Genomic DNA, 144,179 nt, shown 5'->3' with positions numbered 1-144,179 from the left:
AGTTTCTTAAGGCTAATTATAGTGATGCATTGGCTAAAAGTTCTACAGATAGTGATGATCTAAAATCTATGAAGAGGAAAGCCATCTTTAATGCTTGATCTATTATAATTTCATTTCAATATTCTTAGCTTCTTTCAAGCATTCTATAAAATAGTTCACATACCTTGCTTATGATTTGACATTTTGCATGCATCCTGCACTCTCTCATCCGGTTGGTGATGGATTATAGAGAGTAATCTGAAACGATGATGCTAAAACACACACAATCAGATCCAAAATGAACTTGCATTACAAATGGATTTCAAAAATCTGATATTGTTAATTTTGCATGCATGTCTACCAGGACAATCACAACTTAGACATATATAAATATATATGTTTAAGTTGTGATTGTCTTGGTAGACATGCATGCAAAATTAACAATATCAAATTTTTGCAATTCATTTTTAATGCAAGTTCATATGTTTAAGTTGTGATTGTCTTGGTAGACATGCATGCAAAATTAACAATATCAAATTTTCCCAATCGATTTGTAATACAAGTTCATTTTGGATTTGATTGTGTGTGTGTGTTTTAGCATCATCGTTTCTGATCACTCTTTGTAATCCATCATCAGCCAGATGAGAGAGTGCAGGATGCATGCATAATGTCAAATCATATGCAAGGCATGTGAAATATTTTATAGAATGCCTAAAAAAAAATTACACCCAAGTGTTGGTTGAAATTTTGACCAATGCCTGATAGTTTTCTACTAGCATTGGTCAAAATGTTGATCAATGCCAGATAGTTTTCTACCTTGCATTGGTCAAAATGTTTACTAACCCTTGGCAAAAACAACATCAAGATTTCTACAAGTTTCCACCAATGTATTGGTCAAGATTTTGACCAATGCCTAGCAGTTTTCTACCAAACATTGGTCAAATTTTGACCAATTCTTGGTAGAAATAGAAGCCAATATTCTAAAAGTTTTTTACCAACATATTGGCCAAAAATTTTACCAACTAGCAAGTTAGTCAAAATTTTGACAAGAAAAACTTCAACCAATTAATTGGTCAACATTTAGACCAACCTGGTTGAAATTTTGACCAATATTTGTCAAAAAATGAGGTCAAATGTACTAGTGTCCAAAATTATCTATCTTCAAATTTTCCTATTAACCTTCTAAATATCAACCCCTTATCATCCTCAAATTCTCATTACTCTTTACTCATTCATCTTTTTATCTGACTTTCTAGCCATGTGTTGATAGAAACTATGTCTGCTCAAAGTAAATTATAGATGCACACAACTAACAAAATGAAGAGTTTCTTGTACCTAGCCACAACTCACAAAATAGTACATAACGCCAATATCTTTCATATCAAATTCAAATTCAAATTCCAACTCCTCCTTGCACCATCTTATTACCTCCTAATCACTAATAAGAATAAGGCCATCCACAAACAAGACTAAAATTAATAGATCAAATCCACTTAAGTAGTATTCATGAATACAAGTTTCATGATTTTTTGTGAATACTAAACAAGTGTTAGTTGCTTCAACCAGTCGGAGATCTCTAGCTTGCATGTGTGAAAAAAATTAAAAATGCACATTCCATATAGTTGGTTCAAAGGACCTGTACATGTGTTTCACATATCTTATTAAGATCCCACTATCAACTATGATACATAATATATTTATTAATTTTTTTTTGAGGAATTTTATGAAAAGGTCATAAATTAGGTTTTGTAGGACTACAAGGAGATTCACCCATTTGTGATCATTTTGGTAGATTTCATTATCTTCTTTTTTAGTAAGACTTTCTAAGACTTTTAAACATGTTAGAAAATGATAAGGTCAACCTAAGAAGATGTGGTGAAAGCCTTAGGTTGTGAGAAAACAAATTGATTCTATTTCAAAGGAAACCTTTAAACAAAAGTTGGAAAACCTTGTGGTTTATTGTGCATTTCATAGAGTGATTGTTGACATTCTAGTCATGTTTGTTATTAGTGACATAAACTTAGTTAGATTGTTAAGTTCATATCAAGCATATTGTATAATTAACAATGTTAACCAAGCATTTCAGTTGCTATCAAGTTCTATAGTTGCTACCGAGTCCTTTGAATAGATTTTAGTTTGTACTGAGTAGTTACTACAAAAATGATTATCAGCAGTGTGAACGAAGCATCTCAATGTATGCCAAGTTTTCTAGTGTAAAACTAAGTTTTGTAGTGGTTACTGAGTTCATAGTTGATGTGGTGTGAGTCTAGTGTTATCCAAGCTGCTCAGTGTTATCCAAGCTACTCAGTATTAACCAAGTGACTCAGTTTATAGTGAGCTCAAAGTGATGGCATTGATCGAGCTATGTAGTGTGAATCAAGTGATTCAGTTTATATGATGAGTTTCATTGTATGTGTTGAGTCACCAGTGTAGATCAAGTTCAAGATTACATAGAAGTGATCAGTATGGACCAAGCTTCTACATCTAGAAAGTGCATGACGATGTTGAGCATTGACAATGGATGATGAGTACCAAAATGTCATCGAGTCAGTCTTCAGAACTCGAGTTTCTACACTTTGGCTGACTTTGTAATATTTATGCAAACTTGTATTGTAGATGAATTTTTGTAATTGGATTGGTATATATGCAATGTATTGTATCACATCCAAATCATCGAAGAAATTTAATATAATCATTAGAAAATAATAGAAGAGTGAATTACAAAGGTTGCAACTACATAAGGAGTAGCAAATATTTATCTATCATAGCAAGGTTATTTATACACTCAAAGAAATATCATTCAACAAACCAAGTTGTAGATTAGAGATCAATTACTACTTCATCCTAATAGGTGGATGAATCAAATCCTTTAACAAGGTAGACCTAATAGTCTTATTTAAATCTCTTTACCAAGTGCATACTTCATTATATGTTTGTAAATCCTTTTGCAAGGTGGACTTAGTAAACCCTAGTGCTCTTAAGAGGGAAGATCATTAGAAGTGACCATTGTAAGCCTTAATAGGCCATCTTTATAATGCCATACTAGAGCTTATGTGTATCATCCCCACCCCATTTTTACTTTCTATTTGGAAGGTTTCTGGGTCACCAGAATTGTATGTCAAAAGAGTTATGTATGCTTTAATGTTTTAAGTTTTTCATGCATGCAATTAGATTAGAATATACATGAATGATTAATTTCTAATTAAGGATAAAATTTTATAAGTTACTGATTCAGCCCTCCCCTCTTAGTAACTTAGCTTATCATGATATTTTTAACAATTGGTATCAAAGTATTATGGTTCTTAGAGAAAAGTTTAGTAGCTTGAGCGAAGATTAAAGACAATGAAAGTATTCAGGCTTGATAAGGCTATTGATAATGAGAAGCTAGATTTGGAATTGGCTATTGGACAACTCAAGAAACCAAAAGAGAAACTCTCTCAATCCATAAAAAGAAGAAAAGATCTTGCAATTCAGATGAATGACCCACTCTACATTGAAGAAATAATTGAAGACATCCATTCAAGAAATTCAGATGGAACTAATGAAGCAATCAAAGAACTGTTGGAAAAGAATAGTACTATTCCAGGAGAAGAAAGAAAAATAAGAAGTGAGCAGGAAATTTAGTTACTAAGATTGTGTGAAGTCATGGAAGAGAAAAATAAGATAAGAAAAGAGATAGAAGGAAAGAACAATAAAATTTAGCACCTGTACCTTCAGCAAGTAGAATTCATTGATCATCTCACCAATGCAAATGAAGAAATCATGAATCTAAGATTAGAGAATCAAAGATTATGAAATGATCTAAACATTGAAAGGAAAACCAATAAAAGAATGATTAAATCTCAAGCAAACATGATGAATGAGAAAATTCATTAGAGACAAAAAAAGAAAAGCAAGAATTGGACCTACAAAAGAAGGTGAATCATCCAAGCAAGGAGCTCAAAAGAATAAAAAACTTACTTGCTATCACTATGGTAAGATAGGTCATACATCAAACAAATGTTGGAGCAATGGGAAAGCAAAATTTAATTGAAGATGCTACAATTGTAATCAGCATGTTCATTGATCATATGAATGCAAAGAGAAGCCAAAATTTGAAGGAAAATGTCACAAATGTAAGAAACATGGGAACAAGTCATTAGAATGCAAAACTATGATATTGAATCTAGCAGAACAAATTGTAAAAGTTATATTTGGTTGGGACTATAACACTTGGTGTAGATGTTGTTACTATTGAGAATTTGGACACATTGGAATGAATTGTGAAAAACATCACTTGAGAAAAAGAGATACTACAAAAAGATGTTTCATTTGTACAGAACTTGGTCATCTTGCCAACAACTATATGAATACTACAAGAATTGAAGATGAAAAGAAGGCAAAATTTGTTAACATCAGAAAGCAGATAAGACAACAATGGGTTCCAAAATCTACTAAGAATACAACTTTGAGCAATGATGAACAAGTTAGTCAAGAATTGGGTGACTCTACCATTTCCACTTGATTTCTCAAAAGAGAACTAAAACTAGGCTACTAAATAAGACATCTAATATCAGTTCTAGCTGATAGAATGAAAGATCCATATCAGTATTTTGGATGCAAAGGGATCACCGAGAAAGAAGTGGTAGTCATCACCCAGTTAATATTCTTACTAAGTGAGGTTGGGTTACAGACTCTATCAAGAAAGGTCAGGAGTAACTAAGCGTTATGTGGTTATCGAATCATGGAAGACTCTACTAAGTATTCAATGCAAGTCAAGTGGATGATAGTCTTTCACTTAAGCTAACATTTTTACTAGGCATTTATGGAAAAATTAGATAAAAAGAGTGAAATTGAAGTCATTTCTCAACATGAATTTTCAAGAGCTATTTGGGCAGAGTGATCTTCAAGAGCATTCAAGTGATTTGAGAAAACTTTTACTAAAAGTTTTTGAATTCTCTCAAACCCTACCGAGTGAAGATAGCATCCACCAGCAACAAAGTGAAAAGAGGTTTAGATATGTTGGTTCATGGTATGGAATGGAAGGCACTGGATTTCAGGTTGACTCCTATAGTTGTAGAAACCTTGGATCTGAGTGGAGTGTAGTCTTGCATTAGAGGTCTCTAGAGAAACTAAAATAGTAGATAATTCTACTTGATGAATGTAAATTTGTTGAGAAAAAGTTATAAAACTTTATTCTCAAACTTTTTCTCATCTTTCTACAATAATTTGTCCTATCCATGCAAATCATCATTATATTTTTGGACTACCTCTACCAACTGATACAAAATTGGTTGAGAAGTATCAACCTATAGGCCTAGAGCCTCTACTCTAATATTCTTAGCATCCTCAATGATCTTAAACTCCTTGTTTCTTTCCTATCTTAGCCTTCTATGTGATACATCAATTTTCACAAAAGAAATAAGAGATAAATTGTCAAAAATTGAGGAGGATCTTAAGGCAAGTGCACAAAATTGTAGCTTGAACCAAGTTTTAGCTCTGTCCACTTCAATAAGATCATATTTCTAAAAGATATATATGTAGAATTGCTTAAAGAAGAAGTAAGAATTAGATCAACTTTGATAAATATTCAGAATATTATTCTCCCTAACATGGATGCACTGCAGAAGCACATTGTACATTCAAAAACACTCATCCATGACAATAACTTCTCCATTGAAGACCACATGATTGAATTGTTAGCAGAAGTGCAAGTTGTATTGCACACATGCAAGGTCTTGCAAGAGAATTAGGATAAGACTTTCGCATTCATCCTGAAAGTACATTTAGAATTCTCATCATATTTTGGAATTACTATTTAAATATATAGCTTAAATTTTTGACATTAATGTCAAAAGGGGGAGAAGCTATAAGAAGAAATAAGGGGGAGAAGATTGGATAAGGTGTAAGGAGAAAGGGGGAGAAAATTGAAATAAAATTGTTGATTGTAAAAAAAATTAATATTTTATGTATAGTATATTGTAAATTATGTATGGGGGAGCATTACCATGTACAAAAATATATCTCTTGCAAAACCAATTTTGAAAAATCTCAGAAATAGTATACTCTTTTGAGTTGGACACACAAGGTAATGGATAAAGATGTTGAACATTCTTGAATTTAGTTTTGACTGATAAGTGTTTTTGTCACTAATGCCAAAGGTAGAGATTGTTGACATTCAAGTCATGTTTGTTATTAGTGACATACACTTACTCAAATTGTAAGTTCATACCAAGAATATTGTACAATTAACATTGTTAACCAAGCATTCTAGTTGCCACCAAGTCCTTTGAATAGATTTTAGTTTGCACCAAGCAGTTACTACAAATTTGATGATTAGTACTATAAATTGAGCATCTCAGTGTATGTCTAGTTTGCCAGTGTAAATTGAGTTGTGCTGTGCTTACCGAGTTCGTAGTTTATGTGATGTGAGTCTAGTGTTAACCAAGCTACTTAATGTTAACCAAGTGACTCAGTTTATACTGAGCTTAAAGTAATAGCATTGACTGATCTATGCAGTGTGAATTAAGTGATTCTATTTATATGCCAAATTTCATAGTATTCATCAAGTCACTAGTGTAAATTGAGTTCAACACTACTTGGAAGTGATTAGTATGGACTGAGCTTCTACGTCTACTAAATGCATGACGATGTCAAGAATTGATAGTGGATGCTAAATATTAGAACCTCACCAAGTTAGTCTTCAGAACCCAAGTTTCTACACTTTGGCTAACTTTGTAATATTTGTGCAAACTTCTATTGTAGAAAAATGTGTAATTTTTTAATTAGATTGGTATATATGTAATGTATTGTATCACATCCAAATCATCAAAGAAATGTAATGTAATCATCAAAAAAGAGCAGAAGAGTGAATTACAAAGCCTACAATAGTATAAGGAGTAGCAAAGATTTATCTATCATAGCAAGGTGATTTTTACACTCAGACCAATCTCATTCAAGAAACCAAGTTGTAGATTAGAGATTGGCTGCTGCTTCATCCTAACAGTTGGATTAGTCAAATCCTTTAACAAGGTAGACCTAATAGTCTTATGTAAATCTCTTTACCAAGTGCATACTTCATTGTATGTTTGTAAATCCTCTTGCAAGGTGGGCCTAACAATACCTATTGCTCCTAACAAGGTAGATCATTAGAAGTGATCATTGTAAGGCTTAACATACCAAATTTATACTGTAGTACTAAAGCTTGTTGGTATCATCCCCACTCCAAGTTTACTTTCTATTTGGAAGGTTTCTGGGTCACCAAAATTGTGTGTCAAAAGAATTATGTATGCTTTAACGATTTAAATTTTTTATTCATACAATTAGATCAAAATACACATGAAGGGTTAATTGGTAGGTAAGGATAAAATTTGATAAGTTACTAATTCACCCCTCCCCTCTTAGTAACTTAGCCTATCATAATATTTCCAATAGTGATTTGGTCAAGTGATCAGATTGACCTATCTCTACATCATATTGGTATCAAGGTATGCAAGATGAATCTATGGGGTATGTCTAGGGCTTGTGTGGGAGATATCTAAAATCTGACATACTTATACCTAAGTCTCAATTGTTTCTATTATGGTTCTATTATACTTATAAATTTTGCATGCTCCTTTAAACCTACAACTTTTTTTTTCTAATAGCTTAATCATTTTAACTAGGCTTCTATGAATTTCCATAAGTTTATCTTGGAAAAGGTTTTCCCTTCTTTTTGTCAAAATTCCCTCCATGATTCATAGGCTAGCAGGATTTGAGCTTTGATACCATTTTAATAACATAGTCTGAATGTTGACCGACAACAACTTATAAATGTTCATGAATGCTATATTTTATATATTATGTATTATTTCAAAACGTAACACAAGAGAATTGAGATTCATTGAACTATTTGAACTTATTAAACATTTTTACTATCAAGAATGGACACAATCATTATTCCACATGTTAATCTAAATGGTGATCTCCTCTCAAGGGTGTCCCTTTTCAAAAAGCTTGATCTCTATGCAGAGAGGGATAATGTTCAGCTCATGAAAAAATAACTTTTTCTTTCTAGATTTCAAGTGAATGCCTTCTCTTCCTAGCATATTATATAACTCAAGCTCTCCTTTCCTAGAACATCTCAATTAGGGAAGACAACCCTCAAATGTTGACAACAAATAGGCAACTTAATTGACAAGTATAAGTGTAGCTTCTCAAATTGTGCTATGAGCGAATAAATTAATACTATAAGATTAAGGCAGATCCAAAATTTGTCTTATTCCAATTTAATTAACTATAAGCAACAGTAACAATAAACTGCAAGCTTAATGGCCTCCTACCATTCTCATAAAACATGTCAATATCCAAACTCAAACATCATAATTCCAATCGTTTTGTATGTATTTTAAGGATTTTTAAATGATATCTTTGTTGTTAAGAAGAAATTTAGGGAACTCCAATTGTTTCTTAATTTCTCCATTGTTTCTAAGTGTAATGTCCCCTTGTCCAATATTTTGCATATATAGACTCTCGTGCTTCCATTGGTATGATAATGAATGTGGAGAATGCTTCTTCAAGATTCTTAATATCCTTAATACAATACATATTATTTCCTTCACCTATAAGTATGTTCTTTGGCCTTTTGATATGGTGCTAGCATATGTCTGATTATGTTTGTTGTAATTTCTTAGATTATGATTTCCAATTTTATTATATAAGAATTTAATATATTGAGGAAAGATAAAAGGGGTCTTGCAAAGTGTATTAATATCCTTTAAGCTCAATACATAATATAAAGGTTATTATAACTTAACTACTCCTTTGATTAACCTTTATATCTATTTATGACATCAACAAAAATGATATGTGGAACTTTAGAATATACTGCTTTGAAGTCATGTGTTGTATCTATATATGTGCAATTAAAGAGTGGGCTGACATCACATCAAAATTACACTAGCCAGTGATGAATTCAATTTCATATTTGACATGTATTATTAATGAGAGTATTGGATTACATGTTGACTTGGATTATTCAATGAACATACTAATGGTATTTCTTTTGCACTGTAAAAATCCTATCACATACTATGATAGCCATGTATGATGACCGCTCCATTGTATAACTACTATGAGATTGTACTTGTATATGATAATTGTTACTTTTAGTGTATGCTGGAAGTTACTAGATAACAATGATCTCAGGTAGCGATATTCCATCTCTGATATTCTGATGTTATATATATGTAGTTTTCTCTACTTTAGGAATTGTCTTTGATGTGTATATGGTGTTATATGTTCTTCAATGGATGTTGTCTCTGATATACAATTGTATTGCTTGCACCAATAGTTTCTAGTGCAACCTTCAATTATCTATAGTTGAGAGATTCCACAAAGGGAATATATAATTTATAAAATCAATTCTTCTTATGTGCATTTGGAGAGTTGACCAACTTGTATAAATATGTTCTTTGGGATATGAAGACACACTATGGAAAGTCATCACCTTTTATAACCAATTTATTTGTTCTTCATGATTATTATAAATAAATCATGGATGATTACCAAAACATTATGAGTCATTAAGGATAACTGACAATGTAAGTCCCATAATGTTTTCTAGTATAAAAACATAGTAAAAATGTATAATCTAGTACATGAATCAGAAGTGAGGCCAATCATGTTAATTTATAGAAATACAGGAAGTGATGGTATACACACTCGTCAGCTTAATATCTAACAAAGGTGTTTATGAATGTGGTGCTCAATGCAATATGCCATGGGTGCCTCTAGTTAATTTATATACTAATCACCAATATTCTTACTTTATAGATGTGTGCATGTCTTGCTCTTTCAGTAGCCTCCATATAATCTTCCACAAGTGTTTTGGTGGAGATGATTTTTATGTGAATTGAGATGCCTATACATCAGAGTATTTTCTAGCAGAGACTTTGACTTTTATCATCAATATTGCTATTTATTAATATTTTCCCTATTCTCATTATAGATATATTTGTTTCATGTATTTTTGATTGATACTAGTCCCTACCATAATCAATGATTCTATTATTACTGGTGATGTAAAGAAATTCTTGACTAGTCTTATAAAATAACCGAGGAGAAATAATGCAAGGTTAGATAATATATGATTAGTTTATAATTTGAGTATTAATAAGTTTTGAAAATTGATAGATTTATATATTATTTTCAATCCAACTATCACCCTACCAAAAAGCATCTTGATTATTAATTTTTGATATTCTTTTAATACACTTGATATAGAATTCGCAAGTTGCAAACAAATCATCCTTCTTCCACCAACAAGTCATTCCATTCAAGAAAGACCATGTCTGACAATATCAATGCACAAAAAGATAGGGAGACAATTGCTAGAGTGTGGTCTAACTTAAAAAGAAAAGGTGATTGAAAATGTTATTTTCCTTGTAAAATTTGTAAGGGCTTAAAGACTCAAAGATATCTAATCAAAATAGCCAAGGAACATTGTAGGTAGCATGGTAACATTGAAGGGTGAAAAAAATTTGTCCATTAGTATGTATTTTAATAATTTATAAAATACATAAGACATGATTTGATGATGACATCATGGTCATGGTTGATATAAGGCCATCATTTTTTTATAGGCCAACCACCCTAGGTTTCATGTTATGGACCATGACAATTTGGAGAATGTGGATTTCGAAATGAGGGAACATGGAGGTGTCAATATAAAAGTAGAAGGTAATGATCCAATTGAAGAAGATTATGATGAAGGAGAAGATCACGATGATCAAGATGATGATGATGATGATGTTCATTTAAATTATTTTTTTGATTTGTAGTTCTTTTACTTAATTAAATACATGTAACTCACTAATATAAATGGTTTGAATTCAACTCATGACACAGTTATTTTTGTAGCAGACTCCCCTTTGGCACAGTGGCCACCTATTCTTGAACAGATGAGGAGGAGACATACATTGTCATTAGAATCAGTAGAGGAGGGGAACGACAAGGACATTGATATTCCTCTTACAAGATTCTTTAAAAAAAAAGAAAATTAAGAAGCCCAAAAGCAAATGATGTTAAAGAATTTTATGTGTTAATGAATGTTATCATGTGATTATAATGATTGAATTTTATATTTCAAAAGTGGTTGAATGAATGAATATTATTAGATGTTAATGGGGAATTTGGGTGGGGTGGGGGGTGGGGGGGGGATTGGCCAAATGAGCTTCCACCTTCACATGGTTTTCCTTGTTGAGTAGAGAATAGTAAACTATTCTCTAAACCAAGTGAAGATCAAACTAAACTAAACATAAATCAAATTTCTAAGGCTAGCTATCCATCCGAAATATCTAGCACCAAGATCTATAACACATGAGAAATGGCTTACTTTTCCAAAATGGGCTAGATGATAGTTACTCTAGAAAAAATAATAGTTAGTCACAACATTTTTTAGAATATGGTTGGTGTCTAGTTTGTGATATCTCAAGACTTTCTCTATCCTCCCCCAAGTGCTAAACATAGTGTTCTAATGATTGAAGGCCATGAGCTTGAAGAATATCAAGTATGGTTCCATTTATGATGCATAGTTTTAATCTCTTCTATTGTATCTATGGTAGTAAAGTATGTTTATTCATCAACTTCAAGATAGTCTTGGCATGAAAATCATATGTTTTGAAGTAATTTTTTTGAATAACAATGATTTTAAAGCTCTCTATTGATCCATTCTTGTAAATTGTTATTGCAGTCTCACTATAGTAGGCCATTATTCTTTTCCTCAAAAAGTAACATTTATAGATTACAAATAATAATGGTTTTTTTTGGTTTTTCTCTATACATCTATATCTCAACATTCCTAAAACATGAGATCCTTGTAACATGTAGGTTAATAAGGGTAGTGCATTGTTCTAGATAGATTCTCTTATAGATTCTCCTAAGGCTTAAATAATTAAATCTAGATATAAAAAAGTGTTCCTTTCGATGATATGAAGATATTTTTCTTGAGATATGTTTTGAAAGGCCATTTCAACTTTTATGTAGGAGCCCCCAGTATTCGGAAAAAAGACTTATTTCACTACTAACTAGTCTGGGTAAGCCATCTCTTCAATCTTTATTTATTTTTATTCCTAATTAAATTAAAGATATGCATTCAGCTTTAGATTTTTCTGAATTATCTAATTTATAACTATGATTAATATACTTCACATTAAGGAAATGGTACAAGAATTTAAGTGATAGTTTTTGTCCAAGATTGGGCAGCAAAGTGATTTCAGGTTTCAAACAAAGATCTAAATCACCATTGTTTCATTAGTACAAAATAGTAAGTTATGATCATGGACTTTTCTTGTAATTAGCAATATTTTTTTTCAAACAAACGATACATGTTCTTTCAAATCTATCAAAAATAATCATTCTCTTATCACTTGGGTTTTCCTACATAAAACTTCAATGTGACTAGCAACTCTAGTATGATGTAACTCACAAAATATAGTGCACAAAAATATAGCTCACGTAATGTGCACTCCCCATAATAAATGGTAAAGTGAAAATGCACATTATCAATAATAATTGGAAGCTTTAGGAACGAATGAGAAAGTTTTAATGTTGGTTGGATATTTCCTTGTAACTATCATTACTGATCCATAGAGTTGTAGAAATGAGGTATTATTAGTATCTAGAGGAGGTTCCACCTGGCATAGAAGAAATATTATTTCTTTAAAAAACTAAGGAGATCACCATCCTCTATTGGAACTTCCAAATCTAGAAGATCATCGAAAACCTAGAAAATTCCTAGAGCTACTAATTCAAATATGCTTCTTTTATATATAACCATTTCTAATTATATTGTTATGGATCCATTTTCTTAGGATCCTTTAATCCTTAATTTTTCATATACTATGAATAGTATAACAAATTAAATGTATAGATATCTAGACTATCACTCTATGAAAATGACTTCTAATTTAATAGTTATTTAAGCTATAGAGAGTGACTTATTAATGGTAATATCTTCACCTTGTTGGTTTTCGCTGGAATTCTGAAGTTGTTTATTGATTTTGATTCTCTAAATATCAAGTCTCATTTGAACACTACACCAACAATTCCCTTCAGTAAGCATTGTTTCTTATTTTATCAATGCAAGAATGATTGAATGGAGATTGTGATAGATGCAAGGAATATGATTATGTATTCTCATCACTATTTTTTATACTAGCATTTTGAATTTTCAAGTTGACAAACTACTACTTGGAAAGGTATTGCTTATCATGATGTGAAATTTGTAGTACTTGAGCGTAGACATGCCATGTTCTCTACAAGGTTCTTTTGTTCATAGATATTCTTGCTAATCATTACAAGGAAACTAATACTAAAAATTGAGTTTTTAAATAATAAAAGCTTTTGTAATAACTTAGAAAAAGGAAGCCCTAACCACTTCTTATCAAGATAGAAGTTAGAAATAAGTACAAAGAAATGTATTTAACTCTAGCACATTCGATTGTGATATCAATAATAGTGATAAATTTAGATCGATGGCAAAAAACATCAACAAGAGTCTCACAAAATTAATCCATGGATGATTCTTATTACTAGAAAAACTATGACATTTGATACTAGTGCAAATATAATTCCATTGAGAAGTGGCTCAAAACTTCAAAATACAAAGTCACTCTAGGTAACGAAAAGTGATTAGGTCCTAGGACAAAAAAAATAGTGGCCTTCATTGCCAATAATGAGCATACAAATAATCTCTAGAGAATAAGCTATGAAATAGGGAAAATGGTAGAGAAAAGGTTGAAATACATAAATTCGAATCATCATTCTCTTTAGACCCTAGAAAATAAAATATGTAATATTAACTGCAAAGTATCTAATAGAAAAAAAACAAAAGGGGAAAAGCATTTTCTCAAACCCAAAATAGTGTAGCACCCATTCTGAATTAGAAGGATGAATGTTTAATTAAATGTAGTAAAAGATTTAAGGAACTCTTGAGACTTCATAAGAAAGAGGGAGAGATATTTCACATAAATGAACCCAGGTAACTGAAATAGATCACAATGCCTAAAAATGGGTAGGATTTCACAGCCCACCTAAAATACTATGGAATCTGCCAACAGCCACAAGAGATCAAACAATTACATGTCTTATTAATCAGAACAAGTAGAATACTTATTGGAAGCAAAACTTTCCAACTAGTTGTGATTAGTTGTGATTATATATATATATATATATATATATATATATATATATATATATATATATATATATGGATAGTTGATTCCTCCACAAAATATTAATTATTAGCTAATTTTGCTCATTCATTGCAAAGATCAGAGCCACAAATCAAGAGAGCTTGAGTGATTCCAACAATGCTTTTGGTTTGAATGTGTTTTTTCTCATGAGATTAATGAAGTTAGAGAATTTTGTTTCCTTATAAAGTGAGGGGTCATGTTCATGCAATAGAAATGATTACAGGTAGAAGCAGGTGCAAAAGTAGAGTTTCCATTTTGGTTGGCTTAGGGTCAATGCCTTAGACACGTAGTTGCTATCAACATCCCAACCTTCTTCAACCAAAGGTGTTGTGTCCTTTCAATAATTGTGATTCAAAAATTATATTCATAAAATTCATACTACTATTTTGTTAATTCATTATTGTTAACTTCAAATACTAGATTCAAACTAGGTAATTGATTTTCTTGTTGTTTTCCACTTTATCATCAATTTTTCTATAATTGATGTTCTAGATTAATGATTTTAGGTTCTAAAAAATTATTTCCTTGCAATACACTTGGAGATATAGGGTGTTTCTAAAATGAACATTACTAAGACCTTTTGGTAATCTGTGAAACCTATCATGTCAGACCAAAATCAAATTTATCAAAATCCAATTTTCTTGTTTTCCTTCAGGCACTGAAATCTGTTTTACTTATTTCAAGGTTTGCATCTTAATTTCCTTTTTAAGAATATAAAAGAGTATAAGTTGTGAATATTTATACCTCACAAATTTTGGGATTTTCCTTATGATTTTCTAAAGTACTCTAAATTCTTAAGATTAAGTCTATAATATTTAAGATGCTAGCAAATTCTCTTTTGTTATCTCCAACCCATGTCATTAGCTAAGACATAATGCTCATGAGCAAACTGTGAATACTAAAACATGATGGAAACCTCTTTATAACAAATAATTTATGATATGATTGATCACTGGACCAATAATAAAATTTGTAGTTGTCAATTATGCACAAAGAATGTATTTACACCATGAATGACAAAATTTGATTAGCTTAGGGGCTTCTTGTGATGCAAATCAAAGATGTACGCTTTGGTTACTTGAAGCATATGCCTTAGAAATCATATAAAATTGTGTACCACATGGACAAAACTTGAGTATTTACTTTTGTAGCAAGCTGGTTGTAGTAAAGATCTGTGTTAAATATATTGTTTCTAGGATAAGATAGTGAAGATGAAATATAGTTTCTACTCTTCAATATTATTTGCTACAATAGGGACTCTCACTATATCAATAAAAAATAATTAATAGATACCCTTCTAAGCTAGCATGATAAGATTAACTAAATCAGGGAAAAGATATTGTGTCCTGTACATAGGTGTCCAAGTGTCCCAATAGCCAGTTTTTGGTTGGGGGAAATTAGTGTCATCAACGAGCTCTGGAGAAGGGCCAATGTTCTTCAACCTTCTCTAGACTCATATAATACCTTGCTTGATATAATTTTTGAATACAACAATATTCCATGAATGGAAACATTGAAGAAATATACATGATAGAGAGTCTATGGGTAATATCATTAAGAAATTAACTTGCAATCACCTATGCCACTCTAGATTCTAGACTCAATGTATCTAAGCTAAGAACTCATGAGCACAATTATAAATATTTTAATCAATAATATATTATTTATAAAAAAAAGAACTAGATGTTGTAATTTTGACACAAAGGAGCATAGAATTTTGACAAGGATGCTATATGTGTGAGATGAGTTTCTACCAGTATTCATTGCAATTTCAATACATAGATACATAGCATTTTGACAGGGTTTTCATCACAATTTTGACAACCACTAGTCACATAGTTGGAAAATGTACTATGCAATGCTTGTGCATTGAGGTGGATATCCCAACAATAGTTCCATCGATATATCTACCATAGTAACATTGTAATTTTGAGACACATTTAGGGTGTCATAAAATTAGAAAAAAAAGATCGATGACAATGTTTTTTGTTTTGTCCATATAGTGGTGTTGAAATTGTGATGAATCCTCGTCAAAATTTAGGTCTAAATTTACTAGTGACCTATTTTACTTTGTTAACATTGTAAACTGCAAAATAAGATCAGTAGTTGCTAACCATTTGGCTAAGTATGTGTCATTAGTAAACAAACTTGACCATAATGTCAACACTTCCAATATCACATGATTTTCCTATAGCATCCTGTCTTAGGTAGATATGGACTTTAAATCATCATTTACTAAGAACACGTATAAAATATAATACTTCAAATGTAATTCCATGTCTCTTTCATGATTGAGTTAGATTAGTATCCTTTCAAATTTTTTCACTTAATCAAATTTGATGATGTCCTATTAACTTATCAACTTGGTAGACATGCACATTCATATATTTTAATTTCATGAAATAAAATAAACTTAACTAAACTAACTTATCATAATAATTTAACCATAAATCATGAAGCCACAACACTTGACACACAGATTTTGGTCTCATAGAAATCATTGTTTAGAGAAAAAATTGCAGTGGGGATGACACCCACAAATCCATCACTTCTACAATTAGAGGTTTCCTTGTTAGGGCTAGAGGGATTTTATAGCAAGCGACAATGTGTGTACACATTTAAGAGATTTACAATAAGACTACCAAGTCTAATTTCTTAATAGATTTATATGCTACAATGGTGATAAAATAGTATTGAACTTTGATCTAAATAATTAAAACTTACTTTTTCTATCCAAATCTTTATTTTTCTGAATGACCTATTAGCCCAAGTGAGTGATGTGTCGAATCCTTCACTTTTCTCTACATGATATTCATCTCTATAGTATATTTACCTTCTCATTTCAACAACATATCCCTTCTCAACCTAACTTCAACAAGAAGCTTTAATAACAACTAAAGGATCCTTTTAGGTTCTTAAATAGAAATAATTTGGCTTTTTTAATCTATTACATAATTAGGGTAAATAGAAACTTCTAGAATATTCCAACTCATTAGATAAATAATCTAGATTCATCCTTTCCATAGTATTGACCTTCTTGTATTTTAGAAATCCATGTTCTACAATGGGGTCTTGCACAATCAAATTGGTCTTCCCAATAGAAATTCCAAATATGCTTCCCAAATTTTTTAAACCTCCTTTCTCCCTCAGTGGAATCAAAATAAGAGAATTATTTTTTATTCCAAATATCTATATCCTTCTCATATATCCTGATAAAAAAAAAATTCATGACTGGTAGATATTTTTTTTATTTGGTCTCTTAGCCTAACTTAGTAAGGCTCATCTAGATTGGGTAAATCCATGGTTAGTGTCCACATAATTTCACAATGTATATATTATGTACTTAAGTTTCAACTTTTCCTTGATCTAGTCAATAATATTGTATGGTAACAACATCAACTAACCATCTTCTTCTATTCTCACCAACTGACATTTTTTGTACTAATGAAAATAATGAATGTGTATAGGAGTAATAATCTTCTTTATACCACTTATGATCTTACCAAGGCTTAAATGATTCTTCATTTTCATGTCTCTTGATTGGTTAGTAGATTTATTCCTTAGTCTACAATCTTCCAAAAAGTGACCAACCTTTTTATATTGGAAACAAACTATCTAAAACCATACTTTCTCAATATATTTTTTAGTTCTCAATGTGCAATTTATTTCTAGATCCCAAAAGTTACTACATATTTAACATGTAGCATCGAGTTGTTTCTTTCTTCTATAAGAGTTTGTTGTTGAAACAAGTGGACAAGAAACTTTCATCTTAGATCAACATTCATTACCTTTGTGTCCATAATTATTACATGGGTAATTGTATCCATTAAGACTGGCATTACTATATTTCCTATTAGGTCTAGATCTATAATCATATGCAATATGACCATAGCTATAAAAATTGTAACAATGACCTTTAAATGAATAAGACTTATTCACCAATTTTCTCCTACACACAATTTAATTATGTGCAATCTTTTAATAGTTATAACATGTAGGTTTATTAGGAATCTTAAGTGGACATTTCATAACTCCCTTATGATTTGGTTGTATCTTATTCGATTCAACTTTAGATTACTCATTGATAAAAAAATGTTCCTTATCTTGTGTAAGGCTAGTTATATCACTGTGTCTCCTTTGGTTATTCAATTTTTCACCAAGTTATCATAAGATTTCACTATATTGATTTAGCTCTTAATTTCTATGTCTTACTATACAATTCCTTCTTGAATTTCTCTTTTTCCTATTTTAGCCTTTGATCATCACTAACAATTAATTGGTTCTTGATAGTCTTTAAATTAAGTTGCTCATGCATGATGGAATTCTCTTGGGATACACTAAAAATTTAATTCATCATTTTCTATTAATGCATCATCAACATTTTTCTTTGCATCTTTAGTAGTATTCCTTGCTTCCCCATCTTCTCTTTTTCACTTAGGATATTCACATATCCCGATAGCCTATCTTTCAAGCTCACTTTTTAGATTTACAACTTTATCTTTTTGCTTCTAATTATTTTCCATCAACTCTTTAATTTCTTCCTCAAATTATTCGGGCATGACTCCTTTAGATTATTTTTTAATGTAGTCTTTTCTTTCACTCAACATATTAGTGAGTTCTCTTCTTATGGTTATGGAATTTCTTAACTTTTTCTATAGCTCTTAAATCAACTAGATTTCAATTTTAATTTTCTTCTCATACATGTAAATCACCATGAATTTGGGATATCTACATCAACATGTTAAGCTTATAAATATCTCTAATTACAATTTCTAGGTTTCTTAGGAACTTTGAGGGTGGGGTGGAGGGTAGAATCAGTACAAGTAGGTAATATAAAATATTCAAATACCACTCTATTGAACTGAAATACTAACTTCCAAATCAAAATGTATATAATCAATGTAGTTAGATAAATGTAAAAAAATTATAACAACCAAAAACCCATCACACATAGCACAATTTTTTTGGTATACACCAATTTTTTTGGTATCATGTATACCCTTGCTAGAGGGTGAGAACCACAATGGGAATAGTACCCAAAAGATCACTATTGTAGTAAATGATTTATCATGTTGAGTGACTAAATAACCCTTTCTAGGGGTTCAACCTATTAAAAGTGATTTGTATGTACTATTAGGAGTACAAAAAAATCTATAAGAATCTACCTTGTGAGAAGGTTTTAAAACTCTTCTTAGAGTATACCTAGTTATGGGATTTATAATAAGAACCTTTTAGAGTTAACTCTATTCAAGGATTTGCATGTTTAACTATTAGAGAACAATAAGATCTAGGACTTGTATATGACACTACTTATCTATACAATCTAATTCTTTCTATGCATATCTACAGCTCTTCTCTACTCTTCTTTTCTCTGTATCTTGATCACAACCTTCACACTTTACAAGTGCACACTTTTACTAACTGTAAACCTTCTTTAGGATAGTTCTATCAGAGATACTACTTTTCCTCTTAATCCTACCTATTCATTCAAACCTTAAGCTTAGTTCTCAAATATATTAAGAAATTTGCATATCTCTATGTCCTAATACATTTTATCATGACTACATCAGCCTTTAGGAAGATCTTCCTTTTTAGTTTTTAAAGGCATTAAAACATCTTTTAGATCCTCTAATGCACCATTTTAAAACTTTTTTATACTATTGTAATGATCCAAAAAATTCCAACTTGTCATCTCATAACTTCGAATCCTTATCATCACATTATCAAATAAGATCACACATACTATATTGTTCAATGATATGAAATCTTCTATGTCTCCAAGAACTTAATTTTAACTATCTTGATAATTATGATAGTTGAATATCTTTCCATCTCTCAACCAATTAGGTTTTTTTCATGACTATACTAAAGGATAATCATGTCTCATCTTCATCTTGACTTTGATGATCATAGTGCTTAACTATTCTAACAGTTCAGAGATAGTTGCCATCAATGACAACCAAATTTGTGACACTTCATGACTCTATCATAATGCCAATGGTCTATAATATTACAAATTCAATCAACTCACTCCCATAAAAGGGTTCTCTCCTATTATCCTAGTTTATTCATTTTAAGAAAAGTAAAAATATTGGATGCAATGTAGTTATCTATATATATACTCATTTCTTAGAGTTTGATAGCTACATATTATACATGCCGGATATAGTATAAATTAATTAATTTAAAAACCGTTTCATATTTATTATAATTTTTTTTTAAAGTTTTTCAAAGATAAAAATATATATTAGCTGGGTGTAAAATATAAAATCAATTCTTCTAAAGTTATAGATAAAAGAATAAATTATGGTTAGTTTTATTAAAAGTAAAATAAAATAAATAAACTAATAGGTAATACTATTCAAATTATTCTATTGAATATTTTGGTGAAATTATTTTAGAAATACAATTAAACCATATATATTCATATTTATGATTTTGGGTGTGATTGTGTGTAAGTTTGACATCATCAACATTTCGGATCATACTCAATGATCCATCATCAAGATGAGAGAGCTAAGAGAAAAAAATGATAGTTTGTAGACTTAGGCAGAATAAAAAGAAATGGCATGTATGCTTCCCTCCCATTAAGGGTATCGATAAATTGTAACAGATTTCCACAATCCATGCTATTCATATTTATGCTTCTAGGTGCAATTGTGTGTAAGTTTGACAACATCAACATTTTGAATCATACTCAATGCCATTTCATTTTATTTTGCCTAAGTCTACAATCTATCATTTTGTTCTCTTAGCTCTCTCAACCTGATGATGGATCATTGAGTATGGTCTGAAATGTTGATGCTGTCAAACTTACACACAATTGCACCCAGAAGCATAAATATGAATAGCATGGATTGTGGAAATTTGTTACAATTTAAACCATATCTAATTTAAAATAATATAATTTTTTTTAAAGAATGCCTAAATATATTTATTACTATACTATAATATATATTTGATAATATTTATTAACTAGTTTGGAATATAATAAATTCGATAAACGTATTTAGACATCTAATTAAATATTTGTACTTTCATATGAAATAATAATTAATTATATATTAATTAATTCAATTTTATAAATTAAACATTTGATTGCATAGAAGACTCGAGACAGTATTTCATATACAACAAAACAAGGATATTTATTCCCTTCCTGTGACAACTATGTCACTAGCCATGTCTTCAGTGACATTGAAATTTAAAAGAAAATAAAATATCGACTTGGAATTTTAGGCAATGAAATGAAAGCAATTTAGTTTTACATGATAGTACATACTTTTCCAAATCGAAGACTTTGTAACCCTATGTTTTTCTTATTTAGGTTTCTTAGTCTATATCATTGATTTTCTCAAAGTTGACATTACGGTTTACCCAAATTCTTCTCTAGTAATGACCACTAAAACTATCAAAATGAAAATTGTGTTGCATTCAAGTATAATGTTATTATTAATATTACTAGCAAGTGCACACTTTTGTGCTTTGCAACGATTAGTCAATAGGTGCTTGATAATATAATTAGTTTTTGAGATATAATATTATATGAATTAGATTATTAATAATTTTTAATTAAATAAAATAATATTTACTAAAATATTTTAAATAGATTAATAAATATTAGTTATTTCAATTCAATTTATTAAATATGGAAAAAAATCATTTTAAAAAATGCATCAAAAAATCTATTATGAAAAATTAATAAGAAAAAGAAAAAATAATAATATGAAAAAAAAAAACACATCTTTAACAAATATTATTTTGACTAAATAAATTATACAAACTAAAAATATATATTAAAAAAAATTTAACCTAATATTAAAAAGTAAATTAAATAATTTAAAAATGAAAACCTAATAAATTTAAAAAATTAAAAGTTAAATAAATATAGATCACAAGATAAGCTAATGTGGAGATCACAAGTAATTATTTTGCAAATAAATAAGAAAAAAAAAAGTTAGAAGTGAAGATTTAAAATATAATCTTCTATGAACAAATTACGTTATTAATAATTTTCAATTTAAATAACATAATATTTACTAAAATCTTTTAAATAGATTAATAACTATTATTTATTTAAATTCAATTTATTAAATATGAAAAAATCATAGTGTCTTAACAAATATTCTATTGACTAAATACATTATAGAAACTAAAAAGTAATTTCTAAAGAACTAAAGTAATATAATTAGTAAATTAAAATAATTTAAAAACTAAAATCTAAACCAATTTTAAAAATCAAAAGTTATATAAATAGAGATCACAACATGAGCTAAGTGGAGATCACAAGTAATTAATTTTTTAAATAAATAGAAAAAGTAAAAAAACAATAGTTTAAAGTGGACATAACAACTAATAAATATAAAAAAAAGAGGTAAAAGTGGAGTCACAAAAAAATTGTCCAATAAAAAATTAGTGGGAAGTATATACAATTTTTCAGTCAAACTGACAAGTTTTCTCACCAATTGACAACTTTTCCAACCAACCATCAACTTTTCTATCAAAATTTTAATTTTCAGGAACGAAGTTTCCACAAATAGTCTATCAACTAAATTATTATTATTTTGTGCTCTGTTTCTTGAAATTGGTGGCTCGAAAAATGATGAGAATTGAAAATTCATTCTCATGTTTTGAGAAAATTAATTTTTTAATCTTTACATAATTCTAAATATTAATTTAAACCTAGTTTTCTTTTTATATATTGTAATATATTTTAGATAAATTATCTATGTTTTTATAGTACAAAATGGTTGAAATAATAAGTTTTTATAAATTTATTAGTCCCTTTTGTATAAGGCAAAGAATAAAGTTTTCCAATCTTTATTTTGTATTAGTCCTTGTCTTGGTGATTGTAAAAATCATTCTATATTTATTATATGCTATGCTTTGTACAATTTTGCCAATTAAACTGAATTTCTAATTTCTAATTTCCTATTTTCTAATCAATCAAATAAATTTTTCCTCATGATCATTACAAATTTTGGGACAAAAAATTGACATAAATTTTTGGAGTCCTAGCAAAACTTAGCATCTTATAGAGTACAAAGTAGCATCTTAGGGAAAATGGAAGTTGCCTTTCATCTATCATGGAAGTGTCAAAAACATATAGATGCACTCATATGGCATTATGCATGAGCACTCAGCTCATTTTCTTGTATGTATATCAAAAAATGTCTTCTATTGCTTTTCAATTTGTCTTAAACCAAATGTGTCCTTTCTGTGGATGAACATTATCTTCAACTACAACATTCCATTCTCCATCACAATATTAATTTGAACTTTGGATAGTTATTGCATTTGCAATGGAACTTTACTTATTGGTTGTCTCACTTGGTTTTTAATTGTTTGATTTCTTTCTTCATCCATTATCATATAGGTTAGATGAAGTTACCAATGAATTTTTCAGTTCAAAATTTTGCATTTAATATGTGGTTTTAGGAAGCAAGTATATTACATTTGATTTGTCTAGTTTTCTTGCCTAGCATAATTCCATAATGATTAATAAGTTGGGATCTACAACATTCATGAACCCTAATTTGTAATCTTACTTAAAGAGTAAAACTCAAATGTAGTTTCTATAAAGAGTATCTTTAAAGCTTTATTTGTATGGAAAGACAAACACTCTATAAAATTATTTTTTGATCTTTTATTCTCGATTTTAGCTGTGGACTGCTTAATTAGTTTTTCTATTTTTATTCTATTTACAAAAACCATATAAAATTGCTTGGTTAAAGAGTAAAACTCAAATGTAGTTTCTATAAAGAGTATCTTTAAAGCTTTATTTGTATGGAAAGACAAACACTCTATAAAATTATATTTTGATCTTTGATTCTCGATTTTAGCTGTGGACTGCTTAATTAGTTTTTCTATTTTTATTTTTTCATTTGGAAATAAGAAGAAACCTATAGAACTATCATGTATGCTTGGTTAATGTGATATTCACTTGATTCATATCTAAATTGCATCAAAGAGATGCAAAACCTTAGAAAATTATGATGTCTCCTATAGTTTTTAGTTGAATGTGCATTGTACTTAGATATGGCTTTTGTAAATAGAATAAAAATTGAAAAATCCTTGAATATTTTGTTTGTGAAAGATGTGGAAAAGGTACAATAATAGAACAATTTTTTATCTCATTCGAAGAGCATTTATACTAGGTTGAGTATGCAATGGAAGCCATTGGAAATACAGGGACAAATCTTTGGATTGATAGAGAAAATGTACAACTTTGATGATTATGTGGCCTCCACCATCATTAGAATTATGGTCATTTCCAACATCATCATCAACAGGACAAGGGTTTGTTGAAATATTAATTTTTGTCTATTGTCCCTTGAGTCTCCAATACACCTACCCATCAAAAGACACTACAGTTGCAATAGTTGAAGACATTAAATCTGGTAGGTTAGTTTGAATTAGAAAATGAGAGGGAAATTTTTGTGTGGACAACAAGAGACAAAAATGGGTGAATTTTCCTTCATCCTATAAGTCCAATCCAAACATTCTAAGAGTCAGATGAGTTCAATAGAGTAGCAGAAGAAAAGTTCATCAGAGTGCAGCAACACCATGAGTGATTGACCTTCTGAGTTTTGTGAAAGTGAAGTTTTGTCCTATATGAGTAGTGACTACTCTAGGCTTATTGTATTCAACCATACATTGTTGAAATCTGGATTTAAGTATTTAGATATTTTGTTCTTCTAGGGTTTATAGTTTACTCTTTAGATTTGTATCAGTTTGATTTAGTTAATAGTAAGCAAGCAAGGATATTTTCCATCTTCAATTTATTGTGTTGTAGATATTTTCTCCATTCATACATTCTGCTCTGCATGTTAGTAAGTTTTGGCAAAATTGAGGAGAAACCATTAATTATGTTACATGTTTTCTAGAATTTTGTCTTTTCATCCTAACATTACTTCGCTATTGTTTGAGCCAAGTAACAACTTAGTCTCCTCTATCAAGCTCATTGTCTATTGAGATACCTTAAGTGACCAAGTCTACTCGGTCCACATTAATACTAAACAACTTAGCCCCTATAGGTGCAGTGCAACGTGATCCATATAGGTGTCCAAAAACATGGCACTATCCTCCAGCTCAGATCCTTAACTTACCAAGCAGTTTTACTACTTCAACAACTTGTGATCTGTTGAAACTTTTACAGGGTTTACACCCAACATTAATCTTTTCTTTTCCTTACCGAGAGCCTATTCCTATAGACACACTAATTCAAACCCTTTGGAATATTAAGTGGGGATACAAACAATTAAGGGGTATTTTACCATTTTCCATCTCTTTCCTACTTGTTGGACATGATAAGAACTATGAATTATATTTTTGCATGAGTGATCCAATAACAATGGCATATGTAAGGCTACAACAATTAGAGATGACAAAGCCACTACACAGTCTATGCTCAAGGATGAATATAAGGACATCAACAGAAGAGACATTTATGCACGCACTTAAATTGATAACTATAAGCATAAAGACCTGTGTCATCTCTCAAAAGAAGGTGGAATTGGCTAAGAAATGTTTAACTCCTTTTTGGGTCAAATACCAATTTTTTCCTCTGATTCATTAGAGAAATTAGTCCAAAATGTCAACCTTAATCAGCTTGTACCTAATCCCTTCTGATGCTAGTCAAATAGGATTTGTTCACTTTTAGTTGGAGAGCTCCAGGTAGTCATATTGCATTTAGACTTGGTAAGAAATTTTTTCATCCTTAAGTGTATTTAAGAGAATTGTTTCTTATGTACCATTGCATTTCTATGTTGAGAGAGTTATCCTTTTCTAAGAAACCAATCATATTATTAAATTATTATACACCATTTATTTATTTATTTATTTTGGATCAATGTTTATTTTATGTATTTCCTCTTTTCTAACATAATAATATATTTTTAATAACATATACTTTTATAATTATATAGAGTTGTCATGTTTCCCAATTCTATAATTAGAAGTGTTCTCATGTATTTCTTACTTTGCTTGATCTATTGTTCCTCAAAATTGTGTCAATGTTACAATAGGTCCTACAAACTCAACTCTATAATAGATGGCTTTTGGCCTCTAGTAGTGCCTCATAGTTGATGTAGTTTAGAATGAGGTGCCCATTAAGGGAAACCAATTAAAGGATGGGGTGCCCAAATTGATTCATTTTGTGGGTCATTCTTTAGCATTCACATCTTTTTCTCCTCCATGCTCCATGACAATTGTTCTAGAACCTTAACTAAAATTCACTATAGTTAATGGCATTTATTGTTCACACTTTGGATCTCTAATAAATCTATATGGCATAATTTAGAAAATGCTAAAAATCATTGTTCCTTTCTTACTATTTGCTGACATTTTGTGTCATAACTATTTGAGAATGCTTCAAGATTCTATACTTAGATTGGAAATTAAATTTTAGCATTGGTTCAATTATTTTTATTCTATAATTTATTTGCTAACCCCTTTCTAATTACCAAGATCATATTACTATATTTTATCATTTCAATTGAAAAATGTTTCCTTCTATTTGAACTTTATGGGTATTACTGCTACAGATGGGTATATTTTGGAATTTACAATGGAAAAACTCTTATTTTTTATAGAAATTTTGAAACCAATAAGCCAATTTAGTTTATAAGTACAAGAAAAATTTTCACCTTTGGCTAGTTTTTTTCCACCATTAAAAGGAGGTAAATCATTTTTTCTTTTATTGCGACGAACTCCAACAACAGAAGAAGCAATAATCAAACATTGAGAAGTCAAAGTTTGATTCAAAAATAAAGTTACTGACTCTTCGCACATTCATTAATTATTTTCCAATATAATTTTCTCTTATACTACATATTCAAAATTATGCTAAAATTGAAAGTTGAACTTTCATATACAATTTTCTTTAGTAATGCATATTTAAAACTTTGTATGACTGATTATTAATGACTAACTACTTAGTCGTTTATTTTTTAGTTTTTTTTTAGGTGACTAATTTTCAGTCATCCATTTAGTCATTTATTTGGTAGAGTATTTAGTCAATTTTATTTGGTTAATCTTGTGATTCTATCTGATGAATAAATTAGTCACATATTTAGTCACCTATGGTTGTAAATTATAAATAAATGGTAGAATGTGATTAGTTTTAGTCACATGACTAAAAGTTTTAGTGGTGTGACTAAAGATTTTAGTCACATAGTCACATATTTGCCAAAATGTACTAGTGTAATATGCACCAAATAGCTAGCAATCCCACATATTGTTAACAAAGACAACATAGCATGTTATTAAATTCTTGCATAGAGAATCATCATCAATGGCTATTGGTGCAAAAATAGATCATTTCATCTCAACAAGAGACCTGGCCATATTCTCAAAACCAAGCAAATCAAGTATGGTAAAGAAATATAATCAATTCAATAACTCTATCATTAAATAGGGAATTTATTTTTACAAATTTTAGGTAGAGTTATTCATAGGGAGATAATTTATTTTATTATAAATATTACATATCATATTAGCCTTCATTGCATTTGAATTTTTTTAAAGAGATCTAAATTTTAGATATGAAATTCTATCTTAAAAGTTTGATTATTCTTAGTGGAACATAGTAAACAAAATAAGATTAACACAGTTAATTTTTATTTTAGACCAAATAGTTATTTTAAAGTTATTTTAAAATTAACTATACACTCATAAAAATTGAAAAAAATAAAGTTTAAAAAATCTAGTCATAATCAAGTTATATTGATTCAAACTTATTTATAGTAGACTATAAATATAAAATAATTGTAAGTATATAACTAATATTATTGAAAATTATTATTTTATAAGATTATAATTTTAAAATGTTATAAAGTTATTAGTGAAAAATCTCTATCTTAAGTATGATCAAATATTGTTATTCTTATTTGAAAGTATTTTATCTTTTTGTCATAAGTAACCTATTTAAAAATATTCTATATATATATTTACTACAATACATATATGAAATTATAAAAAGAAAGAATTTTTTACTATGTGTCTATATATTTTCTACAATACATCTACGAAATTATAAAAAGAAAGAATTTTACAATATGTATATATTTATTATAATATATTTACAAAATTAGTAAAAGGAAAGAAAATTGACTAAATATTACAAAAATACACAAAAATTCTACTTTTATTTTATAATGTCATCCAACAATTTAAAAACTATATATATTTAAGTATGAAAATAGAAAGTTTACAATAATAACAATAAACAATCGAATGTTTCACTCAATCCAAACATCAGTACACATAAATGTAACAAGTAGAGGACAATAATGCATCTATATTGACTAGACCTAAACAAATAAATTAAACTTCATAATGTCTCTTTTCTTTTATAAATAATAATGTATAATCTTATTAAATTCAAAATAAATGAAATTATATTTAAAAGAAAAATTAATGCTATTATCATATCTTTTCTTCATATATAACTTGTTTTAAAAAATACTATGTATATATTTATTACAATACATCTACAAAATTATTAAAAAAATAATGAATTTTATACAATACATTTATGAAACTAAAAAATATAGTGTGTACTTTTTAATTACAATGCATTTACAAAATTTTAAAAAAATTAAAAATTTATGAACAAATAATTGAGTAATGATTACAAAAATTCTATTTTTTATTTTTATAATATCATCAACAATTTAAAAACCTTATATATTTAACAATAAAAATAGAAAGTTTACAAAAATAATAAACAATAGATTGTTTCGATCAATCCAAACATTAGTACATCATATAAATCTTTACAATTGTTTTTAATAATATTGACAAAGCACATAAATGTAAACAAGTAGAAGATACTAATGTAGTCTGATTTGAATTATATTGAACTTCATAATGTCAACTTATGGAGCCATGGGAAACGTAACTTCAAGAGCAAGTCCACACCACTAAAGTATGTATACCTCCAAGTCATTTTTAATACAATAAATAAAACCACTATTGCAAAACCTACTCGATATGATAGTCCAACTCCAATCCAATACCAGAAATTTTCCTCATTCTTGTTTTCTTCATTATTAGATGTAGAAATTAAAGAAGCTAGAGCTAATTCTAGCGAAGAGCACCATTTTGGAAGTGGACAGCCATATAAATTTGGATTCCCTAAAAATGATGATTTCACAAATGTTACCATTTGTTTTCCTTGTGGTATACTTCCTGAAAGGTTGTTGTTGGATAAGTTGAGAGCTTTGAGAGAGCTCAAAGAACCAAGATTTGTAGGAATGTGTCAAGAAAAATTATTCGTAGAAAATTCTAATGTCTCCAATTGACTCATTTGTACAATGCTATTTGGAATAGTACCATTTAGATTCTTCATGGAAAGGTTGAGCAGCTTCAATCCCTTCAACTTTCCCAAATCAGAAGGAACATTCCCGCTTAATTGATTGCATGAAAGATCTATGGATGTCATTGTAGGAAAAATATATACATAATTGTCATCTCTGCCTTTGGAATCCATATACAATCCATTCTTATACATGTATTTATTAATTTGAAAGAAGTATATATCATATCCGAAGTTGTACGGAACCATGCTAAATTCTTGGGTTGGCTTTGCTATCATTGTTGGTAAATTGAAAACACTATGGGGTATATGCCCTAAAAGGTGATTTGAAGAAAGATCCAAGATTTGTAGGCTCTTTAATTGCCCAATTTTTGTAGGAATTCCACCTTCAAAATTATTCCTCCTCATTGCTAGCACTCTCAAATTTGAGAAAGTACCTATTGACTTTGGAATTTCACCTCTAAATAAGTTCTCCACGAGATCAAAAACATTCAATTTTGTGCAGTTTAATATAGATGGAGGGAGTGACCCTATCACCTTTTTATTCTTTACCACTAGCAATCACACCTTAGTGTGCAATAGGTACGTCATAATTATTTTTAATACAAAAACTTTAATAGTTTTTAATTCAATCTTCAATCTGTTACAATTTCAGAAATCTTATTTGGTCTACGATGTACATTTTTATTTGCAAATCCAAATTGATAATCATTGAATAAGATGGAATTGTAAGTGTTAGAACTATTATTTTCATAAAGTTTCATAATAATTGCAATAGATGGAAATTTTAATTTTGACTCTAGTTTGTAGAATTCCTCTACTAGTACTTAGTTTATCTCTTTATATTTATGCATATACTATTTATCAAGCTAAGAAAATCAGTAAACAAACAATAACAATATCATAAGCTTTTGTCTACATTTTTTAGATAAAGTGAAGTTTTCCTAGGTTCATGAATCTCCAAACAAAATTTTGAAAAAATTAAATATTTAAAATTCAAAACAATTGTAAATTGTACAATAAAAAATATTAAAGAAAGATCCTCTCTAAAATTTGAATACACATGACATAACTCTTTTCCTTATAATTCAATATTAGGAATAATAATCTTATTAATCAATATATTTAATTATATTTCATATTTACTTTTTATTAATAAATATACAAATAAAAATAACTATATCTATACAAATTTATCATAAAGATAAAAATTGTAACAAAACAATATTTGAAATAATGTTGATATAAATGACCAAAACCAATGAAACAAAAATGTTGAAATCCTAACTACCCATATTTGTTAGGTGATTGTTGCCTCTCTTTCAACCTTGAGAATATTAGGCAAAAATAAAGAGTTTCTTATTTAAGTATGAAAAACCATGTGGAATATGACAAGTAGCCATTTTTGATAGGGTGTTCTTTTATTAAAAAAATAGTAATTACAATAACATCATAGTAATTATAATAACATCAAGTACTATTATGTCATATACTTCACATTATCATGAAATAAAGACAATGAAAGAAAGCTCTTTCTTAAGGTTGTATGCCTTTTTAGATTCGTACAAATGTGGTTGTGCTCCATTATGAGTATATCATATTATTAGAATTGATTATTTGCCCTTTTGCAATATCAATATTACTATTATATTATATTATTTGAGATCAATGAGATTAAATTTCATTTCATTTATCTATTAAATTATGGAGTTGACCACCTAACCAGATTCTTTAAACCCAAATTTGAGATGTTATAATTTTTGGTGTATGTACTGTGGCTTAGATCTTTTTGTTCGAATTATTCTGGATATGATCATGCTAATCTACCAATAAAATTACTAATCCAAAGCAGTGGTAAGAAACATCATCTAGCAATATGATATAACATAATGATAAAGGAATGCATCAATTAACATACTAATCATTATTGAAACATGATATCAAATGCATCCAAAGTAAAGAATACATCACAATGAAACAACTTCGAATACACCAAAGTACCAAGTGAATATGCATGATGAAAGGAGAAGATGGTGTTGCAATGATGGATGTTCATCCCGAGAACCTGTTTTAATTTGTAGAATTGACCAAATCTTATTGAAGGTGTTTTTGAATAATTGGATGATCTTATGACACAAAACATGAAACAATTGAAAGAACGATAGGTAAGAAGAAGGTACACAAGAAACACACACAAATAATGTTACGACATGAAACAATTCAAAGAATGATGGGTAAGAGGAAGGTACACATGAAACACACACAAATAGTGTTACAAAATTGAGAACATGAATGAAGTTGGGTGCATTCTCATTAATTGTTTCCTTTAGTCACTGATGTTTCTCACCGATTTTAAACCATCAACGATAAAAAAAAAACCTAAAAACTCAAATATCTCTTAGCTCAAAGAAACCCAATGTGTGTATGCATTCTAAACTAACTCAACTATGAATAAGAGCAATTTAGGTATTAGAAAACCTAAATAAAACTTTCGTAGGTGTTGATTTACTAAATTAATTTGGAGAGACAAATTGATTTACGTTTATTCTGAATATATTGTTATTTCTTCTAGGGGATTGTAAAAGTGTAAAGAGAATAAAGGAAGAAAAATTAAAAAATAAAAGAAGGGAAATTCAAAAGAAAGAGAATGAGAGAGTATAAATAGAGAAAGTACAGTTTACATTTAAGACTTCTTTCATGTACTAAGTACACTATTATTATAACTCTGGTACAAAACCTCTATCTATACGTCTCAACATTTCTCTAAACATTTCTCCATTTTTGTTTGTTTGTTTAATAAACACAGTAGATTTGTTATCACAAAACTGGCACATGATATTCAAATAAAATAGCAATATCATGACAATCAAATTTATATAAAGACTAAGATAAGAAATCAACTGAAAGGAGCTTTCTCAAAACAACAATGTTAAACAAAATTTCATAGAGCTATGGAGGATTGATTATCACCAAAAGTAGATTATCATTGATTTTAATATATAAGGCAAATGAGAGGATCCTACAAGAATTACTTTAACATGCTGAAATCCTAACTACCCATATTTGTTAGGAGATTGTTTTCTCTCTTTCAACCTTGAGAATATTAGGCAAAAATAAAGAGTTTCTTATTTAAGTATGACAAACCAAGTGGAATCTGATAAGTAGCCATTTTTGAGAGGGTGTTCTTTTATTAAAAAAATAGTAATTATAATAACATCTTATATTATCTTGTTCTTGGACTACATAAGTAGCATATGAGTTTTTTTTTCCTCTATCTATTCACTCATACAATTCACGCCCAGCTAACCCTAATTCTATTTTAATTTGTGGAAATCTTAGGAAAGAAGAATGAAAGATTATTAAGAGAAAGGTTTTTTCAGAGGGCCTCATTTCAGGGTCATCTCATATACTGCACATTATCATGAAATAAAGCAATGAAAGAAAAATAAATTTTAAGGTCGTATGCCTTTTTAGATTTGTACAAGTGTGGTTGTGCTCCATTATGACTATGTCATATTATTGGAATTTATTATCTACCCTTTTGCAATATGGATATTGATAATATTTTATTTTATTTGAGATCAATAAGATTAAATTTCGTTTCATTTTTCTATGAAAACTATGGAGCTAACCACTTGACCAGATTCTTCAAACCCATATTTAAGATGCTATAATTATTGGTATATGTAGCATGGCTTAGATATTTTTGTTCATATTATTCTGGATACGATTTTTCTTGGACAATTTTATTTCTAGAATATGAATGAGAAATAATTAATAAGAAATGGAATATACATTAATTTCGTATGGGACGATTTAAACATCACACATTAAGCTTCATTCCAAGACTAAGTGTTAAATAGTCAAAGTTGACTTATTTTTTCCAACCTTAATTTTCTCTTTAGTATGTGATGTTTAAGAATACATTCTACATTTCCTCTCCCTACTTTTTCATTATTGTATGTATTGTGTCCTTGAAAATTTTGCTCTTTTCTTCATCTTCCACTTCCATGCACTTTTCACCATTGTTGCTTAGAGAGCATCTTGGAATGCTGTCTGTCTGGTAGTGGAGGAACATGATTTCGTGTAACATTTAATTTTTCCAAAATTATTTTTTCCTCTGATCCTTCCTTCCATTGTTTCTCATGGGGTAGTAGTAGAGCACGAGTGATAGTAGTGGCTTTTCAATTGAGAGGTCTTTTTTTCTTTACTTCTTCTGTCATTGTTTCTTGGAGCAGAGCCTGGAGGAATGACTGGCGATGGAGGCCTTTTGCTAAGTGATTGATTAATGTAAGTCATTATGTGCCAGTCGTTGAGGTCGGGGGTTCGAGTCTCAAACCTATGCAAGGGCGAAGGAGAGGAAGACGGGGTAAATTGTCGCATCGTTGTTTTGTTCGACCTCGATTACCATCTTTGTTAAAACTCCAGAAATGAGAGTATGTGATTGAGCTTGGCCATGGAGTGGGTCGACTCAACAGCCAACAAAACACTCGAGAATTTAGTGCAAACAACACACGTGGATAGAGTAAACAAGCATGGAATCTGATCAAATTAGTCATAAGAGGAGCGGAAGTGAGTAAATGCATCTAGTCAGGAACTGGTAGTTGGTGTATGCCATGTCAACGGTGCCATAAAGTGTAGTTAATACCGTTAATGATGCTACGTTTCCTCCATGAAAAGTAAAAAATACGTGTACGTATGTGATCAATTACATGGTCGTCCAAGGGCTCTTAAGAATTATGGACATTTGATTGAACCATTTACTGGGCCTCTTTCATATAGAAAACGCCTACGGCGTAACTAGTGTCTGTAGCTCACTTAGCATACCAATCTCAGATGGCATCATTCCTTCCAAATTATTATACCCAAATTCAAGACTCTTTCATATAGAAAACGCCTACGGCGTAACTAGTGTCTGTAGCTCACTTAGCATACCAATCTCAGATGGCATCATTCCTTCCAAATTATTATACCCAAATTCAAGACTAGAAGGTTAGAGCAAGCTGCTAAACTTGGAGGGATGATTCCATTCAAATGATTGTTTGCTAGATTTAATATCATCAATGAAGAGTAATCCTGACATATTGGAGGAATGTTACCTGTGAGTGAATTGTTGTTGAGCAGCAACACGTTTATCTGAGGTGGCCAAGTTGATGGTATCTCTCCGCGTAATGCATTGTTAGATACATCCAAGAAAAGTATCTCCTTCCAGGCAGAAGTATATTGCAAAATGAGACCTTCTAGATGATTTGTTGAAAGATTAATGCTTTGAAGACCCAAATCCCATAGCCAAGAGGGAATTTCTCCAACAAGGTTATTGTTAGGTAGGTCCAACTCAGAAAGCGAGAATTGAGTCGAAATCCACAACGGGATTGGACCATCCATCTTACATGATGTCATAACTAAGTAAACCAACTGAAATGGGGGAATCCAGGTGGGGCTGAAATTAAATATGCAATTGGTTAGGCCGAGAGCCCACAATTGGGTAAGGTTGTGAAAGAAGGCTTCTGAAATGATCTGACCAGAGTTACAAGTGAGGAAGAGAGTTTCTAGTGAAGATGGTAGCACCGAGGAAGCAATACTCTGGTTGAATGGATTCCTTTCAACAAAGAGGACAGTAAGGGAGGAGAGCTTTGCAAACGAGGAGGGAACAGTTCCATTTATTTGGTTGTAAGATAGATCTAAGTAGACTAGTGATGAGCGATCGCTCAATGAGTCTGGGATACAACCAGTCACTGATTTGAAGAAAGATCTAAGTGGTTTAGAGAAGAGAGATTAGAAAGAGAAGTGGGAATGCTTCCGTTTAGATTATTACAAGAAAGACGCAACTGTGTGAGAGGAGACATGTTTCCCGAGCAGTGAGGAAGAGTACCTGTTAATCCATTGTCAGAGATGTCTAAGGATGCCAGATTTTTTTTTTTAAATTAAAAAAATTGTAAGAGAAGGACTTCAATTGTAATTTATTAAATTTTATTAATTAAAAGTTGACTTAAGAATTATTTAGTAGACTAATAGTTGTTAAAGGATAAAGTTTGCAGTTATATCAATTGTGAAACTTTATTGGTATTAAAAGGGTCCTATTAATAGAATAATTAGGCATAGCATTTGATCAATTGTGAATAGTAAAAATTGTTTTGGTAAGAGTGAACACTAAATGGAGCAATAGGGAATGTGTATAAAATGTCAACTCAAAATCACCATTCTCTAACCCTTGTGTGAATGAAAAATCTCTTACAACTTGTTTGGTTAGTGGAATTGTAGAAATCAAGATTTTTGCAAATCAAGAATTTGCAAATCATCAAAACCATATTTGTGATTTTTGTAGAATGGTTTGCTTCATTTGAAAGATGTCTAGGAAGATACATTTTTATAAATTTGGTTTGTCAAAGTGGAATTGGAATTGAAATGGTGAATGTAGGGAATGACCAAACTTCGAATCAGTTTGATTTCCATCACAGGAAGTCTCCAAAAAAAAGTCCAATGTCATTCTGAGCAACTTCACTAAAGTAAAACCAAGTTTTTATTTTCAATTCCTATTTTGGAGAGGCAAGACTGGAAATCTGATTTTGAGGTAAAATTAGAAGTTTGAAATTCTAATTCCATTTTGTCATTTTTAAAACAAATGTAAAAAAGTTCGTATCCAAATTTTGCAAATGTCAATTCCATTCATCTTCCACCAACCAAACATACCCTTGGTATATTCAATGAAAGACAAGAAGCCTCCAATTCTTTCTTTTAATCCTACAATTGTACCTAGTGCTAAAAAAAATAGTCACCCTTGTTGTCGGAGCTTAAGGTCCATTCTCCATTTGAATTTGCTATCTTTAAGATATATGTTTCATGTTGTTAATGTTTTATAGCTTAAGTCAAATAAAACATAAATGTAAACCATATATATATATATATATATATATATATATATATATATATTTGTTGTTGAAAAGATTTTAAACTAATATTTTAAAGTTCATAGGTATCAAAATATATTTCTGATGTTAAGAAGATGTTTTATATAGTTATTTTAGTCATTTATGGTCGATAATCTTTGTTGTGTATTATAAGATATTAAATTATAATTTATTTCAAAAAATGAATGTTTAGGCAAGCTGAAGTTTTAATTATAATTTATAAATATATCTTGATTACATTTTTCTCCCTCCCTATTTATTTCCTTCACTCTTTGTCTCTATCTCTCTAGATCCCACTATTTTTTTTCTCTCCCTTTTTTTTTTTAACTACTTTCTATACCTCTAAAAGTATATATTTTTAATCTATACTTTCACCTCAGAAAATTTATTCTTCCATCTCTATCTTCTATTTTATTGTTGCTCAATCTTCTATTTTTTCACACAACCATCAATGTTTACCTAATGACCTATCAAATGATCTCATATAATTCAAATTGTATTAAAAATAAAGCCTACTTTTATTTCAAATGGACCTGCTAGACCTATTTAGCATACCCATTATACTTCAAAAGCAGTTCCTACTCAATACATTCAGTATAATAAAAGAGAAAAGTTTGACAGCCCATTAATGATGGACAGTTGAAAATGTTGTCTATTATAAAATAGATAGAAAAGTTTGATAGACAAATGATACAAAACATTAACTACCTAAATCTTAGCAAGGGTACACTTAGTTTTTCAAGATTTATGTTTTAGTGTAGATTTTAATTTACATTTTAGGCAAAAAAATAGTTGCACAAGTTTTTAATATATGTCTACCTTCACGCGGTCTATGTAGATTCTGGACCATAGAAACTGAGTGGAATATATTAACTTATTGTATTTGCCATAAGCAATATACTATTGCAATCAGTAATATGTAACCAGTGATTAATCCTTTCAATGAGAACTAACCAAATGTAAGTATTATTTTTTTAAATTTTTTTTTTTTTTTTGTAATGTTTATTTGGGAAATTTTTAATTTCTATTTTTTAAAAAGTTAATTTACTTGAACATGGTTGGCTCATATAGTTGGAGTCTTATAGGAGCGGATTTTAAGCAAGCACTAACCGATATTTTAGTGTGCTTCCTTAATAAATAAAAATAACATTGTATGAATTTTTTTTGAGTTGTATATATTTTAGCATATAATAGTATTAACTTTGATAATTCTTAATGCTATAACCTATTTATATATAAACAAACAAGTGAAAAGGTAAAAAAAACTATGTAATGAGCTTTGCTCAAATTTGATCACCTATTGCCTTATTTGTTACTTTTAAATAGTTCTACAACTACTATGCAAGCAATAACTAAGAGAATATGAAACATCTACAGCCAATAAATCTTTACAAGATCTGAATATAAAACTAATATTTGTAACAATCTACTAATTTTTCCTCATCCAATACAATGCCAATTTTCAAACCCAAGACTCTAGTAATATATGTATGAATGAGTGCTTAAAAACTAACAAGATCTCCACCTATAGCAGTAGCATATAACATACATGAATAAATAAGGGAAACATGGTTATGTTGTAGCCTCCTTAAAGTATTTGATTCTTCAAAATGAGGTTGCCGAATAGCTGCAAATGATGTGCCCTAAATGAAACCCTAATGACAAGTAATAGCATGTTCCTGCAACAGGTGCCTATAGAAAACTCCCAGCTTATCTTTCCTTCTTCACACCTGGCCCTTGGCCACAAATTCAACACAATGAAGTGACTAAAATATCACCTCCAACCTACAATAATTCAAGTTATGTTTGACACCCTCAAAATTGCTATCATTGGGAGTTTTCATTCCCAAAGACAAATTGATTATCTGCAAGCTCTTGGCTCCACAAATACATAGGAAAATGTCAATACAAATCCAGATGCCTTCCCATGAGGCTCTCTCCTTTATTTAGATTATTCCTACCCCCACTTCTAGAAGAATAATATGTGTTATCTTATTGCACTATTCTAGAAGCTTCCTCATTTCCAACAATAGATGAGTTGTGCTTCTCAACGATTCCCTAATATTAAATTAATTAAATCAAAAGTCATCTCTTTTAATTTATTTAATGACTTTATAAGAAATCAATTTAATTATTTCCACTTGGCCTTCGAAGGATGAAATGCTAAGAAATCTATTGAGAGGCTAAAGAGATGGGGACATTACAGTCTGCCCCTCTAGATTTTGCTTGTCTCCAAGCAATCTCAACTCTGGATGTTGCAGAATCTCTTCACTCTCCCATGTAGCATCTTCAATAGGTAGGGTCTTCCATTTAATCAAATATTCTCTAATGGCACGGCTTCTCAATCTCTTCTCTCTAAAATCTAGTATAGCCTCTGGTATCAAAATCAACTTACCCACATCACCTAAGGGTAGTAGAACTATAGAAGGAGCCACATGATGTCCCAATGCCTTCTTAAGGTGTGATACATGAAAAATATTGTGCACTTTGCTGTCTGCCAGCAACTCTAGCTCATAAGCCACTTCACCCACATGGCTAATGACCCAGAAGGGTCCATAGTATCGTGGCTTAAGCTTCTCTGCACCACTCCTCTTGAGAGTAGACTATCTATAGGGCTGCAACATCAAATAAACCATGTCTCCAACCTCAAAAGAGTGTTCCACTCTCTTCTGATCTACATATTGTTTTTGTTGGTTTTGTGCCTTTTGGATGTTTTCACGAAGAGCCCTCGTGATATCCTATTTTTCTTGTAACATGTCTCTAGTACTAGGCACTCTACTATCACTTATCAAAAAATCAAGAAAGCTAATAGCCTCATAACCATAGAAGGCCAAGAATGGTGTCATCTGAATAGAAATATGGTAACTGGTGTTGTAGCAGTACTCACAAAGGTATATCCACTTAACCCATCCTTTTTGCTACCCAGCAATATAATTTCTGAGGTATCCTTCCACCCATTTGTTGACTATCTCTGTCTGTCCATCTATTTGAGGGTGGTAACTAGTACTCATAGAAAGCTCAGTCCCACACAATCTAAAAAGCTCCTTCCAAAAATTGCTCATAAATTGACTGTCTCAGTCACTAACAATGTTTTGTGGTAATCCATGCAATCTAAACACCTCACAAAAAAATAGTTCAGCAACCTGTATGGCTGAAAATGAAATAGTGATTGGGAAAAAATGTGCAAACTTGGTCAAGTGATCAACCACCACATTAATGAAATCCTTTCCTTGCACTTTTGGCAACCCTATGATGAAGTCCATAGATATAGATTCCCACTTCTTGTTTGGAATTGGAAGTGGTTGTAATAAACCAGTAGGATATGTATGATTTTGTTTGTTCTACTGACAAACAACACATTCTCTAACATATCATAGAACATTAGATTTTAGACCCTTCCAGGTGAACCTCTACCAAATTTGTCGATAGGTTTTGCAATACCCAAGATAGCCTGCCAATGGTGAATCATGAAAGGACCTCAATGCTATGTTCTTCACTTTTGATCCTGGAGTCAAGAAAATCCTCCCCTTGTAAATGATAAGATCATTCACCAATGTGTACCTATTATCATGTAGTGTCCCATCAATAATACTTGAAGCCCAAGAATCCTTAGTATATTCAACCACAATCAAATGACTCCAATCCTTTGAAACTGTAATGGGCACCCCTGGATGTCCATAAAAAACTAAACCAAATTGCTAAAAGGAATTATGTCAAACAGTTTGCATTCAACTTCTTAAAACCCCTTATAACTCTGGAAATCAAATGTTTATTTGTTTGTTGTGTTTCGTGCATGGAATTGGTATCATACAACATAAACAAGAAAGAAACTACAATAATATGCAAAGTGGAAATGAACTGCTGCTAATAAAATGTTATTTTCAGAATTCATAAAACCAAATACATGGCAGATTTATCAACTCACTAATTACTTCAGCAATATTGTCATAATACTCCAGCCCATGCTTACGAACTTGCTGCTACAATACTTTGTCCTCCAATCAGTCCACTACTTTCATAATACCATTCCCTCCAAGCGGTATAAGTGTCGAACAAGTAGTGAAGAAGATACGAGCAAAATATCAAATCTGCCTGTAGCCAGAAATGCAACTAAACTGTCTGATAATGAAGCCAATAAGAAAGAATTCCAAAGGCCAAACCCCAAGGGAATGACGTCTAGAATGTTACAAGAGAGGATAGACGTCCTCAAATGCCAAGAACAAAGCTGCAACTCACACACCAATTTCTTCTCATATTCAACTTGTCTAATGAAGCCACAAATGCTTCCTTTTATTCTATTCCCACGGGTCCCCTCAACTCATATGGGCAATGTGGGATAAAAGATGTGTAATATAAAACATATATTAAAATACCCCTTATGTCTCCCTTGGGTACACATCACCATAAAATAAATATTAAAGTAACACTTTAATATTTTACAATTAAATTAGACGTTACTTTAATAAAACTTCAGGCATTAAAATGTATTAGCAATCGGACTCCGAATAATGCGAGTGATAGCTCATCGGAAAGCTCTCACCGAGGAGTATCGAATCCAATCACCAAAATTGACCTGCACTGTGTCCTGCCGACTTACTAAAAATAGTAATTATGCCTGAAACTGAGTAAATCAACTTCGTTTTGGCCCAAACTGGAAATGACTAGGCCAAAACACTCCAAGATCCCATTAAACCCTTCGTTAGCCCTCGGGACCATGTAGAACAAGGCTAACGCGCACACACTTGGTCAACTGCTAAAATGGGGACATTACAGTCCGCCCCCCTTGAAATTGCTTGTCCTCAAGCAATCTCAGTCCAGCCTGCTGAATAACCTGCTCACTCTCCCATGTAGAATCTTCCTCCGGCAGGTCTTTCCATTTGACCAAATACTCCTTCACTATCCTGTTTCTAAGCTTCCTCTCTCTGGTATCCACAATAGCCTCAGGTACTAACACAAGCTTCCCCTCCTCATCCAAAGGGGGTAAATCTGCAAAAGGCACTACACTCTGACCAATGGCTTTCTTAAGCCTAGACACATGAAACACATTGTGCACTTGATTGCCCTCTGGAAGCTCAAGCTCATAGGCGACTTTGCCCACTTTGTGAATCACCCTGTAGGGACCATAAAATCTAGGTTTCAACTTTTCAGCTCCGCTCTTCTTGAGCGATGACTGTCTATATGGTTGTAGCCTCAAGTAAACCATATCCCTTACCTCGAAGCTACGCTCTATTCGGTGCTGAGCAGCATACAATTTCTGTTGATTCTGGGCCTGTTGTATATTCTCTTTGAGCACTTTCAGGATGTCCTGACTATCCTGCAATAAGTTTTTGGCTTTGGGCACTCTATTGTCCCCCAAAACTAAATCCATGAAGCTAGGTGCTTCATAACCATAGAGTGCCATGAAAGGAGTCATCTTGATGGACATATGATAAGTGGTGTTATAACAATACTCTCCCATATGCAACCATCTGATCCAAGCCTTTTGTTGTGTAGTTACATAGTTTCTCAAATATCCTTCCACCCATTTATTCACAATCTCTATTTGCCCATCTGTTTGCGGATGATAACTAGTGCTAGGTGTAAGATCTGTACCACACAACCTAAACAACTCTTGCCAAAAAATACTCATAAACTTACTATCTCGGTCGCTGACAATGAATTTGGGCAGCCCATGTAACCTGAATATCTCTTTAAAGAAAAGATCTGCCACCTGTGCTGCTGTGTAAGTGGACGGAATAGCAAAGAAGTGAGCAAACTTCGTCAAGCGGTCCACCACCACATAGATGCAATCCCTTCCCTACACTCGTGGTAAACCAGTGATGAAGTCCATCGAAATACTTTCCCATTTCCTATCAGGAATGGGCAAGGGCTGTAATAAACCTGCAGGAAATGTGTGTTCTCCCTTATTCTGTTGACAAACCATACACTCCCTGACATACCTCTGAACATCATCCTTGAGCCCTTTCCATGAAAACCACTCTCGGATCTGCCTGTAGGTCTTGAAGACCCCCGGATGTCCTGCTGTGGGTGCATCATGAAATGCCTTCAATATCGCCTCTCTCAAATGTGATGACGGAATCAAATAAACCCTATCCTGAACTCTGATCAATCCATCTATCACCTCATAGCGATCATCCTGTATGGTACCTGAAATCAATCCAGAAGCCCAAGCATCTCCGACATACTCTGCTATAATCCGATCTCTCCAATCTCCTGAAATCTCTGCCAGAGCACATAAGTGAGGTCTCCGAGATAAGGCATCAGCCACCACATTTTTCTTACCTTTGACAAACTCTATGTCAAAGTCATAAGCCTGCAATTTAGTCACCCATTTTTGTTGCCGGTCATTAAGATCACGCTGGCTCATGAAGTATTTAATACTGTTGTGATCAGTCTTGATCACAAAACGTCCACCTACCAAATATGATTGAAATTTGGCCAATGCATGCATTATGGCCAACATCTCCCGGTCATAGACAGAATAACTTTTCTCAACTCCTTGGAGCTTCCTACTCTCGAATGCAATGGGATGCTTTTCCTGCATCAATACTGCTCCAATCCCATCACCTGATGCATCACAATGAAGCTCAAAAGGCTTTGTGAAATCCGGTAGAGCTAGAACTGGACATGAAGACATTACCTGCTTGAAATGCTCAAAACACCTCTGTGCTGCCCCTGTCCACACGAAGGCTCCTTTCCTGGTAAGATCTGTCAAGGGTGTAGCAATCTGTGAGAATCCCTTAACAAACCTTCTATAAAAACCACATAAACCAAAGAATCCCTTAAGCTGTGTAAGGTTTGTGGGAGTAGGCCACTCTACAATAGCTCTAATCTTTTTGGGATCAACCCGAACGCCATCTGCACTAATGATATGCCCCAGGTAAAGGAGCTCAGTCATTCCAAACTCACATTTAGATTCCTTGGCATACAATGACTCTCTCTCCAGAATAGATAACACCTCCTCCAGATGATGTAAGTGCTCCTCCCAGGTCTTACAGAAGACCAAGATGTCATCAAAGAAGATCAAGACAAATCTCCTCAGCTGCTTCCTGCATACCTGGTTCATACAACTTTGAAATGTAGCAGGGGCATTGGTTAGACCAAATGGCATAACCATGAACTCAAAGTGGCCATAGTGACATCGGAAGGCTGTTTTCTCAATGTCCTTTGCTCTCATCCTGATCTGATGGTATCCGGATCGCAAATCAATTTTGGTGAAGAAGCATGCCCCATGCAACTCATCAATCAGCTCATCAATCCTAGGAATGGGATACCTATTTTTAATTTTTTTCTTATTCAGTGCCCTGTAATCGATGCACATGCGCATTGTCCCATCCTTCTTCTTTACCAATACTACTGCTGAAGCAAAAGGGCTCTTACTGGGCCTGATATGCCCCATCTCCAACAAATCCTTAATCGCCTTCTCTATCTCATCCTTGTGTTTCTTAGGATGACGATAGGGAGTAATCATAACTGGTTTGGCTCCCTCCTCGAGCTCAATAACATGTTCCATGCCTCTGTCAGGGGGAACCCCATGAGGAATATCGCTAAATACTTTAGCGTGTCTATCAAGTATCTTCTGGACATCTAGTGGATGACTCTTTTCTTGTGGCTCTGGTGAAGTTGGCATAATGTGGCACTCTGCCGCCCACTCTATGTCATCATGACGAAAAAGTCTCTGCATTCTCCTCAAGGACACTATTCTACAACCTCCATCTGAAAGCCCTCTAAGTACCACAGTTCTCCCCTCATGCTGGAATCTCATCTCCAATTTCGCTAGATTGAGTGTGAACTCAACTAGTGAAGCCATCCATGTCATGCCGAGGATGACATCATAATCTCCCATGTCCACAACATAGAACTCATCTTCCAACTCGTAGCCATCTCCAAACCTGATGCGAAGATTAGATATCTTCCGAGTGCATAATAACTTATCACCGTTAGCCACCATGACTCTAAACCCATCATGCTCCTCTGTCTGTAACCCTCTCCTGGCTACCAACTGTGCATCTATGAAGTTATGTGTAGCCCCAGTGTCAATAAGAGATATCACTTTCTGCCCCTGGATAGTACCCCTGACCTTAAATGTGATTGCCTTTTGGGCCCCTGTCAAGCGTGCCAACGATCTATCATCCTTAGGAATTTTTCTCTCCTCTATAGTGTTACCCTCATCTGAATCGGAGTGCTAATCCTCCCCTTCTGACTCTGACTCTTCTGCTGAAAAATACTTCATTTGATTTGCCTTAGCCTTGAGAGAACATTTATGAGATAAGTCCCAAGGCTCTCTACAATGGAAGCACAGCTTCTTCTTTCGAAGTTCATTCAAGGTTTCATTGTCTAGTCCTTTTGATCCTTCTTTGGGTTTGCTATACTCTTTCTGAAATGATTTTTTGTCTTTGTCCTTGCGGTAGGAAGAATCTGTTGAATGGTTTTTTCCTTTGTATACCGAAGGGGCTAAATCTCGTGCCTTTTTAGTTGCTTCAGCTAACGTGAGTGGATCATGTCCCTTCACCCAACCTCGTAATGGATCAGCAAGACCATCACAAAATAACACCACCAATCTCCTAGGAGAGATATCAGTAACAAGTACAGACAAGCGCTGAAACTCGGCAATGTAAGCATCCACAGAACCTGACTGTTTTAACTGTGCTAGCTCCTTGAAATGTAACTCGGGATCCTTAGTGTCAAATCTCCCAATCAATGTTTCAGTGAATTCCTCATAGGATGTAATCTGATTATGCCCCAAAGTCACCATGCCATGATGCCACCATTCATGTGCAACGCCATCCAAGTGCATAGCCGCATACTTGATAGCCTCCTCCTCAGGCATAGGATTAAGCTGCAAGTATGTATCTACCTTCTGCACCCAAGCTCGTGCAGTCATCTTCCCTAAAGCATCATAATAAGGTAAAGAAAGTTTTCCAACTTTCTTCCTCAGATCAAAGTTTTGATTCCTCCCTCCTGCTTTAGGCATGTGTCTCATCCTTAAGTCCATATAATCTCTAAGAGAAATATCCGCCTGAAACTCTGGTCCACTAGCCTCCCAGTCCCTCCTGAACTGATCCTGTAACTCGGTAATCTGCGGTTCGTTTACTGGATGAACCGGATCTCTGGGTGGAAAAGTGGGTAGAAGAGGTCTCGAGCTCACAGTCCGTGCTGGGCATGCAACGTGTCTAAAGTTATCAGCCTCATTCCCATTGTTGCCGTGTCCATTATTACCATTAATGTTATTCTCAGGACCATTGTTGTTGCCTTTGCCTTCATGGTTATTGTTTCCCCCGTTGTTATTGTTTCCCTCGTTGTTATTGTTTCTGTTGTTGGCATCACCTGGATTAATATTGACACCCATCTGTCTAGCCATGAGCTGCAACATCATGTCCATTCGCCTATTCTGCTCCCGCTGCATACGTTGCCCTTGCTCTAATGTATCCAGTAACTGTTGGAATAGTACCTCCCCTTGATCTGGACCAACATTTCTGCCTCCGCCTAATCCTGTATTCCTGTCATCTCAATCACCCATATTATTGTCCTGATCACAGAATATCTCCTCTGTATCTGTATGGTTGAATTCAATGTCCCCCTGCACGGATGTACTAGACTGTTTGCTTTGCAAGTCTGAAATCCTATTTTGTCTTGCTCTGGTATCGCGAAAATTATAAGACCCCTGTCGCATGCTCAAACATAAATGCTTAGCCTGTGTTTTTTTTACTTACTTTTTCCCTCTATCTGGCTGTTCCAAATTCCCTATAAGACCTCCACAGGATGGCAGGACTTATAGCTCTGATACCACTGTAATGGTTACCCTAGAAATAGCTCTGATACCACTGTAATGGGCACCCCTGGATGTCCATAAAAAACTAAACCAAATTGCTAAAAGGAATTATGTCAAACAGTTTGCATTCAACTTCTTAAAACCCCTTATAACTCTGGAAATCAAACGTTTATTTGTTTGTTGTGTTTCGTGCATGGAATTGGTATCATACAACATAAACAAGAAAGAAACTACAATAATATGCAAAGTGGAAATGAACTGCTGCTAATAAAATGTTATTTTCAGAATTCATAAAACCAAATACATGGCAGATTTATCAACTCACTAATTACTTCAGCAATATTGTCATAATACTCTAGCCCATGCTTACGAACTTGCTGCTACAATACTTTGTCCTCCAATCAGTCCACTACTTTCATAATACCATTCCCTCCAAGCGGTATAAGCGTCGGACAAGTAGTGAAGAAGATACGAGCAAAATATCAAATCTGCCTGTAGCCAGAAATGCAACTAAACTGTCTGATAATGAAGCCAATAAGAAAGAATTCCAAAGGCCAAACCCCAAGGGAATGACGTCTAGAATGTTACAAGAGAGGATAGACGTCCTCAAATGCCAAGAACAAAGCTGCAACTCACACACCAATTTCTTCTCATATTCAACCTGTCTAATGAAGCCACAAATGCTTCCTTTTATTCTATTCCCACGGGTCCCCTCAACTCATATGGGCAATGTGGGATAAAATATGTGTAATATAAAACATATATTAAAATACCCCTTATGTCTCCCTTGGGTACACATCACCATAAAATAAATATTAAAGTAACACTTTAATATTTTACAATTAAATTAGACGTTACTTTAATAAAACTTCAGGCATTAAAATGTATTAGCAATCGGACTCCGAATAATGCGAGTGATAGCTCATCGGAAAGCTCTCACCGAGGAGTATCGAATCCAATCACCAAAATTGACCTGCACTGTGTCCTGTCGACTTACTAAAAATAGTAAGTATGCCTGAAACTAAGTAAATCAACTTCATTTTGGCCCAAACTGGAAATGACTAGGCCAAAACACTCCAAGATCCCATTAAACCCTTCGTTAGCCCTCGGGACCATGTAGAACAAGGCTAATGTGCACACACTTGGTCAACTGCTAAAATGGGGACATTACAGAAACCTCAGCCATAGAGCTCAAATGTGGTTGGCAAGACAAGGCATCAACAACTATATTCTGTGAACCTTTTACAAAAGAAATGTCAAAATCATAAGATTGCAACTTGCTTACCCACTTTTGCTGACAGTGATTAAGATCTTGTTGCCCAAGGAAATGTCTCAAGCTATTATGGTCTATTTTAACAATGAACTTATTGCCCACTAAGTATTGCCTGAACTTAGCCAATGCATGCATAATGACCAACATTTCCTTATCATGTATACTGTAACTCCTCTCAAGGCCCCTCAACTTCCTACTTTCATATGCAATTGGATGTTTTTCTTGCATAAGGATAGCTCCCATCCTCTCACCTGAAGCATCACACTGCAACTCAAAGGGTTTAGTAAAATTGGGCAATGCAAGCACTGGGCAAGTAGTCATAAGTTGTTTGAACATCTCAAAGCATTCTTGTGCCTCATGAGTCCAAACAAAAGCCCCTTTCCTAGTGAAATCTATAAGTCGTGCTACATGGCGAGAATACCCATTGACAAATCTATGATAGAATCCACATAAACCAAAAAATCCTCTAAGTTATGTCAGATTCGTCAGAGTAGGCCACTCAATAATTTCCTTGACCTTATTTGGATCCATTTGAACTCCTTTTGCACTAATGATGTGACCCAAATACAATAATTATGTCATGCCCAAGTCACATTTAGATTCCTTTACAAATAGAGATTCGTTACCAAGAATACCCAAAACTATGTCAAGATGTGCAAGATGCTCTTCCCATGTCTGACTATAAACCAAGATATCATCAAAGAAGACTAACACAAATTGCCTCAGCTGTGAATAAAATACGCTATTCATAGTAGACTGAAATATAGCAGGGGCATTGGTTAGCCCAAATGGCATAACCACAAATGCAAAATGTCCACAATGGCAACGAAAAGTTGTTTTCTCAATATCTTCTTCTCTAACACAAATTTGGTGGTAACCTAATCTCAGATCAATTTTGGAGAAGTACTTGGCACCATGGAATTCATCAATTAATTCATCAATCCTTGGAATGGGGTAGCGGTTCTTGATTGTTCTCTTGTTAAGCATCTTATAATCAATACACATCCTTAGAGTACCATCCTTATTTTTAACCACTACTACTGATGAAGCAAAAGGTGACTTACTCGATCTAATTTGCCCCATAGCTAGCAACTCCTTGATAGTTTTCTCTATCTCATCTTTAAGCTGCTTAGGGTGCCTATAAGGAGTGACTATAATAGGCTTAGCACCCTCCTCCAATTCGATGATGTGTTCTATACCTCTATTTGGAGGTCTACCAAGTGGAGTCTCACTAAAGACCTTGTCATGATTGATCCTCAACTCTTGTATATCAAGATGATAAATAATTTTTTTCTGCTCTTTTCATGTTGGCTTCAAAACACAACCTGCTGCCCATTCAATCATGTCATGACACAAGAGATGTTCCATTTTCCTGAGGGAAATAGTCTTGCAACTAGTGTCTCTAAGTGCTTTTAGTACATGAGTTTTTCCATCCATCTCAAATCTCCTTTCCATCTCATGGAGCTTGAGGGTGAATATTCCTATGTCATGTAACCATGTCATTCCCAAAACCATATATGTGTCTCCCATGTTCACCACATAAAATTTTGCCTTGAACTCATAGTTATTCAAGCACATGGGCAATTTTGAAATCATTTTGTCACACCTAAGCATGAAACCATTAGAAACCTTAACTTGAATTCCCTCAAACTTCTCAATCTGTATACCACACTTCTCAACAAGCCTAGTATCAATGAAATTGTGTGTCACACCTGTATCAAGAAGAGTAATAATCTTTTGTCTAGCAAGAACCCCTCGCATCCTAAAAGACCCTTCTCACTGAATACTTGTGAGATGAGCCTCTTTAAGCTTCACTTCTTCTTCTAATTCATCATCATTAATTTCAAATTGCTGGTCTAAATCAGAATCTTCAATTAGTGCCCACATTGCACGATTTGACTTCCCCGTAGGTTTCATAGGGCAGTCATGGTTAATATCATATGGTCCCTTACAATAGAAGCATAGTTTCTTCTTCCTTAAATCATTAAGAGTCTCATTGTCAAGTGGAAAAGTAGACTTATCTTTGGCTTTGTCCTCCTTCTTAGGAAACTTCTTGTTGTCATGACTGGAAAATGTTCCCTTTGATGTAAACTTTCTAGTAGGGGCAGCAAACTCCATGCTTCATGCCTTCTTCATTGCTTCCTGTAGTGAGGGAGGATCAAAATATTTCAACCAACCCTTCAATGGCTCCATCAATCCTTCCATGAATAAGACCACCAATCTTCTTTCACTGATGTTAGGAACCATGACCGATAACTATTGGAAGTCATTCACATAAGCATCAAGACAACCATATTATTTTAGTTGTGCTAGTTCACGGAAAGTCACCTAGGATCTTTGACATCAAACCTTTCAATCAGCCTATTAGTAAACTCCTCATATGTAGTGATAAGATAATCTCCAAGAGTGACTAACCCATGATACCACCACTCGTGAGCAGCTCCTTCAAGATGTAGTGTGGAAAATCTTATGGCATCTTCTATAGGCATTGGTCTCAAAGAAAGATAATTATCAAGCTTTTGAACCCAAGACCTAGCTGTGCATTTTCTACTTCCATCATATCAAGGCATAAAAATCTTACCAAGTGTTTGTTGATAGTCATTTCTTGGAGCATAGTGATCATTCCTTCCTCCTCTCCTATTCCTTTGATTCATGAATTGAACAAACATCCATATTTCTCTTATATTAAGAGGAAGATTGGTATACTCCAAGTAAGCCTATCTAGCTTCATCTCCAAAAGAAATAGCCAAAGTAGCATGTGGTTGTTCTTCTCTTGGTATAAAGGTGGGAAAAAGAGGCCTAGAGGCTGATCCTCTATTTTCTTTAGCATGATGTATAGACCTTCCCTCATTATTTTCACTATGTTCAGCTATGTTTTGATTTTGAGTGGCTGTGTTTTGATTTTGAGTGACTTGCTGATCCATTTTTGCTAATAAGCATGACAACATATCAAGCATGGTATCAAATTTTTTTTCAGCTCTTGCATCCCTATTTTCTTCTTCTACCATATTTTGAACTATTTTGCTGGTATCTCTTTCTCTTAAAGCTTTTGAGGATGTATCCCCTTCAACCTATGGATTCTGATATTGTTGTTTCTATTGTTCCCTATTATAACATCTGATTTCTCTCTCACTCATCTGCTATTTGAATATTCATAGGATGGTAGGATGAAAGGCTCTGATACCACTATAATGAGCTTTGCTCAAATTTGATCACCTATTTCATTATTTGTTACTTTGAAACAGTTCTACAATTACTATGCAACCAACAACTAAGAGAATATGAAACATCTACATCCAATGAATCTTTACAATATTTGAATATAAAACTAATATTTGTAACAATCTACTAATTTTTCCTTATCCAATACAATGCCAAATTTCCAACCCAAGAATCTAGTAATGTATGTATGAATGAATGCTTAAAAATTGACAAGACCTCCACCTACAGTAGTAGCATATAACATACATGAATAAATAAGGGAAACCTGGTTACGTTGTAGCCTCCTTAAAGTATTTGATTCTTCAAAATGAGGTTTCCAAACAGCTCCAACTGATGTGCCCTAAATGAACCCTAATGACAAGTAATAGCATGTTCCTGCAACAGGTGCCTATAGAAAACTCCCAGCTTATTTTTCTTCTTCACACCTGGCTCTTGGAAAAAAATTCAGCACAATGAAGTGACTAAAATATCACCTCCACCCTGTAGTAATTCAAGTGATGTTTGACACCCTCAAAATTGCTATCATTGGGAGTTTTCATTCCCAAAGACAAATTGATTATCTGCAAGCTCTTGGCTGCACAAATACATAGGCAAATGTCAATACAAATCTAGATGCCTTCCCATGAGGCTCTCTCCTTTATTTATATTATTCCTACCCCTACTTTTAGAAGAATCATGTGTTATCTTATCACACTATTCTAGAAGCTTCCTCCTTTCCAACAATAGATGAGTTGTGCTTCTCAACGATTCCCTAATATTAAATTAATGAAATCTAAAGTCATCTCTTTTAATTTATTTAATGAATTTATAAAAAATCAATTTAAAGAAATCAATTTAATTATTTCCACTTAGCCTTCGAAGGATGAAAGGCTAAGAAATCTATTGAGAGGCTAAAGAGATGGGGACATTACAAACTAGTCATTAATAAAAAATGTATTTGTGAGTCACTATAGTATAGTTAATATGTAGCAACTATTTTATATCAGCAAAGATAGATCACAACAACATTTCAAATTTGATAATAATTAATGTTATTAACTATTGTACACATAAACAATATAAAAGTAAAAGGGATTAGTTATTATTTAAATTTATCAAGTCACTATAGCAGGCTTAAATGATTATATTTTTAAAAGAGTAATATTGTATATAAAAAATTATTTCCACACAAATTAATTATATATATTTTTATATTAAAATATATTAATTTCAAACAATAAAATATTTAAAATAGAATGATAATTTCTTAATTTTTCTAAATTATAAATTAAAATGAATAATATTTCCTTTACAAATATTTTGTCATTCACATATATATATATATATATATATATATATATGTTTTTTTATATACTTATATATTAAAGTTCTATCGGAAAATGTTAAAATTAAATCAAATATTAACATATTAATAAATTTATTTTATATATTATATTTTTTAATTCTATTAATTAAACTATAGTTTAGGGCAAATACAAGCCACTATATGGCACTTGTTTCAACAATGAAATGTTCGCTAGGCACGTGTTATCTCAACAGAAAATAGAAATGGAAATCTGATATCCACTTTACATGGCGGCAGTGAAATAAATGCAATTTGAATTTATTGGGCAGTGCGTACTTTTCTTCATGGTTGTCCGCATGAATTTGTAAGCTATGCTTTCCGATCTTATCTAGGTTTTGTACTATATATTAACCCAATAGTTAACATCAATATAATTCATTTTCTTCAACTTGACCTTATAGCTTAATCTAATTCCTCTCTTATCTAAATTCAAAACATCTTTCATGCGAGCATGTTAGTTTTTCTACGGTATCTCTCTTAGACAGAACCGCTACTTTGGAAAAAGATGACAACAGATTGTATTTCATCCTTTTCTCCACTTTTTCTAAGTCTGCCACTGTTTCTTACATCCTACTCACTGTTTGCAGATAGCCTTGCTATTACTCCCATAATTGCTGATGGAAGCATGACAGTTTCTAGTCTCTAGACTTCTTCGTACCCTCTGTTACCAACGATGCACTCGTCAAACCGATCCTTCTAAGCAGCAATGCCTCGTATAATAATATGACTCTACAGTCTAGATGTGGATTCTTTTGCTATGGTAGCCCTTGTGAAATAAGCTACCTATTTGAGACTTTCTTCGTTGTCTACGCCATTGATGGTAGTCTATTTGATATGCAAATGGTGTGGAGTTCAAATAGATACCAGATGGTGCAAGGAAATGCAACTCTAATGCTCACCTCCTCAGGAGAGCTTGTACTAAGGAACCCAGATGGCAGTCTTGTCTAGTCTATAAATACTTCTACCGAAGCTTTTCAAAGGATGGTAATGCAAGCTTTTGGGAATCTTGTTCTATATAACACCTTTGGTATGGCGATGCAAGATTCTCGGAATCTTGTTCTCTATAACATCTTTGGTGGAATCAACTGGCAATCTTTTGATTATCCACCTGATATTGGGCTGTGAGGGATGAAGTTTAGTGAGGGGCAAAAATTTATTGCAAATATCTCTCCAAAGAATACAAGCCTAGGTCAGTTCTATGCTACCATGCTTTACAGTGGCTTCACTATGTTTATAGCCTCTGCACCGGCTGAAATGTATTATAAATTTCTTGAATAACCTCTAGGTGTAGAGTTATCTTATGCCCAGTTGAATGATCAGTTGAACAATTATTATTCTCAAGGACAACTATCACCTGCATATAAAGTAACAACACCAAATGACATACTTTACAATAAAATGGATTCAAATGGGAGTTTTAAAATGTGCTTGGTTCAAAAAATAGTAGGAAGATCTTGCACTGTCTTTGCACCATATTTCATGAAAATGGTGGTAGGGTGTGTTTCTCCAGGAGCATGCGGAGACTATGGTGTCTACGCAAATGATCAGTGCATTTGTCCAAGAGATGGAAATGCTTTTAAACCGATTGATGTAACAAAACCTAATTATGGATTTTCTCGACGCGTTCCTCTAGTTTGCTCACCGAATAGTAGACTCCAAGGTCATCACTTTTTGGAGCTTGAGCACATTGCCTATTTTACTTATCGATTTGAAAAGTCTTCAACGCCAGGGTTGTTGTTAAAGGACGAATGTAAAACACTTTGCCTCGAAAATTGCTACTGCAAAGCTATTTTTTTCAGGTATGGAACTAATTTTTCGATTGGTTATTGCTATCCAGGGGAGGAGTTTTACAATTGCACTGCATATGTTACAATCCAATCAAGATCCAAGGGCATTGAGTCCTTAGTGGTTGTCATCAGTTGCACTTCTGTGGGTGGAGCAATAACTCTATTAATCTTATTGTGGGCATGGGTAAATAAGTCTTGAAAGTGTCGACAACAAAAAGAAAAGGATAAAGACGACGATGGGGAGGATTAGGTGTAAAAACCATGTACTAGTTAAAATTTTTCACATCATCAATTGCAGAAAAAGCAGAAGAGAACCAATCAAAACATAGTGTAATAGTCAAACTATTTAACCATTAACAATTAGTTTATTCACATAACAAAAACATTAAGATGTTGATCAACAATTCCACTTTTATGCATATTCAGAAAAGTTCGATGTTACATCAATAATGGTGATGACTAATCACTCATCAAATCTCATTATTTATCAAGTAACATTAACCAGATTGTTGATCCAACATACAACAATTACAGTGATTACACATAATTTACATTTTCTCATATACAATGTACATAGTCCATCTCTTGGATGATAGTTACAATAGAATGAAGTTAACCTTTCCTATAGTGTTCTTCAGTGTAACCTGTCTCCAAAGCCATAGGACGTCGTCTATCTACAATTTGAGACATGAGTGTGGCCCAGGTGCTTTAACCTCACCAACCATGGAGTGAATACTCCCCAAGGATTCTTCCTGACATGCAGAATTCCCCGACCCTGCCACGAGAAGCCTAGCTTCCTGAAACAAGATGGATCAGATGGATTCAGTGCGGCCGTGAAACACATTACATTGCAACCATGTGCCTAGTAGCCTAATCATGGAATCTAGGAAGGAATAAAAAAATAAACTACACATCTGCGCATATGTAGTAAAACCAAATAAACATAGCCACATACACAAATATGCATTATTTGGAAAATCAATTGGCTTGGCCAAGCACTTTATAAGCCAAATTTAACAGTAGAAGAAACAAGAACAACATGTATCCATTCTATAGAACTGGCAAATAGAAGAAACTAAATGTGAAGTATTCATTCTATCTTTCCCAGTATTGCTACATTACACCCAGCCATAAAGAAAAATACACACCTATATGCTTACCACAACAAGACATACAACTAATCTGATTTACATCTGCTTATGTTCATTCCCTCTTTAAGGCACAACCAAAGTCAGCAATGCTGGAAAGAATATTTTTTTCATCTAAGTCACATAAAATATATATCCAATCTTTTCCTATGTTTCAATCAACCACAACCTTTGTTGAAATACATACTAAATAGCTTCAATAGCCATTAACAGATCAATTTGTAGATTTTGAATGAAAGAAAAGTATTCACAAATCATTTAATCTTAAGATACACTAGAAGCTTTAACAGCAAAACATTCTAAAAGCTAAAAATTATTGAAATAGAATAACAACCTCCTAAGATCCGATTCTAATAGCTAGTTACTTAGCAATTTCCAAATCTTAACATTTCTCTACAATCCCATTCCTTCTTTAAACCAAAGTTACATAATGGAAGGAAAATCTTTTGTCTTGCACATTTTATGTGGAGATTAGAGAAGCCACTGAAAGGTACTAATAATTTTTTGAGTTTGCATGCTATCCTACAAGATACAATCTACTAGGATATAATTCAATACTCAAATCATTGTAAAGTTCTTTTCTTTTTTTTTAACGTAAAGAAACGCATTCATGCTTGTCCAAAAGTTCTTTTCTTTTTTTTAACATAAAGAAATGCATACGTGCTTGTCCAAAAAAAAAATCAGTGACAGGATAATAGGTAGGCAAAGAATTAGTTATCGCACAAATCTGGAGTGTATAAGCTCCTAACAGCCTACTATGTTGTGTTCCATAAACTTTAGTGACACTAAGGTTTACAACCACTCATGACAAGAACATGCCACCAGTTCTCAAATGCAAGAAACCAATAATAAATAGTTATGAAGAATTATTAATAATAGCAATTATTCTCTTCCTAAACACAAATGCTGCACAGGTTTGATTATCTATGCCATTATATCAAAAATAATTTAGTTATATCAAAATGACTGCCATTCTTGACAAATCGCAAGGATTTCTTTGATTATTTATGCAAACATTTTGAGAACCTCTAAGTATTTATCTAAGTACAGTTATAGTTACGATCACTTTTCTTTTTTTAATAATATAGTCAAATCCTAATTGTGTGTTTTTTAGTTTCTTAGATAAGAAAAACAAGATCAACCAACTTAGCAGTCATGATAGATAGGTATTGTGATGAGTTTTCCTTTTTGAGGTTTATGACAAACCATGTATTCGGCATTACAGTCATGAGAATATGTAAAGAATACTCAAATTGTCAATAATCATGATATGATTATTACCTCAAGATTACCCCAAATACAAAAGTTTAAACCACATCAAAACTATAATTATCATACTTTTAACTGATTAAGGAATAAAACTTCTGCTAATACTTGATTTCTTACCTATTGGTAGCAATGAAGATGTGACAAAGATTGATTGTTGGTTACGCTAAGGAATAGCTATCGTCATTGGTTCTTTTGTTTCCCCAAAGCCCTCTTTATAGAGCCTCTTTGTCGTAACTGACGTAATGTTGGTTGTTTTTCCTTCCATGGTTTGGATACATATGTTTTGATTTTTTTGGTGGTTTCAGAATTGAAAACATTGTTTTGAAAATATATTTTTATTATTTGGAAGTTTTAAAGGAAAATCAATGTTTCAATAAACACATACATAGATATATAAAAGAACATTATATTTCTAAAATCCTTTTCAAATCCAATCTAAACTTTTATATATGTATGTATTAAAATCAAACAACAAAACTCTTCCATTAGCAATTTTATTTATATTCACATTCTGTCTGACATCTTTAAATATATCATCTATAAATTAAATGAAACACCTAATTCATTTCGATCTTTCAAAGCTAGATCTAGAAATGTAACATAACAAAAAAATGAAATTCTACATGATGTGTGTCTATGACAGCACAATATCTGATGCATCCCCTTCTGAGAGGCTAACACTCTCAACCTCAACCATACTCTCATCATGATGATCCCTACATCCACTCAAACACTCACAACCAAAAATGAGTCACTATCCATAAAAATCAATATATAATCATTAAGAAGTAAAAACATTAGCATAATCACATTATTAAATCACAACATTTAAAACACTTGAATGACATTATCATCATAATATAATATCTCATGTACTTCCATATTAAAATAAGTCATTTCATTTTGGCAATCTAAGATGTTAACTTCTATTTATCTTAAATTAAGATTAATATATTCTAACCACGTCAACCTTTGCCACATAAGCAAGAAAAGAAAATGATTCTAGGGTAAGACATGACATCCTTCCCCACTAGGAAAAGGCATCATCTCGATGGCTTTCATAGAAAAATCTAGTATACCCATACCAAAACTATTATCCAATCTAAGATAAAACAACTATACAAAAAGATAATCCTCCACATCCTCTCAAGTGGCACTATCCATGCCAAATTGGTCTTATTGGACCTTATACTGGAGAACATCCCTGTCTCATACCCTAAGGGTACACTTCTCAATGATTCAGGAGGGCTAAACTACCATCACCCCTAGATCCTATACCTACAACACACGCCAGTCAAGAACATTAGATATATTAAGTTGATAGGGTTTAAGAAACGACACATTGAATGCAAGCTAAAGCAGGTAGTAGAGAAAGCTGATAAGCAATTGGGTTGATAAATTCTAAGACCTCAAGAAGGCTAACAAATCTTGGAGCAACCTTTGAACTCTTGTTAAATGAAATTGAACACTTTTGCAGCCTAACCCTCAGAAACACTTTATCCCTAGTTTGGAAGTGGCAGAAAGTGTGTTTCTTATCCACATAACTCTTCTATTAATCTGCTACCTCCTTTAACTGACTATGGATTAAGATCACCTGCTCTTCCATCTCTCTTAGCATCTTAGGACCCACAATAACCCTATCATCAACCCTATCCCAACTGATAGGAATCTAACATTTCCATCCGTAGAGAGCCTCAAATGGAGTCATACCCAAGGATGAATGGTAGGAGTTATTATAAGAAAACTCTACTAATGGGAGATACTCCTCTCATTTGTACTATGGATTCATGCAATACATGCATAACAAATCTTCTAACACTTGATTCACCCTCTCTGTCTATCCATCAATCTTAGGGTGGTATGTTGTACTAAAATTCAGTTGTGTAACCAAAGCAGAGTTCAAGGTTGTGCAAAATCTTGAAGTCATTCTAGTGTCCCTATTAGAAATAATGGTCTCTGGAATACCGTGCAATCAAAAAATCTCCTGAACAAACTTTCTTGCTAATACTAGAGATTTTTCCTTTAGAATGCTAGGAATCAAATGCACAACTTTGGTTAACTTGTCAACTACAACCAAGATAACATCATGCTTGTCTCAAGTCATGGATAAACCCTATACAAAATTCATGATGATAATGTACCATTTATACTACAGAATCTCATGGGGGTATAGAAGACCTACCGGATAGGCATGCTTAGCCTTGACACACTGACATTCCAAACACTAGGCTACATATTCTATCACACCCCTCTTGATTCTTGGCCAGAAGTATAAAGGCCTCAAATTAGCCATTATTTTATTTACCCCTGGATGCCTTGAAAATGGTGTGCAATGCATCTCCTCAAGTACAACTTTCCACAACCTTTCATTATTGGGAACATAAATCCTATTTTGGTATTTAAGTAGACCATCCTCATCAAAAGAATAATCATCAAACATGAGTTAGAAGCATCAGTATCTAATACTAACTTCACCCATTCATAATGGGCATCTCCAGGAAGGTACTGAAGGATATACTCTGTCATATGACTTCGAGATGAAGAGATAGCAGTAATATGTCTCCTACAACTAAGTGCATCTACTACTCTATTTTCTTTTCCTTTAATATACTCCATGCAGAAATCATATTCGCTAATAAATTTGAGCCACCATCTGTGTCAGGCATTCAAATTAGGTTGAGTGAAAATGTACCTCAACCCCATATGATGAGTCTTGAGCTCAAATGGCTTTCCCAATAAGTAATGCCACCACATCTGCAAGGCATATACTATTGCAACTAACTCTAAATAATGGGAAGCATAATTTACTTCATGTGATTTGAGTTTCCTAGACTCATAGGCAACAACCTTACCATCCTACATTAATACACCCCCAAGCCCATCTCCGAAAGCATCTGTGGTGATAACAAAATGTCCATTTGGGTCTAGTATAATCAATATAGGAGTTGTAGTAAGCTTTCTCTAAAGTACCTGGAAAGCTTCCTCACACACTTTTGTCCACTCAAATCTTTTACCCTTGCATTGAAGGGATGTAATTAGAGTTGTTATATGGGAAAATCCCTCGATGAATTTTTGATAATACCTAGAAAGACCCATGAAGCTCCTAACTTCACTTACATTCTAAGAGTTGGCCATTAAAGGATGGATTTGATCTTTGCATTGTCCACTGCTATAAATTTTACTAACAAAATGTGTCCCAAATAGTGGATCTCTGTCTGATAAAATGAGCACTTAGAGAGTTTTCCATATAGTTTCCTATCTCTTAGATGCTGCAATGCTATGCAAAAATGTTCTTCATGCTCTTCTAAATTCTTGGAGTATATTAGTATATCACCTATGAATATATCCACAAATTTATCAAGACAGTCTCTGAAAACATTGTTCATTAGGTTCATGAAAATAGCAAGTGCATTTATCAGTCTAAAAGGTAAGAATACAAACTCATTATGCCCATATCTTGTTATGAATGTTGTCTTGCATATGTCTTCCTCCCGAGTCTAGAGTTGATGGTATCCAGATCTCAAATCAATTTTGAGAATATTATTGCTCCCTTCATTTGATCAAAAAGTTTATCAATTCTTGGAAGAGGATATTGATTCTTTATGGTCACCTTGTTCAACATGCAGTAATCAATGCACAACCTTAAGGTACCATCCTTCTTCTTAATGAAGATTACACGAGCTCCCCATGACGATACACTATGACGAATGAAACCTTTATCCAAGAGTTCATGTAGCTGACTATTCAACTCATACATTTCTATAGAAGTCATATATGGTAGGGAACATTTGATTGAAGTTCTACTCCTGGTATATTTAATCACCTTATCCTGGAAATCTACCAAAGCCTTATTCTCACCTAACTAGTTGATGCCTAGGATGACATCTTATGAGCCCAAAGGTGCCACATACAAGTTGACCTCTATTGGAAAGCGATGGAGTTCCAACTCATTGCAAAATAAGAATTGCTCTACCCTACATTCAACCATGTTACCATACTCTATAGTCCAAGGTTTAGCCATAAAACCAGCCCTAATAGGTATCTTGGCTACTATCTTAGGATCTACAAAATATTCAATAGCACCAGTATGTATAAGGATAGAAACAAGGTAACCAAAAAGTGTACCAGTCATCTGTATAGGAGTGGCCTGATAATTTGCCTATTTATGATCAACTATAGCATGAATGTGGTAGTGTAGAAGAAAGTCCCTCTTATCAACTCATTGTGGGCACTTAGAAACAAAATTGTTACTACCACATACATAACAACTTGCTCTAGGTGCTCTTCTATCCTGATTCCTATTCTGATCCCTTCGGTTGTTTCCATTCCTTCCACTTCCATTTCTAGAATTTTGGGTTTTTTTGTTGTTTCATTTTTCCTTGTTCCTGTCAAAATTCTTTTGTCCTTTATCCTTCACATTTATGATTTTTTGCTTCTTTCCATTTCCCTTTTTCCTATTGTCCTGATAACCCTTATTATCTTGATAAGACCTATTATCTTGGAACTTCCTTTTATATTTTTGGTTGAATGTTTTATATGAAGAAGAATCCTCCAACCTCTATTCCTTCTTAAAGGCCTTACATAGTGCGAAGTCCATGGTTTCAGGCTCCTACATCTTGATGTCACTATAGATCTCTCGTCGCAAGCCCATTAGAAACTTCTGAATTCTAAATAGCTCATCATGTTAATACTGAAGAACATACTTCACCAAATGAAAAAATCGCTCGTGATACTATGTAACATTCATGTTCCCTTGAACTAGTTTTTAGAAATCTGTTGTTTTCTTGTCATAGTACAACTGAGGTAACCATCATTTTCAAAAAATCTGCAAGAATTCTTCCCAGGTTACCTCCCCATGCTGAATTTTCTTTTCAGCCATGACATTTTCCCATCAAGTAGTTGCCTCACCCATTAGCTGATAAGTGGCCCAAACTGCTCTAGATTTCCTTGTATAATTTTGAACTAGGAAGTACTTCTCCATGTTGGTAATCCATGCCTTTGCATCTTCCCCAAAAGCTTTACCATGAAATGTAGGTGGAGTCGCCTTCTTGAGATCTTTTCTCAAGTCAGCTGTTATCTGAATCATATCAAAATTAAGGAGAGCACTCTAACAGTCAGCTTCAACCTTCTACTCCATCTTGGACCTCCTAAGAGCCTCAACTAACTATTCATCCTCATTTTTCTTCCTTAATTCCTCTTCCTATTTAAGTAGGGCTTCACTAATCTTCATCATGCTTCCTTCCCTCTTCTTCAGTGTGTCTACCTCGATCCTCATGCTCTAGGTTATCCATCCTCTATCCTTGTTGCTATAACAAAGCCCCCTATTGGGTTAGCAGTGCCATTATCTGATCTAACCTCTCATTAGGTTCCTTAGCCCATGCACCACTACTAGACCCACTTTTCCATTTAGATCTTATGGCCATGTTGATAATTCAAACACTTGTCAAACATAGGCGCAATTAGCATAGTAGCCCAAGGGCCTAGGTTTAAACCATTCTCTGATACCATATGTAAGAACTATGTCCTAGTTAAAATTTTCCATATCATCAATTGCGGAAAAAGTAGAAGAGAACCAATCAAAACATAGTGGAATAGTCAAATTGTTTAGCCATTAACAATTAGTTTATTCACATAAAAAAAACATTAAGATGTTGATCATCAATTCCACTTTTATGCATATTCAGAAAAGTTCAATGTTACATCAATAATGGCGATGATTAATCACTCATCAAATAACATTAGTTATCAAGTAACATTAACTAGATTGCTGATCCAACATACAACAATTATAGTGATAACACATAATTTACATTTTCTCATATACAATGTACATAGTTCATCTCTTGGATGATAGTTACAATAGAATGAAGTTAACTTTTCCTGTTGTGTTCTTCAATGTAACCTATCTCCAAAGCCATAGGATGTCATCCATCTACTATCCGAGATGGGAATGTGGCCCAGACACTTTAACCTTGCCAACCATAGAGTGAATACTCACTTGGGATTCTTTCTAACATGAAGAATTCTCCAACTTGACCATGAGAAGCCTAGCTTCCCGAAACAAGATGGATCAGATGGATCTAGTGTAGCCATCAAACACACTACATTGCAACCATGTACCTAGTAGCCTAATCATGGAATGTAGCAAGGAATAAAAAATAAACTACACATCTACACATATGTACTAAAATCAAATAAGCATAGCCAAATACACACATATGCATTATTTGGAAAGTCAAATGGCTTCACCAGGCACTTTATAAGCTAGATTTAACAGTAGAAGAAACAAGAATAACATGTATCAATTCTACAGAACTGGTAGATAGAAGAAACTAAATGTGAATTATCCATTCTATCTTTCCTAATATTGCTACATTACACCCATCCATAATGAAAATTACACACTTATATGCTAACCACAACAAGATGTAAAATTAATCTGATTTACATCTACTTATGTTTATTCCCTCTTTAAGACCCAAACAAAACTCAGCAATGCTGTAAAGAATACTTTTTTCATCTAAGTCACATAAAGCATATGTCCAATCTTTTCCTATGTTTCAGTCAACCATAGTCTTTGCTGAAATACATACTAAATAGCCTCAATAGCCATTAACAGCTCAATTTGTAGATTTTGAAAGAAACAAAAGTATTCACAAATCATTTAATCTTAACATACACTGGAAGCTTTAACAACAAAACATTCTGTAAGCTAGAAATTATTGAAATAGAATAACAACCTCCTAAGATTCAATTCTAACAGTCGGTTACTGAGCAGTTTCCAAATCTTAACATTTCTCTACAATCTCATTCCTTCTTTAAACCAGAGTTACATGATGGAAGAAAAAGCTTTTGTCTTGAAGATTTTATGTAGAGATTACAGAAGCCATTGAAAGGTACTAATAATTTTCTGAGTTTGCATGCTATCCTACAGGGTATAATCTACTAGGATATAAATTAATACTTAAATCACTGTAAAGATTCATTCTTTTTTTAACACAAAGAAATACATACATGCTCATCCAAAACAAATTCATAGACAGGGTAATAGGGAGTCCAAGAATTAGGTATGGCATAAATCTAGAGTGTATAAACTCCTAATAGCCTGCTATGTTGTTTTCCATTAGCTTTAGTGACAGTAAGGTTTACAACCACTCATGACAAGAACATCCTGCCAGTTCTCAAATGCAAGAAACCAGTAATAAATAGTTATGAAGAATTAATAATAATAAAAATTCTTCTCTTCTTGAAAATAAATGCTACACAAGTTTGATTATCTATGCCATTATATCAAAAATAATCCAGTTATATCGAAATCACTGTCGTTCTTGACAAATCGCAAGGGCTCTTTTGATTATCTATGCAAATATTTTGAGAACCTCTAGGTATCTATCTAAGTACAGTCATAGTTATCGTCACTTTTCTTGTTTTTATAATATGGTCAAATCCCAATTGTGTTTTTTTAGCTTCTTAGATAAGAAAAACGAGACCAAGCAAGTCAGCAATCATGATAAATAGGTATTGTGTCGAGTTTTCCTTTTTGAGGTTTATGACAAACTGTGTATTTGGCCTTACAGTCATGAGAATATGTAAAGAATACTCAAATTGACAATAATCATGATATGGTTATTACCTCAAATTTCCCACAAATACAAAAGTTTAAACCACATCAAATCTATAATTATCGTACTTTTAACTGATTAAGGAATAAAACTTCTGCAAATACATGATTTCTTACCCATTGGTAGCAATGAAGATGTGATGAAGCTTGATTTCTAGTTACACTGAGCTATCCGTCACTTTTCTAGACATCACCGTTGGTTCTTCTGTTTCCCCGAAACCCTCTTTGTAAAGCCTCTTTCTTGTAACTGACCTAATTTTGTTTGTTTTGCCTTCCACAATTTGGATAGATATGTCTCAGTTTTTTTTTGCAGTATCGGAATTGAAAAAAATGTTTTTTTTATTTGGAAGTTTTAAAAGAAAATCAATGTTTTAATAAACACACATAGATATATAAAAGAATTAATAAACACACATAGATATATAAAAGAACATTATATATCAAAATGAATTATACGTTCTTGACAATCTTAATGCAAAGATAATGTCAGTCTTGTCGCATTTCCACTTCTGTCCCGAACCCCCTTTCTCCATGTCCTGCTCTTTCAAGGCGCTGCACTGCAATCTTCGAGCCGTCTGACAGATCACCCACATAAACTGAACCAAATCCTCCGCTGCCCAACGTAATGCTAAAGTCATTTGTAGCATCCTGCAATTCTTGAAATGAGAACCGCAAGGGTAGGCCTGCCGACCAATCAACATGATCATCATCGTCGTCGTATTCTTTCTGTTGTACTCTATTTTGAGACTTGTTTATACGTGCCCACAATAAAATAAACAAAGCTATTGCCCCACCCACAGGGCGATGTCTATGCAGTCGAAAATATGCATCCGATGCGATAGTTATTTGAATTTATTAATTAATTTAAAACTCACACGGTCATAGTTTTCTGATTTTTAAATTAATTAATAAATTCAAAAAATTGTGACATTTGTTCGGTAATGTAAGCCGGGGTTGGTGTCAAGATATCGACCCTATTTTACTTATGCTTTTGAGAATTCTTCAAAGCCAGGGTTGATGTCAAGAGATGAATGTAAAAAACACTCTGCTTCGAAAACTGCTCTTGCAAAGCATTTTAATTGCATATATTTCACGGATCTAAAGTTAAGTGAATATCCAATTTTAATTTTTATATTAGGCAGAATTCACTGTTGAAGGGATCTACATGTTAATGTTTGATTTTCACATTAAAATTGTTAAATAGTAAAAGTTAATTTATTTTTTCTATACTTAATATTCTTCTTAGTGTGTAATGTTTATCAATGGTACATAAGTCATATAAAGAATGAAAAATCCTGATATTATTTTCATATCTATATTTCTGAACCCTCCATCAAAAAAATTTAAAAAATAATTGATCTATGTTTCATTAGTTGTTAAGAAGAATCTATTTCTAATGAGAGTGAATTGTACATGGGTACATTTGGTAATGGAGTTTAAATTGGATGTCAATGAAATTAAAAAATATTTGATAAATAAAAGTCATATGAAATCAATTTTGACATTGTTCTAGAATATTTAACTATTGAGTTTTTGATCTCTTAAATAGAGTGATTAAGTTCAATTGTGATATAAAATTTAATCAATAAAAGAAGGACAATTATTTAAATAATTGTTACATGATTCATCTATTATATTCTTATTAATTGTGTGACCAAGAGATTTGATCTAAGTTAAAGCACTTGAAACAAATCATAATGAGTTTCCCTAAGAAAATTTCATAGTTTTTTAAATCATAGATGTTACGAACTAGAAAATTTCACTTTGGTGTGTGATGGACACAATAAAGAAATGTAGAAGGGGAGCATTGAATTTGAAAATCAAAATGAAACGAAGATAAAATGCTAAATATTTAAGAGATAATTATTATTTTTTGTGAAGAGCAAGCATTAAATTCAAAATTCAAAATGAAATTAAGATGAAATGCTAAATATTTAAGACATAATTTTCATGTGTTGTGGAGAGAAACAACTTGTTTAAGTGAATAGAGGGGGACAATGCTTGGAGGTTAAAATTAAGCTCTATGTATGGAGAATTACATGGTTGGTAACTTTTAGAATACATTGATCTTTAAATGTCCAATGTTTAGTGAAAAAATGTCAGTGAAATAACGGTGGCATATTAAATATCTTGAAAGTTTTATTTTGTAGGGATCTTTAAAGAATTAGTAAAGGTTAATTTATAAAACATTCCTTGCATGCTTGCAATTACTTTATATTGTTTCAATAATTTCAATTTGATAATATTGCTAAGCATGTTGCTTATTGTTTCTATCGAGCAAAATATGTGATTTTTTGAAATTATGTGTATATCTTTCGAACTGTAGGCAATGTCACTACAAAGACATGAAAACTCGCAAACTCTTCAAATAGCTGTGAATGTCAAACCTTGTTAGTCAATGTTGACTATATCTTTCTAAAGTGTAAGACCTTGTAATTTTTATGTTGTTAAGGCTCATGTCATTATTAGCGACATTTAATATTTCTTACTAGGATTATTTGTAGTTATGGGGATGTTTTGGATTGTGGGATGATTTCATGCCTATTAGTATGTACTGTCATTTCTTAACATGATTGAATTAAAATATTACATAAGTATCAAGTTAAGAAAGATTCATGTTGAGTATAACAATGTCTGTCTAGGTATTTCCAATGTAATTTAAACGCCAAAAGAAATATAAATTAGGATATAGAGAAGTAAATAAAGAATAAGATACGATCAAGTGAAAATGAAAGCCAAACACAAATATAATTCAGTGCATATTGATTGATGCATTTAACATGTAATTAGATTGGGCCATTTAAAAACCAAATTATATGAAGTTGTATGAGGGTATGTGCAGGATCATGGTCAACCAAACTATTATCTTAAGTGGCAATAAAAAATTAGTAAATCAGGGTTATGTCAACTTCATGTACAATTTTCTACTTAATATAAAATTTATATCAAAAATAGAAAAGAATCTCTAGTAAATTGAATTTAGTTTCTAAACTACTAGCCCTTATCTAAAAAAAGAAAAAATTTATTGGTCAAAATTTTGAATTTTAATGCAATAGTACAAAACTTTCAAGACAAAAATAAGAAGTAGACGTATGCCTGACCACCTTAATCAAAATCAAATGATAAGATTTATTAATAATATTATAGATAGAGGAAGTAGACTCATGTCTAGATGTGACACATATTTTGGAGTATTTTTATTTTGAATAAATAATTGATTATTAATATTCTACTTTTGCATTTTTGGAATAAAAAATTCTTGTGTATTACCACCTTAACTAATTCAAAACACTACAAAATTTAAATTTTCTTTCTTTTTTCCTTATGGTATAAGAAGAATAAAATGTGATGCATCTTTTTAATTTCAAAAGTGTTGTACCATTTTAAAGTTGTAATTGTTTTTCAAGCAGTGTGTCAATCGGTACTTTATACATAACTCCATTAGAAAATAAGTAATAATTACTTACCAAAATTGTAATTTGAAAAGCCTTACCTTTATGGGAATGTAAGAAAAATTGTAAGAAACCCTTTTCATTTCATCAAATTTTGGTGAAAAATAGTGGTCAGCTACATGTTTGAAGTAAAAAAATACACAAGAATGGACCAAAAACACATTTTCAGGACATTTTTAAAGTTGACCATATACGGTTGGTATCAAAAGATATAGTAGGCATTATAAATGTATTCATTGCTTTTATCTAGTATCAAGATGGATGGGAAAAAAGATGGAATAGATTTTAAAATGCTTTGAGGCATTTTAGAACTATATATATTTTAGATTGCCACATTTTGGCACACCATAATCCTGCACATATCCATGATATAAGAATAATAACAAAACCATAGTACTATGAGTGTGTGTATTGATATTGTGGATGTTTAAAATTACTTATATGGTCTATTTTGCTTGGTGTAATTTCATTTTGGAATATGATGAGATAGAAAAAAATTTAATAGTTAAAGAAGCATTATTAAATATGAGAAAAGCCAGAAACAAATATACTTAAAGGGGAATTTATAATTAGACAAATCTATACCTTATGTAACTAGTACAACTCATTTATAACATTTTTTTGTCATCTCTGACATTGAGGGTTCAACATGATTTCCTTATACTACGAATCATCATGCTATATACCTAATCCAAATGTTGACATTTAGGCTAAAGATGAAATTATAGGAGGTGGGAATCCCTCAATAGGTAGCTAAGAACATTAACTTCACTCTACAATATTTTTCTCCAAGACATGGTGTTTTCTAAATATGAATCAGACTACCAATAGAATCTTTAGATTCCCAAATTCAATCTAAAGTAGTAAATTTTAGATGGTGGGACTCCCTTGATAGGTAACAAATATAGTTTCAAATTAACTACATAATATTTTCATCAAAGATACACATTTCTCTAAATATGAAGCATCTTAATTGCCACGAAATCTTAGGATTCCAAAATTTAGGCTAAAATAAAAAGTTTTGATGTTTGTTGAATTTAAAAATTGGCAAGAGGGCATTGACCTGAGGTACAAACAAAGCACACTAGAAACTATTAAACACAAAATTAATAGGACTACTGTAGGACATCCATGGAGACATTAACTAAGGTCTACCTCTATCAAAAACAAAGGTCCAAATGTGGAAAATGTAACAACCATCTAGTTTTCATTGCTAAGGATCAACATGAGATATGCCCTCATAGTAGCTACAATCTCAACCCAAAAATAAGAATAAAGGACCCAGGTGAGCCCTTTAAAACTAAAAACAACCATCCGGTCAAAAGAGAAAAAGAAACTTGGATGGAGAGATAAACTAATCCTTAGAAGGCCTAGAAACAAATCATAGGCAATGGGTAGCTTGTTCTTATTACACCCTTATAGCTATAGATCCATAACCAACAAAAACACTAATTCATGTCAACCATCTCAAAAATATTTAGTCCCCCCACAAACTACATTCCTGCCTCAATAACAAATGGGTCTTCCTCAATAGCAATAGGGGGAGGGAAGATCCTGAATCTAAAGTTGGGGGAGAGAAACTCCCAAACATCCGTACTATCTCTAGTAGCCACCCAGGTTCCATCCCCTTTAATAAAACTAACCTCTACCACCAAAAACAATAAAATCGACTCGACCTCTATAGGAGTCAATCTCATAGTCAAGATTGTAGAGGACTCATCCAGTAAACTCCACATACACTTTGGAGGAACACTCCAAATCAACAAACAAAGCTTAGAAGAAGCATCACTTTTGTTATATCTTCCTTCACCCTTAAGAACAACGAAACTCACCTCAATAAGGATAATGAGGAGGAAAAGAAAACCTTCTTCTAAAACCACTCCACATTTATGGCATTGAACAAAAGAGGAGTGCCATTCAGCCAACTATCCGCAACATCCACACAATATATCTCCACCTCAATTGATGATCTATCTCCACCTCAATAAGAGTTGTGCACATACTGTACAACAACATGAACCATTCCTCAAACCAAAGAACCAAATGAAGGTGCCTTTGAAATTGAAAATGAGAGTTCATCTCAATAGAAACAATAACCACCTGGTAACTAATAGGAAAATCAAAAAATATAGCCCACTTAAGAAAATGGTCAATACACATCATGAAAGAAGCACCAAAGCTTGATAAGGAGGAAGAGTGAAGAGATACATGACTTCCAACCACTAAACCACAAAATAGCCCCAAAAATTGGTAAACCTAGAAGTAGAACTCCCCTAGGTGAAGAAAGGAGGGACAAATACTAAACTTCCCAAAAGATGAAATATCTTCAGGGATAGATCCCCATTGTTGTACGAGAACACCAAAAACTCCCAAGCCAACCACTCCAAAGGAAAAATGAGAATTCCCAAACCTACCAACAAATAAAACAACATCAAACACCCAAATTTGGGTAACCTAGCAACACGATACTCCAAAATGCAACATGGAGAGGCCTGAATCAAAAGTTTCAAGCTCACAAATAGAGCAACCCTCACTAAGGGAAACACTCCATAGTCTAGAGGTGAACCTACCAATGACCAAACTAGGTCCCTCTCTAGTATTTTGTAGAGAGGGACCTAGTAGAGTTGCAATTTTGGTCAGCTTAGGATCTATGCCTCAAACATGTAGTTGCTATCAACATCCCAACCTTCTTCAACCAAAGGTGTTGTGTCCTTTCAATAATTGTGATTCAAAAATTATATTCATAAAATTCATACTATTATTTTGCAAATTCATTATTTTTAACTTGAATTTCTAGATTCAAACTACGTAGTTGATTTTCTTGTTATTTTCCACTTTATCATCAATTTTTTTTTTAATTGATCTTCTACATTAATGATTTTAGGCTCTATAAAATTATTTCCTTGCAATACACTTGGAGATATAGGGTGTGCCTAAAATAAACATTATCAAGACCTTTTGGTAATCTTTGAAACTTATTAAGTCAGACCAAAATCCAATTTTGTTATTTTCCTTTAGGCACTGAAAATCTGTTTTACTTATTTCAGTGTTTGCATCGTAATTTTCTTTTTTAGAATATAAAAGAGTATAAGTTTTGAATATTTATATCTCACAAATTTCAAGATTTTCCTTATGATTTTCTAAAGGACTCTAAATTCTTAAGATTAGGTCTATAATATTTAAGATGCTAGCAAATTCTCTTTTGTTATCTCCAACCCTTGTCATTGGCTAAGAGATAATGCTCATGTGCAAACTATGAATACTGAAACATGATGGCAACCTCTTTATAACAAATAATTTATGATATGATTGATCACTAGACCAATAATAAATAATAGTTGCAGTTTTCAATTATGCACAAAGAATGTATTTACACCATGAATGACAAAATTTGATTAGCTTAGGGGCTTCTTGTGATGCAAATCAAAGATGTATGCTTTTGTTACTTGAAGCATATGCCTTATAAATCATATAAAATTGTGTGCCACATGGACAAAACTTGAGTATTTACTTTTGTAGCAAGCTGGTTGCAATAAACATGTGTGTTAGCTATATTGTTTCTAGGATAAGAATAGTGAAGATGAAATATAGTTTCTACTCTTCAATACTATTTGCTACAATAGGGACTCTCATTATATCATTAAAAAATAATTAATAGATACCCTTCTAGGCCAGCATGATAACATTAACTAAATCAAGGAAAATATATTGTGTCATGTAAATGGGCATCCAAGTGTCACAACAACTAGTTTTTTGTTAGGGGAAAGCATTGTCATCAATGAGCTCTAGAGTAGGGCCAATGTTCTTCAAGCTTCTCTAGACTCATAAAATACCTTGCTTGATATAATTTTTGACAGCAACAATATTACATGAATGGAAACACTAAAGAAATATACATGATAGAGACTGTATTGGTAATATCATTATGAAATTAACTTGCTATCATCCATGCAAGTCTAGATTCTAAACTCAATGTATCTAAGCTAAGAACTCATAAGAAAAATTATACATATTTTATTCAATAATATACTATTTAAAAAAACAAATAGAATCAAACATCACAATTTCGACAAAAAGGAGCATAGAATTTTGACTAGGATGTTATACGTGCGACGTGAGTTTCAACTAGTATTCATTGCAATTTAAACACATAGACACATAGCATTTCGACGAGGTTTTCTTTGCAAATTTGAGAACCATTGGTCACATAGGTGGAAAGTGTAGTATGCAATGCTTGTCAGTTGAGGTGGATATCTTGACAATAGTTCTGTTGATATATCTACCATAGTAACATTGCAATTTCAACACACATTTAGGGTGTCATAAAATCAACAAAAAAAGATCAATGATAGTGTTCATTCTATTATCTCAAGTTCAAGTACACCCAAACATAAGACCTCACATATGGGAGGATCACAAGCAAACATTGTGTTGTAGGCTCTTGCCTCTTAAAAAATGACTTTCAATTTAAGTGGGCTACTTGAATTTGATAGTTAATTGGAGATTGAACATTGACAATATTAATGTTACATTAAAAAAGTTCCAAAAATTTATGGAGACAAACATGATCATTATAGATGTTACTATAACATTAAAAAAATAGAAAGTGTGCAAATTTATGAAAATTGAAACATAAAAATTAACATTAGTAATATTATAGTTTAAAAGGATAACAAATTTCTTGTGAGACTTGTGCATGAACTAAATCATAGAGAAATAGTTGTTTCAAAAATAAGAAAATCAATTTTTATGCGTTGCATTTCTAGTAATGGAGGCTAAGAAAGTGTGATATTGCTAGTCTTTAATAGTATGGGTTTGTGCTAGGCGAATTGTTTGTTAAAAGTGCAAAACTCATTTTCAATGTTTCAAATGGTTAATAGAATAAAAAAATGACCAATAAAAAACAAAAAAATAGAACAAATAAGATATGGGCTTTTAACATAAGGACGAACATGCATAAAATAGCCATGTTTGGTCAGATTGTGATTAATAAGTATATTACGTTTCCACACACCATTTTAGGCCTTATTCAAATGTGGGAAATAGGTAAATTGTGGAACTCACAAGAGGGTCCTTGCTATCCCTAACTCTTTAATTTGTTTTATATCTTATGTTCTACTATAATGAGTACACATTAAATTACATCCACTTATAATCAAAAGCTCTTACTATGTGCCCTATTTTTTTAATTGAGCTTTAGATTTTGTAAATGTGTTATCATTTTTGTTTTCTTATACCAATTCTAACTTAATGCTATGGGTGTGCTCAATTGAAGGTATTTGTACAAATGTCTCTTCTTATAGATTGCTATATAATTCTATCTTACTTGTCCATCTCTAGGTGGTCATTTTTATTTTTATTTTAAGTATTTTTTTTACTCATCACCACTTTTACCACTAGGAGATATTTAGATAATACACTTTATAGATGAAAAAGAACTAAATCATTCTCTGAAATTGCAATTGTCAAATCCATTGTGTTGAGGCTGATGAGAGAACATACAAACAAATATGTAACTCCTAAATTATAAAGCATTAAAATGAAATGCTTACATTTTCAATCACAAGTCATATTAATTAACTTATCAATCGCCACACTTATAATGAGCCACTTTTCTACTATTAAAGGTTAGCCTATAAATTATTTCCTTGAGAAATGTTTCATAATCTAAATAAATTGATTTATCATGGATAGGTTCTATTTTTTTAGTTATATATCTATTATTTAAATTTATATATAACGTATATTCTTATTATATAATAAGAATACAGAATATTGATATTAATATTTTACAAAATATAAACTATTATAACTATTTTTAAAAAATATTATTATATTATCTATGATTATTTTTCTAACTTATCATCCACATTCCTATTTCTACTCAAAATTTGTAGAGTTATGTTGGTTCTTCGAGAATGTAGCCCATACGTGTAATTCAAATGGTATAATTACACCCTTCTCAAAATAGATTACATTTTTGGTTCTTCAAAGGATGATTTTCTTTGAAAATTTATTATTTGAAAGACTTATCAAAATAAAATCTCACTGTTGAATTTTATTCTTGAATTGGGTGATCAATTCTAAATCTTATATAAAGTATTGAAAGGATTTCAATAGAATAATTATTAATGATGATCAAATTTTGATAAATAGACATCTCATTTTTTTTGCATTACATTGTTATTTATTTTTAAATAGGGTGATCAATTTGGAATTGTTATTAAATTTCTATAGTAGAGTAGTTAGGTTTAACTTGTTGTGTTAAATGAATAATAAGAAGACATTATTCATCCTTCTAAACTTGACATAGAAATTTTGAAAAATATACATTGGTTAAAAAAATAATTAGCTAAAAATTGTAAAACAAGTCAAAATTATCGATCAATTTTTATTTATTGTGTACATGTAATAGGTGAATAGAAGAGATATAAAGATAAAGGTAGATATACAAAGTGAGTGTAGAGGGATGGGAGAATAATGTGAGGACATATGGATGAATGGAGAGAGGGATGTGTGTTTAGATACATAAAGACAAAAATAGAAGGGGAGAGATAGATAATGAGAAAATAGAGATATAGAGAGTGGTGCAAGAATCAAAAGAGATAAAGAGAGTTGAGACAAAAGAGATGAACATATCAAAAGATAAGAATGAACATGGGTAAATAGAATTATATGTATAGGGAAATGTATTAATGAACAGATGGAAAGATAAGAACCTATATAAGGAAAGGATGAGTAAAGAAGACACCAATAGGTATCTATAGAGAGACATCATATATAGATAACTAGATATATACAAATATATATATGAAGATTGGTAGAGATAAAGAGTGGGAGAAAAAAATTGGGGAGATAAAGGGAGGGAGGGAGAAATAGATAGATATGGAGTTTTATGTAATGAGAAAGATAAAGATATATGGTCATTGAAATGGGGGAGATATATTGGGGGTAGATAAAGATGGAGATATATACATATATAACAATATATGGTGGGAGAAAAATAGAGATATCTAGAGATTTAACAGTTAGAGATACACATGGAGACATAGAGATTGAGAGATAGCAAGAGATATATATGATGAGAGAGATTAGTAATGATATAAGGAGATCTAGACATGATGAGAGCAAGAGATTAACAAAGGGACAAATACTTAGTTGAATATACATACATCTATGATGTACCCATCACACACTAAGGTGTGATTGCTAGTTTATGTTTTATCAATATACAAAAAGAAGGCTAGTGCACTTATCATTGAAAATATAAAATATGTGAATAATTACCTTTCTACCATTAAAATTTTAGAAGGTGGCTTAAAAATGGTCACCATAAATAAATAGATCTCAATAGACAAATAAAATAATTATTCGCTTACATATACAAGTTATGGAGTTTGGTCATGGATGACTAAAGGAAATAAATAAAATTTCTCAACAAATAAAATGATGAAAAAACAATTGCTTTCCTTGATCAACAACAACTATAAAATTAAAGTTCTAGCCTTAGTTTTTCAATGATGACACTTATCTAAAGATAAAATAGGTGTTTTACATAGAGAACTAAAGTTTAATTAATGATTATGAGTCATTTTATTCTCTATTGTCAAACATCTGCAAAGATCAATATTATGTTACCTCTATTAACAATGGCTTAGTGAACCACACCTTTATTTCCAACCAAAGAAATATCCCACAATAATTTTAGTCCTACGTTCCTGAAAAAAGAATACTAAAAGTATGAACTATTACAAATGAAGGGGTGGAAGTATGAGTAGTCCCTAGGTTAGACTAGCTTCTGCGTTTCTCCCTGGGTTGCACCTACAAGTCCAACAATGTTGTTGTTGACTTTTACAAGGTGGTGGGAGTTTGATGTTTAATCAACAAATATGTTGTAGTAATTTAAAAAAAAGTGAATGCAAAGGGAGGTGTTTGAGTAACTCTATGTGTTCTTAAGGCAAACCCAGGGTACTTTACATCTATGATTATAAGTATACATGATTGAGGCATTGTTACAACACACTTACATTCTCGTTGAATTTTTTATAATTGGTATAGAATTCATTGGTTTTTCTCTTATAATAGAAATGAATCTAAATGATCCCACCCCATCAAATAATATTTTACATCCACCAAGTTGGTATAGTTTCTACACATCCACTTTCTTCACTAATAAACATCAAATATTTAACTAAATTTCATGCAATGATATGTAATAGAAAAGAGTGATATATACTTTCTTAATCTTTTTATTAACATTCAAAATGTTGTCTTATCATAGTTTTTAGCTTATGGTGGAAATTAGACAATTTAAATATGTGTTTCTTTCTTATTATTCTGTATCAACACTTTAAATTATATACACAATTAATTCAAAAAGAAAAATCTATTCAACATATATTTTAGAAATTTTACATTTTTAATTAAAATATTTCTAAATTAGCCTACATTATACTTATGAATATGTGTATAAACTCTACCAATAATTCAAGGAAAAAATATCAACTTGTGTTTATTGATGTATTTATGAAAATTGCTTTTGTATTTATTATACGCAATGGTATATATTAAGTTAATTTAAGAGAAATAATAATTAATATTAATAGATCATTGATTTTTAACAATTGGGTACATAAAATTTCCCAACAAATTCATATATGTCATCAATAGTTAAATGGAGAAAACAAGCTGATCTCAGGAAATGAGATGGTTATGGTTTTCATTGCTTTCATGGAGAAAGCTACTAAAAATCCTAGGCTTGATACTAGGTACTGTAATTGGGAGTGAGATAAGGATATCAATTGTGTTTAGTGTGTTTACATTGAAGAGGTCATGAAAAATATAGTGTTTCACCCAAATTTTACTTATATAAGAAAATGAAATTTGGTCAAACAAATCTAAGTCATTCAAGGCATAAATAAAAAATTTGATCGCTACAGAAACATACTTAGGACTAGTAATTTATGCCTTTTATTTTAGTATTTTTCTTTGTGTTGACCATATATTAAAATTTTTTAAAAATTGGGCTTCCAAAGTATATTTAGAATGTTTTTGACTTTCTCATAAAATTTATGTATTTATAAAGAGCTTAAAGTAGATGTTTTAGAATTTTTAAGGGAAAGCCACTATATATATAAAATATATTTTTTATGGTGGTTTTAAAATTGAAATAAAAAAATCTTGTCCTCAAGTCTATTATTTAATTTGCTCCTATTGAATTTTCCAAACTTATTTGGCATACCTATTGCACACCAAAGTGTGATTGCTAGTTTTGAGTAGATTTCTAATTGATTTCAAGCTATTACATACTACACAAATGCGTACTTAAATAGATCAAATTTATTTTTAATTTATCTTCAAAATATCTTCATCATAACCATTGCACACTAAGGTGTAATTTCTAGTTGGTAAATGTATCATTCTACCATTGATTACATTAGAGATAGATTCTTGTCAATGAAAAATGAAACATAAATCAATGAATTTGACTAAAATGAACATTGAGAAGATTGTCATAACTTTTCATTCACCACAATAGATTCTTGTCAACCACTAATGAAACATAAATCAGTAAATTTGACTAAAACAAACATTGAAAATAATATTAAGACTTTTCATCACCATGTGACTTATGTACCGTTCACCATGAGCCAACCTTAAACATCAGCCTAAGAATCTAGTAGTATGTAATGTTTAAACTCTATGTTCACCATGGCTTCACTTGGGGCATGATAATTAATTATACCTAATAAAGAAATACAAAATGGATCTACACTTGTCTTTAGTTGAGTGAAATAAATTCAATTTTATTTGATTGGGTACCACCTACCTTTCCTTACGATTGTTGAAGACTTTGTAGAGCAAGACTTTTCACATTTTACTTTATTTCTTAGTCAATATTAACTGAGCACAATTTGACTATTAGAAATAGTAATTTCTACTTAGAATTAATCGTCCATCATTACATATTTATAGATTATAAAGGTTAGGTTTAGGTTTAGGTTGTGTTCGCTAAAGTATTTTCTAGAAGTTAGAGTCAGGTGTAGTATTTTTCAAAAATTTGTAGAGATTTTGTCTTGTGAGCTAATGCTAGATTTCTCTAGAATATTGTACACTTGCCTACAAAAAGGAACTATGTATTCATTTGAAATCATGGTGAATGGAATACAATATATTTTTATTATGTCATAGCACATTGTGTTTAGTTTTTTTTGTTATTTTTCCTGTGCCTCTTCCCATCCATCAGATTGGTATCAAAGCAAGGTTAAGAAGAGGAGTTTGAAGTATTGGGCATAAGAAGGACTGTAGTAGATAAAGGGGATAGAAATTTATACTGAGATCTATAAGTTTGTTATTTCCCTATTTAAGGTTTGTTATATCTATGAATTTTGTTTATGTGTTTTCTATCAAGGATGGCTTCAGGGAGTTTTGGGGCTTCAATTCCAATATTTTTTGGAAAGAATTATGATGATTGGGCCTTTAGAATGAAGCTTATATTTGATTCCTATGATTTATTAGATATAATCTTAAATGGTTATGTTGAACCTATAGATGAGTCTACTTTAAATGCTAATCAAAAGAAAAAGCTCAATGAAAATAGGCAGAAGAGTAAAAGAGCCTTGCAAATTATTAGACAAGCTTTTGATGACTCAGTTCTTGGAAAAATTAAGCTATTTTTTATAGCCAAGCATGGTTGGGACATTCTTGAGACTACATAACAAGGTACAAGTAAGGTAAAGATTGTTAAATTGCAAGCACTTAGAATAAAATTTGAAAATTTACAAATGACATGAAACAAAGATTATTTTGAAAGCTTGGATAGATCAATTAAATCAAAAGTGAAGTTGGGAAACAATGAGATAATGAAAGTAAGTGGTAAAGGTACAATAAATGTCATAACAAAGCATGGTAAGGAATCTATTTCTGATGTATACTTTGTAGTAAAAAAGGTTATAGAGTTATTTTTGAGAAAAATATATTCACTATATTTGATATGCCTCCTAGTAACTTGGTGATTGCAAGGGTAGAAATGACAAATAAAAGAATATTTCCACTTCAGATGAAGAGCAATATGGTTGATGAAATTGCATCAATTTTCAAGGTAACAAGTCAAGATCAGGCATGGATATGGCACTTGAGGTATGGACATCTAAATTTTAAAGGATTATCATTATTGTAAAGAAAGGAAATGGCAAGAGGCTTACTCCCAATCGAAGCATCATTAAGTCCATGTGAAAGTAGTATTTTGGCCAAATATCATAGAGAGAGTTTTCCAAAAGGGATGTCATATAGAGAAATGGTACCTTTAGAGATTGTGCATTTAGATATATGTGGCCCAATGAAAACACCATCATTAGTGGGGAGCACTTATTTCTTAACATTTATTTGTGACTTTCGTAGAAAGACATGGGTTTACTTTCTTAGATACAAATTTGAATCTTTTGGCAAATTTAAAGAATGAGGGACTGTTGTTGAGAAACAAAGTGGTTTACCTATCAAGGTATTGGGATCTGATAGAGGAGGAGAGTATAAATCAAATGAGTATTTTAGATTATTATAGGGATCATGGAATCAAAAAGCAATTTACTACTAGTTACACACCATAGAAAAATGGCATTGCAGATAGAAAGAATAGGACAATAATGGAGATGGCAAGGAGCATGATGAAAAGTAAGAATCTTCCTAATGAGTATTCAGTTGAGGTAGTTTCTTGTGCTATTTATATTTTGAAAAGGAGTCCAAAAAAGATTGTGAGGGACATGGTTCCACAACAAGCATGGAGTGGTAAAATTCATAGTGTTTTTCATCTCAAATTATTTGGTTGTATTGCATATGCACATGTTCCTAAAGAAACTAGAAGTAAGTTAGATGATAAGAGCAAGAAATGAATTTTTGTTGGCTATGATGAGCAATCTAAGGCATATAAGTTGTTTAATCCTATCACCAGAAAAGTCCTTGTGAGTAGGGATGTTGTATTTAAAGAGGATGAACCTTGGGATGGAAATATAGATAAAATAGTTACCAAGTGCTACAACAATACCATATGTGAGAAGGTAAAAAGGATCATGAAGATCAAGAGGATCAACTAAGTGACTAAGAAGTAACTCCACCATGAAGTTCACAAGGAGATCATTTAGAAAATGAAGTTGAATATCGAGAATCTTCAAATTCACAACTAAGTAATGATTCAAACCCTATACTTACACAATTGAGATCAAGGATTACAAGCAAGAAAACTAGAAGTTTGAGTGAGATTTATGATCAAGGAAGTAAAATAGATTTGCAATCAAATTTTTCTTTATTTTCTAAAGATCATATATATTTTGAAGATGCAATTCAAGAAGAACATTGGAATAATGTAATGAATGATGAAATATAATCAATTGAGAGAAATGATACATGGGAAATAGTTGATTTGACTAAGAAAAAAGATTGCATTGGTGTAAAATGGGTTTAAAAAACTAAGTTTAAAGCTAATGGAGATGTAGAAAAATATAAGGCAAGGTTAGTTGCTAAGGGATTTTCACATGAATATGGGGTTGACTATAATTGGACATTTGCACCTGTAGCAAGACTTGATATTGTCAAAATAGTATTAGCTATTGCAGCTCAAAATAGATGGATAGTTCACCAAATGAATGTCAAATTAGTATTTTTGAATGTATATTTGGAAGAAGAAGTCTATGTGCATAAACCACTAGGATATGAAATAAGAGGATTGAAGCAAGCTCCAAGAGCCTAGTACAATAGAATAGATTCATACATGATGGAGAATGGATTCAAGAGAAGCACCAGTGAACCTACATTATATACCAAGATCAATGAACAAGGTCAGATTTTGATTGTTTGTTTATATGTTGATGATTTCATCTTCACAAAAAATTTATCTATTGACATGTTTGAATCGACAATGAAAAAGGAATTTGAAATGACAGATCTAGGATTGATGAAATATTTTCTTGGCATTGAAGTTACTCAAAATGATAAAGGAATTTTCATTTTCCAAAGTAAATATGCAAAAGATATTTTGAAAAGATTTAGATTGATAAATTGCAGTCTAGTTTTTACACATGTGGTAGTAGGCACTAGACTAAATAGAGAAGATGCTAAGAAAGGTTTTAACTAAACTATATGTAGAAGATTGGTTGGTAGTTTGATGTATCTCACTACTACTAAACTAGATATTATGTATGGAGTTAGTTTAATCTCTAAATTCATGGAATCACCTAAGAACTCACACTGGCAGGCAGGAAAAAGAATTTTGAAATATATTGCAAGAACTATGAATCATGGCATTTTGTATTCTACTTCAGATGATTTTCAATTATTTGGATATACATATAGTAATTTTGTAGGGAATACTGAGGATAGAAGGAGCACATCTAGATATGCATTTCATCTTGGAATAGGTGTTGTAGCCTAGACATCAAAGAAGCAACCTATAGTAATTCCCTCATTAGCTGAAGCAGAGTATGTAGCAGGAAAAACAACAATATGTCAAGCAGTATGGATGTGAATGATTTTGAAAGACTTAACACAAGCTCAAGATGGACCTACTACAATCTATTGTGATAACAAGTTGGCTATTGCACTTTCAAAGAACCATGTGTTTCACAAGAGGGAAAAGCACATTGACACAAGATATCACTTCATTAGAGAGCTGGTTAATAATAGATAAATTAATCTACAACATTGTAGATCAGAGGAGCAACTTGCAGATATCTTCACCAAGGCTTTAGCATAGGAACAATTTGAGATTTTGATGAAAGCAATGGGAATTATAAATATTCATGATGTGGATAGTAAAAATTAGGGGGAAAGTGTTAGAAATAGTAATTTCTACTTAGAATTAATCATCCGTCATTAGATGTTTCTAGCTTATTAGGTTTGGGTTTAGGTTGTGTCGGCTAAAGTATTTTCTAGAAGTTTGAGTTGGCTATAGTATTTTCCATAAATTTGTAGATATTTTGTCTTGTCAGCTAATGTTAGATTTCTCTAGAATATTGTACACTTGCGTATAAAAAGGCACAATGTATTCATTTGAAATCATGGTGAATGGAATACAATATATTTTTATTGTGTCACAGCACATTGTGTTTGGTATTTTTTGTTATTTGTCCTGTGCCTCTGCCCATCCATCATTGACTTCAATATCATTTGGTGTCCTGAACTTGGCATTATGATTTAACCCTATACATTGCCATTAAAGCTCTCTAAATTAAAAACATCTATTGCTTGAGCATTTTATTTTTCTGTGCTCTCACACTTTTGGGCATTCCTGCTGTATAGAAAAATGATAAGAACGGACAGTTTTTTGTCTTTTCGTCTTTTAAATTTTATCCTTCTGCCACTCTTTCTTATATCGTGCTCGCTGTTTGCAGAGAGCCTTGCTCTTTCCTCCACAACTGCCTATGGAGGTAGAACTTGGAAGAACAATATCCAGTCCCTTGATTTCCTGACACCTTCAGTTTATGAAGATGCACTTATCCGATCGATCCTTCTTAGCAGCAATGTCTCACACAATGATACGAATCTGCAGTATGGTTGTGGATTCTTCTACTATGGCAGTCCTTGTGACACGGACTACCACTTTCCAATGTTCTTAGTTGTCCAAGACAGTTATGGTAGGGTGTCCGATATGCAAATGGTTGTGAGTTCAAAAAGAGACCACATGGTGCAAGAAAATGCAGCCCTAACACTCACCTCCAAAGGGTAACTTCTGTTAAGGACCTCATGAGATGGCGCGCTCATGTGGTCTACAAACACATCCACCTAAGCTTTTCAAAGGATGGAGATGCAAGAAACTAGGAACCTTGTTCTATATAACACCTCTGGTGGGATCATTTGGCAGTTTTTTTTATTATCACACGGGTACCTGCTGCGAGGTTAGAAGTTTATGTTAGGCCTAGAAATCTGATGTAATGGAAAATAATGTAAACATTATAGAAACTTTACTGTTTCCATTCATCTGATTCATTATATAGGGCTTGTTCTCGTGAAGGATGGCAGTGGAAACGCACGGGAAAATTGATCATCTTAATTTGGTAAGACTGAAAGGCTCATGTGTAGAAAAATCGAATCGAATGCTTGTGTATGAGCATTTATCAAATGGATCTCTCGAGAAATGGATATTTTCCAACAAGAGCCATCAATATTTTCTTGACTGGAAGACTAGATCAAAAAATAGTTCTTGGTGTTGCAAAAGGATTAACATACTTGCATGAAGAATGTCAAGAACGTATAATTCATTTTGATATCAAGCCTCAAAACATTCTTCTAGACCAAAATTTCAATGCGAAGGTGTCAGATTTTGGCTTGGCAAAGCCGGTTAACAGAGAGCAAAGTGAAGTGGTAACAATGATGAGAGGGAGATCAGGTTATATGGCAACTGAGTTGTTGAACATGCATTTCACGGAGAAGGCAGATATATTTAGCTTTGGAGTCGTTTTGACAGAAACTGTCAGTGGTAAAAGAAGCAGAGAGCTTTCAGATGAAGGCTTATTTTCGCTGTTACAAGTTAAGACAGGAAGGGAGGTTAATAGGTTTGGCGTTGCCGGGACTTGAAGATGAGGAAACGGGCATAAAAAGAGGCAGTAAAATTGTTAAAAGTGGGGATGTGATGTGTACAAGACAATTTTACGAGCAGACCAGTGATGTCGATTGTGGTGAAGGCTTTGCAGGGATTAATAGACACTTTTGATGATATTCCATCCGCGTTATCAGGCTCGACAGTTTCTTTTTACCAGTCACCCGAGCCTTCCATATTGGCTGGACCTAGATAATTTGATTTGTTTCTAGAGGTTTTCCTAAGCGAACCCTGCCTCACCACCCCACCCATGATCTCTGTTTTTGTTATAAAATGTTTGAATAGGTCTTCTATGTAATCCATTAACTACTATAAAAAGTGAAATAAGTCTATTTGAAAATATAAACATGATCAAAGGGCCCTTGTTCTACTGGTGAAGTTGAAAGGCTCACAAAGAGTCCACCAGGGATCAAGTCTTGCTAAGTGCAAGGCCCCTCGATGCCTAAAAAGGGATGAGGCTGGGATTGTGCTCTGTATGAATTTGGCGGAATGGATACATGAGGCCGGGATTGTGCCCCGTGCAAATTTGATAGAATGGATACCCCTCAGTCATTGGTTATTAACAAAAGAAACTAGGTGAAAAAAACAGACCTCCATTAAAAAGCAAAGAGGCTAGATGAAAAAGCTGACCTTAACATGACCAGAAACTAGAGGCTACCTGTAATAAGATAAATTATTATGAGCTACACTAATAACAAGATTCGCTCCTATTATCCAAGTTCTGACTTTATTTGCTCATCTTTAGACGAGCAACTGTGTAATCATTTTGCTAATAGTTTGTGCTGAGGGTTGAGCCAGTAAAAATAAATAGAGTATCTAATATTTTTCTTCTGTTTTCGAATAACAAATGTTATGAACTACCGACTCTCATTTTTAGGAGCTTGATATACCATGTACTGAGTCATTTCTTGAATACTGTGGTCTAATAAATGTTGGTTTAAAGTCTGCTTCAGAAAAAGTTACATTTTAGCGAAGAGTATCAGTTATTGTTTATATATTTGACAATTCTAAAATTTATTAAAAGATTATGTATAAGATAAATTGTGCAAGTTTATTAATAACATATTTGTTATTGTGAAATATTTATAATCTATTTTAAGTTTTATCAATATACAGAAAGAAGACTGGTGTCCTCATCATTGAAAATATGTGAATAGCTATCTTTCTACCTAAAAAATTCTAGAAGGCGGCTTAAAAATGATCATCTGGAATAAATAGATCTCAGTAGACAAATAAAACAATTATTCTCTTACATATACAAGCTATGGAGTTTGGTCGTACATGACTAGAAGAAATAATTAAAATTTCTAAAAAAATGAGAAAAAATTACTCATATCGATGTAACTATTCAAAGTCAAATAAACTATTTCTTTCCTCAATAAATAACGACTGGACAATGAAAGCTTTAGCTTTATTTTTTCAACAATGACACTTATCTAAAGATAGCATAGGGCTTGTACATAGAGAACTGAAGTTTAATTTATGACCACTGTTTGGTGGTCTGTTGGTTCTTTGTTTCTTGTTCTGTAAGTTTTCAGTCCCATACACCTTTGTTGGTCTCCCATTAGACATTAGTTAATTTATCTTATCTTATCTATAATAGAAAGCCATTTTTTTTTTTATTGTTAAACATCTGCAAGGATCGATACTGTGTTACCTCCGTTTACAATGGCTTAGCAAACCACACCTTTATTGCCTCACTGGTCGTCTTTATCAGAAAAATAATGATCAACACTATGAGTAGATAGGGTCAAATTAAATTTTGTAAACGTGTTTGTGATTATATACTTATTTCATAAAATTTGCATATTCAATCCGCTTTGATCCCAAGCCATAGGATGTAGACAATAATTTAGGTCTATACACATGGCCAGTTATGTCCATTACAAAAAAAATTCCAATATAATCTCGGAGGCATAATATGGAATAATGGGATGTGCTATCTTAAGAGATATACACCTATTGGTTGGGCTATACATCGACAATGTGAAAGATAACCGTGAGCAGCTTCCGACATCTGATCGACCAATACAAGAACAAATTATTTCATTGGATTTAATTTTATCCTAGACACAATCATTTAATGCAGGAAGACTTCTTTCAAAAAAAACCATATACAGAAAGGCGATAAGCTGAAATGGGTTACTTCAATGTGCTTCAGATTGCATAGAGTAAGCAGGTCGCTGAAAATATATTAAAATTATTTAGGATGTCATGATTTCAATGCATAATGCCTAAGACCACAATGAAAATCTTTAGCCATGTATAACATAAAATAAACTTTGAGTGGGAAAATAAGCATGCATACTAGCTCATTTGGTTGTTGCAAATATTTTACAATATTAAAATAACATTGAAACTGATAACCATAATGATTAGTATAATAATACCAATATTCATATTAATAAATCAAACATAAATTTTAATGATTGTTTTTGTTTCTAGATTCAACTTTATATAATTTTTTATATCAATGTTTAATATTATGTACTATGATCTATCTTCAAGCTAAATGAGAAAATCAGCAAAATCGAAAAAATTCTTTTTGTGTTCTATTTCATTGTGATGATGTATGACAAAGTGTGATATGAAATATTACCATAAAAAATAATACACAATCGAATCCTCCCTATGTTATTTAATCTTTGATGATAGATCACAAAGTAAGATCTAAACTATTGGTTCAAGAATTATACACAACAAAATCTAGAGACAATTAAGTTTTCATATCCTAATCAAATATTAATTATTCATGAAACATTTAAAAATCCCAAATTATATAATTAACTTATCATATATGTCTTTGATTTTGTTGAGGTGGGAGTTTTTTGATACCTAATTTTGTGTTCGTAATTTTCATGTCATACTATATTCTTTTTTCCTATTTTGAATTAAAAAAATAGTTAAGTATTTGTGTATATAGGGCATACAATTTAATTCATATGATTGTATTTCATAGAAAAATTCTTTTCAAATAGAAAATATAAAATTTTCAAAAAATCAACTTTTTAAAATTTCATAAAATAAGAGATTCGTATTCAATATAACTAAGAAATATTATTTATTTGTTTATTTTTTATAAATAAGAAGATGAAAACAAGAATCATTATTATTATTTATTAATCTTGAGTCAACTCAAACCTAGGACCTCCCAGATAACAAGCTCACAGTTTACCATTATGTTCTAGGTTCTTTAACTAAGATAGATTATGAATAAAAACTAGAATTGTTTATTTTATTAATTTTTGATCGGTAAACAGCCAAGGCCTTCAATCGTTTTATTAAAATTAAAATTAAAGATACAAAGCATTGCTCCGTTCAAACGGGCACTGGTAGGAAAGAATGGAGAAGAAAACCTCTAGTCTTGCCTAGGACTTATGTCCTATATTATTACATTTTCATAGGGGCATAACCCCGATCTCATAAAATTACAGAAAGATACACATGGGCATTCGCATGGAAAATAAGTCTAAATCAAGATAACTTCCATCTTATCAATGATGAGGCCAAAGTTAGATACTTGATTACATCAATATACCTGTCTAAAGAATATTTCTTCAAAAAAAACATGGATCATTAGTAGAGTTAGGAAATCCAAATCAAAGAAAACTATTAATAAGTTTCATTATATTAATTTATCTTATAGGAAGGCAATATTAAATTACATAAAATCATAAAAAACCAATAACATATTAGTTAATCATATATCCTATTACTATGACTAAAATGGAAATAAAAGTTTCCTTTTAAAGTTATGTATGAGCGCCCAAGAAAACTTAGAAAGGTAGTCACTAATCCCTAATTAGTTGAGGCTCGGGCATCAATACCAAGCATACTAAACTTTCAAATTAGCAGTATTTGTTCCTTACATGCAGATCTACATGAAAGCAATAGTGGCAATGTCATTCTCTGAGATTAATCAAAATCTGGTCTCTAAGTAAGATTATGAACCATACTTCATGAGATCTTCCGACTGAGATAACATGGAAACATATGATATGTGACTAAGGAAATTCCTACTATGAAATCCCCTATTTTGAGTTAATTTAATATTTTAGATTAAGGAGCTCTATATGAAACCCTTAATCATACTTATCAGAGATATGATGATAAGAACTACAGACCATTGTGGAGACTAGAAACTTACAATAATAAATACTACAAACAAAAATTGTACATCCAGCCGACTCTATAGATTAAACTGCTCCCTAATTTAAAAGCCCTCAGATCAAGCCTAAAAATTCTTCAAGCCCTATTAAGTGACTTTATAAATACATCCCATCTATTTGGAAAGTAACCGATGAAAATACATGAAATCTTCTACAAATTATAAATAAACTAGCCATCCTTGAATCAAAAAGAAAAAATTGTGAATTCCTAGATTCTAGGAATAAATTAAAAGAGCAAACAAGGTATTCTGAATCTAGTCCTGAGACATGCTAATAGAGAATCATCCCAAATTCAAGCTATACCATCTATTCCACCAAATAGAAAATTACTTTAATCATCCATCTATTGATAACAAAAGTGATACTCATGATTTCTACATCCCATAATGATAAAAAGGCTCCATTGACAGAAAAACTTGAATTTTAGGCAAAAAACTTTATTCATATACTACATTTCCTAAAGATCGGCCTTAATCTAACTAATTATACAAAACATATAGGGCTTGAAGTAGCTGGTCCCTTCAATGCACCAAACAAATTTAGAAATATATTTATATAAATAGTCAAATGGTTTGGAACTACAATACCGAGATTTACTATATGGCGATAGAATCTACCTCTAATACTCTGCATCTTATATTAACATGATAAAAGGAAATAAAACTGCTAAACCCATCTATCCTAGCCTAGAGACAATAGAGATCATTTAGTCATGTCTATCTCTAGATAAAATCATATAAAATCTGAATTGGCTAGGAATCCACCCAACCATGCTCACTGTTTCATGAGCTAGAGCTGTCATATACGGACAAATGTTTGGTTTAAATGACATTCTACTAACATATCCCAGATCATCCCTAGAGAACCTAATAGAGCATACATCAAACCAAAACAGGCCCAAACCCTAGACCCAAACACTATAGGAGAACCAAAAGAAAAGAAAAGGAACCCCACAAAGAGAAAGACATAGCCAGCACACCAAAAAGGCTAGAGAACAAACCAAAACCAAAATAGACTAGGGAGCAGAAACCAAGACCACCCGGCTACCAAAAAAGGATAGGAGCCGAAGGAACAATATGGGAAAAAGACAAAAAAAGGCTAGATCAAACCAAAGGTAGATATAACAAAAGGCACAACCAAAAGGAGAAAAACATAATGCTACAAAATGATTGTAACACTCTCCCACATAAGGCTACAAAATGATTGTAACACTCTCCCACCACTTTGGGTTAAATAAATATCATGCCCCTATGATTTAAAAGCTTAAAGAAACTCTATCAATAGTAGGAGCTTCTCCAAAAGAAGACCTACACTATTTCCTAATCTTAAACTCCTATTGGGTTATCATTTGCTTGAGTTAAGACCAAAATACACTCATATGAATCTTCTACACTGATTTCATAACCACTAGAATTCTATAGGTTAATACATCATTTTCATCTGGAGTCAACCCATGAGATAAGTATCAGGAAAAAATTAAGACTATAAGCATAAAAGTAGAGAAATCACATTAATTAAAACCATCAAACTTAATAGGGATAGCATCAAAAAGAATACAATTGAAAAACCAATTTTATTTCAAAACATTTGAGAGATCTCCATAACCCTCACCTTATTCTATATTATAAACTACTACTTTGTATATTATATATATTATGAAATTTCTATCAATATCATATATGTTCTGATACAAATGAAGACCCATAATTGTTTATTTTATTGTATATATACGAATCTAATTTATAAATTACCTCTATAAAGAATCTACTAATAATAATCCAAGTACACCAAAATTGTTAAGCAGACCTTCCATTCTCTTTCCATTGATAGAACCCTCCTTCCTCTTACTATCAATGTCCATGGATTGGGCATTTAATATAATACTAGAATATTTAATTAGAACTAGAATTCATTTTTATTTTTTTGTATTAACCTCCTTCAACAACCCAGACAGTTATAAAATTATAATATGAAATCTTAAATAAATGTCTTGTTAAATGGGATGAGTGGAAATGATATATGTTTTTACTATAACATATCTTCTAAATTACTCTTAAGAATTGTCTTATATCTTATAAAGAATCATATTGAGTAATAGGTTTCTCATCAGTTATTTTAAAAGTGAATATATTCAAACTAACAAGAAAAATTAATTTAAGAGACTTTGATATTCTAAATCCTTTCAATTTGTTATGAAATCTAATTTATAACATTACACAAATATCTAGTTATATTGTGTTATAGGGAAACACAATTTTTTTTTTTAGTATTGGAAGGTTGCACTCCAAAATATGTTTTAATACTTAATAGATAAAAATAATAGGTAACCTAAGAAATGTGTTTACTAATATGTTCTAAAACACCTTAAAAATCCTTACATCCATTAGTATGTATCCTAAGGGGTCTTAAGACAAATTCTAACTACATACCATACATTTATGCATTGTAAGCAATCCCAAGGGCACGTAAAGGGTTCTAGGAATTTGTCCAAATACCACTTAGGACCATTTAGGGCTCCTAATAATGCATCTTAAAGGTTCTAAAAGGATCTAAGGGGCTATAACAAGTCTTAAGGGGTCATTACACATATAAATGTGTCCTAGGACCTATTAACAACCCTTGCAACCCTCAAGATGTTGTAGGGGGACCTTAAAAACATTATTGTATCCTAAGACCTCTTATGCCCCACTAACACCCTTTAGGATCTAGATATTAATACATCACATGGGTTCTAAAGGTCCCTAACGTGTTACAAGGGGTCTTAAAAAGTTGTTAAATATATCATTGTATCCTCCTACCACTTAACAACTTCTATAACCCCTAAGATATATGTTAAAGGGTTATAGGACATATTAATGTGTCCTAAGACCTATTTTGACCCCTTAGGACACTTAAGGGTCCTAGAGAATACATCTTAAAGGTCCTAATACTTTGTAAGGTACCACAAGATGTCCTAAAGGGTTCCTCAAAAATATTAATATGTTCTAAGACCCCTAAAAAATCCTTATAGATCATTAGATGTATGGTGAGTGGTCTTAGGACACCTTATGATAACTTATGATACATTTGTACATGGTAAGGGGTCCTAAGGGTTCACAATGTGTCTTAGGATAAATTAATGTGTCCTAAGATCCATTACAACCCCCTTGGACACTTTAGGATGCCTAAGAATGCATCTTATGGGGCCTAAAGTGTTGTAATGGGTCATATGTGGTCATAAAGAGTTTCCAAAAACATTAATATGTCCTAAGAAATCCTATGAACCCTTATGACCCATAAGCTATATGGTAATGGGTTATTAGACACATAAATGAGTCATAAGAGCACTTATGACTACCTTTGAGACTTTAGGATCTATAAGAATACATCTTAAGGGTTGTAAGGTGTAATAGGGGGTCATAGGACACATGGCTAAGACCCCATATAACCCCTTATCATAGATTTGTGCATGGTAAGGGGTTTGAAGGTGTAATAAGGGGTCCAAGGTGTCATCATGTGTTAGATTGAGTTGTTAGACACATTGATGAGTTATAAGACTCATCGTGACCCCTTACCATACATTTGGACATGGTAAGGAATCCTAAGGTCTCTTAAAGGGTCCTTGGACACATTAATGTGTAATAAGAGACCTTATGACTCCTTACAACTATTTATCATACCCAATAATATATCTTTTTGGTTGTAAGGGGTATTAAGGGGTAGTAGGGGGTCCTAAGACATATGAATGTATTATTAGACACATTATATCTGATCAAGACACATTTCTTATAGTTTTTTGCTAACATTCAATTTGCATTGTCTATTTCTTCACCTTTGTATATATATTTGTTCTAAAATTCCCACTCAAATTGTATCCATCAAGATCCCTTTTAAATTTTTATGAGCATCGTCCACTCTTGTGATCCTGGATCTCTAAGGGAACACTGTAGAGAAAAGGATAACAAATATTTCAAAATCTAACATCACATATGATCGTAGGATGTTCGATCAACACTTACAAAGTTTCCACATTGTATTTGGCTTGATACCTACCAATTGCATCTTATTGAAAGCCTCTAAAACCCATTTCCATTAAATTTTCTTAGGAATATGCAAGTATCATCACTCTAGGATCTCATCTTGATCATCACGATACCATGGATGGATCAATCAACCAATTTCCATATTTAATGTCACCAGTGTCCTATTTTCCCGATGTCAAACTATCGAATCATCTTAACAATCTAGTTAAAGTAATTCTAGGAGAAGAAGCACATCAAATTTCAAATATATTTCATTAAAAAAAAGGATGGTTGTGTGTTGAATGAAAATCAATCAATTATATATTATTTTTGTATTGAGTTCGAAAATATGTTTTGAAATATAATTACTCTAATATATAGAAAAGAGAATTGTGAAATATATTTGAATAACATTTACATGTAATATCCTTTGTGAACTTTATTTAATAACAAATTTGAAGGTCATAGAATATTAGAAACTATTCACTTCAAATATTTTAGTCCACTTTATGCACATAATCTTGAAAAATAGATAAAGAGCGCCCCATGACACAATGCAACTCCTCATAATATATGAAACAATATTCCATACAAATCTATTAAATATCTTAAATATAATATATATTATCTCATTCAAAATGATATTTATTTAAGATAACATATATATCAATAATAATAAATATTAAGAATTTCTTTAATTATTGAGATAAATGTTAAAGGGGTCTTTTAGGCTATAAACTTAAAAATTTGATTCATTTTAATGAGAACCTATAATTTTACAAGATGTAAATAAAAAATTGTAAATTTTCTTATATTTCAGTATTTCATAATGGAGAAAAAATAAAATGATCATACAATCATAAATTTTTGATGGCCATCAAATTAGAATTGTGGCTTCTAATACAATCTGCAAGAAATATGTCACATCGTAATGTATACAAGACCAATGACATTTCAAGAAGGTGCCAAAGTATTTGACATGTCAACAACACATTCATGATCCTAGGCCAAAATCATTCATAATGAGAACATTATTGTCAAAATCTGTAAGGTATGCAACTCAAAACTAATAGAAAAAAAGAGATCTCCTCATGTCATAAGATAACAATGAAACCATGACTAGCATTTTGGCATGTTGATAGATTGTGATAGAAAGAGATCATTCATCTTGTTCTAAAATGGCTAGAAAAGTTTCCTAAAAAATACTAAGGTTTGCATTGTAAGGAGTGTTAGATATTGAAATTTAAATCAACATATTAAGAAATACTTGAAAATTCATATAGGTTATCACTTTTATCGAAAATTTTCCATAGTTTTTCATTTAGAGGTGTACACTATATCATTTGTATCCTTAAGATTATTTCCAATGTTGGAATGGTTTGGCATAATAAAATACATGAAGAATACTTGAGTATCCATCCTCCTTTCATTTATTAGAGTATCCTATGGTGTTCTCTCAAGTGTTTGACCAAGTTCATATGCTAGTGTATCTATTTTGTTTTTCAAGTGGGTGTGTTTCTTATCGTGCATGCTTATTTTTCCTAATTATACATCTAAAATAAAATATGAATTATACTATTTACATCCCACTCCTATGTTGGGAGTAATGAGAATGTACGGTGATTGTTCACCGTACGGTGAAATGTGACCATTGTATGTTGAGGCACCGTACAGTGTAATCAGAGACCACCTTACATCGAAGCACCGCACAATTACATCAACTACTTTGACTAATCATACTCAATGAGTATGAGTATGAGTACATGAGTATGAGCATGGAGATATTTGTGAGTATGGTGAGTATGATGTGTAGGGATAGAGAGACTAGAGGCATCTGCTTCACTAGAGGCTGAAACATTCGTGTGACTGAGGCATCCATGTGACTAAGGCATCCACATGATTGAAGGTCAAAGGGAGTGTCTAGAGGCTAAAGGGAGTGTTTAAAGGCCAAACCAAGTACCTGAAACCTAAAGGAGTGGCCGTTAGATGGATGATTGACCCTTGGATTGATGAGTTCCAAGGTTGCTAGTAACCATTTTGTTCTTGATAGTTAATACACTAGATTCCATCATGAATTACATAATGTATAAATTTCTATGGGATTCATAAGGGAAAAGAAAGCTATGAAAGTCAGGTTGATTGTAAAGGCAATCTGAGCCTATGAGCCTATCCAGAAACCATAGTTTGTTGTATGTAAATTGTTTACTCTAATACAAAGTTTCTCGAGGATTTTGGGTGGTGGGTTTTTCCCAAAAGGGTTTACCACATTAAATATGGTCTTCTATGTTTATCTTGTATGAATATTATTTTTAAATTTTCTTTTTTTCCTATGCATCTTAATGTTCTAAAATAGATTTATAATCTTTCTAATTTCCCCTGTAGATTGGCATTTGGAAGGTGTTTTCCATAATTAGCTTTCCTAACATCCATAGGGATATTTTTCTTTGTTTTTTTTTTCTTTTCACAAATCCCATATAGAAACTACTTATATATAGATGAAAATTCCCATTCTTGATGATTCCTATTTTTTTGCTTCTAAGAATTTTTTTTTTTTAATTATTAAATTTTTTTTCTATCTCATCATATTCCAAAATGAAATTACACCATGCAAAATAGACCATATAAGTAATTTTATACATTCACTATATCAATACACACACTCATAATACTATGGTTTTGTTATTATTCTTATATCATGGGTATGTTCAGGATTATGGTGTGCCAAAATGTGGTGATCTGAAAAATATATAGTTCTGAAATGCCTCAAAGAATTTTAAAATCCATTCCATCCTTTTTCCCATCCATCTTGATACTAAAGAAAAACAATGAATACATTTATAATGCCTACTATATTTTTTGATACCAACCCTATGTGGTCAACTTTAAAAACGTCTCAAAAATGTGTTTTTGGTCCGCTCTTGTGTATTTTTTTACTTCAAACATGTAGCTTACCACTATTTTTTACCAAAATTTGATGAAATGAAAAGGGTTTCTTACAAATTTTCTTACATTCCCATAAATTTAAGGCTTGTCAAATTACAATTTTGGTAAGTAATTATTACTTATTTTCTAATGGAGTTATGTATAAGGTACTGATTGACACACTGCTTGAAAAACAATTACAACTTTAAAATGGTACAACATTTTTGAAATAGAAAAGATGCATCACATTCTATTCTTCTTATACCATAAGGAAAAAAGAAAGAAAATTTAAATTTTGTAGTGTTTTGAATTAGTTCAGGTGGTAATACACAAGAATTTTTTATTCTAAAAATACTAAAGTAGAATATTAATAATCAATTATTTATTTAGAATAAAAATACCCCTAAATATGTGTCACATCTAGACATGAATGTACTTCCTCTATCTATAATATTATTAATAAATCATATCATTTGATTTTGATTAAGGTGGTCAACCATACGTCTACTTCTTATTTTTGTCCTGAAAGTTTTGTACTATTGCATTAAAATTCAAAATTTTGACCAATAAATTTTTCTTTTTTTTAGATAAGGCCTATTAGTTTAGAAACTAAATTAAATTTACTAGAGATTCTTTTCTCTTTTTGATATAAAGTTTATATCAAGTAAAAAATTGCACATGAAGTTGACATAACCTTGATTTACTGATTTTTTATTGCCACTTATGAGCATAGTTTGGTTGACCATGATCCTGTACATACCCTCATACAAATTTATATAATTTGGCTTTTAAATGGCCCAATCTAATTACATGTTAAATGTGTCAATCAATATGCACTAAATTATATTTGTGGTTGGCTTTAATTTTCACTTGATCATTTCTTATTCTTTATTTACTTCTCTACATCCTAATTTATAAAAAAAAATTGCATTTAAATTACATTGGAAATACCTAGATAGACATTGTTATACCCAACATGAATCTTTCTTAACTTGATACTTATACAATATTTTAATTCAATTATGTTAAGAAATGACAGTACATACTAATAGGTATGAAATCATCCCACAATCCAAAACATCCCCATAGCTACAAATAATCCTGATAAGAAATATTAAATGCTGCTAGTAATGATATGAGCCTTAACAACACAAAAATTACAAGGTCTTGCACTTTAGAAAGATATAGTCAACATTGACTAACAAGGTTTGACATTCACAACTATTTGAAGAGTTTGCAAGTTTTCATGTCTTTGTAGTCACCTTGACTACACTTTTGAAAGATATACACACATACAAAATATCAGATATGTTACTTGATAGAAACAATAAGCAACATGCTTAGCAATATTATCAAATTGAAATTATTCAAACAATATAAATTAATTGCAAGCATGTGAGGAATGTTTTATCAATTAACCTTTTTAAATTCTTTAAACATTGCTACAAAATACAACTTTCAATATATTTAATATGCCACCTTTATTTCACACATTTTTTCACTAAACATTGGACATTTAAAGATCAATGTCTTCTAAAAGTTACCAACCATGTAATTCTCCATACATAGAGTTTAATCTTTCCCTCCAAGTATTGTCTGCCTCTATTCACTTAAAAAAGTTGTTTCTCTCCACAACACATAGAAATTATGTCTTAAATATTTAGCATTTCATTTAATTTCATTTTGAATTTTGAATTTAATGCTTGCTCTTTATAAAAATTAATGGTTATCTCTTAAATATTTAGCATTTCATCTTCATTTCATTTTGATTTTCAAATTCAATGCTCCTCTTCTACATTTCTTTATTGTGTGCATCACACACCAAGGTGAAATTGCTAGTTCAGAACATCTATGATTTAAAAAACTATGAAATTTTCTTAGGGAAACTCACTATGATTTGTTTCAAGTGCTTTAATTTAGATCAAATCTCTTGGTCACACAGTTAATAAGAATATAATAGATGAATCGTGTAACAATTATTTAAATAATTGTCCTACTTTTATTGATTAAATTTTTATATCACAATTGAACTTAATCACTCTATTTAAGAGATCAAAAAACTCAATAGTTAAATATTCTAGAACAATGTCAAAACTAATTTTATATGACTTTTATTTATCAAATATTTTTGAATTTCATTGACATCCAATTTAAACTCTATTACCAAGTGTACTCATGTACAATTAACTCTCATTAGAAATAGATTCTTCTTAACCACTAATGAAACATAGATCAATTATTTTTTAAATCTTTTTTGATGGAGGGTTCAGAAATATAGACATGAAAATAATATCAGGATTTTTCATTCTTTATATGACTTATGTACCATTGATGAACATTACACACTAAGAAGAATATTAAATATAGAAAAAGTAAGTTAACTTTGACTATTTAACACTTTTAATCTGAAAATCAAACATTAACATGGAGATCCCTTCAACAATTAATTCTACCTAATATAAAAATTAAAATTGGATATTCACTTGACTTCAGATGCGTGAGATATATGCAACTAAAATGCTTTGCAAGAGCAGTTTTCGAAGCAAAGTGTTTTACATTCATCTCTTGACACCAACCCTGGCTTTGAAGAATTCTCGAAAGCATAAGTAGAATAGGGTTGCTGTCTTGACACCAACCCCGGCTTACATTAAAATCTAGCCTAGGTCAAAGTGCAGTAAGCGGTCACGGATTATTGCCATCATTTGTGCTTCTGTGGGTGGAGCAATAGTTTTGTTTATTTTATTGTGGGCACGTATAAACAAGTCTCAAAATAGAGTACAACAGAACGAATACGACGACGATGATGATCATGTTGATTGGTCGGCAGGCCTACCCTTGCGGTTCTCATTTCAAGAATTGCAGGATGCTGCAAATGACTTTAGCATTACGTTGGGCAGCGGAGGATTTGGTTCAGTTTATGTGGGTGATCTGTCAGACGGCTCGGAGATAGCAGTGCAGCGCCTTGAAAGAGCAGGACATGGAGAAAGGGGGTTCGGGACAGAAGTGGAAATGCTAGAAAAAATCGATCATCTTAATTTGGTTAGACTGAAGGGCATCTGTGAAGAAAAATCCCATCGAATGCTTGTCTATGAACTTTTCTCAACTGGAAGACTAGATCCAAGATAATTCTTGATATTGAGACAGGATTGACATATTTGCATGAAGATTGTCAAGAACGTATAATTCATTTTGATATCAAGCCACATAACATTCTCCTGGACCGAAATTTCAATGGGAAAGTGTCAGATTTCGATTTGGCAAAGTTGATTAACAGAGATCAAAGTGAAGTGATAAACATGATGAGAGGGACACCAGGACATATGGCGCCCGAGTTGTTGAACATGCATTTCACAGAAACGGCAGATGTATTTAGCTTTGGAGTCATGGTAATAGAATTTCTCAGTGGAAAATGAAGCCGACAGCTTTCAGAGGACAGCTTATTTTCATTTTTACGAGTTAAGGCAGAGGAAGGGAGGTTAATAGATTTGGTGTTGCCAGGACTTGTAGATGAGGAGACGGGGATAAAAGGAGCAGGAAAATTGTTAAACGTTGGCATGTGGTGTGTCCAAGACAATTTTACGAGAAGACATGCGATGTCCACAGGAAGGATTAATTGACACATTTTATGATGTTCCTTCCGTGTTATCATGCTCGACAGTTGCTTCTTGCAATCAATCTATCGTCTCACCGAAGCCATCTATTTTATCTGGACCTAGATAATTTTTATGTTTGCTGATTTTCTTCTCGAGTCTTTTCTAACAAAAAACCCCGTGATCTCTGTGTTTGTTCAAAAATGTTTGAATAGGTCTTCATAGAACATGTGTGATCCGCTAACTGCTATAAAAAGTAAAATCTAGGCCTGTTTGAAAATGTTAACCTAGGTAGAGGCCTCCTGTAATAAGATAAATTGTTATCAGCCCACACTAATAACAAGGCTCACTCATAATATTCTAGTTCTGACTTCGGACATTCTGATTTTATTTGCCCTTCTATAAGACGAGCAATTAATGTTTCCATGTGATCATTTTTATTATAGTTTGTGTGGAGAGTTGAGCCAGTCAAAATAGATGAAGTATCTAATATTTTTCTTCTATTCTCAGATTTAAAAATGTTTTGAACTACTGACTGTCATTTTTAGGAGGTTGATGTACCGCGGGTATGTATACAGATAATCATTTCTTGTAGACTGGTATAATAAATGTTAGTTTAATCTATTTACTTCAAGTAAATTTACATTTTAGGGGTGAGTATTATATGTTGTTTATAAATTTGGCAATTAAAAATTTATTAGAAAATTATGGATGAGACAAATTGTGCAAGCTTATTAATACTAATAGTACATGATTATTAGAGTATTTTCTTATTGTGAAATATTTACAATCTAATTTATGTTATATACGATACAAAAGAAGAAACAAGAATACTGCATTCGTAATTGAAAATATGTCAATAGCTATCTTTCCACTTCTAGAATTCTAGAAGGTGCCTTAAAGAAAATCATGGGAAATAAATAAATCTTAGAAGAAAAAGAAATAAAATTATTCTCTTCCATATACAATCTATGGAGTTAAGTTAAAGATAACCAATGAAAATAAATAAAAATTCTCAATAGAAAAATGATGAAAAATTACTCATATCCATGTTTGTATTTGAAGTAAAATTAAGAATTTCTTTCCTTAATCAACAACAAAGCCAATATTAAAGCCAATACCCCTGAGTGTAAGGTGGGGGGTGAAGTTGGTGTTCAAGGGATTGTCACCTCCCCTATTAGAAACCTAAAAATTGATACTCAAAATCTTGTGACTGCGAAGATTGGGGAGACTTAGCTCAAGGAACCTATGGGAGGAGATAATCAGAAGGGGGATAGTTCCCCTCTTCAAAAAACCTTTGATGGTTTCCCACAAAGAAGGATGATTTATCTAGATTGGAGGAAACCATCACTACCTTAATCAAGAAGAATGAGGATTTGGAGGAAAATATTGATAGGGTGAAAAATTTCTCTGTTCATTTCAAGCACTCAGTTGCCACTACCCTTCATCTTTTTCAAGATAGGAAGGTGGAGATCAATGGTACTAAAGACAGGGAGACTACTCATTCTCTCTATAGGTTTCTTGTACATTACTAGTTATGGCTCTTGTTAAAGATCCTAGCTAAAGATAAGAAGGAGAGTTAGCTCTTGGTACCTTCCAATTTTTTTGGCCTATTTTATTATTATAGTTTACTCTATGGCCCATGGGGATTTTTATATTAAAAAATTCTTGACTTGGTTTATGTCTAGATGAATTAATTGGGCTAGGCTTGTTTGTGTTAATGGTATTATGATAACTATAAACTAAAGTATCTTTAGATATATAAATACTTTAGTTTGGGGGTTTTCGAAATTATGGAAGGAAATAGGTTAATATATATGAAATAACTATAAGGTGATGTTTAGTGATGTTTAGCTAAGCTCTTTTACACCTTTGGGTCAGCCCCCATTTTGGTTTCTTTTAATATATGAAACAAAAAATATAGATAGAAATAAAAATCTAGCTTTATTATTTCAATGATTGCACTTATTCGAAAGATAAAATTGGCCTTTTGCTTGCAGAACTGAAGTTTAAATTGCTACAATGAGCCTTTTTTCTCTTTATTGTTAAATATCTATGAAGACCACTACTGTGTCACATACCTTTATGAATAATTTGGGATGTGCTATCATAAGAGATATATACCTATTGGTTGTGTTATACATAGGGAAGTTTGGAGGATAATTATAAGTAGCTTTCGACATGTTTTTTATATTAAAAGAAGTTTAAAATGGATAAATTGCCCAATCGAACAAATAAATGCTAGTGTCACTAACAACTTTAAAATAGCTCACTTATGACCCATCTTCAATATTAAAAACACTGACTGGCCAAAGGGGCACTTCAAAATTTGCAACCCCCTTCTAATAAAGATGAAAAACAAAGAAAATAGGCCCAATTGAGGGAAAACTTCAAAATCCAGGGAGATGCCACAATTTCCAATGTTAAAAGTAATGAATCATCTATCCTTCCACTTCATAATTTCTATAATCACATCCAATTAAAATGAAGTGACACCAACAAAGAACCAACAAAAATTAAACAACTTTCAACTTGGGAGCACCAGGAAAAATAGGCAAAAAGAAAACCCAATATATGTATATATGTACACATACACATACAATGTAAGTAAACATAATCAAATTTTAATGTAATACATATATGTACAACATTATGTATATGCACTATTTAATCTTGTCTAAGTTGAAGAATTGAAAAGTATAGATCATTTTAAGACATGTACATCTATATCAATATCAATAATGTATAGCTCATCCATTTGAACAAAATAAGTACATGCACATGCACAATAAAAAGCTCTAGTTTAGTCTATTTGAAACTAAGTGTATAGATACAAGTTATTTACAAAATTTAAACAACTAAGTTAATTATAGGCTTGAACAAGTTTTCTAGGTTTGATGTCTAGATGGAACTTAACTCCAGGTTAATAATAGTTGAGCAACTAAGTCGTTCCTCTAGATTTTACTATATATATCTTTTAAATAAGTTTGAACTAAGTTATTCTAGTTTAGTTCTACTTGATGGTTAACTATGTTAGTTCTATATCTTATAAGTTAGATATGTTGGATACTAGGATTACTAAGTTAACTTCTTCTCAAGTACAATTAACTAGTACATAATCAATGTTAACTAAATTTAATTTATGACAATAATTGACAAATTCTGAATTTGACTTTACTTATCTACATTTAATCAATGTCTATGATTAACTAGATATTAAATTGTAAGACTATAATTATCTACATTATATCTACACCTATGGTTAATTAAATTAAATTTAACTATATAATTTTCTAATGTATTTAATCTATCTAACAGATAATAACTAAAAAAACTAAGTTAACTAATAAATCTAACTAACTAACTAACAAAACACTTAAAAACCAATATATCTAACTAATACTAACATATACTTAGTTAAAAAAATTCAAAATAAATAAATTAATAATAATAATAATAACAATTCACCTACCTCTTACAAATGAAACACCCTAACCTAGTCCTTGAAATCCAGAAGCCGCTATAGTGAAAATAACTTCCTAAGGGTCACTGTGTCAAAAATATATTTTCTATGTACAGTTTTAGCTCAAAGGATTTTGGTCATAACCTTTTGACCACCTACATGCCACATTGACACCATGTGGCACCTAGTGGGTAAGGTTGAAACTATTTTTTCCTTTACATGTTTGGTCATAACTCATTCGGTCATAACCCTATTGGATATGATAAAGGGAAACCAAAGTTTGTGCTTTTACCCTAAAGTTACACAAGCCTTTTGTTTAGGATTCAAGTTGATCCTTGAAATCAATTTATAGATTACTATTAAAATGAGTTATAATAATTCTAGGCCCTTAAAGACTTTGAACATAGATTTGTTTTAGTAAATCTTTCTACATATTATTTTTTCTTTCATATCAATGGAAATTTCTCTTTCACACCATGTATAAATATAGGGGCTTTCCTTGGTAATTTTTTTTTTCTCATTTACATCAGCAACTCCATTGTCATTTACATTAGCAAGTGCATTCATGCTCTATTTGTGTTCTAAGGGTTTATATACTTCAACTCTCTTTTATCGGCAAAGTTTTAATATTACTTATAGGGTTTTAAATATTGTACTATCATAAACAAGAAAGTATATTCATAATTTATATTTGTTCAAATATTAACATGGTTGTACATTGACCAATCAACAAGTTCATTTTAGACTTAAGTTTTTTCTAAAGTTTACTATTGCTCTTCATTCGCAAATCTTAGAACATCTTTTCTAATGTTTTTATATGAAAAATAGATATTTATTCGACATTGATGTTGTATGCAAGACATCGAGTCACTATAAGCTTTAGTTTAGTCAAAAACAAATATGTCCCACATCAACAAATTGTAGCTTACACTCTACAACCTCCAAATGATCTAAGATTCCAAACAAAGCCAGATTTGGTATTCTCTGTGAATAATACCTAGCAAATATCACAGTTAGATTGAGATAAGCATAACTCTTGAAACTATTCAACTTTGAATAATTTTAGTTAAGAAAACCATAACTCTTCAAATTATATTTTTTATGATGCCCACAAATAGTCCCCTAATTTAATGCAAAAGGTAGGACTCGTCTCAATAAGAACTCTTGTTTTTTCTATCCACTTCACTTTATTTATTTCCCATCTTCTAGAATTTTGTGAGGTGCATATATAACTATTTTAAATTTATCAATAATGGTGAGATAACACTCTTTTTTCTTCTTTGCCATCCCAATAGACATCAACTATAAGCTAGATTGTAGATATTTTACAACAAATCTGACATTATGGAGATGAATATATTTATTTCAAGGTATATAATGAATAATATATATTTATGATATTTAAAATTTCTAAATCATATTTATTTCAACATTGAAATATTGAACATAATGATGATAAATGTTATATAAAGTTTATTTAATTTATTATTTATAATTTTTAAAATTGTAATGTAGGAGATTTTAATTCAATATCATTTAGATGTTTACAATATAAAATTTTCCAAATTAAATGAAATATTATTTTGACAATTTAATATTATACTTGACAAGGAAACTCCAATTAATAATCCTACCAAATTTGATGTCCTAATTTTTTCGATAAAAGTAAAATTCTTTAGCACAACTAAATTTTAATGATGACTAACTTTGATAATGCTCATTACTAGAGCCTATGAAAATATTGTTTACTATTGCACTCATATGGTGATCCCAAACTATTAACTGTTCATCAAACAAAGTCAAATTTTGCAAAGCTCATATAAAAAATAGAACTAGGATAATAGGAGAGTACCCTTTTATGACCGTGGGTTGAAAGTGTTTGTTATATGCTAGACTATAACCACATAAGATGTTTTCTAAATAAACCTATTTAAGTTTCTATTGAGGTTAGTGGATTACATATTTACTATGAAGACCTATTGAAACATTTTAGAATAAATTAGAGATCATGTAGGGTTGTTTCTAAGAGAAACCCACGAGAGGAAAATAAGGAAATACACAAATTATCTACCTTCAGAAAAAAAAGACACCTGAAATAAGAGTGGAGTCTACTAATAGGAAGAAACTACTGAAGTTGGTAATGCACATGAAACATCATTAAGTGTGTCTATTAATCCTGCAATGCCTTTACAACAATGTACATCACTAGTTGTCTAGTAAAATCCTCCTGTACACACCATGTCCCCACTTTTAACAATTTTATTGCCTCTTCTATCCCCATATTTTAATCTTCAAGCCTTGGAAACACCAAATCTATTAACCTACCTTCCTCCACCTTAACTTTTAATATTGAGAATAAGTCATTTGAAATCTCCCTGTTTCATTTTCCACTAACAATTTCTATCACCAATACTCCAAAGCTAAATACATCTACCTTCTCTATGAAATGCATATTTAGTAACTCAGGTGCCATATAACCAAGTGTCCCTCTCATCATGGTTATCACTTCACTCTACTCTCTGTTAACTAGCTTTTCCAAGCCAAAACCTAACAATTTGACATTGAAATTTTGATCCAGGAGAATGTTTTGAGGCTTGATTTCAAAATGAATTATCTTGTCTCAAAAATCTTCATGTAAGTATGTTAATCCTCTTGCAATATTCACAATTATTTTGTTTCTAGTCATGTAGTCTAACAAATGTTGATGCATATTGTTGGAAAATATCCACTTATCCAAAGACCCATTTGGAAGATGCTCATATACAAGCATTTGATGAGCCTTTTCCTCACAGAATCCCTTCAGTCTGACCAAATTAATATGATCAACTTTTCCTAAAGTCTCGATTTCTACTCAAAATTGCCTTTTCCCTCGTCTTGCTCTATCAAGAAGCTTTACTGCTATCTTTGAGCCATCAGCCAAAACACCTTTGTATATTAACTTGAATCCTCCACTTTTGAACTTCATACTAAACCTATTTGTACTATCCTTTAACTCCTCGAATGTGTAATATAGAGGTAACCCTTTTGGCCAATCCACCTGATGTCACGTCTTGCCCTAGAATCATTTTCTTTTCTCGTGTATGTTTCAAAGGTTGACATGGTCAAAATGGATTAGTCTTAATTTAAGATAAATGAAAGTTAACATCTTAGATTACAAAAATGAAATGACTTATTTTAATATGGAAATACATGAGATATTATGTTATGATGATGATGTGATTGAAGTGTTTTAAATGTCAAGGTTTAATAATGTGATTATTCTAATGTTTTTACTTCTTAATGATGATATATTGAGTTTTATGGATACTGACTTATTTTTCATTGCAAGTGTTAGAGTAGATGCAGGTATCATCATGATGAGAGTGTGGTTGAGGTAGAAATGGCTAGCCTCTCAGAAGGGGATGCATCAGATGTCATGCTACAACACTCACACATCACGTAGAATTCCATGTTGTTATTCTGTTACATTTCTAGAGCTAACTTTGAAAGATCAAAATAAATTAGGTGATGCAGGAGCATTTTGCATGGGAAAATTATTTATTTATTTATTTATTTTAAAAATTATGGAGGAGAGAGAAAGTGACGAAAATTAGAGGAGAAATAATAAAAAAATAAAAAAGGAGAAAAAAGAAAAAAAGGAGGAATTTTTATTTTCAAGGTGCATAGGTGGCATAATAGAAAAATAAAATAAAAATGGTTGTCATTCCATTTATCGAGGTGTGTGGGTAGAATTCTAGAAAGTAATGGATATTATAGAAAGTTGTGGATATTGTAGAAGGTTATGGAAGTTGTAGAAGGTTGTGGATATTATGTAGGTGGAATTCAAGAAGGTTCTGGATAAGTCATGTATTGGGTGGTAAGTGCCTATTTAAGCAAGCCATATGAGCATTTCTAATCAAGCTCGAGAAGTAGAAGCTTGAGAAGAAGGTGGAAGCTCGAGAAGAAGAAGCTACGGAAGGTAAAGCTTTGGAAGGAAAAGCTTCAAGGCAAGAAAGTTGGAAGATGTGAAAGAGAAGGAGGAAGTGAAGAGTGAGTTTTCCTGAGTCTACGGATAGAGTGTCGAATGTGAGGCAGTTTACAATAGGATTGTGATGGACTTGTGAGTGTGTAGATAGAGTGTCGAATCTGAGGTAGTTTACACTTGGATCTTGGATAAATTTGGAGAAGAGCTAGTGACTACAATTTAGAAACAAGGAGGTTGCTTTGTGGCTTCTGAGTACAAGTTGAGATCTCAGAGGTTTCTACTAGAGTGTGGATCTAGACTAGCTTAGGTTTAGATTGGATCTCATGCAGGAGCATCTAGAGGTATAAGGGAAATCCTATGTCATCCAAAAAAAATGTACTTAGACTTAGTTTCTATTTCATTTGTTTTCATTTTTGGATACCCATTTGGGTCAAATAAAGGTTCCAACTCTCACAATTCCATTATTAGTGTTCTAGGTTATAGTTTTTAATCAGCTTGAGATACATGTAAATGTCGAGAAAATTGGAGTATGTAATTAAGCCATCATTTTGGAGAACTAGAAGGTGTATGTTGGTCGAAAGATTCTTATTGTAATTTAGAGCATTCTAGAAAAATAATCAAGTCAAAAGGCCCCACGGTTTGAAAGTTATCGCAGTTTTTTGATTTCTAGAGACATCCTAAGAATGCTTCAAGGTCAGGTCAGGGGCATTAAATGACCTTGAATAGGGCCAAAAAATGGGGGACGAGCAAAGATTTCCATAGGGCTATAGAGTGCTTCAAGAGCTTTTTGAAAATGTAAATGGTTCGTCAATCGAAGCTACGGTTCAAAAGTTATGCCTCCCAGAAGTTTGGTTACCATTTCTGGATTCTTCTAATTTTGTGCTGACTTCTAATGCGGCTTCTAGAGCCTTTTATTTGGTTGATGTATGCCTACTAGCACTTTCTAGAATGTATTCTTAATCCTTAACACTCCAGGGTCTATTTAAGAACATTTATGGCATTGTAAAGGCAGTTCGGAGTGGAGTTTGAGAGAAGGTACTAGGAGAAGACTTTATCTCCAGATTTATGCTATTGTAAGCCCATAGGGCATGTTTTGGAGTCTGTTTCTTTGCTCTAAGTGTACTAGCATATTTTTATAATTAATAAAATTTTCCCTTTCTTGTGGTGTCCATTCTGTGCTTGGGTTGTGTCCCCATCAAGTGGTATCAGAGCTAGCTTTTCTGAGTGTGTAGACAGAGCGTCGACTATGAGGCAGTTTGCACCAAGACTATGTGGTTGTGGGTTTGAATTAAGAAGATGCCTCCATGCAGAGAGCGTGGTGGAAGGGCCAGAGCTATTAATCCTAAGGAGGTTAGAGCCCTCCAAAGGCAGGTACAAGCATTACAGGAGGAGCTTCGTAGAGGAACAAATGTTACTATAGGTGACGAAAGTGAGGATGACAATGAAGAAGAAGAAATTGGACCAAAAGGGGAATTTGATGAGGAAGTTATGAATCAGGCAGAGGAAAGGATTTTTAGGGCCATTACTAAGTTTGGGAAAAGACCTACAATTGATGTAGTTGTATTTTCAGAAAATTTGAAACTAGATGAGTTGATTGATTGGATCAATGAACTGGAAGAGTACTTTGAGTATGAGGATATTAAGGATCCAAATAGGGTTAAGTTTGCAAAGGTTAAACTGAAAGGCCATGCCAAAATCTGGTGGCAAGAGGTTCAATTGGAAAGAAATAGAAGAGAAAAGGATAAGATCACAAGGTGGGATCGCATGGTGGACAAATTGAAGAAGCAGTTCATTCCTGTTGACTACGAGCTTGATTTGTTTAAGAAGATGCATGGGTTAAAGCAAGAAAGAAAATTGGTCCAAGAATATATAGAGGAGTTTTATCGACTTCTTATTAGAGTAGGGCATGCAAAAGAAAATAAGGAGAAGGTTTCTTGTTATATCAGTGGGTTGCGACCTAGCATCCAGGAGGAATTAAGTCTAGTAAGAATGACCAGCATTGAAGAGGCATACCAGTTTGCCCTACGAGTTGAAGAGAAGCTAAATAAGAGGTTTGAAGGGAGACAAAGAGGGTGTGGTCAAGGAGGAAGGGGTAGTGGTAGGTCATCTGGAGGCCAAAATGAAACCCAAAAGAAAAATGAAGATGTGGGTACTAGCAGGAACAAGAGGAACGAGGGTTTCAATCGCTCCCGAGATCAAGACTTTGGAAATCAGAGAGGAAGAGGTAGAGGATGTGGACAAGCAAGAGGAGGCTTCCATGGTACCTATTTCCATTGCAATGAAGAAGGTCATTGTGCCTTTGAATGCCCTCAACGACAAGGAAGGACAGATAGGAGAGCTGAGGGTCAAGCTAGGGTTGCTCATTGGGATGAGGATGCACAATCATCACATTTAGAGGATGAAAAAAGAGGAGAGACTTTAGTAAATGAAAGGGTCCTACTAAGTGGCGAGATTGAACAAGGACAAAGGAGGAGTTTATTCCATACGAGGTGCAAGTGTGAGGATAAATGTTGTGCTGTGATCATTGATGGTTGTAGCACTGATAACTTGGTATCAAAAGAGATGGTCTCTAAGGTGAAGCTCAAGAGGGAGAAACGCCCCTAGCCCTATCGGATTGCTTGGGTGAAAGATGATCATAAGGTCCTAGTAAGTGAAAAATGTTTAGTGAAATTCAAAATTGGGAGTTACCAAGATGAAGTTCTCTATGATGTTATTCCAATGGATGTTTGCCATCTATTGTTGGGAAGACCATGGCAATTTGATAGGCATGCAGTACATGATGGTCGTGCAAACACATACTCTCTAACAAAGGATGGAGTTTGCCACAAATTGAAGCCCATGAAAAAGGAAGGTGAAAAGGTATATAGTAGTGCTAGGATTTGTCTTGTTGATGGAAGGAAGTTTTTAGATGGCATGAAACATCAGCATATGTGCTATGCTTTGATTCCTAGGAAATATAAAGAAGGTATTACTGAAATACCACTTGAAGTTTCAGATTTGCTAGGTGAGTTTGGAGATATTATCTCTGATAATGTTCCAGAAGGATTGCCACCAGTAAGAAAAAACAGTCATCAGATATATTTAATCCTAGGACCTAGTTTTCCTAAAAAGACTACTCATACGATGACTCCTACTGAAACTGAGGAGCTAAACAAATAGGTGTAGGAGCTATTGAGGAAGGGCTTGATTCGGGAGAGCCTAAGTCCATGTGTAGTACCTGCAGTACGGGCACCAAAGAAGGATGGAGAGTGGAGGATGTGTACAAACTCTCAAGCTATAAATAGGATAACCATCAAGTATCAGTTTCCTTTTCCAAGAATGGATGGTCTTATGGACTGCTTGAGTGGAGCTCAGTACTTCACAAAGATAGATCTCAAGAGTGGTTATCACAAGATACAGATTCAAGAGGGAGATGAGTGGAAAATAGCCTTCAAGACCAAGAAGGGTCTTTATGAGTGGTTAGTCATGCCCTTTGGATTGACAAACGCCCCAAGCACCTTTATGCGGGTTATGAATGAGGTACTTAAGAAGTTCTTGGGAAAATTTGTTATTGTATATTTGGATGATATTTTAATTTTTAGAAAGAATTTGGAAGAACATTTATTGCATATTTGTAGTGTCCTTGAAAGGTTAAGGGAAGAGAAACTGTTAATTAATCTGAAGAAGTGTATCTTTGCAAAAAGGGAGTTAGTCTACTTGGGGTTTGTTATATCACCTTAAGGTCTCAAAATGGATCTAGAGAAGGTAAAATCCATCTTGGAACATGGCCTACTCCAAGGTCAGCTACTGAGGTAAGATCGTTCCATGGTCTGGTTAGTTTTTACAGAAAGTTCATTAAGAATTTCAATGGCATATGTGCACCCCTGACTGACACAATAAGAGGGGATAGAAAAGAGTTCAAATGGACTATGACAGCTGCGAGATGTTTTGAATTGCTGAAGAAGAAGGTGATAGAACAACCTGTGTTGGCACTTCAAGATTTTAGAAAGGTGTTCCAGGTGGATTGTGATGCTAGTGGCAGTGCTATTGGGGCTATATTAAGCCAAGAAGGTAAGCCTATTGCATATTTTAGTAAAAAATTGAATGTTGTGAAAAAGAAGTATTCTGTTTATGATCAAGAGTTCTATACAATAGTTCAAGCCTTAAAGAAATGGAGGCATTATTTATTGCCAAAGGAATTTGTTTTTTATATTGATCATCGGGCATTATAGTACCTAAATAGCCAAGGTAAATTGAATCAGAGCCATATGAAGTGGGTAGAGTTCTTGCAGAGCTATACATTTGTGTTGAAGCATAGAAGTGGAAAATCTAACAGGGTTGTAGATTCACTAAGTAGGAGACATTTTTTTGCTTATAGTAATGCAAGTTGAAGTAGTTCGGTTTGATGAACTCAAGAATCTGTACCCTGAGGATCCTGATTTTGCTGAAGCTTGGAAAGCTTGAAAAGAGCCTGTTGTTGTAGATCGAACTAAGTTGTTAGACTATCTAATTCAAGATGGTATGTTATTCAAGGGTAGTCAATTATGCATTCTAAGGAGTTCCATGAGGGAAAATTTGATTAACGAGAAACATAGTGGAGGGATGGCAGGACATTTTGGTCGAGATAAGACCATTGCCATTCTTAGAGAACATTTTTTTTGGCCTCAGATTTCACAAGATGTGAAGAAGTTTGTACAGAGTTGTCAGATTTGTCAAGTTGCCAAGGGATTTAGTCACAATACTGGACTATATCAGCCATTGTCTATTCCATCAAAGCCATGGGAGGACATAAGTATTTATTTTGTTCTTTGATTGCTGAGGACACAAATGGGTAATGACTCAGTATTTGTGGTGGTTCATAGGTTCTCCAAAATGGTACATTTCATTCCATGCCAAAAAACTCATGATGTTGTCCATATTGAAGACTTGTTTTTCAGAGAGGTGGTAAGACTACATGATCTCCCAAGGAGTATAGTTTCTAACAGAGATACTAAATTTGTGGGGTATTTCTAGAGAACATTGTGGAAAAAGTTGAGAACAGACTTGAAATTCAGTTCCACACATCACCTATAGACTGACGGCCAAACAGAAGTCTGGGCAATTTACTGAGATGTCTAGTTGGGGATAAGCCCAAGGGATGGGATTTGATTCTACCACAAGCGGAGTTTTCTTACAATAACTCTGTAAATAAGAGTACTCCTAGATCACCATTCCAAATTGTATATGGAAGTAGCCTAAGGATTGCACTAGAATTGAGGAAGATAGAGCAAGGGGAGAGGAAAAGTGCTGAAGCTGAAGAGTTTGCTAAACATATCAAGCATCTACATGGGGAGGTTCAATTACACGTTACCAAGATGAATCAAGAGTATAAAGCTTGGGCTGCTATATTTAAAGATGTTAAATAGAATGTGAATATAAATAAAATTGTTAATGGAAGAGTTTTGTTTTTCGATTTTGATATATACATATATAAAAGTTTTAATTGGATTTGAAAAGGATTTTAGAAATATAAAGTTCTTTTATATATCTATGTGTGTGTTTACTAAAACATTGATTTTCTTTTAGAACTTCCAAATTAGAAAAACATATTTTCAAAACAATTTTTCAATTTTGAAACTACAAAAAAAACCAAGACATATCCATCCAAACCGTGGAAGGAAAGACAAACAACATTAGGTTAGTTACAAGAAAGAGGCTTTACAAAGAGAGTTTTGGAGAAATAGAAGAACCAACAACGATAGCTAGAGAAGTCAAGGATTGCTCAGTGTAACCAGAAATCAAGCTTCATCACATCTTCATGGCTACCAATGGGTAAGAAATCAAGTATTTGCAGAAGTTTTATTCCTTAATCAATTAAAAGTAAGATAATTATAGTTTTGATGTGGTTTAAACTTTTGTATTTGGGGGAATTTTGAGGTAATAACCATATCATAAATATTGTCGATTTGAGTATTCTTTACATATTCTCACGACTGTAATGCCAAATACATGGTTTGTCATAAACCTCAAAAAGGAAAACTCGACACAATACCTATCTATCATGAATACTGACTTGGTTGATCTTGTTTTTCTTGTCTAAGAAACTAAAAAAAACACAATTAGATTTGGAAATATTATAAAAACAAGAAAAGTGATGGTAACTATGATTGTACTTGGATAAATACCTAGAGGTTCTCAAAATATTTGCATAGATAATCAAAAGAGCCCTTGCAATTTGTCAAGAATGGCAATCATTTCGATATAACTGGATTATTTTTGATATAATGGCATAGATAATCAAACTTGTGTAGCATTTATGTTCAAGAAGAGAAGAATTGCTATTATTATTAATTCTCCATAACTATTTATTATTGGGCTCTTGCATTTGAGAACTAGCGAGATGTTCTTCTCATGAGTGGTTGTAAACCTTAGTGTCACTAAAGTTAATGGAACACAACATGGCAGGCTGCTAGGAGCTTATACGCTCTAGAATTGTGCTATACCTAATTCTTAGATTTCCTGTTACCCTATTCATGAATTTTTTTTGGATGAGCATGTACGCATTTCTTTGTATTAAGAAAAAAAAATTCTTTACAATGATTTGAGTATTGAATTATGTCCTAGTAGATTGTATCCTACAGGATAGCATGAAAACCCATAAAAATTTTAGTACCTTTCAATGGCTTCTATAATCTCTATATAAAATCTATGAGACAAAAGATTTTCCTTCCATCATGTAACTCTGGTTTAAAGAAGGAATGAGATTGTAGAGAAATGTTACGATTTGGAAATTGCTAAATAACTAGCTATTAGAACCGAATCTTAGGAGGTTGTGATTCTATTTCAATAATTTCTAGCTTTTAGAATGTTTTGTTGTTAAAGCCTCTAGTGTATATTAAGATTAAATGATTTTTTGAGTCTATTTAGTATGTATTTCAGCAAAGACTATGGTTGAATAAAACATAGGAAAAGATTGGATATATGCTTTATGTGACTTAGATGAAAAAAGTATTATTTCTAGCATTGCTGAGTTTGGTTGTGCCTTAAAGAAGGAATAAACATAAGTAGATGTAAATTAGATCAGTTGTAGATTTGGTTGTGGTTAGCATATAGTTGTATATTTTCCTTTACGGCCAGGTCTAATGTAGCAATATTGGGAAAGACAAAATTGATAATTCACATTTAGTTTCTTCTATCTACCAATTCTATAGAATGGATACATGTTGTTTTTGTTTCTTCTACCATTAAATCTAGCTTATAAAGTGCTTGGCAAAGCCATTTGATTTTCCAGATAATTTATATGTGTGTATGTGGCTATGCTTATTTGATTTTACTACATATGTGTAGATGTGTAGTTTATTGTTTTAGTCCTTGTTACATTCCATGAATAGGCTACTAGGTGCATGGTTGCAATGTAGTGTGTTTCACGACTGCACTGGATCCATCTAATCCATCTTGTTCTAGGAAGCTAGGCTTCTCATGGTAGGGTTAGGGAATTCTTCATGTCAGGAAGAATCCAGAGGGAGTATTCACTCTATGGTTGGTGAGGTTAAAGCACATACGCCACACTCCTGTATCGAATAGTAGATGGATGACATCCTACGGCTTTGGAAACAAGTTACAATGAAGAACACAACAAGAAAAGTTAACTTTATTCTATTGTAACTATCATCCAAGAGATGAACTATGTACATTGTATATGAGAAAATGTAAATTATGTCTAATCACTGTAATTGCTATATGTTGGATCAGCAACCTGGTTAATGTTACTTGATAAATAATGTTATTTGATGAGTGATTTGTCATCACCATTATTGATGTAACATTAATTTTTTTTGAATATGCATAAAAGTGGAATTGATGATCAAAATCTTAATATTTTTGTTATGTGAATAAACTAATTGTTAGTGGTTAAACAGTTTGATTAGTCCACTATGTTTTGATTGGTTCTCTTTCGCTTTTTCTAGAATTGATGATTTGGAAAATTTTAACTAGGACATGGTTCTTACATATGGTATCAAAGAATGGTTTAAACCTAGGCCCTTGGGCTACTATGCTAATTACTCCTATGTTTGACATGTATTTTAATTATCACCATGGTCATAAGATCTAAATGCAAAAGTGGGTCTAGCAATGGTGCATAGGCTGAGGAACCTAATGAGAGGTTAGATCAAATAATGGCACTACTAACTCAATAGGGGGCATTGTTATAGCAACAATGCCAGATGATGGATAACCTAGAGCATGAGGATCAAGGTAGATACTTTGAAAAAGAGGTAAGGAAGCCTAATGAAGATTAGCAAAGCCCTACTTAAATAGGAAGAGGAATTAAGGAAGAAACATGAGGATGAACAACTAGTTTATTCTCTTAGGAGGTTTGAGATGGAGCAGAAGGTGAAAGAGGACTGTTGGAGTGCTCTCCTTATTTCTTATAGAATTCAAATAGTAGCTGACTTGAGAAAAGATGTCAAGAAGGTGACTCTACCCATGTTTCATGGTAGAGCTTCTAGAGAAGATGTAGAGGCATGGATTACCGACATGGAGAAGAACTTCCTAGTTTGAAACTATACAGGGAAATCTAGAACAATTTGGGCCACTTATCATCTAATGTGTGAGGCAACTACTTGATGGGAAAATATCATGGCTGAAAAGAAACTCCAGCATGGGGAGGTAACCTGGGAAGAATTCTTGTAGCTTTTTCAAAAATGATGGTAACCTCAGTTGTACTATGAAAAGAAAATAATAGATTTCTACAAACTAATTCAAGGCAACATGAATATTACATAGTATCATGAGCAATTTTGTCATTTGGTGAAGTATGTTCTTCAATATCAACATGATGAGCTATTTAACACTCAAAATTTTCTAATGGGCTTGTGATTAGAGATCTATAGTGAGGTCAAGATGTAGGAGCCTGAAAACATGGACTTCACACTACGTAAGGCCCTTAAGTAGGAATAGAGGTTGGACGATGCTTCTTCATATAAATAATTCAACAAAAACTATAAAAGGAAGTTCCAGGATAATAGGTCTTATCAAGATAACAAGGATTATAAGGACAACATGCAAAAGGGAAATGGAAAGAAGCGACAAATCAGAAACATGAAGGATTAAGGACAAAATAATTTTGATAGGAACAAGGAAAAATGGAATATCAAGAAAACCCAAAATCCTAGAAATGGAAGTGGAAGGACTGGAAACAACCGAAGGGATCAGAATAGGAATGAGGATAGAAGAGCACCTAGAGCAGGTTGTTATGTATGTGGTGGTAACAATTTTTTTGCTAAGTGCCCACAATGAGCTAGTAAGAGGGACTTTTTTTCACACTACTACATTCATGCTACAATTGATCATAGATAGGAAAATTATCAGGCCACTCCTATACAGATGACTGCTACACTTTTTGGTTATCCTGTTTCTATCCTTATAGATACTGGTGCTACTGAATATTTTGTAGATCCCAAGATAGTAGCCAAGATACCTATTAGGGCTAGTTTTATGGCTAAACCTTGGACTATAGAGTATGGTAACAAGTCTAAACATAGGGTATAGCAATGCCTATTTTGCAGTGAGTTAGAACTCCCTAGCTTTTGAATACAGGTCAACTTGTATGTGGCACCTTTGGGCTCATATGGTGTCATCCTAGGCATCAACTTGTTAAGTGAGCATAAGGCATTGGTAGACTATTAGGATAAGGTAATTAAATGTACTAGGGGTAGAACTTCAATCAAAGGTTCCCTACCATATATGACATCTACAAAAATGTATGAGTTGAATAGTCAGCTACATGAACTCTTGGATAAAGGTTTCATTCACCCTAGTGTGTCATCATAGGGAGCTCTTGTAATCTTCATTAAGAAGGATGGTACCTTAAGATTGTGCATTGATTATTGCATGCTGAGCAAGGTGACCATAAAGAATCAGTTTCCTCTTCCAAGAATTGATGAACTTTTCGAACAAATGAAGGGAGCAACTGAATTCTTAAAAATTGATTTGAGATTTGGATACCACCAACTCTGAATTCAGGAGGAAGACATGTCTATGACAACATTCAAAACAAGATATTGATGTTATGAGTTTGCAGTATTACCTTTTTTACTGGCAAACATACTTGCCACTTTCATGAACCTAATGAACAATATTTTTAGATATTGTCTTGATAAATTCGTGGAGATATTCATAGATGATTTACTAATATACTCCAAGAATTTACAAGAGCACAAAGAACATTTGTGCATAGTATTGCAGTGTCTGAGAGACAGGAAACTATATGGAAAACTCTTTAAGTGCTCCTTTTATTAGACAGAGATCCACTATTTGGGACACATTTTGTTAGAAAAAGTTATAGCAGTGGACAACGCAAAGATCAAAGCCATCCTTGAATGGCCAACACTATAGAATGTAAGTGAAGTTAGGAGCTTAATGGGTCTTGCTGGGTATTATTAGAAATTCATTGAGGTATTTTCCCATATAGAAACTCTGATTACATCCCTTCGGGACAAGGTTAAAAGGTTTGAGTGGACAGAAGTGTGTGAGGAAGCTTTCCATCTACTTAAGAAAAATCTTACTATAGCTCCAATATTGATTATACTAGACACAAAAGGACATTATGTTATCACCATAGATGCTTTTATAGATGGACTTGGGGGTGTATTGATGCAGGATGGTAAGGTTGTTGCCTATGAGTCTAGGAAACTCAAATCACATGAAGTAAATTATGCTCCCCATGATTTAGAGTTGGCTATGATACTACATGCCTTGCAGATATGGTGGAATTACTTATTGGGAAAGCCATTTGAGCTCGAGACTGATCATATCGGGTTGAGGTACATTTTCACTCAACCTAATTTAAATGCCCGATAGAGATAGTGGATTGAATTTCTTAATGAATATGATTTTGGCATGGAGTATATTAAAGGAAAAGAAAATAGAGTACTAGATGCACTTAGTTGTAGGAGACATATTGCTGCTATCTCTTCATCTCAAACTTGTATGAGAGAGTATATCCTTCAATACCTTCCTAGAGATGCCCATTATGAATGGGTGAAGTCAATATTGGATATAGATGCTTCAGACTCATGGTTTGATGATTATTCTTTTCGTGAGGATGGTTTTCTTAAATACCAAAATAGGATTTATGTTCATGAACATGAAGGGTTGCAAAAGTTGTACTTGAGGAGATGCATTGCACTCTATTTTCGAGGCATCCAGGGTTAAACAAAATGATGGCTGATTTGAGGCCTTTATACTTCTAGCCAGGACTCAAGAGGGATGTGACAAAATATATAGCCCATTGTTTGGAATGTCAGCATGTCAAGCCTAAGCATGCCCATCCGATAAGTCTTCTATACCCCCATGAGATTCTATAGCATAAATGGTAGGTTATTAGCATAGATTTTGTATAGGGTTTACCCATGAATCGACATAGGCATGATGGTATCTTCATCATAGTTGACAAGTTAAACAAAGTTGCACATTTCATTCATGGCATTCTAAAGGATGAATCTCCAGTATTCGCAAGAAAGTTTGTTTAGGAGATTTTTTGACTATGTAGTATTCCAAAGACCATTATTTCTGATAGGGACACTAGAATGACTTCAAGGTTTTGCACAACCTTGAACTTCACTTTGGGTACATGCTTAAATTTTTGTACAACATACTACCCTAAGGTTGATGGACAAACAAAGAGGGTGAATCAGGTGTTAGAAGATTTGTCATGCATGTATTCAATGGATCAGCAATACAAATGAGAGGAGTATCTCCCATTAGTAGAGTTTTCTTATAATAACTCCTACCATTCATCCTTGGGTATGGCTCCATTTGAGGCTCTTTATGGATGGAAATGTCAAACTCCTATCAGCTAGGATAGGGTTGATGATAGGGTTATTATGGGTTGTGAGATGCTAAGAGAGATGGAAGAGCAAGTGATCTTATTCTGTAGTCAGTTGAAGGAGGAAGCAAATCAATAGAAGAGTTATGTGGATAAGAAACATGCTTTCTGCTAGTTCCAAACTAGGGATACATTATTTCTGAGGGTTAGGACACAAAAGAGTTCAATATCATTCGGAAAGAGTTCAAAGGTTTCTATGATATTTGTTAGCTCACTCAAGGTCTTAGAATTTATCAACCCAGTTGCTTATCAGCTTTCTCTACCACCTACTTTAGCCCGCATTCATGATGTCTTCCATGTGTCTTTTCTTAAACCCTTTCAATTTGATATATCTCATGTTCTTGACTGGTGTGCATTATAGGTATAGGATCTAGGGGTGATGGAATTTTAGCTCACCTAAATCATTGAGCAGTGTACCCTTAGGGTACACTATAGGGATGTTCTCTAACATAAGGTCCAATAAGACCAATTTGCATGAATACTGGCACTTGGGAGGATGCAATGGATTTATAAAAATATTTTCCCCATCTTTTTGTATAGCTATTTTATTTCAGATTGGATAATAGTTTTGGTATGTGTATACCAAATTTTATTGTGAAAGCCATTGAGACGATGCCTTTTCCTAGTGGGGAAGGATGTCATGTCTTGCCCTAGAATCATTTTCTTTTCTAGCTTATGTGGCAAAGGTTGACTTTGCTAAAATAGATTAATCTTAATTTAAAATAAAGGAAAGTTAACATCTTAGATTACCAAAATGAAATGACTTATTTTAATATACAAATACGTGAGATATTATGTTATGATGATGATGTCATTGAAGTGTTTTAAATGTTGTGATTTAAAAATGTGATTATGCTAATGTTTTTACTTCTTAATGATGATATATTGATTTTTATGGATAGTGACTGATTTTTGGTTGCAAGTGTTTGAGTGCATGTAGGGATCATCATGATGAGAGTGTAGTTGAGGTAGAGAGGGCTAGCCTCTCAGAAGGGGATGCATCATATACTATGCTACCACACACACACATCACGTAGAATTTAATTTTGTTGTTTCGTTACATTTCTAGAGCTAGCTTTGAAAGATCGAAATGAATTAGGTGTTTCATTCTATTTATAGATGATATACTTAAAGATGTTACATAGAACGTGAATATAAATAAAATTTCTAATGGAAGATTTTTGTTGTTTGATTTTAATATATACATATATAAAAGTTTTAATTGGATTTGAAAAGGATTTTAGAAATATAATATTCTTTTATATATCTATGTATGTGTTTATTAAAACATTGATTTTCATTTAAAACTTCCAAATAACAAAACCATATTTTCAAAAAAATGTTTTCAATTCTAAAACCACAAAAAAAATCAAGGCATGTGTACCCAAATCATGGAAGGAAAAAAAAACAACATTACGTCAGTTATGAGAAAGAGGCTTTATATAGAGGGCTTTAGGGAAATAGAAGAACCAATGGAAGCAGCTCAAGAAGTCAAGGATTGCTCAGCATAACCAGCAATCAAGCTTTGTCACATCTTCATTGCTACCAATGGGTAAGAAATCAGGTACTTGCATAAGTTTTATTCCTTAATTAGTTAAAAGTATGATAATTATAATTTTGATGTGGTTTAAACTTTTGTATTTGGGGGGACCTTGAGTTAATAACCATATCGTGATTAATGTCAATTTGAGTATTTTTTACATATTCTCATGACTATAATGCCAAATACATGATTTTTCATAAATCTCAAAAAGGAAAACCCATCACAATACCTATCTATCATGACTATTGAGTTGGCTGATCTTGTTTTTATTGTCTAAGAAACTTAAAAAAACACAATTGGGATTTGACCATATTATAAAAATAAGAAATGTGATGGTAACAATGATTGTACTTAGATAAATACCTAGTGTTTCTCAAAATATTTACATAGATAATCAAAAGAGCCCTTGTGATTTGTCAAGAATGGCAGTCATTTCGATATAACTAAATTATTTTTTATATAATGGAATAGATAATCAAACTTGTGCAACATTTGTGTTTAGGAAGAGAAGAATTGCTATTATTATTAATTCTTCATAACTATTTATTACTAGTTTCTTGCATTTGAGAACTGGTGGCATGTTCTTATCATGAGTGGTTGTAAACTTTAGTGTCACTAAAGCTTATGGAACACAACATAGCAAGTTGTTAGGAGCTTATACACTTTAGGTTTGTATGATAACTAATTCTTTGACTACCTATTATCCTGTTTGTGAATTTTTTTTTGGACAAGCATGTATGCTTTTCTTTGTGTTAAAAATAAGAAAAGAACCTTACTGCGATTTGAGTATTGAATTATATCATAGTAGAGTGTATCCTTTAGGATAGCATGCAAACTCAGAAAATTATTAGTACCTTTCAATGGCTTCTGTAATCTCCACATAAAATATATAAGACAAAAGATTTTAATTCCATAATGTAACTCTGGTTTAAAGAAGGAATGAGATTGTAGAGACATGTTAAGATTTGGAAATTGGTAAGTAACCAGTTGTTAGAATTGAATCTTACAAGGTTGTTATTCTATTTCAATAATTTTTAGCTTTCAGAATGTTTTGCTATTAAAGCTTCTAGTGTATGTCAAGATTAAATGATTTGTGAATAAGTACTTCTCTTTCATTCTAAATCTACAAATTGAGCTTTTAATGGCTATTGAGGCTATTTAGTATGTATTTCAGCAAAGATTGTGGTTGACTAAAACATAGGAAAATATTGGATATATGTTTTATGTGACTTAGATGAAAAAAGTATTATTTCCAGCATTGTTGAGTTTGGTTATGCCTTAAAGAGGGAATGAACATAAGCAGATGTAAATCAGATTAGTTGTACGTCTTGTTGTGGTTAGCATATAGGTGTGTATTTTCTTTTATGGCTAGGTTTAATGTAGCGATATTGGGAAAGATAGAATGGATACTTCACATTTAGTTTCTTCTATCTACCAGTTCTATAGAATGGATACATGTTGTTCTTGTTTCTTCTACCATTAAATTTGGCTTATAAAGTGCTTGGCCAAGCCATTTGATTTCCAGATAATGCATATGTGTGTATGTAGCTATGCTTATTTGATTTTACTACATATATGTAGATGTGTAGTTTTTTTTTATTCCTTGCTACATTTTTTGATTAGGCTACTAGGCACATAGTTGGAATGTAGTGTGTTTTAACGCTGCACCAGATCCATCTGATCCATCTTGTTGCAAAAAACTAGGATTCTCGCGATAGGGTTAGGGAATTCTTCATGTTAAGAAGAATCCCTGGGGTGTATTCACTCTATGGATAGTGAGGTTAAAGCAATAGGTCAGACTCCCATCTCAAATAGCAGATGGATGACGTCCTATAGCTTTGGAGATAGGTTACACTGAAGAACACAATAGAAAAGGTTAACTTCATTCTATTATAACTATCATCCAACAGATGATGTAGGAAAATGGGTGAATAACTAGGGCCAAAGGCTCAACCAGCTATCCAAACCACCCTGCAAGAGTTAACACAATGGAAACAAACACAAAGAACAAAAACCAAAGGGGGAAAAAAAGTGAAATACTTTCATTGATTCATCAAAATCTCTTCATACATGCCCAATTGTAAGGCCTTCTAGGTTATAGCCAATTAAAAATACATTCACATTCAAAGATCTAACTACAAATTTGCACTTTCAGTTATGCTCTCTAATCTTCTTCCCAAAAACTTACCTAACTCTAAGCTTAAACACTCTATATATACTTGCCATAATGGCTTATAGATTATTTTAGAACATTAAATAAGAGGAAGGCTGACCCAACAATGGTCTGGACACATCCCAAGAAAATATCTTAACATAAATGTCGCAAACAAAATAAATCTTGCAAGTCAGCTCGCAGAAATCACATCCAAATGCTAACACTTGGCATACACTGGGTAACTCGGGTAATGAAGAGTCACTTGGCATACACTGGATAACTCGATTAATAAAGAGTCACTTGGCATACACTGGGTAGCTTGGAAAATGAAGAATGACTTGGCATACACTGGGTAACTTGGCGAATGGAGAGTCACTTGGCATACACTAGGTAACCTGGTTAATAAAGAGTCATTTGGCATGAAATGGGTAACTTGGTTAATGAAGAGTCACTTGGTGTACACTAGGTAACTCAGTTAATGAGGAGTCACTTGGCATACACTGGGTAACTTGGCGAATGAAGAATCACTTGGCATACACCAGGTAACTTGGTGAATGAAGAGTCACTTGGAATACACTAGGTAACTCGGTTAATGAAGAGTCACTTGGTGTACACTAGGTAACTTAGTAATGAAGAGTCACTTGGCAAACACTGGGTAACTTGGAGAATGAAGAGTCACTTGGTGTACACTGGGTAACTTGGCGAATGAAGAGTCACTTGCCATACACTGGGTAACTTGGTGAATGAAGAGTCACTTGGTGTACACTGGGTAACTTGGTGAATGAAGAGTCACTTGGCATACACTAGAGCTATAGTAATGTAGAATGAACAAAATGAGCAGGATAAAAAGATAACCCACGATGCTCCTACATCAGACAACTGGCATTGAAAGGAATGATTCTCCTAAATCATTGAGATGTCATAATCTAATTGGGATCCAACTTAGATTGCAAAATCCATGAAGCATCTTCAATAGGCCTATTCTTCTATTTTACCAAATATTCATAGTAATCTTTTCCTCTTGTGCTCCTGCCAACTCTCTAATCCAATATCAGTTCAACTTCTTCAATCTACTTCTTGGGATAATCTTCTAATACAAAAACTTCATCATCTAACTCATGATACTTATACAAATCAGCAATATTGAATATAGGAGATATATCCATTTCATCAGGTAACTCAACTTCATAAGCATTACCACTGTCAAACTTTTTCAAGATCTTACAAGGTCCAAATTTCTTCATCTTCAGTGTACTGTATGTTCCAACTGGAAATTTTCCTTTCTTTACATGAACCATCACCTCACCACCAACTTGAAAATCATGGTGTCTTCTAGACTGATCAGCATTCTCCTTATACTTTTGATTAGTTTGTTCCAACCTCAACTTCACTTCCTTATGCAAAGACTCCATAAAATAAGCAAATCCTTCTCTTGTAGGGCTTTTTTTTTATTCACCAACAACATCTCTCAAATTTGATATACCTCTAGGATGCATTCTAGTAACAATCTCAAAAGGTGTCTTCCCTATACTCCTATTCACAAAATTATTATACACAAATTTATCTTGTCCCAATACCATCTCCCAATTACTTGGTTTATTCCCAACTAAACATCTCAAAAAATTTCCCAAGCTTCTATTCACAACCTCTATCTGTCCATCTATCTGTGGATGGAATGTAGAACTAAACTTTAGCTCAGTACCCATCTTCTGTAAAAAAGTCTTCCAAAAATGACCAAAAAACTTACTATCTCTGTCTGAAATAACACTTCATTGTAATCCATGCAATCTCACAATCTCTTTAAAGAAAAGTTCAGCAACATGCTTAGCATCTGATGTCTTCTTACATGGTATGAAATGAGCCATCTTAGAAAATCTGTCCACTACAACAAATATAGAATCATACCCCTCCATTGTCTTAGGCAATCCAAGAACAAAATCCATTATAATGTTAGTCCAAGGTTTCTCAGGAACAGTAATAGGTGTATACAAACCAGTATTTTGACTCACTCCCTTTGCAACTTGACAAACTCCACAACTCTTTAAAAAATTTTGAACATCCTTATACATTTGTGGCCAATAATATTTCTTTTTTAGCAAACTAAGTGTCTTATCAATTCTAAAATGTCTAAGTAATCCACCACTATGCTTTTCCTTAATCAAATTCAACCTTATAGGACTTCTAGAACTACACAACTAAATACCTTTGAACAACATAGCTTCTTGAATGAAATATTCATCGTACTTACTTATGTGGTCTATCAGATTTGGTGCTCTACACTCTCTCCATGGCTTAGAAAAATCAGGATTAGCATTATATAATTCTTTTATTTCATCAAAACCAAGAACTTCAACCTTCATTTCAGTCAACAAAGAACATCTTCTACTCAATGCATTAACAACTTTGTTAGTAACCCCACTCTTATGCTTCATCACAAATGTAAAACTCTGCAAGTACTCAACCCACTTCATACGTCTCTGATTCAATTTATGCAGACTTCCCAAGTATTGTAAAGCTTTATGATCAATATACAACGCAAACTCCTTAGGAATCAAATATTGTCTTCACTTCTTCAATGCTTGAAAAATGGTATAAAATTCTTGATCATACACATAATACTTCCTTTTAGCATCATTCAACTTTTTAGTAAAGAAAGCAATAGACTTACCTTCTTGACTTAATATAGCTCCTATTGCATTACCACTTGCATCACATTCAACTTGAAATACTTTGTTGAAATGAGGTAAAGCTAATACAGGTAATTCAACAACCTTTTGTTTCAAAGTCTCAAAACTCTTATCAGCTCCATGTGTCCACTTGAATTCATTTTTATCTCCCCTAATTGTTTCAGTCATAGCATTACAAACAACACTGAAATTCTTTATAAACTTTCTATAAAAACTAGCCAAACCATTAAATGATCTTACCTCACCCAAATTCTCAGGTGTAGGCCATTCCAAAATTGCTTTAACCTTCTCAACATCCATCTTCAAGCAATCAACTAAAATCGCAAATCCCAAATACACAATCTCCTCTTGCATAAAAGAACACTTTTTCAGATTAATCAGCAACTTTTCCTCTTTCAACCTCTGTAATACTTGTCTAATATGCTCAATATGTTCTTCCTTAGTCTTACTAAATATTAGAATATCATCCAAATAAACATTCACAAACTTACCCAAGAATCTTTTCAGAACTTCATTCATCAACCTCATGAAAATACTAGGTGCATTAGTCAAACCAAAAGGCATAAGCAACCATTCATACAAACCATCTTTTGTCTTGAAAGTAGTCTTCCATTCATCACCTCCTCTAATTTTGATCTAATGATACCCACTCTTCAAATCAATCTTGGTAAAATACTTTGTTCCACTCAAACAATCCATTATGTCATCCATCCTCGGCATAGGAAACCTATATTTCACTATAATTTTGTTAATAGCTTTGGAATCAATACACATTCTCTATTCTCCATTCTTTTTAGGTGCTAATACAACAGGTAGAACACATGGACTCAAACTTTCTCTGATCAAACCTTTCTGCAACAACTCATGCACTTGTCTATTAAGTTCCTCATTCTCTATAGGTGTCAATCTATATGGTGCTTTGTTTGGAAAACTAGCTCCAGGAATCAAATCCATACAATGACTTATACTTCTTACTGGAGGTAAACCATTAGGAATATCATCAGCAATAATTTCTGTATACTCATTCAGCAATTTGGTAATTTCTACTAGCACTCGGCTATCACTATCTACTGTCACTCGATCTTTACTAGATTTTGTTGCTTGATCATTACTTCCTACTCTTAGTCCTCTAGGAACTATGGGAAAACAAACTTGATTATTTTTCATTTCCTTTTCAAATTGTTTCCCATTAACCATGCAAATTTTTACAGTAGTACAATTAACCTCATCTGGACTTTCAGTCAAAGGAAACAATGTTTGTTTCTTCCCATTTACCCAAAGAGTGTGTTGATTCAATCTTCCATCATGTACAACATATCTATCATATTTCCAAGGTCTACCTAACAAAATATGACAACTATACATGGGCATAATATCACACAAAACTTCATCAAAGTAATGTCCAATTTTTAACTTCACAAGGCATTGCTCACTTACCAATATCTTATGCTCATCTTTGATCCATGAAACATGACAAGGTTTGGGATGTTTCAACCTCTACAACTGCAACTTTGTAACTAGCTCTTCTGATGCCAGATTTGTAGAACTTCAACTGTCAATGATCACTTTGTAGCATTTTCTAGCCATATTACATCTTTCCTTGAAAAGACTTCTCCTTAAAATAGGTTCCTCATAACTTCCCTTATTACATAAGGTTATTCTCACCAACAGATTTTCTCTAGCCTGAATTCCACTTGATGAACTGTCAATGTCTTCTTGAATCATAACATTTTTATTATTTTTTCCACTTTCAGAGGATCTACATTCAAAAGATCTATGCCCTTCTATGCCACATCTAAAACAATTACCATGAAATCCACCTCTAGAATAAGAATTACCTCTTCCTCAGTAAGAATTAGTGCCTCCTGGATAAGAATTACCACTTGTCCATTCGGTCTTGCCTTTTTCATCATTCTTCCATTCCGATTTGCCTTTATCCTGCATAGAACTATCAAATCTACCACTTTCTCCATAAGACCTAAGTTACCTCTCTGGAATCTTCCACCTCTACCTCTTTGTCTTTGTTCATGCTTCGTTGTCAAGATCTCCTCAGCCTTCAAGGCATATTGGTATGCTTCTTCCACACTCTCCAACTTCACAAAACTTATTTCATCTTTTATTCCAGATCTCAATCCATTTATGTACCTTGCAATTTTCTCAACATCATCATCCACATGTACAGATTTGATGTCCAGTCTATAGAATTCCTTAGTATACTCTTTCACAGTCATGTCTATTTGCTTCAAATTTTGCATCTTTCTACGTCTTATGCCATAACAAACTTTCTTCAATTTGAGTAATAAAACATGAACATTCACCAAGTTCAAGATAAATCGAGTTACCTTCTATTTGAGTGCCTGATCCAATCAGTTTTCTTTGCCATCCAGTAGTCTTTCTTTTCCATGCATGAATTCCACTTTGAATCCATTATTGAGTAGCTATGCCACACTCAACAGATTGTGTTTTAGTCCTTCTACCCAATATGCATTATCACATACAAGTTCTTTGGTTAGTGAGATTCTTCCTTTTCCTTTTATGCAACAAGGTTCATTATTACCAAACCACACATTGCTACCATCATCGTATTCAAAATGTTCAATCATAGTTTTATCAAGAATCATGTGATGAGGACAACCACTATTTATAATCAATGTATCATTTTTGCTCACATGAGAAATGAGTGCCATTTCCTCATCATTATTAGATTCATCCTTTATAGCAATTTAGACAATTTCATCTTCTTCTTCATCATCAAAATCATTAGAATCTTTATCCATGAAACAAATTTTCTTACCTTTGTCCTTGAATGATTTGAAGTCTTTCTTTCCATTGCACTTGTGACATTTTTTCTCATCCTTGTTCTACTTATTTGGGCACCTAGCAGAAATATGTCCAATTTCTTCACAAGAAAAATAGATCTGATTCCTGGAGCTAGTTTTCCAAACAAAGCGCAATATAGATTGACACCTGTAGAGAATGAGGAACTTAATAGACAAGTGCATGAGTTGTTGTAGAAAGGTTTGATCAGAGAAAGCTTCATTCCATGTGTTGTACCTATTGTATTAGGACTTAAAAAGAATGGAGAATGGAGAATGCGTATTGATTCCAGAGCTATTAACAAAATCATAGTGAAATATAGGTTTCCTATGCTGAGGTTGGATGACATAATGGATTGTTTGAGTGGAGAAAAATATTTTACCAAGATTTATTTCCAATCTTGCAATAGGAGAAAAAGTTTCTCCATAGTCTATACCTTCTTTTTGAGAGTATCCTTTGCATACTAATCTACCTTTGGTTCTTGACACTTTACCATCCTCATTTAGCTTATTTCTAAATATCCACTTAGTTCCAATCACATTTTTGTCTTTAGGCCTGGGTACAAGAGTCCATGTTTTGTTTTTCTCTATCTTCTCTATCTCTTCATTCATAGCCTCAATCCAACTTTCATTTTCTAATGCATCTTTGACACTTCTAACTTCAAATTCAACAAGTAAACAAGTATCGTTCAACGGACTTCTTGTCATAGTTCTTTTAGATTTATCTCCAATGATCTAATCAGGTGCATGATGCCTCCTAACATACTTGGCTAGCACAAGCTCCTTGCCTTTTGAATGACTTGCATTGTTATCTTTTTGTAATTCAACTTATGGTTCTCTTTGCTCAAGCTCAGTAGCTATTGATTTGGTAGCTTCTATTTACAACTTGGGTTCTTGCAACTTGGTAGGCATTAGCTCAATTTGAGCTTCCTGCAACTTGGGTTCTTGCAACTTGGTAGGCATTAGCTGGGTTTGAGCTTCCTACAACTCGGTTATAGAAGATTATGGAGTAGAATATTTCTGATTGATAGGTGTACCTGGCACTATATCAGGTTCAATGAAAACAAATCTCCTGTAGTCTTTTGGTTCACTTTTGCTTTCTTCTTTAGTTCTTTATGCAAACTCATCAACTTTCACATGTGCACTTTCTGTGACTTTGTGAGTAGACAAATTCAAACATCTATATGCTTTAATTTTGCAAGAATATCCCAAAAATATTCCTTCATCACCCTTCACATTAAATTTACCTTTTCTAGATTCTTTCAAAATGTAGCATTTGCTTCCAAATACTTTTAGGTAACTTACATTGGGTTTGTAGCCATACCATAACTCATAGGGGGTTTTGAATGAGTCCTTCTTCAGCTATACTTGGTTCAAGGTATGAACTGCAGTGCTGATAGCTTCCTTCTAGTATTTGATAGCAATGCTCTTTTCAATCAGTAAGGTTCTTACATAGTCTATGATAGATCTATTCCTTCTTTCAGCTATTCCATTTTGTTCAGGAGTACTAGGTGTTGAAACCTGCCTTTTGATTCCCCTTTCGATGCAAAAGTTATTGAACTCATGTGAAATGAATTCACCACCTCTGTTTGATCTCAAGCATTTTAGTCTTTTACCTATTTCCTTCTCTACTCTGGCCAAATACCATTTGAACTTCTCAAATGCTTCTGATTTCTCTTTTAGGTACATGACAGTCATCATTCTTGAGTAATCATCAAAATAAAGAATGAAAAACTTTTCACCAGTATAAATTTCAATTCCAATAGGTCCACACAAATAAATATGCACAATTCTAAAACTTCTTTAGACTGATAGTTCTTACTTTTAAAGCTAGTCTTTCCCATCTTGTCAATCTGACAATTCTTGCATAGACCAACCTCAGGTTTCCTTATGTTAGGAATGTCTCTTACTTTCCTGAATTTACTTATTTTCACCAAGTTATCAAAGTTCACATGACACAACATCTTATGCCATAACCAACTTTCTTCAATTTGAGTAATAAAACATGAACATTCACCAAGCTCAACATAAAAACAAGTTACCTTTTGTTTGAGTGCCTGATCCAATCAGTTTTCCTTTGCCATCCAGTAGTATTACTTTTCCATGCATGAATTCCACTTTGAATCCATTATTGAGTAGCTATGCCATACTTAACAAATTTTGTTTTAGTCCTTCTACTCGATATGTATTATCACATACAAGTTCTTCTTTTAGTGAGATTCTTTCTTTTCCTTTTATGCAACAAGGTTCATTATTACAAAACCCCAAACTGCCAACACCATAGTCTTCTAAATGTTAAAACTTAATTTAATCACCAGTCAAATGATGAAAACAACCACTATCTATTATCCATGTATCATTTTTTCTCATATGAGAAATGAGTGTCATTTCCTCATCATTATCAGATTCATCCTTTACAACAATGTAAACAATTTCATCTTCTTCTTCATCATCAAAATCATTAGAATCCTTATCCATGGAATAAGTTTTCTTACCTTTGTCCTTGAATGATTTGAAGTCTTTCTTTCCATTGCACTTGTGACCTTTCTTCTCATCCTTGTTCTACTTATTTGGGCACCTAGTAGCAATATGTCCAATTTCTTCACAAAAAAAAAAAGATTAGAAGAGCCTTACCTTTGTATTTCCCTTTGCCTCTTGAATATTTCCTTGATAGTAGAGCTTCAACCACCTCAAGATCACTATCAAAACTCTATTCTGATTATTCTTCACTATCTGACTGAGGATCCTTTATCTTCTTGCCTTTCTCTTTGAGTGAAATCTTGGCTTCAAATGTTGATTCAATGTTCTTGGTAGTTGGAAAATAATGATCATAGTTATCTAGCTCGAATGTAGTCAATCTTCCAACTGATGTAGGCAAAGGGGTGAATAACTAGGGCCAAAGGCTCACCCAGCTATTCAAACCACCCTACAAGAGTTAACATAACGAAAAAAAACACAAAGAACAACAACCAAAGGAGGAAGAAGAGTGAAATACCTTTATTGATTCATCAAAATATCATCATATATGCCCAGCTATAAGGCCTTCTAGGTTACGACCAATTGCAAATACATTCACATTCAAAGATCCAACTGCAAATTCGCACTTTCAATTCTGCTCTCTAATCTTCTTCCCAAAAAATTACCTAACTCTAAGCCTAAACACTCTATATATAATTGCCAAAATGGCTTATAGATTATTCTAGAATATTACAGAAGAGGAAGGACAACCCAACAATGGTTTGGACGTATCCCAAGAAAATATCTTAACATAAATGTCACAAACAAAATAAATCCTACAAGTTTTCTCGCAGAAATCACACTGTTAATGAAGAGTCACTTGGTGTACACTAGGTCACTCAGTTAATGAAGAGTCACTTGGCATACGTTGGGTAACTTGGCATACAATGGGTAACTTGGTGAATGAAGAGTCACTTAGCATACACTGGGTAACTCAATTAATGAAGAGTCACTTGGCGTGCACTGGATAACTTAGTTAATGAAGAATGACTTGGTGTACATTGGGTAACTTAGTTAATGAAGAGTCACTTGGCATACACTGGGTAACTTGGTGAATGAAGAATCACTTGGTGTACACCAGGAAACTTGGTGAATGAAGAGTCACTTGGCATACACAGGGTAACTCGATTAATGAAGAGTCACTTGGTGTGCACTATGTAACTCGGTTAATGAAGAGTCACTTGGTGAACACTGGGTAACTGCCATCTAGATTCTATACGTAACATGCCTATGCAACCCCCTACCCCTACCCCCTACCCCTACATTTATAAGGGATAAGGGAAGGGGAAGGGCCACCATTTGATAGGCGTATAGAATATGAACCCCCCTGAATGCACAATGCCTATTCGGGCCCCTATCTGGGGAGCATGTGTACGCGCCGAATGGGGGTATGCATGTGAATGCACAGGGGTAGGGGATTATTTGAAGAGTAGGGCTGAATGCATGTAGAGTGATGCATGCAGAGCCCGGATGGGCATGTTACATCTAGAATTGGCCCGGAAGCATGGCCCTGCAGTGTAGTCGGCTGCCCCTACTATTCTATGGCTGGAGAGGGCCAGGAGGATTAAGACTTCACCCCCTCCGGTAGCCTCCCCGGGCGTTGGCAAATGAAGAGTCACTTGGCGAACACTGGGTAACTTGGCAAATGAAGAGTCACTTGGCATACACTAGGTAACTTGGTGAATGAAGAGTCACTTGGCGTACACTGGGTAACTTGGCAAACGAAGAGTCACTTGGCATACACTGGGTAACTTGGCGAATGAAGAGTCACTTAGTGTACACTGGGTAACTTGGCAAATGAAGAGTCACTTGGTATACACTGGAGCTACAGTAACTCAGCATCAACATGAAGAATGAACAAAATGAGTAGGATAATAAGGCAACCCAGGATGTTCCTACATCAAGAGATGAAAAATGTACATTGTATATGAGAAAATGTAAATTATGTGTAATCACCATAATTGTTTTATGTTGGATCAGCAATCGGGTTAATGTTACTTGATAAATAATGATATTTGATGAGTGATTAGTCATCACCATTATTGATGTAACAATGAACATTTCTGAATATGCATAAAAGTGGAATTGCTGATCAACATCTTAATGTTTTTTTTATGTGAATAAACTAATTGTTAATGGTTAAATAGTTTGACTATTCCACTATGTTTTGATTGGTTCTCTTCCGCATTTTTCGCAATTGATGATGTGGCAAATTTTAACTAGGACATGGTTCTTACACCTGATCCTGCCTATCATCGTCTCCATCCTTTTCTTTCTGTTGTCTATGCGACTTATTTACCCATGCCCACAATAAGATTAACAGAGCTATTGCTCCACCCACAGAAGCACAACTAATGACAACCACTAAGGACTCAATGCCCTTGGATCTTGACAGGATTTTAACATATGCAGTGCAATTGTAAAACTACTCCCCTAGATAGCAATAACCAATTGAAAAATTAGTTCTGTGCCTAAAAAAAGTAGCTTTGCAATAGCAATTTTTGAGGCAAAATGTTTTACATTCTTCCTTTGATAGCAACCCTGGTGTTGAAGATTATTCATATTGATAAGTAAAATATGCAATGAGCTCAAGCTCTAAAAAGTGATGACCTTACAGTCTACTATTTGGTGACCAAACTAGAGGAACACGTGGAGAAAATTCATAATTAGGTTTTGTTACATCAATTAGTTAGAAAGCATTTCCATCTCCTAGACAATGCATTGATCATTTGTACAGACACCAAAGTGTCCACATGCTCCTGGAGAAACACGCCCTAGCACCGTTTTCATGAAATATGATGCAAAGACAGTGCAAGATCTTCTTGCTATTTTTTGAAACAAGCACGCTTCAAAATACCCATCTAAATCCATTTACTGTAAAGTATTTCATTTGGTGTTGCTACTTTATATGCAGGTGATAGTTGTCCTTGAGAATAATAATTGTTCGACTGATCGTTGAACTGGGCATAAGATAACTCTACACCTAGAGGTTCCTTAGGAAATTTGTAATACATTTTAGCTGGTGCAGAGGTTAAAAACATAGCGAAGCCACTGTGAAGCATGGTAGCATAGAAATTACCTAGGCTTGTATATTTTGGAGAGATGTTTGCAATAAATTTTTGCCCCTCACTAAACTTCATCCCTCGTAGCCCGATGTCAGGTGGATAATCAAAAGATTGCTAGCTGATTCCACCGAGGATGTTATAGAGAACTAGATTCCCATAATCTTGCATTGCTATACCAGTGGTGTTATAAAGAAAAAGATTCCCAAAATCTTGCATTACCATCCTTTGAAAAGCATGGGTAGAAGTATTTATAGACAAGACAAGACTGCCATATGGGTTCCTTAGTACAAGCTCTCCTAAGGAGGTGAGCATTAAGCTGTGTTTCCCTTCACCATCTAGTATCTATTTGAAATCCACACCATTTGCATATGAAATAGACTACAATCAGTGGCATAAACAACAAAGAAAGTTGCAAATAGGTAGCCTGTTTCACAAGGTCTTCCATAGTAGAAGAATCCACATCTAGACTGCAGAGTCATATTATAATATGAGCTATTGCTACTCACAAGGATCGGTTTGATGAGTGCATCATTTAAAATAGAGTGTGCCAGGAAGTCTAGAAACTGGAAACTGTTTCTCCAATTCATGCTTCCATAAGGAGTTGTGGGAGTAATAGAAAGGCTCTCTGCAAACAATGAGCAGGATATAAGAAACAATGGTACAATTAGTAAAAGTGCAAAAAACGATGAAAGACAATCTATTGTCATCATTTTCCAAGGCAACGGTTCTATCTAAGAGAGATGTTAGAAGTAGTCAAACACTTTTCATCAAATAGCTATGATAGAACATTCAGTCTACTGCTAGTCTATCATCAATCAGTTACAATAGATCTTTCAGTCTAATGCTAGTTTTTGGTGCTTGCCTAGTCAACAAATAAATAAACTATCAGTGCTGTAACACTCCTCCTTCCATGCACACTTGACTTTTCCCACTTAGGAGATAGTTCTAGAAACTTGTTATTGATATCCGACTGGTGAATGTGCTCTATATATAGAGGCTTAACCACAATGGATCATATATATAAAGAGTTTACAGATCAATAAAATTTGTCTTGCTTTCTCAATTTTATTTTGTCTTCTCTCTGTGTATTTCTCTCTATATTCAATATTTTCAATAAGAGATACTGTAGAAAAACTAACATGCTTACATGAGAGATGTTTTGAATTTAGATAAGGGAGGAGTTAGATTAAGCTATAAGGTCAAGTTCAAGAAAATCAATTATATTGAAGTTAACTATTGGTTTAATATATAATACAAAACCTAGATAAGACTGGAAAGCATAGCTTACAAAATCATGGGGACAACCATGAAGAAAAGAACACACTGCTTAATAAATTTGAATTGCATTTATTGCACTACTACCATGTAAAGTGGATATCAAATTTCCATTTCTATTTCCTACTAAGATAGCACGTGCCCAGCAAAAATTTTGTTGTTGAAATAAGTTAACATGTTCTAGATGGTTTCTATGGTCCAGAATCTGCATAGACCGTGTGAAGGTAGACATTTATCAAAAACTTGTGCAACCATTTTATTGCCTAAAATCTATGCTAAAATGTAAATCTTGAAAAAGTAAGTGTACCCATGCTAAGATTTAGGTAGTTAATATTTTGTATCGTTCGTCTATCAAACTTTTCTATCTATTTTATAATATTCAACATTTCCAACCATCCATCATTAATGAGTTGTCAAACTTTTCTCTTTTATTATAGTGAATGTATTGAGTAGGAATCACTCTTGATGTATAATGGGTATGCTAAATAGGTTTGGCAGGTCAATTTGAAATAAAAGTAGGATTTCTTTTTAATATAATTTGAATTATATGAGATCATTTGGTAGGTCATTGGGTAAACATTGATGGTTGTGGAAAAAAATGTCACTACAAAAGTAATAGTTTCAAATCAATTATAAAAGGTGGAACAAAGCATATTATCAAATGACTCACACAACATTTGCAGGAATAAAGAGACAGGGTGGGAGAGATAGATAAATGGGGGGGAGGGGGTTAGAAAGATTAAGAAACAATAAGATGGAAGATAGAGATGGAAGAATAAATTTTGAGAGGTGAAAGTATAGATTTAAAAATATACTTTTAGAGGTATAGAAAGAGGTTAAAAACAAAGAGGGAGAGAAAAATAAATAGTGGGATCTAGAAAGATACAGACAAAGAATGAAGGAAATAAATAGGGAGGGACAAAAATATAATGAAGATGTATTCATAAATTATAATTAAAACTTTAGCTTGCCTAAACATTCATTTTTTAACATAAATTATAATGTAATATCTTAAAATATAGAACAAAGATTAGTGACCATAAATGATTAAAAAATATATATAAAACATCTTCTCAACATAAGAAAGATATTTTGATACCTATGAACTTTAAAATATTAGTTTTAAGTCTTTTCAACAATATATGGGAGGGGGTTAGAAAGATTAAGAAACAATTGTATTAAATTTTTATTTTTATTTTTGTATATGAGAAAATGTAAATTATGTGTAATCACCATAATTGTTGTATGTTGGATCAACAATTTGGTTAATGTTACTTGATAAATAATGAGATTTGATGAGTGATTAGTCATCAGCATTATTCATGTAACATTGAACATTTTTGAATGTGCATAAAAGTGGAATTGCTGATCAACATTTTAATGTTTTTGTTATGTGAATAAACTAATTGTTAATGGTTAAACAGTTTGACTATTCCACTATGTTTTGATTGGTTCTCTTCCACTTTTTCTGCAATTGATGATGTGGCCAATTTTAACTAGGACATGGTTCTTACACTTGAGCCTACCTATCATCATCTTTATCCTTTTCTTTCTATTGTCTACGTGACTTATTTACCCATTCCCACAGTAAGATTAACATAAATATTGCTCCACCCATAGAAGCGCAACTGATGAAAACCACTAAGGACTCAACGCCCATGGATCTTGATTAGATTTTAACATATGTAGTGCAATTGTAAAACTCTTCCCCTAGATAGCAATAACCAATTAAAAAATTAGTTTTGTGCTTGCAAAAAGCAGCTTTGCAGTAGCAATTTTTGAGGGAAAGTGTTTTACATTCTTCCTTTCATAGCAACCCTGGTATTGAAGACTATTCATATCGATAAGTAAAATAGGCAACGTGCTCAAGCTCTAAAAACTGATGACCTTGGAGTCTACTATTTGGTGAGAAAACTAGAGGAACACGTGGAGCAAATCCATAATTAGGTTTTTTTTTACATCAATTGGTTGGAAAGTTTTCCATCTCTTGGACAAGTGCATTGATCATTTGTGCAAACACCATAATGTCCACATGCTTCTAGAGAAACACACCCTAGCACTGTTTTCATGAAATATGATGCAAAGACAATGCAAGATCTTCCTACTATTTTTTGACCAAGCATACTTTAAAACTCCCATCTAAATCCATTTTACAGTGAAGTATGTCATTTGGTGTTGCTACTTTATATGCTGGTCATAGTTGTCCTTAACAATAATAATTGTTTGACTGATGGTTGAACTGGGCATAAGATAACTCTACACCTAGAGGTTTCTTAGGAAATTTGTAATACATTTCAGCTGGTGCAGAGGCTATAAACATAGCAAAGCCGCCGTGAAGCATGGTAGCATAGAACTGACCTAGGCTTGTATACTTTGGAGAGATGTTTGCAATAAATTTTTGCCCCTCCCTAAACTTCATCACTCGCAGCCCAATATTAGGTGGATAATCAAAAGACTGCTATTTGATTCCACCAGAGATGTTATAGAGAACTAGATTCCCAAAATCTTGCATCGCCATACTAGAGGTGTTATAGAGAACAAGATTCCCAAAAGCTTGCATTACCATCCTTTAAAAAGCTTGGGTGGAAATATTTATAGACAAGACAAGACTACCATATGGGTTCCTTAGTACAAGCTCTACTAAATAAGTGAGCATTAGATCTGGGTTTCCTTGCACCATCCAGTATCTGTTTGAAATCCACACCATTTGAATATCAAATAGACTACTATTAGTGGCGTAGACAAAAAAAAAGTTGCAAATAGGTAGCTTGTTTCACAAGGGCTGCCATAGTAGAAGAATCCACATCTAGACTACAGAGTCATATTATTATATGAGGTATTTGTTGGAAATTAACGTCAATGCCTATAGGTTGTCCTCAAGCTCCACACCCATCCACCCCGTTAGGTCACTGCAGGCATTCATGGACGGTAGGCATTCATTTTGGTAGATGAGAATTTGAAATTTGAATGTTGAGAGGGAAAGGAAGAATATGATAAAAGGAATGTTTTAACATTTATTCAAAAAGAAGAGAAGAAAAGGAGTGCAAATCAAGCAGACCAGATTAGAAGTTGTAGAGAAGAATAGTGGAAGAAGATCAGCAGATCCAGTCGTCAGAGTGCAGAGAAGGAAGTTTGTTTATTTCGTGCTTGCAGTTGCACGTCTTCTCTCTGTTCACTCTGTAAGTTTATTGTTCATTGGATTCGACCTGTGAAGCAGTGATTGCTCCAGGCGCTTTTGTATGCAGCCATTAGAGCTACAAGTTTAAAGTTTGAAGTATTATCAGTTTAGGGTTATTTTAGGGTTTTTTGGTTGAAGCCGAATACTCCCAAATTTGTAATAGTTTAAATCTTAGATTGAATAGAAAGCAAGCCAGCATACTTACTCTATTGTTCTTCATCTTCTATTCATTGGATTTAACAAGTTTGGTTGAAAGCTTCAAGCTTTGGCTTTCTGGTTTTAATGGTGAAAGCATTCACATTGAAATATTTTCTAAGTTATATTTCTTAAGTTTGGAATAGAGCACTCGACATCTTCTTTCTCAGTTGGAGCTGAGCTCACTCGGCATCCATTGGTGCCGAGCAATTATTGTGTGCCGAGCTCACTCGACACCTGTTACCTTTCACTCGGCACCTTCATGTGCAGACCAAGTGCCAAGTAAAACTGGCACTCGACACCTTCACGTGCCGAGCAACTTTTAAAGTTTTGAGTATAAATTATTTTTAGGTTTAGGGTTGTGAGTTCATTTTAATCCATATTTCTCACATGGTATCAGAGCTTTAAGGCCCCGCATCCACAATGAGTTAGGGAATTTGTTTTTTCTTGGGATATTTATCATGGCAAGAGATGCAGGAAAGATATGACAGCAGCCACCATCATTTAATTGACAAAATTATGATACATTTGAAAAGAAGATGAAAACTGTAATGGTTGCAAATGATTTGTGGGAGTTTGTGGTTAATGAGTCAATAATGTGACTGATCCAACTCAGTATGGTGCCCTCAAAAATGCACAGAAGACTCATTTGAAAGAGTCAAGGAGGAAGGATGCTAAGGCATTGAGTTTGACTGAGGCAACAATGACAAAGACAGTTTTCCCAAAGATTGCAGTAGCAAATTATGCAAAAGAAGCATGGGATATCCTTGAGACGAACTTCAAAGGGACTGATAAAGTTTGATCTGTAAAGCTATAGAATATAAGGAGGGAGTTTGAGAACCTTCAAATGAAGGAGAATGAATCAGTTGCAGACTTCAGTTCAAGGACCTCCAATGTAATTAACCAGTTGAAGTCAAATGGAGAAGACTATCAAGAGCAAAGGATAGTGGAAAAGATATTGAGGATTTTACCTCATAAATATGACAACTTGGTCATGATCATAGAAGAGGCAAAAGACCTCACTACTTTGACAATGGATGAGATGATGGGTTCTCTTCAAACCCATGAGTATAGGATCAATAGATCTACATCTTCTTCTACCGAAGACCAAGCTTTCAAGGCTTAGTCAAATCCAAGAGGAACGGGGAGAGGAAGAAAAGGCTCAGGCAAAAACTCTAGAGGCAGAGGCCGAGGTAATGAAGGACAAAGAAATGCTACAGCAGAAAGCTCAGGAAGAGCAGATGGAGCAAGTAGATCACAAAATACTTCAAGAGGAGGTAAGAAAAACTACAACTCAAATAAGAGTAATGTAGAATGCTACTACTGTAATAAATATGGGCATTATGCAAATGAATGTTGGAAGAAGCAAAAAGATCAGTCAAGACAAGCAAATGTGGCTGATGTGAATATGGGAAGTGAAAACACTGCCTTCATCATGTGTAATGTTGGTGAAGAAGGAAGCCCTAAGGTATGGTACCTTGACAGTGGATGTAGCAACCACATGAGTGGTAATGAAACCTTGTTTTCATTCATTGACAAGAGTTTCAAATCAAAAATTAAGATGAGTAACAATGGAACCCTATCAGTTGTGGGCAAAGGATCTATTATGGTCCGCACCAAGAAAGGTGAGAAAAGGGAAATACAAAATGTGTATTTTACCCCTGGTATGAAGCACAATTTGATGAGCATTGGTCATCTCATTCAAAATGGATACAAAGTGCTGATGGAGAATGACATGTGTGTCATTCAAGAAAAAGATGGGAGCAAGAACTTACTTGCAGCAGTTGAAATGACAAAGAACAGAATGTTTCCCTTGAGGATTGAGACATGTTTCTCATCTCAAGTTAGTGTTGCACCTCCCACACAATCAGCTCTAAGGAGTGTGATTGAAGACCCCTCATGGCTATGGCACCTCAGGTATGGTCATCTTGGCTATGCTGGCTTAAATTTATTGTCAAATAAAAGAATGGTAGATGGTTTTCCATGTGTAGGAAATTCTTGTGACAAGTGTGAGGCTTGTATTTTGGGTAAGCAACATAGGCTTCCCTTTAATTCTGGAAATTCTAGGAGGGCTAGATATCTATTAGAATTAGTGCATACTGGCCTAGTTGGTCCTATGCAAGTTACTTCCATTGGGAAGAGTACATATATTATGACATTTATTGATAATTTCAGTTGTAGGACATGGGTGTATTTCTTAAAGAATAAATCTGAAGCATTTGATAAATTTGTAGAATTTAAAGCCTAGGCTAAAAGAGAATGTGGACACTATATCAAGGTCCTAAGATCAGATAGAGGAGGGGAGTATACCTCCAATTTTTTTTGTAAACTTTTGCAGGAAACATGGCATTAAGAAAGAGCTCACAACCGGCTATACACCACAACAGAATGGAGTGGCTGAAAGAAAGAATAGGACCATTGTTGAAATGGCAAGGAGCATGATGAAAGAGAAAGGTCTCCCAACTGAATTATGGGAGAGGCTATGGCAACAGTAGTTTACCTAATTAATAGGTGTCCTACAAAGGCAGTCTGTGACATAATTCTAATGGAAGCTTGGTCGCGAAGAAGATGGATAGTTGAACACTTAAGAGTGTTTGGATGTGTAGCATATGCACATGTGCCTAAAGAGAAAAGGCAACAATTTGATGACAAAGGTGTGAAAAGCATTTTCATAGGGTACAACCCAGAATCAAAGGCATACAGATTGTATGACCCATTGAACAACAAGATGATGCTTTCAAGAGATGTGGAATTTCTTCAAAATCAATCTTGGTATGGAAAAATTGATGAGTCACCAAGCACTTCAAGCAAAGTGCCAATTATGAGTGAATAGGATGCTGATAAACAGCAAGAAGAAGGAAAAAATAGAAGAAAAAGTAAGCAAGTTCAGACATTGCCGAGCTCCTCTAGGCATGACCGAGTGTCAGTTTCGAGTACCAGTGAAGACCGAGTAAGTCGGCAATGCAGCAGCAATGAAGATTCCAATCCTACACTCTCCTCCCTATTACCAAGAAAGACCAAGAGTCTTAGGGAGATATACCAAGATGAAAGGTATGAAGATTATGATGAGAGTGTTAGTTTTGCATTATTTTCTCATAGTGATCCAGTATATTTTGAGGAAGCTATCAAGGAGAAGAAATGGTGTAATGCCATGGATGGGGAAATAGATGCTATAGAAAGGAATGAGAAATGGGAGCTAACAGATTTGCCTCCCAAGAAGCAAGTGATTGGAGTGAAATGGGTCTATAAGACCAAATGTAATGCTAAAGGCAAGACTGATAGGCATAAGGCAAGGCTAGTAGTCAAGGGCTACAAACAATAGTATGGAAGAGATTATGATGAGACTTATGCCCCAATTGCAAGAATGGAAACCGTGTGTGCTATCATAGCAATTGTAGCTCATCATAAGTGGAAGGTATTTCAAATGGATGTGAAGTCTGCCTTCCTAAATGGTGTATTGAAGGAAGAAGTATATGTGGAGAAGCCACCTGGTTATGAAGTTGCAAGTGAAGAACATAAAGTATATAGATTGAAGAGGTCTCCCTATGGGCTCAAGCAAGCTCCACGAGCATGGTACAGTAGAATTGAATCATATTTGATGAGCAATGGCTTTAGCAAAAGCAATTGTGAGCCCACTCTTTACATCAAGGCAACAGATGGTAATGTATTGATTGTTGTCTTGTATGTAGATGATTTAATTTTTACTGGTAATGATAAGGCTCTAATTGGTGAGTTCAAAGAGGCCATGAAAAGTGAATTTGAAATGACAGACCTAGGTCTCTTGAAATACTTTCTAGGCATAGAAGTAAAACAAATGCATGATGGCATCTTCATCTCTCAAGAAAAGTATGCAAGGCAGATCTTGGAGAGATTTAAAATGCAGAACAGTAAGGCAGCCCCCACACCAACAGCAATAGGTCTGAAGTTGAGCAAGGAAGACTCTAGCAAGAGAGTGGATCCAACACTATACAAGAGCATGGTTGGAAGTCTAATGTATTTGATAGCAACTCGGTCAGACCTAATGCATGCAGTAAGTCTGATTTCCTAATTTATGGAAACCCCAATGGATTCCCATTGGCAAGCGAGAAAAAGGATCCTAAGGTATGTGAAAGGTACCAAGGGATTTGGAATTCTGTATACTGCATCAAATGAATTCAAGTTGATTGGTTACACTGATAGTAATTGGGCTGGAAGTATAGATGATAGGAAGAGCACTTCCAGATACATGTTTCATATGGGATCAGGTGCAATTTCATGGGCATCCAAGAAGCAACCTATTGTTGCTCAATCTACAACAGAGGTTGAATACATAGTAGCAAATGTAGCAGCATGTCAAGCAATTTGGCTAAGGAGGATCTTGATAGATTTGAATGAAAGGCAAGGAGATGGAACCACAATTTATTGTGAAAACATCTCATCTATTGCATTATCCAAGAATCCAGTCTTCCATGGGAGAAGCAAACACATTGAAATCAGATATCACTTCATCAGAGAGTTGGTGGAGAATGGGGATATCGAAATGAATTTTTGCAAGTTAGAGCAGCAGCTAGCAGACATTTTTACCAAGCCATTAGGCATTGGAACTTTTGTACACCTGAGACAGAGTCTTCGTGTAGTTGATTTGGATTAGTAGTGATCCTTGTTTGTGGGTCTCAGGACAAAGGGGGAGTGTTGGAAATTAATGTCAACACCTACAGGTTGTCCTCGAGCCCCAGACCCATCTACCCTATCAGGTCACCGCAGGCATTCATGGACGACAGGCATTCATTTTGGTAGGTGAGAATTTGAAATTTGAATGTTGAGAGGGAAAGGAAGAATATGATAAAAGGAATGTTTTAACATTTATTCAAAAAGAAGAGAAGAAAAGGAGTGCAGATCAAGTAGATCAGATTAGAAGTTGCAGAGAAGAACAGTGGAAGAAGATCAGTAGATCCAGTCGTCAGAGTGCAGAGAAGGAAGTTTTTTTATTTCATGCCTGCAGTTGCATGTCTTCTCTCTATTCACTCTGTAAGTTTATTGTTCATTGGATTCGACCTGTGAAACAGTGATTGCTCCAAGCACTTTTATATGCAGCCATTAGAGCTGCAAGTTTAAAGTTTGAAGTATTATCAGTTTAGGGTTATTTTAGGGTTTTTTGGTTGAAGCCGAATGCTCTCAAATTTGTAATAGTTTAAATCTCAGATTGAATAGAAAGAAAGCCAGCATACTTACTCTATTGTTCTTGTCTTCTATTCATTGGATTTAACAAGTTTGGTTGAAAACTTCAAGCTTTGGCTTTCTAGTTTTAATGGTGAAAGCATTCACATTGAAATATTTTCTAAGTTATATTTCTTAAGTTTGGAACAGAGAACTCGACATCTTCTTTCTCAGTTGGAGCTGAGCTCACTTGGCATCCATTGGTGCCGAGCAATTATTGTGTGCCGAACTCTTCTTGTGCTGAGCTCACTCGGCACCTGTTGCCTGTCACTCGGCACCTTCATGTGCCGAGCAAGTGCCGAGTAAAACTGGCACTCGACACCTTCACGTGCCGAGCAATTTTTAAAGTTCTGAGTATAAATTATTTTTAGGTTTAGGGTTGTGAGTTGGTTTTAATCCATATTTCACACAGTATTGCTACTCAGAAGGATCAGTCTGATGAGTGCATCATTTAAAATAGAAGGTGCCAGGAAGTCTAGAAATTGGAAACTGTTTCTCCAATTCATGCTTCCATAAGCAGTTGTGTGAGTAATAGAAAGGCTCTCTACAAACAGTGAACACGATATAAGAATTAGTGGTAGAATTAGAAAAATTGGAGAAAACGATGAAAGACAATCTGTTGTCATCATTTTCCAAAGCAGTGATTCTGTCTAAGAGAGATACCATAGAAAAACTAACATGCTCGCATGAAAGATGTTTTGAATTTAGATAAGAGAGGAGTTAGATTAAGTTATAAGCTCAAGTTCAAGAAAATTAATTATATTGAAGTTAACTATTGGGTTAATATATAATACAAAACTTAGATAAGACTGGAAAGCATAGCTTACAAAGTCATGGGATATCAAATTTCCATTTCTATTTCCCACTAAGATAGCACGTGCCCAACAAACATTTTGTTGTTGAAATAAGTCAATATATTCCACTCGGCTTCTATGGTCCAAAATCTAAATAGATCGCATGAAGGTAGACATTTATCAAAAACTTGTGCAACCATTTTATTGCCTAAAATCTAAACTAAAATCTATGCTAAAATGTAAATCTTGAAAAATGAAGTGTACCCTTGCTACGATTTAGGTAGTTAATGTTTTGTATTGTTCATCTGTCAAACTTTTCTATCTATTTTATAATAGTCAACATTTCCAACCGTCCATCATTAATGGGTTGTCAAACTTTTTTCTTTTATTATAGTGAATGTATTGAGTAGGAATCACTCTTGATGTATAATGGTTATACTAAATAGGTCTGGCAGGTCAATTTGAAATAAAAGTAGGCTTTCTTTTTAATATAATTTGAATGATATGAGATCATTTGGTAGGTCATTGGGAAAACATTGATTGTTGTGAGAAAAAATGTCACTACAGAAGTAATAGTTTCAAATCAATTATAAAAGGTGGAACAAAACTTCTTATCAAATGACTCATACAACATTTGCAGGAATAAAGAGAGAGGGTGGGAGAGATAGATAAATAGGGGAGAGGGTGTTAGAAAGATAAAGAAACAATAAGGTAGAAGATAGAGATGGAAGAATAAATTTTGAGAGGTGACAGTATAGATTTAAAAATATACTTTTAATGGTATAGGAAGAGGTTAAAATCAAAGAGGGAGAGAAAAACAAATAATGGGATCTAGAGAGATAGAGAAAAAGAGTGAAGGAAATAAATAGGGAGGGACAAAAATGTAATCGAGATATATTTATAAATTATAATTGAAATTTCAGCTTGCCTAAACATTCATTTTTTAACATAAATTATAATGTAATATCTTATAATATACAACAAAGATTACTAACCATAAATGATTAAAATAATTATATAAAACATCTTCTAAAAATAAGAAAGATATTTTGATACCTATGAACTTTAAAATATTAGTTTTAAGTCTTTTCAACAATATATGGGAGGGGGTTAGAAAGATTAAAAAACAATTGTTTTAAATTATTATTTTTATTTTTGTATATGAGAAAATGTAAATTATGTGTAATCACCATAATTGTTGTATGTTGGATCAGCAATTTGGTTAATGCTATTTGATAAATAATGAGATTTGATGAGTGATTAGTCATCGCCATTATTGATGTAACATTGAACATTTCTGAATATGCATAAAAGTGGAATTGTTGATCAACATCTTAATGTTTTTCTTATGTGAATAAACTAATTGTTAATGGTTAAACAGTGTGACTATTCCACTATGTTTTGATTGGTTCTCTTCCATTTTTAACGCAATTGATGATGTGACAAATTTTAACTAGGACATGTTTCTTACACCTGACCCTACCTATCGCCATCTTTATCCTTTTCTTTCTGTTGTCTACGCGACTTATTTACCCATGCCCACAATAAGATTAATAGAGCTATTGCTCCACCCACAGAAGCGCAACTGATGACAACCACTAAGGACTCGACACCCTTGGATCTTGACTGGATTTTAACATATGCAGTGCAATTTTAAAACTCCTCTCCTAGATAGCAATAACCAATTGAAAAATTAGTTCTGTGCCTGAAAAAAGTAGCTTTGCAGTAGCAGTTTTTGACGCAAAGTGTTTTACATTCTTCCTTTGATAGCAACCCTGGCATTGAAGGATATTCGTATTGATAAGTAAAATAGGCAACGTGCTCAAGCTCTAAAAAGTGATGACCTTGGAGTCTACTATTTGGTGAGCAGACGAGAGGATCACGTGGAGCAAATCCATAATTAGGTT

The 144,179-nt window shown here is 32.9% G+C and overlaps 2 pseudogenes; one reads left to right on the top strand and one right to left on the bottom strand.

Annotated features, from left to right (window-relative positions):
* The first annotated feature begins 52,754 nt into the window (after window positions 1-52,754).
* On the top strand, window positions 52,755-97,706 carry LOC149547262 (G-type lectin S-receptor-like serine/threonine-protein kinase SD2-5; annotated as a pseudogene).
* Window positions 97,707-103,150: 5,444 nt separating this feature from the next.
* LOC149547261 (G-type lectin S-receptor-like serine/threonine-protein kinase SD2-5) lies at window positions 103,151-132,344 on the bottom strand (annotated as a pseudogene).
* Between the last annotated feature and the right edge of the window lie 11,835 nt (window positions 132,345-144,179).

Source organism: Cupressus sempervirens, chromosome 7 (assembly GCF_028749045.1).
Source record: "Cupressus sempervirens isolate cs-2001-9-10 chromosome 7, ASM2874904v1, whole genome shotgun sequence".
In the NCBI taxonomy this organism is placed as follows: domain Eukaryota; kingdom Viridiplantae; phylum Streptophyta; class Pinopsida; order Cupressales; family Cupressaceae; genus Cupressus; species Cupressus sempervirens.
The sequence above is the reverse complement of the archived record's forward strand: the minus strand, read 5'-3'. Positions and strand labels throughout refer to the sequence as shown.